At 39.7% G+C, this 123252-nt stretch overlaps 1 protein-coding gene and 1 long non-coding RNA gene across 2 annotated transcripts; one reads left to right on the top strand and one right to left on the bottom strand.

The window, feature by feature from the left end:
• Nucleotides 1–14999: 14999 nt before the first annotated feature.
• LOC139600430 (uncharacterized) lies at nt 15000–91243 on the top strand. The gene is made up of 2 exons (XR_011682535.1): nt 15000–15088; nt 91185–91243. It is a non-coding gene; the product is annotated as an uncharacterized lncRNA (long non-coding RNA).
• PJA2 (praja ring finger ubiquitin ligase 2) lies at nt 39438–72859 on the bottom strand. Its single transcript, XM_071448572.1, has 9 exons — nt 72691–72859; nt 60385–60576; nt 54312–55320; nt 49320–49505; nt 47733–47918; nt 45559–45667; nt 41249–41363; nt 40844–40959; nt 39438–39601 (listed from the first exon to the last, which is right to left on the bottom strand). The coding sequence occupies exons 2-9, from the start codon at nt 60572–60574 to the stop codon at nt 39521–39523; spliced, it is 1992 nt and encodes a 663-aa protein (XP_071304673.1). The 5' UTR covers nt 60575–60576; nt 72691–72859; the 3' UTR covers nt 39438–39520.
• Nucleotides 91244–123252: the final 32009 nt, after the last annotated feature.

The following is a 123252-nucleotide window of genomic DNA, read 5'->3' as shown; positions in this document are numbered from 1 at the left end:
TAGAAAGATGTGATTTTAGGTACCTGTACCTTACACGGTATTGTTAAGCACTCTGCACACTGGCACAGCACTGTGATTTGCAAGACTTAGTGCCTGACTGAAGAAGGAGTTTATAGCATGTAAGGCAATTTACAGCTCTGGTTCCTAAGTGGGACTGAGGTACCTGGGGTTTGTGTCAATTTTTTTTCTGATAGAATACAGTTGTTCCCTTTTACAAACCTTTGGGGTGTTTTTCCCCACCATCTCCCAGTAATCATGAATGGATGATGTGTAAGTCCAAAGCTCGTCCACTGAATTTCCCGAGTGTGTGTTGGAACAGAAGACAGCGCAGCATGGGGTTGCACACAGGTCTGGTACAATTCTGCTGAGACTAATTTATTAGGATTATTTTAGAAAAAGTTACTGCAGCCAAATCTGTTTTGCTCAGTGATGCCTGGCCTCCAAATAATAGAAATATGCTGTTTGAAAATCTGTGACTGCCAAACACTGAGCAGCACAGGGTGGCGATCAGATTTCCTCATTTGAAGTGTCACTGCAGTGAAATAGAAATAAGGCTGAAGAAAGGAACCTTGAAGGAGATCAGGGCCTTTGAACAGTCCTGCAGTTTCTCCAGTTTAGAAGTACAGTTAAAAGATTTGCTGTTGAAAAGATTTAGTTGATTAAGATTTCTCACAAGATCCCAAAGGACACTGGTGCACAAGGACTGCTTTAAATGGCAGATCATAGCATTTCCCTATTCTTGAGATGGCAAATTCAGCCATGCAGGTACATCTTATTCTAACAAACCTCATGGCCTGCAGTAAGAAAATGCTCCAAGGTAGATATTCCCCAATTCCCAGTTGACCATAACACCTTATTTTGCATTTCAGCTCAAGTTCTTCACTTGGGACCTTTTATGTCTTGCTGACTTGTGAGCCCTAATGTTGATGGTACTGTACAGCTGGCAAAACTGCACACAGAAGACATCTGGGCACAGAGGGTTTGATCCTGTGTAGCAGTTCTGCTTTGGGGTTCTTTTTCCAGACAGCCAGCTTTTGCATGTCAAAGCTGGATCAGTTCTTTTTCTCCCTTTTAGATCCAAATACTGTGCATGCAAAGCTGTTTTGATACTTGGGTTAAAATCCTCTCTTGATGTTTGGCAGAAATAACATTTTTGTTAAATGAAGGAGAGATTAATCTTGCTCAGAGACGCAGAAGAGGCTCACATCTGAAGACTCCAAGTAGAAGAATGTGCCTGCCTTCAGACTGGTGATGAGGAGAATTTGTGGAAAATCAGGGAGGGAGAGAGTTGTTTTGGGGAGTGAGTTTTTTTCAGCATATTCAATTTAGAGCACACTAGGTGTGCTGACTTCCATAAATGTTCTCCTAGATCCCTGTGTTTCCACCAGCTCCACACTCTGGAAGCTTAACTTAGCCAAGGACCATAGAGAGATCAAAAGCTAAGTATTGCCATATTTAAGATTTTTGGTAGTTCTACCCCCTAAAAATAAGTCTGGGGAAATCTGCAATAAGATGCACTTACTCAGTGTAGAGCTCAAGGGCCATTACAGATCACTGAGTATGAACTTTCACCAGGGCCAGAATTTTCTGATAAGATTCTGATATGAAAATTGTTTAAAGGATTGTCTCATCACACACTGCAGCTACTGTTCAATTCTCCTTGAACTCCTGTTCCAGCCATCAGAAGATGCAAAAATGCAGTAACCTCACTGATATGGTCTTGATTACAACTGTCTTGATTAAAACTGTACACTTTATACCTCAAGGGACATGATACAGATAACCACAGAAAATACACAAGCCAATGACGCATGCAGACAGCACTAACAGTGCAACACAGAGGTCTTTGATGCAATTTCATCAGTGTTCATCTCCTCCTCCATCACCCTCCATTCCTCGCAGGTCTGCTGCACTAAAGGCACTGCTGCTAAACTGTGTGCAGAAATGCATCAGGACTAAAGAAATAGCTCTGTCTTGAGAATACATAATAATGAGGCACTGTGCTCTCTCTATTTTTTTAATAACTAAGCTCCCATAGCTTTCAATGATCTAATCTGCTGCAAAAAGAAGTCGGGGGAGAGAAAAATCAAGCTACTAACTAGCTTAGAATCCTCAAAAGAATCCTCAAAGGAAGAGGGTGCCATTTGACCACACTGTAATGGGAAGAAGCATGTATCTTCAAGAGACATTTCCAGCTCAAGATGGATTAATTCTCTGACAGCTGAAATAAAAATGAGATTGCGTTAGAAATACCTAGAGTATATTGAAATATTTTTCTACTCTGAAAAGCTTGCACTACCAAGTGCAATTCACTAAAGAGAAAGTACAGAGAAGGGTTAGTAGGACAATCCAGTTGCTGAAATTTAGTCTGCAGTCAGTAGCTATGAAAGCCCATCCTGTTAACATTAAGACATTGAAGTCATAGCCCCTGTAAAGTCAGACAAACACATACCAAGCCCTTACCCACAAGGGTCATAAAGACCTTCACTCAACTAAACCTACATCCCTGTGCGTTCAAAAATCCTTTCCACTACTCTATTGCCCTGAGTCTGAAACTAAAAGAATGCAGTGACCTAGATCTAGCTAAATATAATTAGAGAACCTTGAAATATGATGGAGCTAGACAGCACCATTTCTCTCACAGCTATGGACCCAGAGGGTCAGGTATCTAAAGTCTGAGCCTGAACAGGGGTAATTTTTGTGCTATGCATCTGATTTACAGAGAGATACCTTGACTTTCTGTCTTTCTCCCAATACTTCAGATGGACCAGGCCCTGGGGCTTTGTCAAGCCCTGTGAACGTTAGGATAGGATGTGTTGGTTTTTTCTTTTTTTTTTTTTTTTTTTTTAATACAGCAGCAATATTTAAGCAGGAAAACTATGGAAAAAGCCCTTCCGAATCCTTTTGCACTCACAGCTGGTCGCTGCTGGGGTGGTATGAGAGGCAGGAAAGCCCTTGCCTCAGTGCAAGCCCTGCTTAGCAATACCTAAAACATCCTTGTGTTATCAACACTGTTTTCACAAATACAAAACACAGCTACTGCGAAGAAAATTACCTCTATCGCGGCCAAACCAGCACAAGAGAGCACACAGAGAAATTTTGGGTCTGAGGGAGTGCTCATGCATCTCCTCAGGGTGCAGCTCACAGCAGCAGTCACACTTCATATTCTAACCCCACAACTCTGAAACTGTCTCTTGTGAAAGAGCTGCAGATGTGCTGGTTTAAAGCAGCAGGTGGTCAGGGCTGTTCCTAGGGCAGGGTGGAGGGATAAAATAAAATAAGCAACATAAGCACCCTGTAGGTGTTTACATCAGTCCCTGGAGTACCTCCTCCAGCCCCATGAAGTCCGTATTTTCACAACAGGGAGGAGCAGAGAGAAAAGCCCTTGTCCAGCACTTGTGACTTTGGCTTTTAGGGCTGCAGGGAAAAGCCTTGGAACAAAGTAGATTGCCTCTGTGCAGACCCAGTAATAAAGCCTCTGATTTGGCCTTATTAATATGCAGAGCAATAGGGCTCAGGAGCTCAGTCCCTGGGGGAACAGGGTGCCTGAAGGCCAAGCTAGCTCAGGCCGGTAGCTGCGGGCCCTACCCCATAGCAAGCTTGGTAGCTGTCAGCTCTTATAGTGATTGCAAGCTCTTAGGATTTCAGCTATTGCTTGCTAGGTAAGTTTGCCCTTGGCTTGAGGCTGCAGCAGATGGAGAGAGAGGAGAAGGAGAGGCGCTGGCTGGTTCCACAGAGAGGGGTTTATTGGGGTCCCCGTGCCAGCTTTTCTTCTGTCAAATGGAGTACAGTATGCCCTTTTTATAGGGTTGGATAGAATCCAAACTTAACCAATGGTAAGGGTTTAGGGGGTATCCATAATTGACCAATAGTAAGGGTTAAAGTAACATGGCCTTACAAAGTTACAGAGATAGGTTATGGGGCAGAGGTCAGGGAAACAGGAATTTTCTTTTGCTGTTTCAGCATTCCTATTGTTCATATTCTCCATGGTGCTTTTCCCAAAAAGGGGTTTTTTTATGGGGTTTACTACAACCCAGTTCTGGGTCTGGCTACTGAACTGGGGAAATGTCCATTTTGAGGCTCACAGACATGCTGAATCCAGAAATGTGTGGGAGACACTTGACTAAGCATGGAGGTGGCACCAGATATTCCCCCCAAGGGGTTCAATCTGCCCCTTCAAAACTGATGTCTATGCCAACAGCTGTCTTGGACCCTGGCAGCTCCAGCATCCTGCATCCTTCCCCAGCCCTGTCCCTCCTCTGAGCTGAAAATACCACCTAAAGCAGTTCCTGAAAGGCAGAGACTATAGATGACTTTGAAAAGCTTAAACAACATATGCCACAGTCTGTCACTCAGGGATTATTAGGTTTATAGCTATAACTCATCTAATTACAAAATCACTGTGAAATACAAGGTTTAAGTGAATTTAAAACTAGCAAATGGGAAAACCCATGCAGTCTTTTAATTTTTCTGCAGTTTCTTCATGGTCCACTTGTAAGCAGTATCTGCTTTAAATTCTGATGCTCACCTATGCTGGTATAGGGAAGCTTTTGTTGAGGGGAGGGTGAACTAAGGATTGGTTTCAGGAAAAAATTGTGCCAGAAAATTACAGAAAAGTCAAAGTTCAGACAGTTTTATGCTCAGCTATTTGATATATAGAGTGAATACTAAACTGCTAGATCTTTTCATACAGTGTTGTCATCCCCAATGGTCCTTCCTCTCTCTGTTTTACTTTTCACAGAGATAATGGAGAAGTCAGATTAAAGCAACAAAATCAAAGAGTCAATATGCTATTATCTGAAACAAGCACCTGATTATTATGGGGAAAAATTTTAAAGCAGATAAATTCTTACTTTTTTATAATAAAAGTAGCCTTCAATTTCTAAGACATCTTGGGGTGCTCTTGCTGTGAGGTTAAGGGCAACTTTCATGCCAGAAACATTCTCCTGAAACATTTTGAGGCAAGCAAAATCTCACAAACATGAAAAATCAGAACATGGCCTATCTTTCTTTTATTCCTTATTATTATAATATTCTTCAGCCACAGGGATATCAAAGACTTTGGTGGCAATGGATGCAATTTATCTGCTCCCTAGAGATGGCTTTAGAGAATGCATAATCAATTTTATAAATGAGCAGCTGGCCTGCACAGCAAGGTGCACTCTGCGTTTCACCAAAATGAATAATGAATTGCATATACTCTGCATTAAGAAGATTGGCTTTCCTCTCAGAAGCTGATATGACTAAGTCTTGTTTGTTTCACTTGTTGAAAGATAAACTAATGCCCGGCTGTTGCTTAGTGTACCCAGTGTTTTTGTGTGGTAGTCAGCACCAGCAGAGAGAGCCTGTGCTGGGAGGAGGCTCCCGGGCATGGGCCATGGTCAGGCACCCAGGTCAGCAGCTCATGGATGTCAGCCTGCCCAGACCCTGTGGATCCTTCACCGGAGACAGCTATCCGTAAGCCTGAGGCTCCAGCCTTGGACATTATCTTTTGCTGGCCCAACAAACTGATAATCTCAGCTAAATGGCAAGTATTTATTTTTATATTGAACAAAATTATTTCATTGCAGAAACATAAAAACAATTTCCAATGCCACATCTATTTCTCTCAAACTTAGTGATCTCTGTGATCCAGGACAAAAGTTTGCTCAGGCCCAAGGGCATTTTGTTGACTTTCCACTGGCCTTTAAGTCTATAATGTGATTTCTTGGGTCTCTGTGTGGAAATGATTTGTGACTCTCATATTCCCATTGAGAATAACCCATCCATTATATAGCCTCCAGCAAAAGCTGCACAGTGACACATCTTTTGAGGTCAGATAGGCTACTGCAATGCTTCAAATGGGTAGGCATGACAGGCCTGCTGCTCCTCACAGGGCACAGAAAGCAAGCAGGAAGGGAAGCAGTAGAATGTGGAAAGTAAGAAACAGAGCCTCTTTACAGGGGCACGTTCATACTCAGATGTACATTTTTTTCCTGACAAGAAGTCTCTGAATAAATCTGACTTCAGCTGCCCTACTCCAGCCCCTAGGAAATGTCCTTTCAACACCAAGCCTTTCCTGAGATTCCTAGGTGTGCCCCATGAGATTTCACTGGCATTTACATTTTCATTTCTTATTACTAGATGTACTTGTAGGACAGCACTAAGGGAGCTGTCATCACTGCTAAGAACTGGCTCCAAGACATCTGTGGGGTTGGTTTTTTTTTCTGATTGTGTTGATGTTTTAAGAGTTGTGGCAACAGTGGTGGAAGCTGTGCAGACTATATTCAGCAACAACATAAGACAGGAGAAAAAGTACACCTGTGGGAGCACATAGGAGGGGTGCTAGGCATGGTGTTCCACGTGTGCTGCAGGAATTCAGGCCACAACACACGTAGCATCATCTGGGCCTGCTCCACCCCTGCACTTTCTACTGACTGGAACAAAACACCAATCATTCTGTTTGCTCAGCTTTTAACTCTCAACTACTTTTTTTGACACTTCAAGCTTCTGAAGATAGAGAGATGCAAAATGAAATGCAGCATCCAGTGGTCCTATTGCATCACTGATTATATAGTGACTTCCCTCTTTTCACTGCATAGAATACAATAAACTTAGTCAAGACTTGAAGCATCACACCTTTACATGAGCCAAAGAAAACCACGCAGAGACTTTGGCACTTAAGTTCTGTTTCCAGCACTACAGCCAAGGATGGAAGCCCTGTATGGAATAACACACCACTGTGTGGTCTCCCAACCTTCGAGCAACCATCCAGGATGTGATTAAGGCTCCTGGCTGTTACCAAAAGCTGGCAAGGCTCTGCTGGGAAACAGAGCTTTATGCTCCTGACACACCAGCAGCTGCAGTCCCAAGCAAGCACAGCAGCTGCTCTAGTGGCAGATCCTAAACTGCAGCACTGCCCTCCAGCTGGCAGCCATCCCAGGTGGCCAGGCCAGGCATGGATAAAAAGGCCTGAGCATCCCTCCTCTCCCTCTTGCTGCTCTAGGTGTGAAGACAAGGAGCAGGGACCCAAGTGGGGTCTGGCAGCTGCTCCTCAGACGGCACCAGAGCTCTGTTCTGCACATCCAAGGCAATGCTTGGATCTTGCTTGCCTTGTTTTACTGGGAGCAGCCAGGTAGCCCCTCCACCTCTGCATTCTGTTTCTTGAGTATTCAGCTGTGCTTGTCCTCTGTTCTCAGATAAACTACTGATCTTTTTAACATCAATAATTCACAAAAATGTCATGAAGTACTTTCTTTCTAAATTTTAAACAAGTTCATTATGTGACTACTAAGTAATTAGTCTTAAAATGCATTTTTAAAGGCAGCTGTAGACAAGAACCAATCTGTTACTAAACCTTGAAGATATTTCTTCATGTGGGAAGCTTGCTTTGCTTCAAAAATACTACCACAGTCTCACTAGGAATGAGCCTGCTCTTTCTCTGTTTCTGTCTCATTTCTGGAGAAATGCTCCAGAATCTAGGACTGAGGAGGCAGTGGCACTGACACTCCATGCACAGCAAGCAGACTTATCTGCACCCTCCCTTTTGACAGAAAGGTTGTTTTCCAAGGGGAGGCCAATTTGTGTGTCAGAAAACACATTTCCAAGTCTTTTTCTTTTGCTGTTGTGTTCGTGAATAAACAGCACACTGCAGCGTGCCAAGTGGAAAAATGACAGGAGGCTGACACGTTGTGTGCCATTTGGATCATGTCATGTCACAGAGTCTTGGCTGTGGCAGGACTGCCAAAGGGAATGGCTCCCCAGAAAATCTGGGATTTCACAAGCTGGAGAGAGGAGATCAAGTCCTCAGAAAAAAGGACACAGAAATAGTCAATACAGGGACAAACTAGTCCTTCTAAACCATATATTTTCCTGTATGGCTCTTACTCCCTTTAGCAAGAATTCTGAATAGATGGCACTAGTCTTTAATTCTTATTTCAGGGGGAAACCAGTGAAAGCTAGTAAGAAGCATTATGCAGGACCTGAAAAGAAACACCAGTCTTACTTTTTCAGTAAAATCTTAAAAGCCTGCTCTTTCATCATTCTCTCTGACAGCAGCTGATGTCATGAACAAAAGATTTGGCAGTCACCAGATTCTTCTCTGATTATGTAAATGCTATTACTCACACTTAAAAAAAAAAAAAAAGCTAAAAAAGATGCTAAATTTTCAGATTTTTGAGATATTTAGGGTTTTTTGTTTTTTTGAACAAGGACTCTTTACAAACCTATGGCTGTTTATTTGCCCACCTATGCAAATTCTGAAGAGCAAAAAGAGCCACCAACTTTCAGGTGCTTTTAAAATAAAATTTTATTTTTATAAGTAGATGAAGCAGGTTATAACCAGGCAGCTTGGGCACAAATACAGCTATAAAGGAAAAAGGCTGATAGGGTAAATAACCTATAGTACACGGGCAAACTGAGTGACACACAGGACTGTGAGCCATGGGTAAGCTCTGCTTCTCAAACTCAGTTTTCACATACGCAGCTGGTCTGGGTTGTAGGGAGGGCAGGGCAGAGGGGTGGAAAGCCCACCTGTGGCAAACTGCTTTCCAAGGTAGAAGACCCATTTTGCACCAATTGCATTAAGATGCTCATAATTAAGTGCCCTCATTAGTCAAAGTCAAATTTCCTCATTACCCTGCTTGTGCATGCAGAAGGTCAGTTGTACTCTACTCATTTGATAGTGGGTACATCCACCAGTGTCTGAGGATTTAGGTAGCTCTGTAGGAAATGTTCAGCATAAAAGCTAGAGGAAAATGTTCCAGCAATGTGAAAAAATATGAGTATTGCAATAAGGACCTGCATACCACCTCTTTCAAGATGGCATCTTGATGCTGGTGTTAATATTTAGGGCTTTTCCCCAGTGGTCTGCCTGTATCCACTACCAAATCTTTTCCTCCTCAATCAGCAGGAGTTCTGTGCTGAAAGTACTAGTTAATCCTTTGTGAGAGGTTTCTGGTAGGATTAGTTCTTTGTTGTTGTTGTTGGGTGTTTGGTTTTTACTTTTGTTTTCAAAGAAGGTAGCCACCAATTTACATGATTATGAGAGGAAATAGAGCAGCAAAATGAAAGTTAAACTGGTATTGAGTTGTAGTCTTTACTAATAGGGTTTTTTTACTTTACCTAATAAAAATGAAATGTTTTTTCAGTAAGAAATAGGACTCTCACATAAGTCAGCAAGTATTACTTATGCATTAGCAGAGATTATTCAACAATTCAGTGCAATCCTCACAGCTGGTCTTTGAACAGAGGGCGAATAAAGGCAACGTAGTTTTTGCTAGATGAAAAACATATCAGCAGAGCTCTTGTTAGAGCTACAATCACAAAAGACACACTTGACAAACTGCATCCTAACTGTGCTGCCCAAGGAATTCACAGCTGGTTTCTGTGCAAACATTATTCAATCAGGCATTTTTCTTCTGTGGTCACCCTGTAGGCAAGCACAGCCAGGGGGAGAGGAGGCCAGGGGTGTTTCTGCGGGTACCATTCCTTCCCTTCCCATAACTGTTACTTTGCCCCTTGGCACTGTGAGCACATTGGATTTCCTTGCTATTACGCAGTAGGTGATGTATCAAAGGCGTTTCATTGCTGGGTGTGAGCCCTGTCACTGCTCCAGCAGAAAAGGAAGGCAATTAAATTTCCTGAGGGTAGGTGGGGTGGGGTTACAGAGCACAGGCCCCCGAAGATCACCCCTGCTCAAAGCCTGCAACAGAACAAGTCTGGAATCATCCATGCAACATTACAGTGGATGTCCCACCTGCTTCCATTAATCCTCCTCATCTCAGCTGACTCCTTGCTTGTCATAGTGTCAGAAAATACATGAAAGTTCAGCAGAAAAGTTTGGTCAAACTTCAAAGCACAACGATTTCTGTCTATTTTTCTTTTCCAAAACACAGGCACTGTTTCTCAAAAAATGAGATTTCACTTCAATCTCTCAATTTCTTTATTATATATATATATTTATTCTGAAACTCCTCTTTCAATCTCTGCTACAGTGCTTGAGCCATGCAATAGCTGATTATTTCTGTTTGCGAGAAATCCACTCCTACAAGACACAGGTGTCATCTTACTACGTATCCATACATACTTTTAGAGCAAATTGTTATTAGAGGTGAGCAGGCGGCAGAGCTTCTCTAATTCCCTCCTGTTCAAATGCTAACATTTTAAGTCAAGCTCAGATGACAGGACTGTGCTTCAGTGATACTGAGCACAGATGGGAAAAAGAGAGTGCAATAATATAGGTTGAGAAAAATAAAGAAATGCTATCTTCCATGTAAACTTGTAGGTTTTGCCTTAATTAAGCCAGGCATGAACTGTTAGTGTCGCTGTCCAGCCAAAGGGTGATGCCGCTGGGCAAGCAGCACACACTGAATCGAGGCAGGGTTTTCCTGGGAAAGGGTCTCAGCCTTCCCCTATTCAACCCCCTGTCCAGGGCCTGTGGAGGAGAGGCCAGCCCTTGGGGCAGGTGGGTGCAGTGGGCAGCCAGCTCTGGCCATCAGGGCCACCCTGGCTCAGAGCAGGGAGGTGACAGCTGCTCTCCAGATGGTCCCTTGGCTTCATCCATCACCCTTCATTGCACACCCCTCACTCATGCGTAAAAACGCAGGTAGGGATTTTACAGAAATCCAACATCAGCTGCAGTAAAATGCAGCCTCAAAGAACAGTGAAGTGCTTGCAGAAAAGCAAACATAACCAGGAAGAAGTTTTACTGAAAGCATTCTAGGTGTCTTGCCTATTTATAATTTCTTGTTCATGAAGATCAAAGCTAAGCACTTTATTTTTCTTTCTTTGTAAGCTTTGGTTCAGAGATGCTTTACGAAAGAGTCAGAGGGGAGAAAAGGTATGATTCTGCTATCACTACTATGACACGATTAAATCCACATGGAGTAGTTCAAATATGGAGTAGTTCCCCCTCTGAAAATAGCATTCATCCTCTGAAGCTGTAAGCTAAAGACACAACTCTTCCACAAAAGATGCTGGTAAGGTTAGATTGCTTCTGAATTTAGGAAGTTTTGTATCACCTTCACATGTGGTAGCATCCAGGAATTAAGGAAGTTTTGGGTGGGCCCTCCTGTCATGCTGTCACCAGGCTGGCTCTGGGGAAAGCAGTGCCCTTAGCAGGGATCCCAGCCAGGCTGCCTCAGTCAGTGTCTCTCACTGCTGCTGGTGCTGATGAAGCTGCTGAGGTCAGGAGGGTCATGGAAGGCTCATTTACACCACAAATGTTCTGTTTTGTATCAGGCAGAACATTCAAACTCAGTGTATCTGGTAGCTGAGTGGTCTTCCATCTCCAGGTTCCTCTGACTGTCCCTTGCTGTAACTGGAATTGGCCTGGCTGATGATGGAAAGTTATTTCAAGGCTTCTGTAGCCTTCAGACTCAGGTTTCAAGACTGGAAAGACATGTTGCTCTTAGATCCCACTCAAGCCATGGCATTGATTTGTCAAGGACCTTTCAAGGCTGTTGATTTGTCACTACCCACGTAACTCCCCACAGGACACCTCTGTACACCTTGCACCCACCAATTACTGCAAAACATTTTCCTTGCAAACAGGAACCCCCTTCCTTCCCACAAACATGTAGACTTAGACAAGTACCTGAAAGACACAGAAGTTTTAATTGTATTTTTTAAAGGGATGTGGATACCATCAGCAAGAGTCAATTTTCACAACTCTCCCTTGTTCAGCATCATTTAAAAGCTCTCAGATGCCCCATAACCACATTGAAAAATCAATTCTACTCTTCTGAGAGTAAAGAGAATCTACTGAAAAAACCATGTTAAAATAAAAAATAGCACCCAAACCACAGTAAGTATGGTCACTCTTTCCTTCCTCTTCTGTTGCTCCTGCTACCATGGATAAGGTATTAAATTCTTTCTGAGTATTTATTCAAGCACTTCTTACAGTGTTTAGTCATTCATTATGAAAATCGTCATGTCCTTATATTCATGGTTTCCCATCCTGCACAATTAGGAGACATCCATCAACAACATCATAAAACATACACCTGCACTATAATCAAGTCCAATATTAACTGCAACAACCCCTCCAACAAAATATTGTGTGCATAGTTAGGAAATTTTAAAAGGGCACATGAGTCTTAATACCTTTGCACTGAAAGAAAAAAAGAAAAAATCCTGACTTCCAGCACCCACATACATGAAACATCAGTTTGAGTCATAAACTGCTCAAGATCTGTCTTACAAAATAAATGCTCTTAAATACCCCACTATTCATCCTGGAAACTTGTTTTTGAACCTTCTGTGCAGATCAGAAAGTGCTTCTTACCTATTCTGCAATTCATCCTCTCATTTTTTCTGCTGGTATTGTCTTCCATGTCATAAAGTCCTTTTCCTCCAACCCTGGCCAGTTTCCCTTCAGGGTTTGATCCAGCATCATTAAACCACCAATCAAGAACACCAGAGAACAGTAGCTGAACAGCAGTTTAAAGTATTTTAACAGTAGTTGAAGCTCCCACATAGATAAGACATTTCTGCAGTACACACATTGTGCAGGCTGTGGGAATAAATGGCTTGGGGTGTCTTGAATATCTGCTCCCTGAAAGCTGTGTCAATGTGTGGAGCTGCGGTGATGGACAGGATAGAGAGCAAGCCCTTCCCTAATGTCTTTCACAGGGAGCCTGAGGTGTCTTCTCTTGAGAGTCCAGCTGAGCATCCAACCAATCCCCCTTCCACTGGTTAAATGGATACAGAAGAGCCAGCCAGTGAGTCTGCACTCCTGCCTTATTCTTTTTTTTCATCAACTAACCTTTTTCCTTTTACATTATGTCTTTTTCCTGAAAAAAGTATTATTTTATGTTACTGCAGAGCTCATGTAACAACAGATTGAAACAGATCTTACACACTAAAGGCCCTTTTGAGACATTTTGAAACGGAGAAGGTTCAGGGCAAGAGCCCTGTTGCTTTTCAGGGACAGATATTGTCCAGTGAAAAGATTGGAGAAAGATGACAGTAAAAGTGGGGGTTTCTGCAATGTTTCTCTTTCACCAACCAGTCTTCTTCCTCATCATGACACAAAACTTACAGCAAAATGGAATAGTATTTTAGGGTACTGCATGACTGCACTTTGCATACTTGGTAACATCTCCCGTCCAGTTTTGAAAGAGCACCTAAGTTTTGAAAGAAGAAAATGATGAAACTTGCAAAAGCCTCAAGAAGGTTTGCTATCATTGCATTCCACACTACAAAACCTTGAGAAAAAGGAAACCTCCTCTGAACTACAGGGAGCTGCATAACCACCTTTCCCAGCTACACCTAAAGGTCCCTCTGCAGCACTGCCTGCAAAGCAGCATCTACAGACCTGTCTGGCTAACAAATGTGGAGCTCTGGTTTTACTTGGACTTTTGTTATAGCATGAAAGAGGCAATATAACAGCCAATACAAGCAAGAAAGAGAGGGGAAGGAACATGGACATTCTAGTTTCTTGCATTGTAAAATAGAAATTGTCTGGAATGTATTAAATGACTGTATTCACCCAACCTTTGCTCAGTCTATGGCCATAATGACAAATAATTTAGGGAAAGAAAAAAAAGGATAAGTGTTCTGCATAAAATGCCACCCTTCAAAGTGCAAATTATCATGAGTCACTGTTGACTAATCTAAAAGGTCAATTTGCAAAACTGGAGAAGCACATACAGTCTAGAAAAACATGCTGTCAGCTCCTCCAAAACTCAAAGCAGCAATGATTTTGTCCTATGCAAATCATATAATCCCAGTTGTTGCCAGGTTAGTTTCATTCCCTGTAGAAACTCACTCTAAGCTAAGGCAATAATTAGATTCACACCTTTTAATTGCTTTTCTTTCTCTTTGGGTTAAAAAGGCCAGAATTTTTGCATTTCTGTTGGGAGGGAAAAGAGTGCAGAGACTGAAAAAAAGCCTACCCTAAGAGATGTGTCACTTCTCTCTCCAATCCAAGACATGTTCCTGCTCTTATAACCTTTCCTGGGCACTCTGAAGGAAGTGTTTCTGTATGATTTGGGAATTGCAGAAGACAGATCCCCATATCAGCCACCTTATGGCCACACAGCAACAAGGAGAGGAGCTGCCACAGCTCTGGATTTGCTCACCTCTGCTGGGAAGAGGAGTATGCTGCATGTGCAGAACCAGGTCAAGGATGCAAACCAATGTAAAACTCCCTTTCTACAGTCCCAAATCTCTTGCCTCCTTTCTCAGAGAAGTGAACCTCATAATAGAGACTAAGCCTAATCAATGAGAAAGCAAGGGGGAAACCAAAGGCAGAGCAAATGAACCATGGAGGCCAAAAAATAGAAGGGAAGTTCAAAGAGCTAGGGGAAAAAAATTAAGGAGGAGGAAACAATGAGCCAAATTCAGATGGGGAATGAGGGACAAAAACTTCACTGTAGTCACTGTTACGGAGGTATATTGCAAGCAAAATTCACAGTCCAGTGACTGCAGGATGAGGCAAAGCTAGTTAATACTGAACTGAACATCCCTGCTGAAATTTAAATGCATCCAGTGCATAACACAGGGGCCCAAAGCCTCCAGGAGCTGTGGAATTAAACAGCTTTATAGTTAACAGATTTCCAGGAAAGACTGTGAGACAGTTTTAGGCAGTGAGGGAGCAAAGAACATTTCAAGCCAATAAGTCTTTGGGAAAAGTCTGAGTAGCCAATGAGAAGGATCAGCAAACCCTGCAGAATGATAGATGAAATTCAAAAGGAGCAAACCAAACCAAAACAAAACATTCTTGAACTGCTGAAGTTAATTTTTAAATGTGAAATAAGGTGGCTGTCAGATGTTCTGCACCCTTGGTAAATAGCAGGGATGCACTTAAAAGTGGATGCTAGGGTTGCCCTGGTTATAGAAAAGTTGTGTGCTCTTAGCACTGTTTTTACATTAATTTCTCCCATGTCAGTGTTCTGACTGGGACCTTCAACACCTTGTTTGCTGCAGCACAGCTTAGCTTATGTTGACACTGAGAAGGCTCCAGCTACCTGCAAACACTGTCCAGAATAGTGGGGCATTAGCACTGGGAATTGAAATAGGAAGAAAAACATATCCCACACATAAAAAAAAAAAAAAAAAAAAAAAAAAAAAAAAAAAAAAAAAAAAAAAAAAAAAAGAAAGCTACGTACATTAGAAGTTATCTAATTCCTAGCATAAGTAGGCTGAAATAAATTTTGTTCCAACTTCGTTAGTTCTTTGGGATGATCCTTGCAAGAACATGAGACAGTAATTCCAGGAAGAAAAGGCTGAAAATCAATGTTACAGTAAATACAGTCTAACTGACCTACTAAAGGTCTGGTTTTTGTGAAGAAGGAACAGGGAAGTTGATTTTTTTTCTCTCTGTATTTGAACCAAGGAAAAACATCCCCTGCTATGCTTGAATTGCTCCCACCTGTTTTCCACAGTCCACCACAAGTTTTCCAGAGCATACTTCATGTCTCCCCACTCCTGCAGCATTCTTAGGGCAACTCTGGCAACCCACAAAAGTTTGGTTCTCATGTCCTTGCTTTTGAAAATCATCAATAATACTTCATGCATCAAACTGTTTCCCTTCTGGTTGACAAAGATATTTGCCAGTTATCCCTCAATGTTCTCTTTCCTGCTCATGCCTTTCCACATTTCCACCTTCCACCAGGGATAAAACACATTGCACTGTACTAAACACAGAACTATCTCTTAAGAAATTCTGCTTGCTTGAGAACCAAACCAAACAACTAGAGGTGCAATCCTTGGTATCCAACACAATGTTCCAAGAAAAATCTTCATCCCTTCCTGAAATCTACAGCATCCCTCACTCTGCTATAAACTGCAGACAAAGGTACCCATTCTTCCTCAGAAATACACAGGAGCATCCTGGAAAAACCCACTGCTTTTTAATCAAGTAGCAGAGGTCCTCCCAACTGCAGCACAAATTCTTACTGAAACTGAATTTCTCTACCAGTTGTTTTCTGTGTAAGAAGCAGCATCCAACTCCACTTAACAACCAGCTTAAATTTTTCGCTCTGCAGCAAAATGAGCAATCCTATGGAGGATTAAGGAACATTAAGATTTTAAAGTGCAAAATAAGAAGGAAGATCAAAAAGCATAATATACCACTAGTTCACTTGGAAGAGGAGCTGCCTGTTTTGGACACAGCAAAGGATAAAACCAAGAGAAGACATGGGAAATTAGAGGGCTGGAAGAGGTAAATTTTAGGCCTGGAAACACAACCTCTTAACTTTATCAGTAATAAATATTATCTGTGTATCATACAGTGATACTACTTTCTCAGTGTCTGTAGTACCACTCTGAAGGAGAGATGTACCTTGCAAGGACATTTATCACTGTCTGCTTTGACGAAGTTTTGCTGTCCTAGGTCTTTGCTGTCCCTTGCTCTAGCCACAACAGCACTACCACTGTTACAGCAGGACAAAAGTATTAAGGAAAGGCAGCATATTTTGCTCTTGCTAGAGGTCAATACCCTGTTTTAAAAGTTGTAGTTGCATTTTTAGGAGATATGGCTAAAAGTATGTAAGCAACCATTTATCTGAGGGCAAGGCTGAGTTAGTGAATTGACATGCTTTTCTGTATTGTCTCTTTATACCATTCTTTGATACAGATATATGACAAATGTGCTCCACAGGGTGTTTAGAAAAAAATTAATGCAGTTTTTCTCCTCCTCCAAAAGTAGTACTGGTTTCTCTGACTGTGATGGATGTCCTCTGCTTTTGTTTTCCGTTGATCCTAGATTGTAAAGGAATAGTAAAACAGCCTTTTTCCTGCATTTGCATCATCCAACAACAGGTCAGAAGTGTTGATTTAGGATTTCAAGCACTATTTCTAAGTAGGGTTTGCAACAACAGTTCAGGAATTCCTTGTATCAAGTAACTCAGCAGCTCTTTTTTTTTTTCTTTGCCTCTTAAAAATTGCTTTTATCAGCTTGTCCTCAAATGAAGGCTAGTCTGTCATTAGTCAGAGCAAACAGGGGGTCTGTTGGAGATCACTGCACAGGGAGGCTGCACAGAAGGATTTCTGTGCTAAACATCACCCCCAGGGAGCCTGCAATAACTAACAATATCACAGCTGCCTGCATGTAGTTTAACTTTAATCATTGAACTTTTTGATAAAATTTTGATGCTAACTGGAATGCTGGAGAAAACAAAAAAATTCCACTATATGAAGGCATTATCACTGTTTTGTTATGGAAAACAACCTCTGTATGCATATTCCAAGACTTAAACTATGCAGTGAGTGTGCCAGTCAGTACATTAAAAGAAAAGCACCTTACAACATTGTGGGCTGTTCAAAGTAGAAGACAATAATATCTATCACCAAAGCCTAAATTTGGGTCAACTTTGGTGAAAGCTTAGTTTTGTTTTGGGTTTCGTTTTGGTTTTGGGTGAAGAAGAGGAGATCAGACAAAGATAGCAGGATTATTCACTGCCCTTGTAGGATTCAATTGTGCTTATTACAAGTGCAAGGACCACCTTCTGCTTCCATTCCTCACACAAAACCAAATATTGAGAAAACCCACAGATTTCCTTGTTCAGTACAAGCATCAATCTCAGCATGATTACCCAAAAGATAAAGGGATGCTGTCACTGTAGCCGATGGCTCATACATTGTTCAAGGCAAGGGTATTACAGGGCTTAGACAAGAGGATCCATATTCTCAAAAACACCTCGAAGCCACCTTAAAAAACAAATTGCAAGACAAATTTACCATTTTACTTCTGATAAAATTCCTTCTTCCTGAAACCAGTACGTTGTTCTTAGGCTGAAGGACAGCATTAGAAACAAATTCAGATAAGTAAATCCTATACGCTTTATGTTATCTCAAAGTTTTTTCTAATAAGTTGCCAACAACTCAGCTGAATATTATCATGTACAGCCATCATTTAGTTTAGAAGTTATATGATGTCTCATTAATTGCCTCTGGCTACTTTTTCCAAAGCAATAATCAATAACCTCTATTTCAAGTCACAGGTTTGGTATCCTGAGACATGCAGACACATTTCAGTGACTCAGGTGGACCTGTGAGAAACAATACGTTTAGTTAGCTTTAGGTCACATATTACTCACACTTGATCAAAATGTAAACTAGCAAGCACCATGAGGTACAGCTTTAGCACTCACTGCCATGCCCACCAGGGTCATTTGGAGCATTGTGATTTTAGACAAGGACATTAGTGGAACAAGGCATACAGAGGCTAATCAGTCACACACAAGTTTTGAAAACAAGACAGATTACATTACCTCTCAATATTTCAACAATTGCACCACTCTGAATTTAAAAGTCCTTGGGTAGTTTGTTTCTGGGCCTGCAATTTCATTCTGTGCAGCCTGGGACTGATGTGAGCAGAAAGCTTTAGAGAGGATGTGGTGTCCTACATTATCAGTGTAAAAGCCGGCACTATGTCTTACAAAATTTCACTACCTGGTCAAGAGGTCCAAACTAACATTTAAGTGGTATCACTAGATTTTTGCTTCTTTAAAATAATTTAGAAGTATGTAAAAAAAAAAAAAGAGCTACAAAGCAGTTCAAAAATATTTGAAATAGAGCATCTCTAGCTTGGAAAAGAAAACATAGAAAAAATATCATGCAATCATAGAATATTCTGAGCTGGAAGGGACCCACAAAGATCCTCAAATGCAACTCCTGGCTCCACATGGCACCATGCCCAAGAGTCCCACCATACGTCTGAGAGCATTGTCCAAACACTTTGTGTACTCTGTCAGGCCTGGTGCTGTGACCACTGCCCAGGAGAGCCTGTTCCAGTCCCCAGACAACCTCTGGATGAAAACAATTTTCCTGATAGTTAGCCCAAACCTCCCCTGACTCAACTTTAGGGGACAAAACCCATTCCCTTGGGTCTTGTCACTGGTCACCACAAAGAAGAGATCAGGATCTGCCCCTCCTCTTCCCCTCACAGGGAAGTTGTAACTGCAATGTAACTCAGTCTCCTTTTCTCCAGGCTGAACAGATCAAGTGCACTCGGCCTCTCCTTGTATGGCTTCCCCTCCAGGCCCTATACCATCCTCATGGCCCTCCTTTAGACATTGTCTAATATCTTTATATCTTACATTGTGGTACCCAAAACTGCCCCCACCACCTTACATGAGGCTGCCCCAGAGCAGAGTGGGACAATCCCCTCCCTTGCCCAGCTGGTGATGCTGGGCCTGATGCCCCCAGGACAGGACTGACCCTCCTGGCTGCCAGGGCGCTGCTGACTCAGATCCAACTGACCATTGACCAGGATTCCCAGGTCTGTTTCTGTGCTGCTTTCCAGCCTCTTTTCAGCATCTCCCAATTGAATGGGAGCCATCTTTAATTTACCTTTGAATCCTGTGTCTAAGTTGTTTATGAAGATTTGAAGAGCACAGGGATGAGGATGGAGCCCTGAGAAATCCCACTAGTTACAGGTCACCAGTGTGATTTCACTCCATTCACTGTCACCTTTTGTGCCTGACCCGTGAGCCAGTTACTCACCATCAGTTGATCTGTTTATCCAGCTGTGGGCTGGGTGTTTTGTGTTCTGGGTGTTTTGACCAGAAGGGTCCTGGAAGAGACAGTATTGAAATCTCTGCTGAAATCAAAAGACTGCATCAAAACTGCATGGTTTCCCTTGATCCCCATAGGTGGGTTATTTTGTCACAAAATTAAATCAGGTGCGACAAGCAGAACTTTCCCCTCATGAAGCCAGTCCTTGCTGGCTGTGGCCAAGAGCTGCATTGTCCTTCAGTCATTTTTCAATACCTTCAGGAATAATTTTCTCCATAATTTTACCAGGACACTACTGAATGTGTGACTGACAGGCCTGCAGTTTCCTGGGTCATGCTTCTTGCCCTTCTTGAAAACTGGGACAATGTTCACCAGTTTCCAATCAACTCAGACTTCTGTGGATTCCCAGGAATGTTCAAAAATCATTGAGAGAGGCTCATGATGACATCAGCAGCTCTTTGAGTATTCTCAGACGAATCCCATCAAGCCCCATGGTTTTGCAGGGATCCAGCTGGAGCAATGGAACCTGCACAGGCTCAGGGCCAGCTGGGAGTTTGTCACTCTCACAGTCGTGGTCCTCCAGCTCAGGGCACTCAGACCCCCCCAGCCCATCAGCAGTGTTGGAGACAGAGGCAAGGACAGCATTAAACACCTCTGCCTTGTCTCTGTCCCTGTTCAGGAGGTGACCACCCTTAGCCTGTGATGGGCAATGTTACCTCAGCACTGCCTTTTGCTCTTCAGATATATAAAAAAAGCTCTTTTAACTGTACCCCACAGTACTGGCAGCCTTAACTCCAGTATTTTTGGCTGCATTAATTTTCTTCTCTACAGGAGTATCTCTGTTTCCCTCCCATGTCTCCTGATTTTGGCCACACATTTCCTTTTTCTTACTTTAGCTTCAAAAGACCCCTGCTCAGCCAAGCCAGCCTTCTGCCTCATTTGCTTGACTTCCAACATTTTGGAATTGCCTGTTCCTGTGCCCTTAAAAGGTGGTGCTTTAAAAGTGACCAGCACTGATAGATTCCAGCACCTTCAAAAGCCTTTTCACAGGCATCCTTACTAGCAGGTTCTCTGAGCAGCCTGAAGAAAATATGATCTACTGAGACTTCATGGTGTCATCAAAAACCTGGATAGGATGAAATGGAGATCTATTTATAAGTTAATCACCTTACTTCAGCTTTTCAAGTATTTTAGCTTTCTCATCAGAATAAATGTGCAATTATTAATAAGTCACAATTTCAGCCCAAAACATACAGGGAGCTCTGCAACATAGTTTTGATAGTGCTAAACTCTGGAGGGGGGAATGAATCAATTAATATGAGGTGGGAGATAAGGGACCTGAAAGAATTGGAAGCAATAAGTGAAGGGAGGAAGCAGTTTTGCATTATTGGTTTAAAGAACACCACCAAGAAACACAAAGTCAAGAAAATCTGCAACAGGGCAGAAAGTAGAAAAGATACAAATGAAAGGCAGAAGCAACACTTGAGAAGAATAAAAGCAGGATATTTTAATTCTGATTCTGTCACAATTCAGTGTATAGGCTTGGAGAGATGGTTTCTCCCATGACTCAGTCCTTCTCTGTTTGAAACTGGAATGACAGTTTTTCAGAAGTGTTTTCCCCTGACCTTTCCACAGCATGCTAATCACTGGTAAAAGAAAAGCATGTGAAGCCATCCAGCAGGTTTGCAATTGCTAAGTAAGGGTATTACTGCCTGTAGTTTTCAAGATATTGGTAAGAAATGTAGTACTTGCCATGCTGTGCTGGACCTGTGGTATGTGGGGTGTGAGGTCTCACTCCCTCCTGCACAGAGGATGCTTCTCTGGAATTTGCAGGTGGTCAGCGGAATAGTGGAAGCTGCCAGGCACTCAGGGCTGGGCTAGGTTATTGACAAGAACAATGAGGAAGGCAGACGAGGCAAGAGCTGAAGTGACAGGTGCCTGAGTCATCACTGCAGGGACACAGACACCATCTGAGTCAGAGCCCAGGTTTGTGTGACAGCTCATGTCATTGCACGGAGCAACTTCTGACTGAAGACTTGCACGTGGGGAAAAATGAACTGCAGTGGCTGCTAAGGAGCTTGATGTATGAGGCAAAAGAGCTGTCGTTCCTGAGCCCTCCTTGGAGGCCCAGTGGGGCTGCCCCTGCAGCACCTGCCATCTCTAGACTCTCTGGCCTGGACAGAATCTCTAAATATTCAGGATCTCAAAACCTCAATGTTATGTCAGATACTGTGTCAAGGTGTCTCCTTGAAAGGAAAAAAACAATGACAAGAGCTAAAGTCCTCTGCAAAATTAGGTTTAAAAAAGAAAATAAGTGGAAATTCCCAGCCAGTAGTGGTATGAGATTGAGGTGTTTTTAATGTAGAGCTCATGTTACAGGACCTGTGAGTTACATACTGTAAATAACCAAAAGTAATAAGGAACAAAACCACATTCCAGTTCTCAGCAAAGGTTTGGAACAAGCAAAAAAAAAAAAAAAATTCATCCCTTTTAGGTATTCACACTAATAACATAAATGTTTTATAACTTTGATTAAAGGAAATAATTTCATCTTTAATTTAAACTTTGAAGTAATTTCCAGCACAAACACAGCATCTTTCTAATTAAAATAGGAGTGGACTCTTTTTCCTTGAATAGTAATCATTCTTTCTGTCCTTGGAGATCAGATGAGCATGTTGAAGTGTCTGAAATTACAGCAGAAAATTTTGATTGTTTTTAAGGTTAAATTATGGAAGACAGTAGCATTAAGCATCAGCTTCAGTATTGAAAGAAGAAAAGTGTTTATTTTCCAGCACTTGTTATGAAACTGTAATGAAAAAAAGAAATTAAAAAAAAAAAAAAAAAAAAACAAACCAGAAAAAAAAGCACCCCAAGGTTCCTAGATTAGTTTTGTTTTTAAAAGCAAAATGGTTTTACAGTTCTGTAGAAACCTGAAACTGCCTGAACGCAGCAAGTCACTTGACCTGTATTGAATCTTAAAGCAGAAATAACACAACATTTTTTCATTTCAATGTAAGGTCCAGTAACACTGAGGTGTGTTTAGTGTGTGTATGTGTTAGGGAAGGAACCCACGCCAGGTTTTTTATTTGTAGCCCATTGACACTGTTCAAAATCTTTATTATGGTGGTTTGTGCTGTAATACACTTTATGAAACGTCCTCTGCCAATGATTTTCTATTAACAAGCTGGTGAGACTCAGCACTGAGTGTTGAGCTCAGAGCATGTATGACCTCTGCAGTGAGAAGCTGTCCCGTGCTGGACAGTGTTCTTCGTCACTGTTTTCAGGCATGGCTGGTTTTGTTGTTGCTGATGTATCGCACCTCTAGTCCACAGAAGCTGAGCGAGGCAGAGTGAGGACACCTGTGTGAGGTGTGTGACCAAGTAGATGATGGCAGAGCTTTGAAGGGAAGTGGACTGGTTAAGGAACATTAGGGAGTCTGAGAAAAAGCTACTGGAGCCACGCGCTTCCCACCCTGAGACAGAAATAGGAACATCTGTGAGAAAAAAACTTCAAGATCCTGTATCTCACACCCTGCAGCCCCACCCCCAACCACAGAGAAGGCAGTAACTTACAGTAAAGGAGAGAATAGAGGCAAATCTGTGCTTAGGGTGGCAGGTGAACCCTCTCCAGGTATCTGCCTCACCTCCTCCATGCCTCTACACAAGAGGTGTGAGGCTCTGGAAGTGGCAGGTCTGTCAGCTGATAATGAGGATGATGGTCCATCTACCCCAGAGGTGCTGGTAACCTCAGAAAAGCCAACCCTCGTGTCATGACCACCTCCATGAGGAAGAAAAGATGGGCTACAATTGTTCCCTCTCCTTTCAAAATGCTACTGCTTAAAAGGCATTCCTTATTGCCAGACAACATTCATGTACATCTTACAAATATGCAAATTATAGTTTTACTATAAGCTAATTTGTGTTTATTTTTCTAGGACCACCTAATAGGAAAGATGCACAAAAGCACAGAAAATCAGAATAAAATCCTTATTTTTCCCCCAGAGGAAAAAAAAGCCTTGTGCTACAGTATTGAAAACATTTATCACATAAACCCCATGAGTACGTGCCTGAAGGATTTTACCAAGCAGAAATGCTGAGGCACCTCAGCAGATCCCCTCCCCTGGTTTGGCGTGGGGGGTTGGTGCAGACTAGCTCTCACTCCCAAACCAGCAGTCCTCCTCCCACAGCCCCTGCCATTGCCTGGTGCTGAGAGGGGAGTTGTGATGATCAGTGCTCTAATAAACAAGACAATAAACAAACAAAAAATCAAATAAATAAATAACCACAGTTATAATTAAAGCTGTCTCTGTTTTCACCTCAGACATCTTTCTGCATTTTTTCCCCATGAAGTATCAGTGTTTGGTTTTATCATTTGTTATATATATAATTATTATTTTTGTTTTATTGTTTTAGAGGTTTTTTATTTTCTGTTCTCTCCTTGCTTACCTCCATTTCAGAGCCAAAAGAACTGCCTGACTGCCAGGCACCAAGGCTCCCAACAGCTGGATGCTCTCTGGAAGCTGCTGCTCTCCACCCAGTGGGCAGCCCAGCATCCCAAAGGAGAAGTGAGAAAAGTGCCCCCCCACAATCCAAGGAAGTACCAAGAGGCTGATTAATGGCAGACAAAAGCTGGGCCACATGCTGCAGCTCACACATCCAGGAGCAAAGACTAAGCTGCTGCTCATGGCCCAAGGAATCACATCCTTTCTTTAGCCCTGAAGGGGAGGTTTTGTTGTGTTGCTCTCTGCTCACTGGCTCTCATGCTGGGGCAGGCATTGAGGGGCTCATCCCCACACCTGGCCTGGGCCACCCTAGCTCCTGTAGCCCCTCAGAAGCCCTTTTCTATGCTGAAGACATCTGGCTCCCCCACCCAGATTCAGGCTGGGAGCTTTGATAGGAAGAGCAATCCTAAGAGTGTTTTTTCATAAAAGCACTGCTGACTAAAATACATCTGCCACTCCGTGGATTGAGCCATTTGATTTGACATTTAAATGTAGAAATCTCTTACTGTGAAGTGATTTAACACTCCACTGAAACACCATGGTTACAACATAATTTTCAGAGTAAGAAAAATTTAAAGAGTCACCTGTCCAACCAAGCTGTTCCCAGAAATTTAACAAGGTCTGCAGGTGTCTCTTTTTGGGCAGAAGCCCCAGCGTTGTTGCTGGTGCTGGCAGCATTGCCTGTGCCTCTCCCTTCTGCTTTACAGGAGTAGACAGGAGCAGAATAGAAGGGAACAGACAGGCACAGAGTACTGCAGCACTCCCTGGACAGCTGCACCCAGCCCCTCCTCTCCTCCTTCCCCCAGGAACAGGCTAAAGGGGCAGCTCTTCTGAGAGCTGTTTGGATAGAAATGTGTTGTTGTGGCTGGGAAAGAAAAATGGACAGTGTAAGAGGGGATAGAGGAAAAGTTGAGAAAACAAGAGGCCTCTGAAAAATTTCATGACTGAACACAGCACAGGAATAATGGAGGAAGAAATCAGTTCTTCACTGGAGAAAAATCCAAAATAATAAACACTAAGAGAAACTGAAAAATCCAAAATAATCGTTCCAAACCAACAGATTAAATCAATGCATTCCTCTCTGCCTTTTTGGCAGCACTAGGCTGATGATTGCCCACTTATCCACAACTGAGGATAATATATTTCACATGAGGATTAATAGGAAGATCATATTTTTTTCCTCCTTACCATTTCTGAAAATAATATAATACATCCATCCAAAGCTAATACAACCTACTTTTCAAATCCAGAATGCATTTTCAGTGACCTTTTAAGGAAACCCAATATTGACAGTTGATGCACTATATAGTATAGTGGAAATATGGGAAGGTTAGAGGACAGTGAAAGACAAATAATATACCCGTGTTCCTCCTCTCTTGTGTGTTTCATTTTTCCTGCTCTCAAAAAAGAAAGATTTTCACCTCATACACGTTTGAGTGCTCAGAAACATGATAATGACCAAAAGGTTATTAGAAAGCATTTAACTTTCTGCCACTTTTACAAGAGATGTAATAGGTATGTGCTCTCTATCTTTCATTTTCATTGCTTGCAGCAAAATATTTTCCAGGTTTCAGCACAGTGCCTTTTCCCTTTTCTTGATGATGCTCACCACAGGACTATTTCTGATAAGGATAGTATGATTTCTCTCCTAGACCTGCAGAGTTCTATTTGTCTAGTGTATAAAAACACAGTGCACTCCCTGGACTTAATATGCCAAAGCAAACTAAGAAAACCAGACTGAAATCAATGCGGTTAAAACATGCATGGATTTGGTTCAATTAAAAAAAAAATATTACAAATATAGGAAGAATCTATCTAAATTCTTCTTTTAAGACCAATCAGACCAATGTCAACAATAAAGTTCCAGTAACCAAACAATAAAAATTTTGTATTTTCATCTGCACTGTATTAAAACCAAATTATTTCATTTTGTGTGGGAAAGCACTTCCAAATATGCAGAAAAAATGTGCATAGATGCAATGAACAGAATATTACAGTCACATGCAAAATATAATACATACCAATGCCTGTGATACATTTATATCCAATCATGCTTTTCAGTTCCATGAACTATTTCTAAATTGCCTCATGCCAAGGAGAAACTGTGCTACAGTTTATTATCAGATTTCTTTTACCCCTAATCTTCTTAGTATTTTCCCCTAGCTGTCACAGCCTTTTACCTTTCTCTGGGGTGTTAGAAGGTGAATGGTGGAGCTAAAAATCCAGGGATGCAGAAAGAACAACCAGCTTTTAAATGAACTATTGAATTTTGGCACTGAAAAATAAAAAAGCAAACATCTGCATGAGCCTGTGCTAAAGCAACCCATAACTCTATTCCGCTCTGTTCAAAACCGCATCACAACTTTTAACCTCAAATATCCTATTCTAAAAAAAATGTGTGAAAATAGACTTACAGCCAAAGAAGACCCAAACAGAAAAATATTCTGGTTCTGAAGATATTTTAAGTGCACAACTGACAGAAACACTTTAGCTTTCAAGTTTTGTTGTGGTGTTACATCATCCTCATATATGATACCATCCGGAAGCAGCAGTAGCACATCACAAAATCCCTTCACAAAAACAAAGTAGAGACCACCCAAACTGTAACCATTCCTGGCAGACCTGAAAGATGCATAGCTGGAGGACAGCACTTTCCCCATCTGCCAAAAAAGTATACATTTAAGTGAATGAACCATCAGCTTCCACCCTCTCATCTTAATGTCAATTTTTTACTGCTCTCTCCTGTGTACCTACATGAAGAGATGTAAAAATGTACTAAATTGCATTTAGTTACTCTAAAATCACATTGCTGAAATTGCAGAAATGTACTCATTTTTAAATACATGATAAACACTAACCCATCTATTTAATGACTTCTTAAACAACATGGGGTTTGTGTCCTTCCAGCTATTACAACATAATATTGAAATTTAAAAAAAAAATACTCTTTTCTGACTTTTAAAACTCTTGGAAGGGCAAAAGTTTTCTTGACTGGAATTTGCACAAGTGTCTGTTGGCCCAAATTCCTTTTTGAGCATCAGGGAGCAAAGTTTCTTCCTTCCTTCTGTACATTTGGAAATAGTGCAAAGCCCTGTTACTCCATGCGAGCCACCTCCAAATGACCCTGGAGAGCACTGCAGCACAGGCAGCACTTGGCAGAGCAGCACAGACAGAAGGGCTACAAAGGACCTGGTGAATGTTCTGCTCATAGATCATGACCCTATGGCTGCACCCAGGAGCATATCCACACTGCACTCTATAAATCCTTCCTTGGCTCCTCCAGTCAATGTCAGTTCAGTGATTCTCAAACATATTTGAGGCATGATTTTTGGACAGTATACAAGTAGTATATTGTGATGACTTGTTATGAGTGTATTGTCCCATAACAGTGCACACTAAGTTCCTGGTGGCTACATGGAGCAATAAAGACCACCTTTGAGGACACCACAGCACAAACCACCTGCTTTCAGATACCAAAGAAAAGAGGTATGCTAGGGGCGCTAAACCAGGAGTCATAATTCTGGCAGCTCACCTTAAAAAAGTATGCCCTAGACTTAGAGGAAAATCACAAAATCACTGATTCATTGAATCACAGAATCACAGGATATCCTCATTTGGAAGGGTACCACAAGGATCATTGAATCCAACCCCTGGCCCTGCACAGGACCATCCCCCAAGACATGGGTATGCCCCAAGACACGGCCCTGCACAGGACATCCCTACGGCATACCATGTGTGCAGCACTGTCCAAATGCTGCAGGCTTGGTGCTGTGACTGCTGCCCTGGGGAGCCTGTTCAGTGCCCAAATATGCACAGGCATGTTTTCACTCTCTAGGTGAAAAAAACCTATTTCTGATATTTAATCTTAACATCTTCTGACTCAACTTTAGGCTATTTACTTGAGTCCTGTCAGTGGTCACCACAGAGAAGAGATCAATGTCTGCCCCTCCTCTTCTCCTTACAAGGAAGATGTAACTGCAGTGAGTTTCGTCCTCAGTCTCCTCTTCTCCAGGCTGAACAGACCAAGTGCCCACAGCCTTTTCTCATACTGCTTGCCTCGAGGCCCTTCACTGTCTTCATTGCCTTCCTTTGGACACCCTCTGATAGCTCAATGTTTTTCTTATGTTATGGTACCCAAAACTTCCCCCAACACTCCGGGTGAGGCCATCCCTGCCCAGAGCAGAGTGGGACAATCCCCTCCCTTTCCCAGCTGGTGATGCTGGACCTCATGTCCCCAGGACAGGGTTGGCCCTCCTGGCTGCCAGGGCACTGCTGACTCAGATCCAACTTACCACCAACCAGGACTTCCAGGTCCCTTTCCACAGTGCTGCTCTCCAACCTCTCATTTCCCAGTGTGTTCATACATCCAGGATTGCCCATCGCAGGTGCAGCATCCAGCACTTTCCCTCACTGAGCTCCAGATGTCTGGTGATTGCTTATCTCTCTAATTTGTCTAAGCCTCTCTGCAGGATTTAGCACAGTTATGGCTACACTATGACTTCTGAAATCCAATATTTGGCCAGACAAAGTGCAGCAATAGCGTACACTGCAATAGTGTGAAGTGCCGGAGAGCCTCCTGTCCCCAGCACCAAGATGCCTTCTGGAAGAAAAGTGTCACTGCAATGCTACCTGTCAAACTCCATAAAGACTCTGCCTTGTCCTCCTTCGCAACCCTTATGAAAGCTCTGCAGAGATCACTCAACCACTTTGTAATCTGATCATGCTGAGACAGCTGCCAAGCAAAGACTGTCCATTTGTATCTAAGATACATTTATTTTGCTGACATTTCAGTCTCCAGTAGACCATACACTCCTGCTGCACAGTTCTTGCTAGTGCTTTGTGTAATCCCACACTATTTTATACAAGCATTTAGGAAATGTAATGTTTTTCTTTTCTTTTCTTTTTTTTTCATTGCTTACAATGATCCTTAATGCTTTATCAAGTGCTCTAGAATTTACTGTGTCAAAATTATAAAAGCTGCAAACTAAAGTTTTATGAATAGCTAAAGAAAACAAATGCCATATGCCTTGAGGTAATAGTAAATAAAAGCTCTTAGAAGAACTCAGATGCTTCTGCATTGAATAATACAGTTGTGAAGAAAAATTTAAATCTATTTAATATTAATTTAGTACACTGATTTCAGTGGGAATATTGCCTGAAAAGGATGTCACTACTAAGATTTCTGGAAAATAACCAAGCTTTTCATTTTCCCTTGCACATTGCAGTCTGTATTTAGCTACTGAGGGACAGCTTTCAATCTTCTGCTTCCCTACTTTGAACTATAAATCACTTCCCAGTAGTATTACACAGATGCTCAGGACAAAAAAAAGGATAGTGGTCATGGTTAAGAAAACATAATAAAGTTCATAATAAAGACATTTAAAGGCTGAAAGATTAACACTTGAGCATCTATCTAGTACTATCCTCCATTAGCTTTTTAAGTAGCACAGAAAGGAATGCAAATGCTTGCAGGCTTGTAGGCATCTTTGCAATGAATATGTATTTTAGAATTTCAAACTGAACTTTCACAACATCTTTCAGCCAGTTCTGCCATTCTAAGATATATTCCTGAAATTTTGCAAAATTAGTCATCACGTCATATGTCAAATTGTCACACATACAGAGGACAAGAGACTCACTTAAGGAAACAGACAAAGGCTCAGCTACTTTTTTGCTTTCTCACTCCTTTTTTACCTCAGGAAAGTAAAAAACTAATTTGCATCTGAATGAGGATGTGTGTCATATAACAGCAACAGAGTTTTGCATTTGGGAACTGCAAATACATTTGAATTTTATGCATGGAAAAAGCAGCAAGAATTTTGAAGAATTAGACCTTCATCAAAGCTTAATTTATGTGATACAGGAAGACATAAATAGCATTCATAAGAATGATAGCAAAAAGCTGCACGAGAACAGTTTTAACTGTAGCCAATAAAAATGTATATATTTATTTTTTAGACTAGGGTTTTTTAATTAAAATGATGTAATGACAGATCACAGTGCTTCAAGAAGTTCATCAATATTTGATATATTTTTTACTTGGATAATGAAAAGCCTGAAAGGATTTCTAACTGATCTCTGGAGCTTTAAAGTGAACTAGAAATTCCACCATATGTTGTACATAGCTATGATCTGTTTTGAAGGCAGGTAATTATGTAAAAAAAACCCGAAACAGTTTATTCAGATACTGCACTTCAGTCTGGCCCTGTGGTATCAACCTAGTATTCAGATGATTATCCAACTAACATTGAAACTATGCAAAAAAATCTATGAAAAATTGGATCAGCCCTGACATGCTCCCCCCCCACCCCTTTTTTTTAAGGCAATATTGTCTAAAGTCTTTCTGACATGCTGCTACCCTGCATTGCAGTACATTCCCTGAGTGCATCTGTTCTGGTACTGTAAAGGAGTTGAGGCTACCTTGCACTCTCCATTGTGCTCCAATTCACAGTATAACAAGGCAATCAGAATGCAAGGTAACTAATAATACTGCCTTGCTGATAACTTCAAAATGCAGCAGGTGGCTGGGAAATATTTAGTTGTCTCCCTCACATGCATGATGTCATGCCTAACATAAGACTGAAGAAGAACAGTTGCTAGAAGTACTGGCATCCCAAGTACAAACCCTAAAACATAAAAATCATCGATAATTGTTTAGAATATAAGTTGCAATTTCAATATGTATTTATTCTGAAAATGAGACATCCAGAGGTTGCTCTTGGTGCTCTGTGCTTGAATTATGCCCACAAAGAGACACCTTCTCACTGGAAGGTGTATAGAAGGAGAAAATGCTACCCTCATATACTTCCTCACTAACACACACTGACTGTAGCAGCAATATATGCCTCTGATTACTGTCATTCATCAAATCATTTTGACAGAACATAAATTAATTTTTCTCAACAAATTAACTGATGTTTCTTTTTTTCAGTTAGATATGATAACTGATTCAGAGCAGGAGAGTGTACAGTGACACACTCTGAAATTATAATTTCAGATAAAGACCCTTCTGCAGGGTCTTTATCTGAAAAGATAAAGTCTTATGAACACACCTTTAACCTGCAGGGTACACAGGCATCCTTTCTGTGTCCCTGACACCAATAGATGCAAATTATTCCTCTCAGTCAGAAAAAACCTGTCTCACAGATCATGTAAGATTTGGACCAAGAGATTTTGAATCTATTTTAGTGATCAGGCTCCACATTTCCTGAAGAGCTAGAGGAGTGCAGTGGGCCAGTCAGCAGTGCCTCGGGAGCTTCCATGCTTTCTGCTGTGGGATAGAGCTGCCAAAAGCATTTTGGTGCCACACACTCATTTGTTTTTTGCTTCTTTCCCTCTACTCACAACTGAATTTGGTCTTGGTTGATGCTGTAGGTTGCCTAGATTCACTTGAAAGAACGCACTTTTTCTGCTCCCATTTCTCCCCTTCCTGCCGGCCACTTTCAGAAGAAGACTGCATGAAGTGAATGGACCTGAAGGGCATTTCTTCACCAAAAATCCTGATGAACTAGAAATTTGTTTCAAAAGCTCCAAGGAAGATACTTGCTGTGTCACAGGGAGAAAGATAACTGAAGGACTGTGGCTATCTGCAGGTAACAAATACTGAGGATCCCTTGTTCTCTTGCATCACTTCTGTTTAAATGGTGCTATTCATTCATGTCCTAAAAGCTCACCATTTAGGAGCAAACTCTTTAGACAGGCTATTTTTTTTTTATTTGTGTGTGCGATGCTAGATTTGCTTTGTGTTGGTCCATTCATTTATTCATATCAGAAGAAAAGCCTCACAGTCTCATGAAGCTTTAATGTAAATAATGAGGACTAAATCACATTTTTAATCTCTATAGCAAAACTTCTTTCTTACATGACTTGTGACTCTTTAACTCTTGGGAGTTAAAACAATAAAGAAGACAAAGGCATGTGCAGTATGTAGGCTCCAATTCATTTCACTAAAATAGCTTAAGAGGAACCTATTTACAGTATTGCTGACAAGAACATCTTCCTTGACTAGCAAAGCAAGTTAACACCTTACAAAAGGATATCTGGAATATGCAAAAAGCATTTTCAAATCTGTGTCAGTGTTTCTGCAGCTGACATCCTCCTACTGCAGAATTAAAGCAGTGTTAGAAAAGAATTTTTTGTGTTTCTGCTTTTAGTAAGAGGAGGGAATTCCACTCATCCACAGGGAAACTCTTCTACCCATTGACACTGACAATCTTCCAAATTAGCAGGTCATACATATTAGCATAGTATTCAATGTACAATAAAGAAATACTTTCACCAATGATTTTTCTATCCTATTAAGAAATTTATTTCCTCTTTAGGTTTTCTTAATATAAAGCTATGAAAGATCCTAACTATCACCAATCAGTAGCACTTACAACAATAAAATTGTAGCCCTTGGTTCGTGTCAATTAGAAAATCTGACATAAAATACCTAACCTGCCTTGGAAAACATCATTCTCACGATCACATTAAATTTCATTGACTTCCTTGGCATATTCTCAAAGGTTCCTGCCTGGTAAGCTAAAGACAAGTCTGCTTCACAACTGAAAGAAGGACTTGTTTTTACTGTGATTTAAAGGTAGGTGAAGAAACCAGCTAGACTAATCCTCCTTCCTATTTCCTATTTACCTGATTGTCTTTTACGTCTTCTGCAGAGCCTTTTCTTTTGCCTCAGGAGGGCAAAGCAACTGTAGTATAAATGAAAATCATGCCCTTTACATTTTGGCCTCAATACATCATTAAATCCTCATACTTACTCATTAATAACCATTATTAGTTGTTTTGTGTGTAATTATTTATCATGCATGGTTCAGAGCACAGTAATTGTCTATATACACAGAGACTTTGTGTATATATTTTTTTTCAGTGTGGAAAAAAATTAAAATTATGTGGAATTTTAGGACAATAAAATCTGGAAATACATATATAACCTATAAAAAGACTTATTTTCCTCATAGTGATATTACTTCTCTTGTAATACTCAAATAAGTATGCATCTTAGTTGTCTGTGTGTACCACATTGACCAAAGGACTGCAGATAACTAACATATTTTTCTGTTTTCTATTATGTATATCCTAAAGCACTCACTGACACCAAACAAAAAGGAAAAATACAGGGGAAAGAGCATGGTTTGTAAGAATGTGCAGATAAAATAAAACTGAAATTACTGAGCCAGGGTTGTTTTTCTTTTTCCATCTTTGGCATTTTTCAGAACAGGATACCTACTGCATTCATTGAGTCAATTCAGAAGCACTCACATTAATGCATCACCATAGGAGAGATTGTCCTATTAAAAGGAAAACGTGGAGCAGGATTATTACAGTTGCACAAATTCATTTTATGAAATAAACAACTCTGATGCTGCTGCTTTAAAATGTATCCCTTATGGCAATAGTCTTAAATTGACTAAACCACAATGGGCCTTTTCAGGAATGATTCTATTGTAAGTTCAAAGAGAAAGATAATGTACCTGGAAATATTCTTTGGAGTGAATTACATCCAAATACAAAAAGCCAAATACATCATATTCTCAGCAATATATGCTCCTCTCTCTCCATCCAAAGTCATCTGAAAAACTTTGCTTCAAACTTAGGGAAGAGAACTTTTATTTTCAATTATTATTTACACTGCATTTAAGGAATGTGGCATGAACTTATGATGAACCCTTGCACTCCCTGGGCTTTGACTAGTACCAGGCTTAGTTTGCACTGGATTTCAATGGCACAATAGCAAAAGTCAGGGGAACCTCAGGGCTCCTGAACACCTTTAAAAGGTTTAAACAAAGGCTTAAGCCTTCATTACCAGGTCTGTACATCCAAAGACTGTGCAGAGATGACTGTCAGCCCACTTGTCTCCTTGTAACACAAGACAAGGAGCCTTATCTACTAGTCCTTGCCAGCTGTTCTACAATTCAGTAATTGAGCCCTCCTCCATAATGAATCAAGTCTCAGTGTAAAGAAGGCTCTCTTTGTATACCCTCAGTGTCCAACAATACCTCATTACATCTGTTTCAACAAAAAGCAACTGGAAAGAAAATAATGTATTTTCAAGGTAGAAGAGCAGCCAGGTGTTTAAGGAGAAAACTGAATTTTATTTGTTCCAGTCTTTGCCTTGGCTTTCTGAGAAAGAATGAGCCTACCAACTACAGCAGTGTATTTCGTTCAGTGGAAATAGCGGTATCTTATAGGGAGGTTACAATAGAAATAAATTTTCTTGATCTTTAACAACTAAAAATCGACTAAAGGAAGCACTGTATTGGACAAATTCTGTCCAAAAGCCTAAAAAAGCCACACTTTTATCCCTGTTGTGTTCAAGTAAGAGAAACTGGAATTTTGGGAGAATACACCAAAGTATTTATGCAGCATGCCATGCAGCATCACTACAGTATTAATACAGCTTTTAGGATTCAAACTGTAAAGCACTAATTCCCGAACAGGGGAGATTTCTGTAAACAACAACAACAACAAAACAAACAAAACAAAAACAAAAAACCCACCAAAAAACTAAAGACAAACCTGAAAAAAACAGAAAAAAAGAAGAGTTCCAAGGCTCACTCAGTAGGCCTTACTAGCACCAACAAAAAAAAAAAAATTAAATCCCCCAAAGTTAGGAAAAATTCTGTGCTTTGCAAAATAGGGCACAAGTATCAAATCATATCGTAACATCATGTCAACAAGTTATAGCCAGTTCCCTTCTCCAGCAAGATGTATTTCATTTTAATTTAAATTATTTAATTAATTTAAAATTTCATTTTAATTTAAAATGGGTAAACCATCTCTGGAGTAAAAAGCTCTCAAAAACTGTACTCTTCTTCATGCTCAGAAGAATTATTTTGTTGAAATACTTAGTTTTTGTGCAACCCAACCTTGCAATTCTTTAAACAAACTGAAGAACACAGGAATTTTTATATCTTTAAAAATACAACAAGAAGGTAGTATGTTGGAAATAGCTAAACATTTAACAACTGATCCTAAATGCTGTCCCTAAAAGTTTGATCACCTACCTCACAAAAAAGTTCAAGAGAAGATGTTAAAAGCAGCAGAAAGAAAATACTTTCAGTGTGTTCTAAAGTCAATCTGATGATCAATAAATTCAAGCCTGGAAAGGTGAGCCAGAACACTGATGCCCCAGAAATGTATTCTGAGGGGAAATGACACCATGCAGAAAGACAGTAGCAGATAATTTTCAATGTAGAGTATGAAAACTGAAGGAAAACACTAGGGCCAAAGCAGCATCGCATCCTGGGGCTCCAAGGCTGTCAGATAAACCCCAGAGTAACAGCTCACCAAGGGCCAAGCTGTAAAGTAGGAACAGTGGTGCACAGCTCTGAAACAGCCACAGCTGTTGAGCTCAGGCAGATGAAAATCTGCCCATAGTGAGAGCTTCAGCTGAACACTTTCACTCCAAAGCAAGACCAGAGACAAGTGATAAAGCAGAAAAAAACCCAAAGAAATATAATGAGGAAATAATTGTGAGGAATTAAAATAAATAGAGAAAATAAATAAAATGAGGAATCAACTTAAGCTACTTCAGATCCCACAGGTTTCACAAATCTAACAGGGAAATGGAAAAACTGCTTAAGCAAACACAAAGGTACTATAGGTTGAATGTTGTTGGTGTAAGAGCCTCCAAAGGCTCACATATTTGTGACCTGCACTAAATTTGTGAAAGAGATTAAAAGTTCAGGTATTACCGACCTCTTTACAGAAGATGAGACATAACCATGACCTGATTGCTACTACAGAAACTTGCTGGGATGAATTGTACAACTGGAGTGCTCTGACTGATGGCTATAAACTATTCAAAAAGGACAAGCAAAAAAGACAGTTGAGGGAATTTTCCTCTATGCCAAAAATGAGATTGATTTCACAAAGATGTTTTTGAAGAACAGCAATGTGCAACTCAAGAGCTTATGGAAATTAGAGACTACACCAACAACAGAAACCTTGAGGTTGGTGTCTACTACACATTACTGGATCAAGGAGAGGAGGTTGGTGAAGAGCTCTTTCTTCAGCTGCAGGAACAATCACATTTATAGGCCACAATCCCAATAGAAGACTTCAGCCACATAGATGCTTGCTGGGAAAATCGCACAGCCAACTGCAAGCAGTCCAGGTAAATACAGGAGAGCATTGAGGGTAGCCTTCTAGTCCAGACGATGAAGACAGACCAGAGGAGAAGAATTTCTTGACTTGTTTCTCACTAGTATGAAGGAATTTAGGAGGGACACCAAAACGGGAGGTAGCCTGGGCTACAGAAATCAGGCCCTGGAGGAATTTCCAGTGTTGAGGGGTGAAGGTCTGGTAACAAGTAGTATGAGCACCATAAACCAAATATGGCATACAATGCAGTTTGAAAGAAGAGGGGAAGTTAGCAAGAAATGTCAGGAAGAAATGTGAATGGCTTGGACAGTCTGCAAAGGAAGAAAGGAAGGAAGCAGGTTCAAAAGGAAAATAGGAAGTGATGGTGCACAGACAATTTAGGGCTGTAGCTCAGAGGAGGTAAACTGCAGAAAACCTGTAGAGATTGCAAAAAGAAAGGGGTGGCTTTGAACTGGATTTTTTGCCTGACGACTTTCTTCAAGGGGATCAGTTTCTATTCTTAGTCTCAGGAGTGAGATGAGTTGCAGAGATCTGCAGGTAAGATTACAGAGGAGTTACAAGATGACAAAAGGGAATTAAATGGAAAGGAAAGACAGGCCATAGTGCTTGGACAGTGTGCTCAAACAGAGACATGCTGACAGTGGGAACAGAACCACAGTCTGGGATCCAGAGTCCACCACCCTGAGAGGAGTCCTTGACTTCTGTGCCTCAAAATAGCCTCCTCTCTAAATGGGAGACACACAGATTTGACAGACAGGACAGTCACAATCAAAGGGTTGTTGTCAATGGCTTGATGGTCCCAGGTGGAGACCAGAGACTGGTGGATTCCTCCAGTGTTATTGTTGGGTCTGGCCCTGCTGAACACCTTTGTCAGTGACACGGGCAGTGGGATCAGAGCACCCTCAGCAAATGTGCTGACGACACCAATCTGTGTGGTGTGATGGACACACTGCAGGCAGGGAATATCACCCAGAGGCATCTTGACAGGCCTGAGAGGGGCCTGTGTGGATCTCATGAAGTTCCACAGAGCCAAGTGCAAGGTCCTGCACCTGGTTCAGGACAATTCCAAGTACAACATAAATCACAGGCTGGGCAGAGAATGGGTTGAGAACAGCACTTAGAAGTACTTGGGATGCTGGAAGATGAAAAGCTTGATATGACCCTGCAACATGCACTGGCAGTCCTGAAAGCCAAACATGTCCTGGGCTGTGTTAAAAGATTGTGGGCAGCAGGTCAGGGGAGATGATTCTGCCTTCCTGCTTCACTCCCATGGAGAATTCTCCCCTACCTGGAGTGCTGTGTCCAGCTCTGGAGCCCTCAGCTTAAGAAAGACATAGACATACTCAAGCAGAACCTGAGGAGAGCTGCAAAAACATCCAGTGAGCTGGAGCACCTGCCCTTTGAGGATAGGCTGAGACAGCTAGGGTTGTTCCGCCCAGAGATGAGAATGCTCCAGGGGCATCTTAGAGCAGCCTTCCAGTGGGGCTACAGAATAGTTGAAGAGGAACTTTTAACCAGGGTGATAAGAGTGATAAGAGGAGGGCTAAGGGTTTTAAACTGAGAGATGTTTTAGATTAGATATTGGAAAGAATTGTTTACTGTGAGGGTGGTGAGGCACTGGAACAGGCTGTCTGGGCTTGGGACAACCTATCTCCCACGGCAGGGGGGTTAGAACCAGGTGATGTGTAAGGGCCCTTTCAACTCAAGACACTCTGATCTAAACACTTTTCACAGCTTATATAAGCTTATGTGGTTTGTACGGAGTTATTTTCTTAGAGACAGAAAGTATTTGCATTTTGCAGTTTACTTTATTAAAAAAATGTTTGTTTTTCTCATGTGTTCAGTCAAGCACAGAATAAGGAAAGAGGGGAAACAGGAGCTTTCTGCCTTGTATAACATGGAAGGCATCTACAGAGTTTCGACTTATGAGGCAGCTTACCATGTAACTTTATCCAAAACCCTTAGAACTTTCCCTTTGACTTGAGGGAAATTCTTTTCATACTATGTTAATTAGTATTGCTATGGCTAGTTAGAAAAAGATTGTTACCTCTTTGTCTAATGGTCAAAACAAATTAACTTACCAACACCTGCCAGAATCTGAATGCTTCCAATGTCCTAGTGCATGTATAGATAACATGAAACTTGGACAGAAACAAGCTTATTTTTTTCCATTTGGTTTCACATTCTTTCCCATTTGGTGACCTTCTATGATGGAGTGACTACAGCAGTGGATAAAGAAAGTGTTAGGGGTGTCATTTATCTGGACTTCAGATAAATGGCAGCATCCTCCACAATATCCTTCTCTCTAAATTGGAAATGGATTTGATGAGTGGGCTAAAAAGTGGTTGGACAGCCATGTCCAGAGGGTGGTGCTCAATGGCTCAGATCAACAACAGCTGGTGGGCCTTGAAGATCACTACTGGGACCAGAACTGTTTATGTCTTCATTAATGACACAGACAAAGGGATAAAGTGCTCCCTTTACAAATCTGCAGATGACACCAAGCTGAGTGGTGCAGCTGACACATCCAGAGGGACCTGGACAAGCTCGAGCAGTGGCCCATGGGAATCCCATGAGGTTTAGCAAGGCCAAGCTCAGGTGCTGCACCTGGGTCAGGGCAATCCCTGGTGCCAGCCCAGGCTGGGCATGAACAGATCGAGAGCAGCCCTGCCCAGAAGGACTTGGGGGTGCTGTGGCTGAGAGCTGGACATGAGCCAGCCATGGGCACTCCCAGCCCAGAGAGCCAAGTGTGTCCTGGGCTGCACCCAGAGCCCCTGGGCAGCAGGGCAGGGAGGGGATTCTGCCCCTCTGCCCCGCTCTGCTGAGACCCCACCTGCAGAGCTGCCTCCAGCCCTGGGGTCCCAGCACAGGAAGGACATGGAGCTGCTGGAGAGAGTCCAGAGGAGGCACCAAGGTGATCAGGGGGATGGAGCACCTCTGCTATGAGGGAAGGCTGAGAGAATGGGGATTGGTCAGCCTGGAGAAGAGAAAGCTTTGAGGTCCCTTCCAGTCCCTGAAAGGACTCTACAAGAAGGATGGAGAGGGACTATTCACAATGACTTATGACAGGACAAGGGAGAATGGTTTCAAACAAAAAGAAAGTAGGTTTGGATCACATATTAGGAGGTAGTTCTTTATGGTGAGGGTGGTAAGGCCCTGGCATGGGTTGCCCAGAGAAGCTGTGGATGCCACAGCCCTGGAAGTGTTCAAGGTCAGGTTGGATGGGACTTGGAGTGACCTGGTCTAGAGGAACATGTCCCTGCCCACAGCAGAGGGGGTTGGAGCCAGATCTTTAGAATCCCTTCCAACCCAAGCCAATCCATGACTATATATCAATATTTTATACTGAATTTTTTTCACATTATAATTAAAACAGGCAAAATTTACATTTTTATTTCGGTGGCAGATTTTATTTTCAACCCTAGTCTGAGGGTCCTGTAGCAATGTTAACAGAAGATGCTGAATCATCAATCAAATAAAAAAAACAGTGTCATCAGCTGCTTCGGGAGGTACAGGTGCAAGGACATGACGACAAACAGGGCATGTTCCCGACTACAAAGAGAGAAAAAAAAACCAAGTCATTTGCACAGTTTGCATTCAATTCTACTGAAAAGCCTAAAATTATTATTTATAAAGTATTTAGGGTCTCCACAACAGCACCACCTCAAACTCAAATTTGACTGCATAGCTACCTAGGGCTGACAGCTACCTAGAGCTGACAAACTCAGAAGAGAGAGTTGTTTTGCTTTTACTCCAGCTACATAGCAAATGCATTAGGTTCTCTGCAAGTTCTTCACAGCATTGATTTTACAGGTGGGGCTTTTTTTTTTTTTTTTTGAGGCAAAGATTAAAAATAAGTTAGGTACAGCCCAAATCTAAGATGTTGAAAAACCTAGTTTTCAGCAATAGCTGCTTACTATAACAACAGAAAAAAAAAAGGCAGGATGTGTAAAACAAGAAAAATGACTATGGTAATCAACATTATCACGGTAAAAAGAATTATAAACCCATCAAGGAAATCCATCAGGCCTCCATGCTAGAGGTATTCTGACATTTACCCCATGGTAAAACCAATTAATCTTTCTCTTATACTCTTGAGGAAATTCTGTTACACTGTAAGCTCACTGAGAACTACCAAATCCAGGCTTGTACAGCACATAAAGGAGAGCAGAAGTGTAACTAAAAAAAACATACCCGTTCATTAATTACAGTTGTTTTAGTTTAGCTTCAACATGGTGCAAGCCTTTTTAAGACATTTGGAAGCAAAGTGATTATAGATAATGAAAATTAAATCTAATATTGTATAGAATTAATAAAGGTAATTTTAAAAAAAGTTAATCTACAAGCGCTTCACTATTTCCTCTGCCAGCCTCTGTCACAATAAATGGGCCTGACATTGTGGTAAGACAGACCTAACCGTTTGCTCTTCTCAGAGAAAATGATTCCATTGTCTTTACTTCAAGACAGAAGTATAGTAAAGAAAGCTTTTCTGGTACCAAAACAAGTTATAACTAATCCATCTTTTTCGTTCTTAGTAAAGGAAAACATGTTTTCCCTTACAGAAATATTCCCTCTATTGAAGAAACTGACCTTCAGGTGAGTACAAATATAAATTTTTTTCCTCACTTGCACTAGAATTTGGTTCTAAAATGCATAAATTCAAATAATATTTCATAAATTCTTGGTATTTCATCCCACATTTTCAAAGAGTTAAAAGTTGTTCTTCCCAGAAGAATACACAATATACACAAAACCCCCTGCCCCCAAACCCTCCACCAATCCTGTAGTACTTACTCTCTGTAACCAAAGAGTTACACAAGGTTTGTGAAACAAATGATGACAGGGTAGCTCTGTTATGATTTCACCTTCCACATATTCACTGCAACAGATAGTACAACACTGCTCTTGACCTAAACCCAAGATGAAGAAAAAGCATTAATACCTTGTTTTACATCTCAGGTGAGCTCAGATTCAAATACATATATTACCAACAGTATCACTAATTGTTACAAAATACAGTCACAGTAACTCCATTAAAGATTACTTTTCCAAATGGATCAAAATTATACTCAGATTCAAAAGATCTTAAGACACCATTATGCAGTAAGAATACTTAAATATTGCATCTATGGTATTAGAGAAAGTTGAATTTGTTCTTACAAAATTTGTGGAAATTACTTGTTCCTTTTTTTTCCATACCATTGTAGTCACTTGTGACAATAATCTGTGGCAGACTATCTATGGTTTCTTTTCTAGCTGGTGGATGAGTCTGCTCAACATCAAATGTAAGAGACTCCAACTGTGCCAGAGCGGTCTGAAAGGGGTAAGCAGAGATCAAGTTCTATTATTCACAAATGTAACATTTCATACAAAACAAACAAACAAGCATGAAAAGGAATCCAATTCTAGCAGTGTTACTTTTTAAAATGGAAGATATGTCTGTCAAACTAACCATTTTATCATTTTTATTTTTGTAATGAATGAGATGAAACCAAAGGTCAAAACAGCAATGCCTTGCTTCTAAAGCATTCTTAGAGTATGAGGACAGAGTCACAACTTAATCTACAGTGAACACTTGTTAATTTCATAAAGTTACTGAAAAAGCAGCAAGTTGAAAATGTAATAAAGCTTTCCAACCTAAAACTGTCCTTTCATTGTCTTTCTGAAAATAAATGCTTCATTAACGTGTTTCCTGGCCTCAATTATTAAATTACTCAGGCACAAACAAAAAATATTAAGTACCTTGGCTACACTAAGAGTGTAAACTTCAAGAAATAAAAAACCCAAGATCTATGTAGATATTTCTAATCTTAAAACAGACCAAATGCTCTGAAGTAACTTTTTTTAAACTCAATTTTTTTACCATACAAAATCTTTAAGACTATGTCTACACCATATTTGCCGTGTGTATTTGCTTTGTACATCATACATTCAACTGTGCAAGGCACTCAGGAGGATATCCAGAAGAAAAAAAAATAATAAAATCACAGAACTCAGAATATTTGGTTGTATTTGCTGAGAAATGTACTAACCTGTTTGAACAGCACGCAAACTGAAGAACCAATGAAGAACTGATGTGACTAATTCATTCAGGTTCACACCCTGAATGAATTGGTCGCATCATTTAAGTACAACTACTTACTGTTCTAATCAGCTTGAAAATTATTTACACTATTGGCTACAAAACTCTCTTAGTAAGAAGTATAAGATAGTGTGATATTTTTGTCATGTTGGGAGTACACTTAACTAAAAAGCTCTATATACTAGAGAAATACTGGACTATACAGAAACCTCTCCAGTTGTCATTCCTCTTAAACTTTCCCTGAAGTTACTACAGCTTCAAACATGCTTGGACTACCTGAAAACATGCTTGGACTTGGATCACAGTGACAAGGTACCTCAAGCTACCACACTACCACAGATCTAAACCAGCAGTTTTATACCTACAGTCAAACCTTTGGGGCAGAGAGAGATCAGCATGAGCCAAGAAATATTTACAGCTTCTATAGCCACAAGAAATCTGTCAGTTCAAGGGAAAACCTGGGGTTATTCCTAGTGTTCTGTGCAAGTTCCCCTACAAAACAAGTATATTGCTCCAATTTTACAGCTAATACCCATCAAATTCTGGTACAGCAGACAGTATGACTTAACTAACATTAAGATGATTTTAGTATTTGTATTTGGTTTTTTTCTCCAATTGCAATGGTCTGAGAATATAGGTAAAAATACTATGCTTAAGCAAAGTAACTATTACACCTGGAAAAATTAGAAAAGATCCCAGGGATAGAGAATGTTGCAATATTATTTACGTGTCAAACTACTCTGTTTATATTCAGCATGAGTATTCTCAAACAGAAAGAACTGTATTACTTGCTTGCTTCTGAAACCTACACAAAAGAAACATTATAGACACAAAGCCATATACTTTGAGGCTGAAAGCCACATTTTCAAATCCAAAGTAGTGTCTGTTTCATAACTTTTATAAGATGTATCTTCAAAATACCTGTACTTCCTCTTATTGCTTGCATGACTGCTTACTTCTCCATGTACCAAAACCAAAATGCTGGACATTTTGCTACAAAACAAGAGTGCTACAGCCTACGAGGGTTTGAGCTCCTCACATCTGTGAAATGGCACAGGAAATACTTATAATGTCACTGATGCAGCAGAGGCAACTAGCCTGTTCTGTACTGCTAATGAAGTAAACCAGACACTCCCAACTATGTAGTTTCTTTCTAACAGATGGAAGAAAAAATATTTAAAATCACACATATATTCTATTAAGTTTTAGGAACCCAGAGAGCTATAAAAGCTATACAACATAGCTTTTCAAAACAAGTATTTAATACTTTCATTACTTCTCCTGTCCAAATGTCATAATTATTTGGGATAGAGCTCTCCCACTCCCTCCCCTCCAATTAAGATACACTTGAATTTTGGGTGCTTTATTGTGTCACATCCCTTTCAAGTATTTCAAAGCAATAATAAATTGATATTTTGCTCATATTTCCTGAACAATTTTAGTAACCATTTCATACTGTAAAAATATGTGCTCTATATTCTGGTTGAGATTTGAAGGGAATATTTGGAATTCTTACTCAGAACCTGTGTTGTCTATGTGGTCATAGTCCATACAAGTACATACAGTCCTCTACCTTTTATTTCTCAGTTACCACTTTCTGCTGACTAATTCCAAGTAGGCCAAGACTTCTATGCCTACCATAAAGTTTCATACACTTGTGTGCTACTTTCAAGCACAAATGCTATGTAAGAGAATTGGCTTTTCCACATTCACAGTGCCCTCTACCACAGGTACCTCTGTAGTCATCTGCCTGTTTGCTAATAGTGTTCAGTGACACTCTGTTCCTGGTGACACAAACATAATTACAGCACCTCCTCAACCAGCCATGCACATAATCACCTAGGATTACTTTTACAGGTCACTCTGACAGGACTGCACACATTTCTTCTGACAGAGTACTTAGGCAAATGTTGTTATACAGGAATGAGAAATCAAAACTTAAGAGTCGTAATAAACTCAGTCTCCTTCTCAAGTGTTAATTTGCAGATTAAAAAAAAAAGATATGATTAGTTTCTCCTCTCTGCACAGAACCTCTCACTTTGGTGCAAAGGAGGAGGCCAACTGTTTTTGCAGTTCATCTGCTTTTTTTTGATGTAGTGAGAACCAGACACTATGAAAGAGACAAGAACCTTCTCTATACAGCTTCAAAACACTGCTTTTACAATAAGGGTATCAACAGACCTTCTCCACATTAATGAAGTGTGTCTAAATAAGTAATGCTAAGAAGATCCTACACAGCTGGAGAAGGCCCTTTGATACTTGACCATGAATGATGACCTCCCATATACCTTGGGGGACAAACAAAACCTGGAAACTGCATGACTGCCAACTTACAGAATTGACCCCATCCACTGACTTGGAAAAGACCTGGGAACCTTATTCAGAAAATCATTGACTTTGCACATATTCATGGAAAAAAACCCCATTATCTATGATTGTTCCACTGTCTGCCAGCTTTAGAGAGCATTTCAAAGTGCCCTTGGTATTTGTCTGCAAGCACACTACGACATACAGCCTGCCCAGTTCACCCCTTTAAAGTGGGTGCTAGCAGCTAAACTGCCCCTTGCTGCCCTAAACTTACATAACCTACAAAACATTCAGTTCGGCTGTTGTAACACCATATTATATATGTCTACACATCATTTAGCTCTTATTTTGACAAATATCCTGCAGGGGAGATTTCTGGCAGTGCCAGAATTGTCATGCTGCATCAAACTGGATCTCAGCTAGCTCTATATTCACTCTGACATTGACCAACCTGAAGTTAAAAACAAAAGACAAAGACCATAACCATGCTGGTTCTTGATAATAAATGCTTTGGTCTGTATCCAAAATTAGACAGGTGAAATGGAATAGTTCAAGGTAAAGATAAAAGACTTTTTTTTTTCAGGTGGTTTCTTTACCTGATTGGAGTTTTTTGTTTGTTTGTTACTTGATGGGTTTTTTTTAAAATTTTTTTAAAATTTAAAATATACTAAGACAGTCAAACAAAGAAAGAGTCTTCTACTGATAAATAAAAATTTGAGAAATCCAAATATACTCTTGAAAAAAAATTAAAAAAAGCTGCGACAACTCACAGGCATAGGTTCAAGCATAAGCTTTCCTTTGTTATGTAGAGAATTTGGCAAAATTCTTTAGAATTAAATGGCATATGTTTACACTGGTAGTAACCAGTAACTTTATTTGCCTTACGAGGAAATAAATGCATATACTAAAAGGAGCAGGTACTGATAAATGACTTTTTGTAGTACATCCTTTAAAAAAACTTTCAAGGTGTATTTTCATGTTTGCTGACCCAAAAGTTCAAGCTAACACAGGAAAGTATCTGAAAATCTCCTGATTTTCAGAGTAAGTTGAAAAAGGATTCAATTATAAATATTTATGTTACAACATCAAAGATATAAGACCATCAAAAATATTTTAATACCTCCACAGCTTCTAAGTGTCCCTCTAGTGCCATATATGTGAGAAATTGAGGTTCCATGTAAGGAATGGCTTGACCAAGTCCAAGGCCATCACCAAACTCATCAAGTAGTCTGAAAAACATGGGTTAGGAAACATGGTCTTATTTTCAAAATTAACAGTTACAACACAAAGTCTGGACATATCAAATCATTGCACATCACCTGTTAATAACAGCCTGATACCCAGCCAGCTGATCTCCCCCTCCCTTGCCTCAACTGGACATGTAAATAAGATAAAAAGCTCATGGGTCAAGAATAAGGGCCATGAGTCATCAATCACCACCACAGGCAAAACTGACTCAATTCAGGAAAAGCCTTAATTTAATTGAAAGGTTGAACCAGATGATCTTTTGAGGTTCCTTTTCAATTTAGGCTGCTCCGTGATTCTATTAATTTATTGCCAATAAAAATGGATTTGAATGGTAAGAAACAAAGACAGAAACTAAACCACCTTTCTCTTAGCCCTCTCTTTATTTCCAGGCTCAACTTCACTCCTTAATCCTTGAGGCCTCTAATTTTTCCTATCCCAAGCAGGGCAGAGGAAAAGGAACAGTGATTGTGGTCTATCCATGGGTAGTTCCTCTTTGCAATTACTTCCTCCTCACACTGTTTCCCTGCTCCTGCATGGGTTTTTCCCACAAGCTGCAGTCCTTCATCAGCTACTCCAGCACAGGTTCGTCCCAGATACAGTTCCATCAGCAAATTCTTACCTGTTCCACCACAGTCTTCTCCAGCACTAGAGCACTTCCTTCCCCCTCTTTTCTGACCTTGGTGTCTGCAGGGTTGCTTCTCTGACATCATCCTCATTTCTCTCTCACACACTGCTTGCTGTTCAACATTTTTTATCCTTTCTTAGTACTTTCCCAGAGGCCCCACCCTATGGTGGGTCCACTGGAGTCAGCTGGAACAAGCTGTCCCACATGGGGCAGCCCCAGCCTCTCAGAGACAGTTCTGCAGTTCTGGTCCCAGCACAGTGGTATCACATTCCCACAGTATATACTTCAGAACATCCTGATGGGAGTTCTTACGGTGAAAGGGTATATGTTCAGCTAATATGTTTCATATGTATTGCTGTAAAGTTGTTTTACAACTAACAATCAGATTTTGATTACATCATGTGTCAGATCCTTTGAGTTCTGTTTTAGAAATTCAGAAATTAAATCTTAAAAGTGGCACAAGTGAAATGATGTACAGGTCTGCATATGTTCAGCAGACCAAACTTAACAGACCATCAACATCTTTGTTCCTGTTTTTAGTAACTAAGAAGCTTACCAAGGCTAACCTCCAACACTTGAAAGACAGCTTCTGTCCCTATCGCACAATTGCATTGCTAGCTTACTGCCTGACAGTGTAAGAATACAGGCCTTACTTCTAGTTTGGACTCTCATGCATTAGTCCCTATTATGCTTTTCTACAATATAACTTCACATGGAGAAAACAACAGTGTTGGTATGTCTGCACTCAAGTCTATATTTTAATAACCAGAAGAGAATACGTGTTATGTCTCTCACTGGAAAACCTTTTGTCTATCACATTCTAAAACAAACACATTATACTATTATACATTATACTGTTTTGTATGTGGCTCCAATCACTTTATTCCTGGTATTTGAAGCATTTTTATAATAAATTGATTGCAATATCCTTCAGTAATCTAATGACAGAAAACGGAGTGAAGCATTCAAAATTATTATAAAAATTATTTATTATAATATTGGGTAAGTGTATGGTATTTCAAAGAGAAATAAGATAGATCTGTAATGACTAACTTACACCAGTTTGAAAGGAGGAAAAGACCAATTATAAAATAGGACTGACTTGAATGCTGATTACATTTATATTGCCTTATTTCTGTTAAACTTCCATTTGAAAATGAAATTAGAAAATAAACTCCTGCCTTGCATATTTAGGGCACCAAAATTTTCTCAAATCACAGCCTGATTTAGCAAATCTATTCCCTTTTCTCTCATTAGAAGATATATAGCACTTGAAATACCTTAAACTTTAAAACTGAGATTATTAGTCCTTGAAGCAACTGCATACTGATAACCATAAGTACTTTTGACATCTTATACAGAAAACAAAATAGCAACTACAAAACCTCTGAAATGAAAGCAGACGACTATCAAATGCATACCTCCACTCCACATCCAGGTCTTCACTCACACTGGAGTCATCCTCAAGATTGTTATTTCCATCCAACAAGAGGAATCCAAGATGTACAAAATCACGAATTGGATCATTTTCCTCATCACTGCTACTTTCTACTTCTTCTTGGTACTGTAACCAAGGAATTTCACCTTCCTCCAATAATGCCTGTTCCCTTTATATAAATAAATAAAAAGCTAAAACTAAAAAGCTAAGAGAATTTACAAACATACATAAGCAACAAAAGCCAAACAAAACACAAAGACTAAACAGGCATGTTTCCCAGACTACAGAGTCACAGATTAGGAATTAAGCATTTGCCATAAAAACTCAAGAAATTCACAGAACTCACAATCTAATAACACCCATGATTCTGTGGCAAAGTTTTGTCTAATGCTCAAGGCCAGCAGTACAGTAAGCAGTTTGTTTCAAATTTTCCCTAGTACAGACAACATCCCTGCCAAGGTTAATAAATTTGGTACTAAACATCTTATTTATCTACAAGTTCCTAAAGGCACTAAGGAGAAAAATTGTCTTGACACCCAGAGCAGCCTCCATGGCAAAGCTTGGCTTGAACGCAATGCAAAGAGCTACTACTTGCAAGAGAAGCTATCTTGCAAGAGAAAGACTCCTCTCATTCCTGGATATTCTAGAGAAGCAGAAGTCACCTGGATGCAGAGCTGCATGAGGCTGTGAGGCCCACTTTCCTTATAGAAGGGAAAATAAACACGAATTATGTTAAAGATGGATACATTTTTATGCTGTTCATATCAAAAAAAGTTAAAAACCTCCATTATTGTTGTTCTGAAAGAGATGAGTTGTTATAAAGTTTTCATAAAGTCACACTAGTTCTTCAAGACCCAAGAATGTGGAGAATACTAAAAAAGCATTAACAACAAAAAGGACTGCTTAGCAATAGGTACTGTGCACCTAAGAAGCTGAAAGAACACTTAAGAGTGGCCTTTGCTTTATAAAGATCCAAACTAGAGTCACTATTAAATGCTTAAAAAAAGCCAAGAACATTCCTCTTAGCTGTACATAGTTACAAATTTTGCCTTATAGCAAAGGCAACTACAGTTGAATGACTGGAAAAATAAAGTTTAAAGTTACTAGAGCAAGCAAGAAATTCAAGTTTTCTTTAATCACTGAAAGGCCTGCAGAAAATAAGGAGCAGCAGTGGAATAGAAGAAGTAATAAAGCAGAGAGATAAACAAGTTCTTTTCCAGTAGTCCTATGCAGTATCAAAGGATGTTTATGTAACACGTATATATTAACAATTAACTTGCCTAACTGGCTTTTTAAAGTCAATATTAAGTCTATTAGCCATATTGACATTACATGGCAATACACTCTCATTGTTTCTGTATGTTTCATTACAAAGAACTGCTTGCATGAAATGTCATATTTTCCATTATTCGAAATGCATACAACTATTGAGATTATTGTGATGTAGGCAAATGATTGTTGCCAGCATGGTAACTGCTTTTAGATGTTATTCTATGTAGTGCTATGTGAATACCCTACTACTGGCGATGCTGGAAGTTGTAGGAAGTTAGCCAATAAAATAAAGGCTTACTCTTCTTGGAAACAGAAGTCTGTGCTGTCCTCTTTCACACCACTGCTGCTCCTCTGCACACCAGGGTCACGCTCCTCCCTGCACGAGACAGTCTCCCAGCTTTCATCACTTGAGGACTGCTCTTTTTCCACAGCAGTAAAATAGGAAGGCACAGATGTAGACCATTCTCCATCACTGCACTCTGAGCTGCAATTTAAACAAGTAACAAAGTATGAATTCAAACACTGCTTTCGGGGAAAGAAAATAATTTCCTACTTTTCTATCAACATTGCTCTCAATATAGGCAACTTTTTCCTAGGAGAAATTAATCTTGTGCTATCTATAGATGCATTACAAATCAAATGCACACAGACTTATTTAAAAAAAAAGAAAATTAGTCTGTAAAAAAAATTCAAACATTCTACCCATCCTACTTTACAGAAATGTTTTGTTCTTCCCTTGCCCCATATGTAGAGTACAGGCAACAACTAAAAACCAGAAACCAGTCTCACTATACACATCTTTCTCCCAGATTAGAAAAATGGCAGCAGTGGCACTGCCTGATTAACAAATAATGATCAATGTTAGCCTTACCTCTCAGCCAAACAAATTTAAAGTCACAGATCTCAGAACATATAAGCCATATAGAATGACCTTTTGTAACATAGAAAGATATAATGGATTACTTACTTCAAACTACTTGATTCACTACCCCAAACAATATGAACGGCAGGGAGTTTTGAAAAGACAATTTGCTCAGCCACCACATAGGAAAGGGCAATAAATAAGCTTTGAGCAGCTTAAACAAAATAGTAGTGCTAGCACAATCTTAGGAAGGATAAACTACTGCTACCATTGGTAATGGCACTTTGATGATTCACTCACTACAGTGACAATTACTGAAAATCAAAAAAAAAGTCAACTAGCTCTGTCATTTCAAAAAGTTGGAGAAAATACATGTGAACAGCCAACTCACTTACTGGACCTCATTTTATAAAGCAATCCACAACATCCACAGCATAGTTCTCTAATCTGCTAAACCCAGAATGTTTAAGTGTATTGTTATTCCCCCACCTAAAAACTCACTAATTTCCTCCTTTTATTGAATATTACAAATGTATGCCAGTAGAACTTTCAGTTTAAGGAATTTTCAGTGCTTTTGAAAAACTGCATAGTATATACTGCAAGTTTTACAAGAATAAAGAAATTCAAGACAAAGATTATATATAAGCATTTTAATTTGAGGCAGGAATAAATTTTTCTACCACAATTCTGATGACTAAGAAAAGTGATGGAAATGAGAATATTCATTAATTTTGGGCATCTCATCTAATGCATTACACCATCTAAAACTGAATATTGACTTTTTAAACCTTTTGATCTGTTTGGTTCTTTGGTTTTGGGTTGGGAGTTTGGTTTGGAATGTTGTTTGTTTTTATGTAGTTTAATCAAGTTTTTAATATATTATACAATTTCATCTTAGATAAAATTGTATATAGCTGAAATACTCATGCCTTGTTTTAGTTGTCTCTATTTTACAATCTGAGAATGACTTCCAACACACTTTAAAACACTCCTCCTTTGCTTTTAGTCAAATTTGTTCTATTTAACGTTTATACACAAACACTAATTCAAACCAGAAAAGGATATACCTAAAGTCACTAACTCTAAACAACTGAAGAACATTAAATATTTCAGAACTCAGGATTTAATTGTGCTCAGTTCTGCATGGGTGCAGAAGATTACTTAATGGTTAGAGAGTTACAGATTTGTCACTTGCCAAAAGCATAGCACATGAACTTAGCATCTGCATGTGGATTAGCTGACACTAGTCCCTCCCCCTGACTGAACCCCTTCCTAACCTGTACTTGGCATACAGTCCAAAATTAAATGGAAGGAGCTAATGAATATGATCCTCCTCCCTCCAACCCTGCCCTGGGACCTTCCACCACCCTTTGAACATACATGGTTCTAAGAAACATGCAAAACTTTCTCCTTCCCACACTGCTTCCACATGCTAACACCACAAAAGCTGTGCACCTCCTCAAAGTGAAAATGTGAGGTGGAGGCCCACGCTGCAGCAATCAAAAGGTGAATTTCTCCCTGGGTTGGGAATAAGCTAAAACTGACCTGAAGGATGTAGTTTGACATGTATGTCAAATACACTTTTCATGCAGTTCTGCATGAACATAAAATATAGTTTAAATCTTTAAACATAAAACTTCACCTTTCAAGAGTGAACATATTACTTCTTTGTACACACTAATTGACAATTTATTTCATAAACATAAGTATTTTTAGGTTTTAGAACATAAATTATGGGGATTCTAAGTTAAAAATACATGATTCCTATTTACTGGTTCAGTTACCGTCAGCATCAAGAACATTTCTAATAATCAATCCATGTTTCTTTTTGTCATGCTACAATAACCCATCATTGTGCATCATGGAAGCCAATGCTACAATTGTAGAATATATTGCATTTCCTTCATGGCATTTTAATTTTCTAGCAGCATCATTTCAAAAAGGGAAAAGACCATGCATTAATTAAAATTTTTAAAAAGCAAACCTTACAAGGAAGTGATGGATTCATTTGCAAGTACCTTTATTAAGAATCACAGAATTGTCAGGGTTGGAAGGAACCTTTGAAGACCAGTCCAACCCTTTTGCCACCCTGCCATCCAACCCTTCAACAGTCCAACCTGGGACACAGGAATGGTCCCAGGTGGGTTTGGAATGTTTTCAGAAAGGGAGACTCCATGACCTCTCTGCGCTACCTGTTCCAGTGCTTTGCCACCCTCAACCGTAAAGTTCTTCTTGCTGCGGTAGAGCTTCTTGTGTTTTAGTGTATGACTATTACTCCTTGTCCTGTCACTGAGAACCACTGCAGGGAGTCTGGCTCATCCTCCTGGCACCCACCTTGGAGCTATTTATTTGCATTAGTGAGATCCCCTCTCAGTCTTCCCCAGACTAAACAGACCCAGATCCCACCTCTCCTCCTAAGAGATGTGCCCCAGACCCCTCATCATCTCTGCAGCCTCCACTGGACCCTCTTCAGTAGCTCCTTATCTTTCTACAACTGTGGAAACCAAAAATGAACACAGTACCCCAGATGTGCCTCACTAGGGCAAGAAGGGGAGCAGGATCACCTCCCTGACCTGCAGGCCACACTCTTCCCAATGCATCCCAGGATACCACTGTCTCTCCTGGCCCCCAGGGCACACATGACCAGCTCATGGTCAACTTGTCACCCACCAGCACCACCAGGTCCTACCCAGAAGAGCTGCTCTCCAGTGGGTGAGCCCCCAGCCTATGCTGCTACTGGGCATTATCCCCCCACCAAGTACAGGACCCCATACTTAACACCTTGAAAAAGAAAAGCCCCCAAGTCTACTATTTTAAAATGCATTTTGTTCTCTCATAGTTGCAAGTCTGCGACTTTTAAGTTTTAAAGACGAGATTTTATGCTAATTAATTTTCATGCTTTTCTCTCTACAAAAATACAGGACATACAATCTACTAAGCAGATTAGCTTATGAATGACAAGCACATGTACATCAACAGAGAGCCACATCAATATCCAGAACATATGTCTTGTAAAGTGGGAACAGAATCAACAAGATGAAAGCAAACTGCAAGAAAAAGAGGGAAAAAAGCCATCACAAATACTACTACATCTCATACGGTTAGAAATGTTTTTACCCTCGAATAGCTCAGTTATATAATTCCAATTAATAGTGAAGAGTTCTAAGCTAACATTTTATGAATAGAAGTTAATCAACATAAGGTTTATCCAAATTATTTTGTCTTTTGGATGATGTCTTAGAGTAATTATATGGTGCTTGCATCCCCAATCATCTGTTCTGTTTATGCTCAATATTAAGTTTTGAACCTTTAAGACTTGTTGCAGAGAGTGAAGGGGGGTGAAGAAGAAGCATGCAGTTTGTTTTCAGACACTGCACTCACTCCTCCACATTCCTGCTCCTGGACTGTGTTCTCTGTGGCATGGACAGACAGCGGGACAGAGCTCTCCTTTGCTTTTAGTTGGTTTTTAGCTAGCTAAGGCAGAGAAGTTCCCTGGATTGTGGTTTTTCTTTTTCTTGGAACTGTTCAAGCCTGCTCTGGACTGAAAACCCAGAAAAACACCAGGAGCTCACACACCAGTCGGAGCCCGGGATGCTGCATTCCAGTGCTGGAAGGACTAAGAGACTGGGGGAGCCGACTTACACTCCACAACAAGGACTCTCTGAATTTTAATATTTTTTTCTTTTTTTATTCTTGTGAATACTTTTCTTGTTAAATAAACAGTTTTTTCCACTTTTCTCCAAGGAAATATTTTCCCGAATCAGTTGGAGGCAGGGCCACTTGGATCTGCTTTCTAGAGGGACTGCTTTTGGAGTTTCCTTGAAAATGTGCCCTAAACCAGGACACCTGAAGAGCTCAAAGCAGGAGAAACCTGAACATTGCTTCTCATGTCAAGGTTGGAGCAATTTGTAAATCTAAAACTGTCATAATTAATAGTTACTTTGGAAACACCTAGTAGTCTCAATAATTTCCATTAAAATGGGTTTAAAAAACCCTATCAAGTTATTCTTCAGATATTACAAGGAAGAACAATTTCTTTCAATAGAGACAATAACATAAATAGGCTGCCATGTAGAATACTGAGATTTGGAAGCAAAAAAAATAATTCTGAAGAGTAAGCCTAGAAAGAAACTTTCAAAGCTGAACAAGGCTTTCAGTCTTTACCCTCCATCTGCTCAGTAAAAATGAAATACAAATAAACAATATTCCTCAGTGATAAGATGCTCTGACTGCAGACATAAGGAAAGGCTTTTTACATTACCAGAAGAGTGAGGGATAACTGAAAGGAAAAGTTGGCATCTTGTTATCTGATCATATTCTGAAATGCCTTAAGTTTTTATGTCTCATTTGCTAACATATTGTTCAGTTTCACACACTATTTACACAAAAGATTCAATACTAAAACAGATAGAAAAATAAAACTTTTACCTGTCTTCATCTTTGTGGGACATTAAGTAATGTGTGTTGTGGTCTTCAAACTCATTCCAAAAAGCACTGTCACTTAGAACATTGTTTTGTACTCGAGCTAGTGAATTTCTTCTTAAGTCTATTTCTATGTTCTTTTGATGACTGCGCATTCTTGAGAGAAAGAACATACCAGAACTCATCTCATCTTTGCCATCTCTCAAGGGACACTCAGGATGGCACTGCTGGACATCAGCAGTTCCAATTCTCCTCCAGGAATCATTTTCCTCTTCATCATCACTAGGGAGATGGTTTTCTCTCTCCAGTTGTTTAGCAGTATTTTGTTTTCTAATTTTAGGTCTCACTACTAGTTCAGATGAATTTTCTTGGTCAGAGTCTCCATCACAGATGTTTAATACATCAGCAACTGGTACAGGGGTTCCAATTCCTACATCCACTATATGTTTTATCTGCTGTGTTTCATAACTGTCATCACCCAGGCTAATTTTTGGTGTAGCTTCATCTTCAGCAGATTTAGGTCTCCTATTGCTTGGACATGCCAAAGACGGTCGTGCTTCTTCGCAACTTTCTTTATAAACACTGTGGTTGAAAGCAGAGAGTCGGGACTGTAAGTCATTAATAGACTCCATGTCTTTTTCACACTGAGAAAGTATGTTATCTAGTCTTCCCTGAATTAGACCTGCTGCTTCTCTTATCCAAGAATATTTGTCTAGAGCATCCTCTTCATCTCCATCACTGCTATCTGGCTCATAAGAGTCAATGTTTACAAAAGCAATTCCATTTTTACCGTTCAAATCATTATGCCCTCCAGGCGTGTGTTCTGCAACGTCCTCAGATTTTTCATTAGGATTCATCAGGTCCCGTGAGGTTTGGTTGCCTTCTAGGTCATAACAGAATACAGAAAATGGTGATGTTTGGCTTGATGCACTTTGGCAAACAGGTTCTCTAGTGCCAGCATCTTTTGACAAAGGCTCAGAAACTTGAACCAATGGACTAGAATCTTCAGAGAAAGCTGTAAGAAAGAATGCACTGGAATAATCAAATCCAACAGAAATATTCTTGTCTACAACTGCTCATTTAAAAAGAAGGGATAAGTTACTAGGACTGTTGTACAAAGTGATAGAAACATTTATCAGAGATGCAGTCATTCTTCAGCAATATATTTACCTTCTCATTTATACAAACTAAGCCTATAGAAATAGATCTAAATTATACAATTCCAGCTACAGATGTGATAGGGAAAAAAGTATTAAAGGAACACATACACAAGCAGAATTTTTACATTGTTTATATAAAAGGGAATTATAAGATAACAGGAAAACTGAATGAACATTTCTCTCCATACTGGATTATCCATTCATTAACTGGCTAAATTGTGCCTTCTGCCACATTCAGATAAAGTCACTTATTGCTACTATAAATTACATACTAAAAGAACTGTAATTTTTACCTGCACCTTTGAGTGCAACTCCTCTTAAGAAGAAAATAGCAGGGTTGAATGTGGTATTACAGGTAATAGCTGCTTCATAACAAATGCATTTTAGTTATATTACACTTGAACACCTCTTGCATAAAGGGACAATAAACATCAAATCTAGCAGCAAGAGTTAAAGAAGGTAAAAACATCTATACTACTGCTACTACAAAATCAATACTTTTCAAGTAAGTTTTGAACTCCTAACCAAGGCAATAGTCCAGACTTTTTTGTCCAAAATCTCATCTAAATCATTAGATGAGGCTCCATTACTAGGTTGGTGAATTCCTGGCACTGGAATCTTATGAGAGCTATGCCCCTCAGCACTAGGAGTCTGGCTTCTAGTAAATAATACTGTATCTAATTAGAATCTTGAAGCTCCTCCACAAAATTGCTATGAGCCAAGGCTGGTAGGCAGGCCCCTCTAGAGATCATCCACTCCATTCCTCTTGCTCAAGCAGAGTCACATATATTGAGTTACCAAGGATCAAATCCAGTCATATATTTAATATTATAAATAATGTCTCCTCCTACCCATCTTCAACAGTTTCTTCGATTCCTAAAGCACCTCGATGGTAACTTCATGGTGCAGGCATTAAAGGGGAGTGTGCAACTAGGAGAGGTACCCTCCTTGATTTATTGCTTGATAACAGAGGGTCTCATGACCCAAGTAGAGACTGTTGACAGTCTTGGCCACAGTGAACATGATGTCATAGAGTTCCAAGTCTCTGCTGACAGAAGAAAAAGTAAAAACTTCAACTCTGGACGTGAGAGCAGACTTCAGGCTGCTCAGGGAACTAGTTAGTGAGATCCTGGGAAAATGCTTTGGAAGGTGCTGAGGTCAGTGCTGGTCACTTTTTAAGGACCATGTCCCAAGGGCACAGGAACATGTGATTCCAAAAATGCTCGAAGTCAAGCAAGTGAGGCAGAAGGCTGGCTTGGATGATCAGGGATCTTCTTTTGGAGCTAAAGCAAGAAAAGAAGGTGTATGGCCAGTGGAAGCAAAAGCCAGGTGACATGGGAGGAATACAGAGATGCTGCTGCCACTCTAGGGAGAAAATTAATGTGTCCAAAGCTCAGTTGGGGTTGATGCAGGTCAGAAACACAGGGGACAATAAAAAGAGTTTTATTAAGTACGCCAGTAGCAAAGGCAGTGCAGGAATAACATAAGCCCATTACAGGATGAGGATGGTCACCTCACAGACAAGGACAGAGACAAGGCAGAATTGTTAAATGATTTCGTTGCCCATCTTCAAGACTGATGAAGACAGGATGTCCAAGGACGCCCCAGTACCTGAGCTGGAGAATGATCAACTCAGTCAATCCTGAACTTGTATGGGATCTGCTGCTCCTGCTGAATCTCTGTAAGTTTATAAGGCCTGATGGGATTCATCTGAGGGTAGTCAACTAGTCACAGCAAGGCCTCTCACAATGATTTTTGAACAATTCTGGGAAACTGCAGAGGTCCCAGCTAACTGGACCATAATAATGCTGTCCCGGTTTTCAAGGATGGCAAGGATGACCCTGGAAAGGCAGGCCTGTCAGTCCACTTCAGTGACTGATAAAAATCACAGAGATGACTATTCTGGTGTAGTGAAAAACCTGAAGGAAATGCAGCCACTGGTCACAGTCACCACAGCTTCATAAAGGCAAAGTCCTGCCTGTCAAACCTTATTTCCTTTCATGACAAGGTATCCCATCTATTGGACAAGGGAACCAGTTCATGTAATCTTTATGGATTTTAGCAAAGCTTTTGATGCTGCCTCACATAGCATCCTTCTGGAACACAAAACACCCAGCACACAGATGCATAAACACATCATGTGATGGGTGAGTAACTGGCTCATGGGGCATCCTTCTGGAACACAAAACACCCAGCACACAGATGCATAAACACATCATGTGATGGGTGAGTAACTGGCTCATGGGTCAGGCACAAAAGGTGACAGTGAATGGAGTGAAATCACACTGGTGACCTGTAACTAGTGGAATTCCACAGGGCTCCATCCTCATCCTTGTGGTCTTCAGATCTTCATAAAAAACTAAGACACAAGACTCAAGGTACATTAAGTAAGTTTGCTGATGACACTAAATTGGGATGCTGGAGAGCAGCACAGGAGATCCTGGTCAATGGCAAGTTCAACATGTTCAACATGTGTAAGCAGCGCCCTGGCAGCCAGGAGGGTCAGTCCTGTCCTGGGGGCATCAGGCCCAGCATCACCAGCTGGGCAAGGGAGGGGATTGTCCCACTCTGCTCTGGGGCAGCCTCATGTAAGGTGGTGGGGGCAGTTTTGGGTACCACAATGTAAGATATAAAGATATTAGACAATGTCTAAAGGAGGGCCAAGAAGATTGATGAGGAACCAATAGGGGGAAGACACACAAGGAGCAGCTGAGGTCACTTGGTCTGCTCATCTTGGAGAAGAGGAAACTGAGAGGTCTGCAAGAACCCCAGAGAGGAAGAGGAGGGGCAGACCCTGATCTCTTCTCTGGGGTACAGTAACAGGACCCAAGGGAATGTCCTGATCTTGCGTCAGAGCAGGTTTAGTCTCGGTATCAGGTAAAGGTTCTTGCCCCAAAGGGTGTTTGGGCACTGGAACAGACTCCCCAGGGCAGTGGTCACAGCACCAGCCTAACCAAGTGCAAGAAGTGTTTGGACAATGCTCTCAGGCCCCACAGAGTGATTCTTGGGGATGTCCTATAGCCAGGAATTGGACTCAGTGACGCTTGTGAAATATGCTATGCTGCATATTCAGAAAATATGCAGCATTTTAGGTAATACCTATCCACCCAAATATAATAACAGATGGGAAAAAATGTAGCCTAGTGGAGACAAAGAAAGTAAATCAATCCAAAATGGTTCTGTAAGATAAATTTGAAGAGTTGCAATATACACACAAACACATGTAAAGGAAAGGCATTTTGTTATTAAATACTTTACATACAAAGCAACTGTATTGGGAACAGGGAATTTCTAATGACCCATAAAATAACTGCATGCATCTCTGTGTAACTGAAAAAAGAAATGTGGTAGCATTATATAGAGATGCCACTCCAGACTCAACACTGCCTTACAGGAAATAGACCTTTAACTAGATGAAAGTATAAAAAAATGTATGAAGCAAGGACAACAGTAAACACACTTCAATTACAACAAATTAAAACCACCCTTGCATACAAAGCTAAAACAGCACTATACCATTATCATTTAAAAAGAAAAAAAATTAGAATAAGAAAGCAGTTTCAAAATAGTCTAAAAGGAAGGAGGATGAAAAAAGTTACCTTGTAGAGCAATAGAATCACTTATGCTGGAAAAGACCACTAATGTATCAAGTGCAACCATAAATCTAACACTGCCAAGACTATGTATGCACACCTTTTATGGACTACCAGGAACTGACAACTGCCACTTTTCTGGGCAGCCTCTTTCAATGACTGGCAAACCCTCTGGTGAACATATTTTCCCTAAAAGCCAATTAAGCCTCCTCTGGTGCAATCTGAAGCCCTTTTTTCTTGTTCCATCACTTGTTATTGGGCAGAAAGAACCACACCTGACTCACTCCAGCCTCCACTCAGGCAATTGTACAGAGCAGGAAGGTCCCTCAAACCTCCTTTTCTTCAGGCTGAACACCCCCAGCTCCCTCAGCTGCTCTTCATTTGACTTGTACTCCAGACCCTTCCCCAGCCCTGCTGCCCTTCTCTGGACACATTCCAGCCCCTCAATGTCCTTCCTGCCCTGAGGGGTCCAGAACTGGACACATCACTTGAGCTGTAACCTAACCAGTGCCCAGCATAGGGGGATTGTCACTGCCCTGGTGCCACACTATTGCTGACACAGGCCAGGTGTCCTTGCCCACCTGGGAACACTGATGGCTCATACTCAGCCAGTGTTGAGAAGTACCTCCAAGTCCTTTCCCTCCAGGCACTTTCGAAGATCTAAGGCTATATCAAATAAGGTTTTTTAAGCTGAAAACCTCAGACAAAGAAATGGGACCATATTTCTAATCCAATAAGGGATTCTGTATTCCTCTATTAAATTATTATTCAGATGCTAATGTCACAGAAGGCATTTTGGTAAATAATAACATCCAATATGCATTAAACAAGAAAGGAAAGTGGTCTAACTGGTATACACAAAAAAAAAAAGGAACTTTTAAAGATGTTTTAGGGGCTTAAACTAATTTTCACTATGGTTGACAAAGAGAACAACCTGGTTCATGATGCATCAAATATTTCACAGCCTCATTCTAAACAGAAGGTTAGAATAGGCATTTTCTTCCAAATGTGAATTTTAATTTGGAGAGAAAATAATTTGAACTAAACAATGTTACTGTTTTCTAGTTTATTAGAATGCATTAACTCATTATGAATGTTCTTCAAGCAAAACTACATAGCCTAATACAGATTTATTAGATTACTTATATTTTATAGAATGAAATTTAGTATAAAAGCAAATTAAAGACACAGGAAATGTACTTTTCATGTTATTTAAGTGGCTCAATAACATGAGCCACTTATATGGCTCTCAGTGTGCCTTTCTCCTCCAGCCCCAAGCATCCCAGTTTGCAATAAAATGGCACATACACAAAGATATGTACATACATAAAGAATTCTCTTTCTGAACGTCTTCCAATTCTAATTGTTTGCAGTCATCCTTCTGTTGATGTCCATCTATGTCTTGATTATTCAAAAATGGTCTAAACCCAACAAAGGAATGTCTTCTTCCACTTGTAAAAGTCTGATATGCTCCTGCAGGTTTGGGCCAGACAGTTTTACCAAGTCCTTGGCCCATTGCTACACAAGATTATGGGGGAAAGAAAAAGACAGAGATATTTGTTAAACAACAATTTGTCTTTGCAGTTTCTCTCTCCCCTAGAAGTTTGATAGACGTTTTTATCAAGGAATTTTTCTATTTCTCTAAAGTCTTAAGCTTCATTTACAATATGATTATTAAGAACATAGAGTGCTCTGGGTCAATATGTTATGAAAGCATGTAACTGAGTTTCCATCTACACTGAATAATATTGACAAACACTGATTGTACCCCCATCTTAACATGTTTTTAGTACATAACAGAGACTTAATAATTTGGTTTTTTAAAAATCAATCCCAGATGTCCCAGCTTTTTTTTTTTTCCAGCCTGTTCATAAAGCTGACGCAACACAAATCAGCTTGCAGAAAAGATTTGCAAGCACTACAATGAAAAATCCTTCAGGTAATACAGCACAATTCAAGCAGCTCTAGCTAGCTTATCTTTGTGACTGGAAAAGTATAATTAATCAAATCACACCTAACATGAAAGTCCCAGGGAAAAGGCTTTATTCTTACTGCTAGAGGTAGTATGTTCAGGCATGGCCATACAAAGCATTGCCCACACACTGTTTCTTCTTGCAGCAGTTTTTCATGATAATGAAACTTACAGCTTTTACCAAGGAAATACAGGATAAGGAGTAAAAAGGAACTTGAGAAATGGTGGTAAAAGGCTGCCAATATTGTAATAAAGAGAGATTTTAATACAGCAGTATTCTCAGGATTAATAATCTAACACAAGGGTTCATGCCCAAAAGCTGTTGCTTGTACAAATGCAATTAGAAGTTCACTATTTCAGTTATACGGTGACTTCTTTGTGTCCCTCTAAGTCACTTTTAATCTTTAGTAGATATGGAATTAAAAAGTTTCTGTTCTTGAAACTCACCAAATTTAAAAGTTAATATTAAAGACAAGGAAGATAAAGCTTGCAACCATTAATACAGAGTATTATAAACTTCAGAAAAATATGAAAGATTTTTTATTTCCTGGCTGTGCAACTAATCTCTTCATTACACTTACAAAGAGTGTCTATGGGCAGAGACATATGAAAGAGATTGAACCTTGGAAGAAAAAAAATTAGCAAGTATCTGAGGCCTTTTTTTACTCATTCATCTATGAAGCTCTATGTAGTTTGATTACACATCATTTTCCCTGGAAATATTTTTGAGTATTTGTCCAGACCCGCCCATCCTACATTAAAAACCAGAACCTAAAATGTTTGTTTTGTTATTAACTATACAATTCTTGCAATCTTTAGAAAGGTGAAAACTCTGGCATCTTTGCAAAACAAAAATCCTGGCAACTAATGCAAGAAATAACAGGACTGACAATTCATTTTCCTATCTAGTCAGCCAGTAATTAATATTTTTATTAAGTCAACCAGCAAGTTATTTATTTTCAACCAAGCTCTGACAATTCTGAAATTTCCCTTCATTACAACATGGTTGGTCAGCAGACTGCCAGAAGAAGCTGACAATTAGCAGCCACATCCAAATCTGCACACTAAAATCCAATAGTTAAATTAGTAAATCAGAGTAGCAATGCAGAAATCTGTTCTCAAACAAGTGGTTGAAACAAACAAGGTAAAAATACAACAAAATTGCATCATTCTTAATTTCATTTTGTTCTCTAAAACATCAGTATTGTTCAAAAACAGATGTCCACTCAACAGAGTCAAGCTCTCTGAATGCAAATGTTTCATTTTTAAAAAACTGATGTTGACAAAATTAAAATTTAATGCACTACATTTTTTGTTCCAAAAAATGCTCTCGCATACAGAGTCTCTCATCATGTATTCAGCTGTCTCTAGAAGATAGAGCAGGCAGTTATTATTCCTCTGTCCTGGGAAAGACTTACTGGATAAAGACAGTGAAAGTTTTCACCACTTACTGGAGGTATGGTTGTCACATTTGGTATTTAGGAGAGGCTAACTTCCACCTAAATACAAAACATCTAAAAATAAGAGATGGAGGCATGAACTTATTTACCTACATGCTTAAAATCAGCAGCATTTAGCCACATGAATGCAGAGACGAATTTACAAGAAACCCTTCACACAATGAAGCTGTGAAACACATCATCCTCTCTCAGGTATTTCTTCCAGGCTAGCTCAACCTAAGGAGTGGGTACTGCTTCAGAAGGTCTGTTCATTAGACCTATTCAAAGCACATCCAACAGTCCCTGATGTATCTGCAAAATCGACCAGTCTTAGAGAAGCAACACACCAGTGAATAAATAACTAAGGTATAGGGCAAACAAGATAATTATTCACGTCTCTGGCTGAAGATGTTCATACACACATCTCCATACTTCCAGAACATTATTAGAGTCACCTGAATTCCTCAAAAGGATCGTGAACAGGAAAGCATTTTGGATTACCAGCACTGGTTAAAAAAAATGGGAGTGATTGTCTCATAAAATGCACAGTTCACAAACACGTAGGTCCAGCCTTTAACAGGCACTGCCTTAATCACTGACAGAGTGGTGTGCTTCCTCTACTTCTACCAACACTGCACTAAGGACACCACTCTCTAGAGACAGCAAATTATAGTGTGTAGCACAGAAAGCCTCCAAATCTAGACCAAATCCTAACCTACTTGTCCTCTTCCACAGAATTTAAAAAAGGAAAAAAAAATCCCCCTTTTTCCAGATAGTGTGTTCAAGATTAGAGTAGATGCATGCCTTCAAGTGTTCACAATGTAGCACTGTAATTTAAGTTACAGAAATCATCCATATTCTTGACCACAATACTACATAAAAAAAATCTCAAACCGATTTACAGAGCTACATGTGGGACTGGAATTTCCTGCTCAGATGGATGCTGGCAGGATCCTGTCCTCACCCACTGAAACTTGGTCACCTCCCTTTACTTTCCTCACCATTACCTTGTATTCCCTTCTATCTCCTCAACTCCATCACATCCTGTGCACTAGTGACAAGAGCAGCAGCTCTCTTGGGTCAAGGAGTGCATGACTGAGGGCCATGAAGGTGATCTGAGGCTAGAGCACCCCTCCTATGAAGACAGGCTGAGAGAGCTGGGGCTGTTCTGCCTGGAGAAGGCTCCAGGAAGACCTTACAGCAACCTTCCAGTACGTAAAGTGGGGCTACAAGAGAGCTGGAGAGGGACTTCTTACAGTAGGCCTATTACACAGAAGGAAAAAGCTTAGCAGAATGTGACTGAGGGTCCCAGAGGGGATTGGGCAAGAAGTTGGAAGGAAACAGTTCCAAGTTTCTCCTTCTGCTGCAGGAAGTATTTAACTAGCCTTTTTCTTTTTCTTTTAAGAAATGTGAAGTTAGCCTCAAATACTTCTAAGAAGTATATTCGCAATCTTTTAACAAATAATTTTTTAAAATGTTCTTCAGATTTTCCTAGATTTTCCTCCAGATTTGTAAAAAAACTTGCATGCACATTCTGGACCCAATCTCAACACTTGACATAGAAATAAAAATAAATCCTTTATCCTCCACAATTGCTCTTTTTTCTCTTATATCCATGAATTACAGAAAATATTTTCTCCTACAAGGCAACAACAGGATTCCACATTCAAAGTTTTAAAAGGGAATGCATTTTATACTGACACGATTACTGTTTTCTAGGTTACCATCTTAAAAAAAATACATCTGCATTTATTCCCAGAAGTGTATGAATTTATTTGGCTGTCAAATGGGCAAAACTGAAAATCAACTCATATTCTTCACACCCTCCCCCATAATTGACTATTTCTGAATCATAACGAAATCATAGCTCTGATCAACACAAATAAATGTTGCAGGAAAAGTATTCAAATTCTTTTAAACTGCATTATCCAAATTTTTTACGTGGAACCAGTATTCTACATCTCTTTCTTCCCTGCAGGTATTGAAAGCTTATAAGTGCTTTGAATTATAAGTGCAGATGAATTAAAAAAGAAAATAATCAGAATGGAGAATTTTCAGTTTGCTAAGCACCACTGCTCAGGACTGCAAACAGATTACTTCATTTCAGTTAACAGAACAAAGGCACACAATAGTCCCAAAAATAAGAGGAATATTTCAATTTAAATAAGTGAAACAACATATTACTGTCACAATTTCCTTCTCTTGCCTCTATGGGCAGATTAACACTGAAATTATTTAAATTTTTTACAATGCTTACAAGCTTCAGACTACATACACTAGCAGATTAATACTCAAAGCAAAGACTATTCAGTTAAAATTTACTTTTGCGGTCTGGTATTAATCTCAGCCTCAGAAAACCATATACCAGAGTCTAACCCCGGTAGGCAGCTAAGCACCACACAGGTGCTCACTCACTCTCCAACCCAGTCAATACGGAGAGAGACTAAGAAGGGTAAAAGTGAGAAAACCCATGGGCTGTGATAAAGAGTGTTTTGGAATTTGAGGTTTTTTAGGAAAACAATAAATAAGAAGACAAAGACATAAAAGCAAAGAAAATGGATAACACAAATAACCCCTAGTTGCTCACCAGCAACCCAACAATGCTCAGACAGTTACAAAGTCACAGCAGCCTGGCCAACCTTCCTCCCCAACCAGCTGAGCGTGATGCCACATGGTCTCGAATAAGCCTCTGTCAGTTGGGGTCAACTGTCCTGGCTGTGTCCCCTCCAGCTCCTTGTGCACCCCTCACCTTCTCAAAGGTGGAGTGAGAAGCAGAAAAGGGCTTAGCTAGCAATTACAGAAACATTCCTGTGTTATCAACACTGTTTTCAGTCAAATGGAACATTACCCCATGCAAACTCTCGCGTAGAAATTTAGCTCTATCACAGTTTAAAACTGTACACTGGATAATAAGCAAAAATCAAATATTTTTCTTATGGATCCAATCCATTCTACCTTCCTTCCTCAAACTCTCTGGTTTAGAAATGACTTAAGTCTACTCACTAGGATATTTGAGAGCACAGCAGCAATTATCTTCATAAGCAGTATCAGCTCAGCTACAAGTACACTGACAAATGGAATATGCTTCAGGGACATACTCTCCAGGCATTGTCTTTTCATCAGCCTAACAGGTCATTTTGAACTCTCCTTTGAGCTACAGATTTCACTAAGTCAATTTTTTTACTCAATCTAGTTCCCTCTCTCTGCCTGAGGCTGCAAGTAGCCTGTAGCCCAAATTCTCTAAGTTGTCACGCTGGTCCACTACTGATTTATTTTTAAATTAGAATATTGTTTAGTTGTGGTTTTTTACCTCTCACATTACATTTTTAAAAAAATAGACCTCCAAAAGCCATGATCATATCAAAATATTCTGATACTGATCTGAGACTCTTCCCAAAAGAGGCAAATGATCACCAGCAAATAGCGAGCAGCTTCCTCCCATTTAAACACTAAATGGTTTCTGTTTTGCATTTCCCTAAAATGCCTGCAGTTTTGCATGCAATTTGTGTCATAAATGCAAAACTGAAGTTCTGAATTATGACAGTCTATTAATATTACACATATTACTATTAGTTTTACAAATAATTAAATTTCTGCATTTACCAAAGCATTAGTCAACATGAAGGCAAAAAGAAAGAAGTTGACTACTATTTTGGACATTGTCTGTATACTCCAAATCATAATAATGGCCTCCTATAAACATCATTAACAATTCACAACTCTACCCAAATTACGAAAAAAATTTGCCAGACTTGAAATGGAGCAAGTGCTGCCCCTATACAAACAAGAGTGAATTAAGTGTATACATGAAAGTATCAGTGGTTGCTCTAAAAGAAATGCATTAGATATATTCACAGGACAAGTCACAAATTTTTGTCACAAAAGAGACAAAAATTCTTCAAGTCCAGAATTCCCTCAATAAGTGGAGCCCAGCCATCACCTCCCATACAGAGGTGTCTAAATAGGCAGGTTGCTACAAACAACCAACTTGAGGCAGTTCCTTTCTGTCCTTAAACATCCTCCTAGAGCTGAAGATCCTGCACAGCTCCTCTCATCCAGGCTCTTCTGACCAACATGAGAGCACAGAATCCTCCTAGGCTGATGTTTGCGATCTGCTGACTTCAGCCGAGGAGCCAGTTATGTTAGCGCTCAAAACCACATAATCACAGAAGCGATTATATGCGGTGCTTTTTATTGAAGAGCTCTGGGAATCGGGGTGATTTCCACCCAAATCTGATTCCGACCATACATTTGAGGTGAATGTGTTTTATACTCTGTCGTTATAGAACTTTCATGATAATTATCAAACTTATATTGTTCTATTGTATACACAGATTTCAGCTAAACATAGCCCCCTTTAAATTTCCAACATAGTTTCTCACGATTCTTCTTATGGTTATATAATAATTACATTTAACTACTAAACAATCATCACATCTAACAATTGTATCACTTATCATACTGCTTACGCAGGTGCAGTGATCTGAGAAAATACAAGGCCTAATATTTTCAAAGACTATTTTTAACATTTTCCAGGGCTCCACTATCAGTTAGGGTGGCTTGCTCTGATGCAGCTTCATGTGTCACTGCAATGGTTGGCTGTCAAGCTCTAAAGCAGCCTGCATTAACTTACTCAGCTCTGCCAGATCTTTTTCTTTGAGAGTCTGTCTTCATTTTCAAGAAGCTCAGCAGGCTGTTGCATTAGCACAGCTGAGGTGGTACAACTGAGCCATTCCATTACTGATTTTACACCATTTTCTGAGGGTCTATCTGCTTCAGTGCTATACACAACTCCTGCATTATTTCCAGGATTTTTATACTGACTTGCTCTGACTTCAGCCCAGTTGCCTTTACTTTCTTACATATTACTGTAAATAGTTTGAATGCATCGTTTTCATCTCCCCTGATGAAAATCCTCAATCCTCTGTTTGATCTGATAAACTGACAGCTTTGCCTTACCACTGTAATAATCAGTTTTACAGCTTTTATCCTAACTAACAGCTTCAGTAGAAATTACACATTAAATCTCAAGAGGGAAGATTAAGCAACTGCAGTACTAAAAGCTTTTAAAGATGAGGACAATGTGTATGCCATGTACTAACCAAGTAACAGCAAGCCCCATCCTTCCACAGAAAGCTAGCATTTTAACTTTGAGAATAAAAAGCCTAACTTCTCCAGTTGTCCCTGTAGCAATCTATTCTGTTAATACAGAACACTATTGTGTGCTGCTAATCATCAGGCAAGCTTTCTTATCTCCCTCCTTCCCCAATATCACAAGTTTTTGTATTTTAAGTAGGTGTACTAAACTAAGGGTGCAGAAGTAGCGATTTTTACTCACTACTTGTTGGAAGACATACAGAAATTCAGACACTAACCCCCCACCTCCATATCTCTCCTCTCTTCTTCTGACTTTCACATCTCGTATTCTTATTTAAGTTCTGATTATAAGCTTCCTAGAGGAGGAAGCATGTCTCTGGAGGTAAAACACTTCAAATAGAAGTGAATAATCAACAAAATGAAAAGAGCTGTCTACACTTTGAGCAGAACAGGTACACTTTTACTTTTGTCAGTGCAGATGACCCCAAAACACTTGAAGAAACCAGAACAATCACTTCCTTTCCTCCTGATAAACACAGCAACTAGAAATGACAAAAGAATCCCAAGGTGGAAGTGCAGGCCCTGGAACCTCTTACATGATGGAGAGATATAATTCATCAGACTAGAAGACCAGAAGATGTGTTTTCACATTGCTATAATCTTCTATAACTGTCTTTATTAATGCAAAATTAACCTAAAACATGTAATCAAGCCTTATTATCAGAAGCAGTAAAAGCAACTTTTAAACCTTTTTTTCAAAGTTTAGAGGTGTTTTGTTTTGTTGTTGGTTTTGTTTTTTTCCCTGAAGAACAGTGAGGTATCAGCACTTCAAACTCTTCTTCTTTCATAAACTTAATTCTTTATCTTGGATACAAGGGTAACAAAAGCCTCTGATTCAATCAACAGACAGGAGAGCTCACCTGAAGTGTCATGAAACAGAATCTGAAGTGATTCCAATAAACCTGTGAAGAAGTAAAATCATTCTCAAAAAGAGAAGCATGAGAGATTATTGTCAAGTAGGATAAAACAACTGAGGGAATTACTAAAGGGGGAGTAACTGGCAATGTGCAGCTAAGCAGAAGGACAGTGGAGGATTATAGAGGACCACAATAGACAGAAGTCAAATCATTGCTTCCCTCTGTTTTGGCAAATAACAACACACAGAGCTGCATTAGAGTGAAAACTACAGGACAGGAAAAGTAACACTTGTATCCTGACCAACAATGTAAATCATATCTTATGCTCTACATATAGTTTTAAAACACCATGCTTCAAAAAAGATCACTGTTTTCCCTGACACATAGAAACAATACATGGAAATGACACAAGGGAAATGTTTCTACCTGTAAAGATACTGTATCCCTCAAACAGATTGCCTGGGGAGGCTGAAAAATATCCATCAGAAACACAGCCCAAAGAAAAGTATTCAAACAAACAAACATCGGGTGAAGAATCACTGGGAGGAAGGGCTGGGAAAGAGGAATGCCTGACAAGTTTGAGGTCCTTACCAGCTCCACAGTCATTTCCCTAACCAAAGCTCCAGAATTTCAGATATGTATTCTGCCCCCAGGCTGGAATCACAGTCCTACATACCTACTTTTGGATGGAGTGGAAAATCTGGGGTTTTTTTCCCTCCAAACTACTGGTGCTACAACGTGACTACCTATAACTATTTGCTTGTTTTCACACAGAAGATAAATCACAATTTTTATTACTTTTACACTTCTTTTCTTTTCAAAAATGTTTGAAAGGTTTCACAATTAATATGCTGTATGAAATTGCACTGGGTTTACTTGGTGTGGTACAAGTACCTTTTTTTTTTTTTTTGTCATCTCCTTTTAAAAGACACTACTTTGCACTTAAAGCACTTTATTACAATCCTGGAAGCATATTACAGATCCATTACCTAGGAGCCAAATTTTAGGCCTCAAAAATACTGCTGCAGGATCCTGACAGTACTCTCAGAACCCTACACCACAATTTTTTTAAGCTCCAAACAATAAATATCTGATTCACCAGACACATAATGAATAAAGATCTAGTTAACATATGAAGTTGACTATAGCACCACCAAAACAAAAGGCAGATTTTGCTACTGTTTAAAAGCACCCGGGTTAGGGAAACTTCTCTTGAATGTTTTGGAACATTCTGACACTAAGCTGACATGATAGGAAACTTTGGTATAACCAATTATCACTAATCTCCTAAGAAATAATCCACAATCCTCACGATCACTTCTCTGTATTACACTTTTCTACAGTATCAACTAACGGCATAATTTAAATCTCAAATTTGTTATGATCTTGAATTTTCTTTTCCCTGCTTTGCTTCTAGCAGAGAGATATTGACAATGTTACAGCAATACATAAAAATCACAGGGGACTTCAGAATCTGAAACACAAACTTTTCAGATTCTGTTTTAATAATTTTTAAGGACACACAGACATGTTCCACATGGAATTCTCTCTGCTTCCACACTCACATAGTTAGTTACCTGAAATGTTGATAAGGATTTAGTATAAAAACATCACACTGTAAATTAATCAAATTTGAAAAGCTGTTTTAAAACTACTCAGAATGATTAATGCCATTAGCAGCAGATTTTATATGCATTTTTTCCCATCACAACACATGAGCATTTAGCAATTTACATGACCATCCACTCTGTCATCCTAGCACAGTATTGCACTCATTACTACGAGCTCATCAATAATTACCTCTATTTCCCATATAAATAAGTCATTGCCCTGCTCCACATAAACAGACAGCCAGGTGTGGCCTGTATGACAACTTAGGCTCTTGTAAGAATTACTGCATTTTGCACCTTGACACCTCAAATAACTGCCCCCCAATTAAATGTGCACAGCACCACTTCAAGAGCTTCAGGACATTCCCTTAATAAACTGCATGGTGAGTTTTGTTTGAGTCCAGGCTATCAAAACCACAGAAGCTGAAGTTCCAGACACTGGATCAGGTCAGTGTGTCCTTTAGGGACAATCACAGTGCCCCCTGTCCATGGATGTTCTGAACAGAAGGCTGAGATGAGCTCATTGTCCTTCTCTAGTAGTCAGGGTTTATCTGCTTATTCCACATTTGAAGTTGTTTCTGTAACTTGAGCGTTTATTGCACAGTAGTAACTGAAGTCTTTAAACATATTTTCCAACTGAAATAAATGCAAAGTAGCCCTTTAGAACCTATAAACGTACACTATTAAACATATAGATACAGGATTGCTGAAGCACCACTGCAACTGAAGTGGGCTCTATTGGATTCAGACACATAGCTACTAAAATGCAGGGGGCTTATTACTGTATCAGTGAATTAAATTAATTAAAACCAATTTGTTCTCCCTATTTTTCAAAATACTATTAGGACAAGCCTTGAGAGAATGGTAAGTTATATGGTCACAGCTCCAAACAACATCCACACCTCCAATTACCTCACATGCCAAATAAACGTGACTCATCCCGCAACCACCTGCCTGCCCCAAAACCAGCCCTACTGCTGTACAGCACAGTAATACTTTTGGTTTCATTCAAGCCTTCCTAAGAATCCAAGAATCAAAACAAACACAGCTCAACAAGTACTATGGGCCATCAAGGAGATTACTGTGTAAAAATAGTAACAATTCCAGATCAACTTTTTGCAATAAATACCCATTACAGTGTTTGGGGAAGTCATGCAGTACATCCCATCAGTGTTTTTCACTTGCTATGCTAAACTACTTTGTAAAGGCACACCTCTTCCTAGGATCAGTTATCTTAACAAGGCAACAATTCATGAGTATTTCTTACTTAGATGAGGTTTTGATCTGTCAGGAACTCTTGCACCTTACTACACTGCCATTCACTCTACCAGCAAAGAAAATTTTAAAAACAGGCCTATTTCACAGAAGCTTTCTCATCCTGCATTTTAATGCAACTTCAAAATAAAGATTTTTGTGAACAACTTTTTTCCAGACTTCTTCCTTTCTTAGTGAGTGAGAGAAAAATAAATTCTGTGAGACGCTGACTCAGCTACAAGAAAACCTATTTTATTATGCACAGTTGCTTACACAATTTTAAATAAACATAGTTCTCCCAAATGAAATTTCAAACCATAAAGTATGTATTCTTCATTTCTGCATTAAAGAGAACACTAACAGTCTGACACCATTCTTCATTGCTACAGTACACATTTTTTTCTAGATAGTGTGGCAAAAATCCAATCAAAAGTCATTCTTCTAAACTGCTTACCTGTATGCACAGACAAATGCAGATCAAGAACTACACTGAAAAAAATGTGCTGAATATGTTACAGTACATAAAGAGGACCTAAACACAGACTCTAAGCTTTCAAACACATCCCCTAAAGTACACAGCTTCTAAACTTAGAATAAACTTCCTAAGTTTTTGTGCGCCACGGAGATTCATATGCTGTGTCACCCAAATATTTCAGTGTTAATTGACCAGCAGTACCCAGTAAAGCCCATGAGCAGGTCAGGGCATCCTGAGAACACTCAGCTCCACCATAGCCAACACTGCCACGAGCATTCAAGAGAACTTCCAAAGGTGCAGCAGGAGGTGCTGCTTTCCTACACGTGCAAAAACCATCCCGGCCAGTGTAACTACAGGTTAATTAATTTTACTCGTGCAGAAGAAAAGGCACTGACAAATCTCCCCTGGATTCTGGGCCCAAAGCACGTTCCCTCTGACCCTTGCTCTGCTGGCTCGGACATCCTCTCCTCAAGCAAAGAGAGAAGTGTGAATGTTTCACAACCTCGCTGGAGCGATGTCAGCGATGTCCCTTGGCCAGTGGCTCTCCTCACACCCGCGGGTGCTCGGATAGCACAGCGCAGACCCCAGGCCGGGACCTCCCCTTTCCTCGGGGTACTGAGTCACCCCCACGGTGGTGTGGGAGAAAAACTAAAAAACACAACAAAAACACCCAACCAAACAAGAACAAACCAAACCAGCAACAAAGAAAGAAAATTAATTGCGAGCCCTTTGCCCCCGAAGACCTGTCCATGTTTGCTCTGCCGCTGCGCGCCCCGCTGGTTGCCCCGCGCCCACAAACGGCCCCGGCCCCTCACGGACGGGCACTCGCGGGGCCGCCACGGCCCGCCCGCTGTGCCTCCTGACCCACCGGCTGAGGCCCCCGCCCACAGGCCCGTCCCGGAGGGATGGAGCAAGGCGGCTGCTCCACAGCACAAACGACCGTCACCAGGACCGCCAGCGGCTCAACCCGGTACCCCCGGCCCCCGCCCGCCCCCTTTTATGGGCGCCCTGCGGAGCCGGGCCGGGGCTGGGGCCGCACTCACCCCGCCCACTCCTGCCGCCACCTCCCGCCCGCCGCCTCCGCCGCGGCCAATCCCGCCGCCAGCAGCGCCCGCGCCGCCCAATCAGAAGCCAGGGTGGAGGGCAGCGGCCAATCTCGAATGAGGAGCGGGGTCCGGGGCGGGGCGCGGCGAGGACTGGGCCGGGCCGGGCCGGCAGTGAGGGACGCCGCGCCCGGAGCGCCCCGGATGGGCCTTCGGCTGCTGTTCACCACTGCCACTTCTCACCACTGCCTTGTAGGGATTGCCGTGCTTCAACCCCCGCAGCAGCCCAGCGCCAGGCAGCTGCTCCCACACTCCCCACCAGCAGGACTAGGGAGAGAATGGGAAGGGTAAAAACTACAAAACTCATGCGTTGAGATACGGACAGTTTATAACACAGAAAGCAAAAGGCCTGCACACAAGCAAACCAACACAAGGAATGAATTCCCTGCTTCCCGTTGTTGATCCATTTCCAGCAGAGCACAGCCTATCACACTAAGGTGACTTGGGAGCACAAACGCCATCAGTCCAAACATCCCACCCTTCCTTCTTCTCTGCACTTTATACTGACTCTGATGCCATATAGTCTGGAATATCCCTTTGGTCAGTTTGGGGTCATCTGTCCCCTCCCAGCCTCCCAGTAAGGTGATGTGAAAAGCAGGAAAGGCTTTGGCTCTGTGCAATCCCTGCTCAGCAATAACAAAAACATCTCTGAATGATCAGCTCTCCGTTCAGCACAAAACCTTACACTAGACACTGTGAAGAAAACTACCTGAACCCCAGTCAAAACCAGCACAGACTTGACTATTAATTTTTGTTAATATTAGTCATTCATCAGGGAAATCTCTCAATGTCAGCTTTGTGTGGAATATTTCAACTAAGATAAGCTGAGACTGTTTGACACTCTTATCTGCATAAGTATTCCTACACTCTGTTCCAATGATACACAAAATCAGTTATTGGAAAATAGAAAAAGAAAAAAGTATTAGATTATGGCACCCTAACCTGCTTCTATCTACATCAAATGTTTTTTTGGCTATTCAGTATTACCATGTTGGGTACATTCTAAATGGTTAGGAACACCAATACCTATTGAAACATGGCAACCATGAAAGGGAACAAACTTTATCCCTAAAGAAGAAAACAAGTGATCACTGGGCCTAAAGAAATGTGATTTCTATTAATGTAGCCCATATTTGTGCTGCCATTCAGCAAAAAGAGTAAAAAAATCAAACCCCTTCCTTCCTCCCTTACATTATCAGTTCAGATCTCATTTTTACTCATTTTGCTCTTCTGTATTTTCTGTCATAATTTTTCATGTCCCTCCAGTTTAAGCAAGAGAAGTGACAGGATGCACTGCAGCTACTTTCTAGTACTCTAATACCTTGGCCAGTATGTGCCATGCCAGCTGCTAGCCTCCTGAATAGCTAGCTGGGGAATTCATGCCCCATAGAAATTCTGAATTTGTTTTCTTTCTTCTGTACATAGTTGCTAATTTTTTGCAGAACTTACAAAAGTTTACATGTGCTAAAGATGGTCACCTGACTAATAGGGATGAATAAAAAGCAGATGCATTCAATAACTTCTTTTTTTTGCTTCAGTCTTTAGTAAGCTGACAGGCCTTTTAGCAAACTGTGTGGCCTGGTCCCGTGAGTCACTACCACCAGTGTGGGAACAGTCAAGTTCTATTCCTGGACACTAAAATTGTAAGGGATGGTCTGTATGAGGTGAATGTTCAGAAGTCCATGGAGTTTGGTGGGATTCATCACAAGGTACTGGTGGAACTGGTGGATGTTATGGCATGACCCCTCTTGATCATCCAAGAAGTCTTGGGAGATTAGGGAGGTCCCCACTGACTGGAAGTTGGCTATGTTTTTCCAATTTACCCAAAAGGGTCTGGGGGAGGACTCAGGGAATGACAGACCTGTGGGTCTAAGGACTTGGGAAAGTTACGGAGAAGAACATACTGGGTACCACTGAAAGACAGTCAAAGAGCAATACAATCTTCAGGAACAGTCAACAGGGATTCAGAAATCCTGCTTAACTAATTTCTATCCTTCTATGCTAAGGTCACCTGCTCATAGGATGAAGGGAAGGCTTCATCCAAAGTGCATGTTGCTTTTTTTGGATTTTAACACTGTCCCTCACAACATCCTTTTGGACAAGTTCTCCAAAGAGAATGTACAAGCTGCACTGAATAAAGTCTGGGATCAAAGGGTTGTTGCAAATGTGTCTGTTGATGCTGGTGCTGTTCCTCAGGGCTCAGTTCTAGAGGCGGTTTTATTCCATGTATTTATCAATTCTCTGGATGCAGGAATTGACAGATTTGCTGATGACACTAAACTGAGACCCTGGGATCAAGTAACACCAGGCACAATCCTGGTGTTGGGAATTGGGAGAGGATTGGCAGAAAGGGGTCTGAGGGTGCTGGAGGACAGCAGGCTCCACCTCAGTCAGCAGGAGGGGAAGCCCCATCCTGGAGTGTGACAGACACAGCACAGCCCAACAGCCAACAGAGGGGTTTGTCCTGCTGTACTCTGTTGGTGAGGCCTATTCTATTCTATTCTATTCTATTCTATTCTATTCTATTCTATTCTATTTATTCAAATCTATTCCAGAGTTCCTTTTTTCTAAAATTACTTTTGCTAGGAACAGCTGATGGTTCAAAACTATTAGAGAGGGGTGCTTACAGGAATGTATGCAGACAGACTTGTGGAAAGGCAAGCCCAATTCAGATACTTTGAGGCAATGATGCAAATTATTCAAAACGGTCAAGCTAGGCTATTGTTTGTAGACTATCTCTATTATTAGTAGAGCCTAAATCCTTCAGCAGCAAAGGATACAACTTTTCAACTCTGGCTTCTATTGATAAACATCCTCTTAAGGAGTCAACCCCCATACCCACAGACTGGCATAAAAGGAAACAGAAGAAATGAGGCACTAAAGGTTAAAATGACCCTCTGTGAATTCTCATCATGGTGCACCAACTCATCATTCCATGGCAATACAAGAAGTTTTGGCTGAAAATGTCTGTCTAAATAGAGGAATGCTACTACTGTGCAAACACTTTGCTTTTGTATCTTCAGCTAGGAACAAGTGGGAATTCTTTCGGAAGACTTGCTTTGCTGATTGATGGTTTTACTTAGTAAAAACAAAATACAAAAGTCCATTAAGTTTTTTCTAATGAATTTTTAATGGTTGCATAAGACCCTTCTGATGCAACTGATGCATCCATGCTATCATTCATGTTGTATTCAAAGGACTAAATAAACACATAAATAGAAAGATCTGTGCAGGTAAGCATTTAGTATTTCATAACTTTTAAAATCTTCCAGTGTTCAGACTATACGGGTTTTTCCTCAGGAAGCCAAACTGTAGCTTCTCATACTCACTCATTTCTGGGTGATGCTGCACCCAGAAAAGGCATACATAATATTATCAAGATCACATTATCAAGGAGTGCCACCTCTTTTTCCAACCCTAGCTTATTATTCTTTATAATGATTGAAAAAAGTTTTTATGAGCATCCTTCCTCACAGAGGATTTCAAAGAAAACTGTGACAGAATACTGAAAGGCAGACATGAAAATATGATTCCTGTAAAAAAATTCTATTGTAAACCATTAACTGTCATGCCGATGTGCGTTCTTGATGTGTCCCATTTTCTCTGCAGAAATTTTGTCTAGCAGTTTTCAAGTATTTTCTTTTTTTTTCTTTTTTTTTTTTTCAGGTGCTTGGTATCCCTACAGTGTGCATGAACAGCAGCTTCAATTGGAGTTGTTCTGTGTTAGGAATGTTGTACAATTGGTTATTTCAGGATGTTTCTGAGCAAACAGGATATTATGTGTACTTCACAGCAGAGCAAATATGTCTTAGAAGAATAAGAATTATTGTATGTACACACTACAAGTGATTTATTTAAGTACAGTTACTCAGAGGCATCCCCCAAACTCTGAAATTACAGCACAAGAAGCTGTAAAAACACCGGTAATAAATACAAAACTGCAAATGAAATCTTGTCTCCAGAATATTCAGATGGCTGTAAGTTTAGGAAAGCATATTGTATTCCAGGTTAAAACACAGATAATGTAAATTTAATCCCATGTGACACAAGAACAAGGAAACGTTCAGTTTAATAAAGTAAAGGTAGAAAAATTTAAACTGTTTAAAATAATTTAGCTGACACATTGTAAAACTAGCCAAGGGATCTGCAAGGAAGTATTACATACAAATTGTGTTATTTAAAACTATCATTAAGAACAAGTGTCTGGTAAAATATAAGTTATACTTTACAAATTATGGATATAAGATCAACATCTAATTTTACATTAGTATAAATAACAAATGCATACCAACAATTATGGGAGAAATTATTATAAATCTATGTCCAGAATTTTAGATTTCAAACTATTTTTAATTGATTAAAAAGACTATTTCTTCTTAATCAATTATTGGATTATTTCCTGCCCTTGTACTTCAGAGTACTTCCCCAAGGTCCTTTTATTCCTGCTGCTCTAGCAATGACTTAACAAGATTTAAGTTTTTCCTTCACTCACTATGGCAATTTCTATGTAACAAAACATTAATTTCTGTACTAAAATCAATTAAATAGTCCTGCAAATACACAAAACCAGCTTAATAAAAATTATTTTTATTTCTTACAGCTAAAATCACTTCCTTTGCATTGCACTAGGACTCAGCCTACTGAGCTGCTAAACAAACTAGCTACTGTTTCAGATCCTTTTACATCTCCAAAAACAAAGAAAAAAAGTAACAAATGAAATATGGTTTTATTCCAGGTCACATTATCTAGATAATCCACTTGGATGCTAAAACACAACTCTAAGATATAAAATATTGCTTGGACAGTCCTTATTTGTGCTGGACACTTAAACCGGGCATGAAAGAATAACAATATTTAAATTATTGTTTTATTGGTAACATGGTTGTTATTCATAGCAATTACTAACTGGTTAATAAGTGTATGTTTTATATTGGAATAGGAAAAAAAAAGAATAGAATAGACTAGACTAGACTAGACTAGACAAGAATAGAATAGAATAGAATAGAATAGAATTAGAATTTTCAGTTGTAAGGGACATAAAATGATCATCATGTCCAATTGCCTGACCCCTTCAGGCTTGACCAACAGGTAAAGTGTATTAGGAAGGGCATTGCACAAATACCTGTTAAACTATGAATTACAGACTCAGCCATGTTCCTATTGTCCAGACCTCCTCATGTACCTGTTGATACAGTTTAGCAAAACCTGAGCTCTGCAGCATAACTCAGACTAGTAAATTAAATACTAACAAAGAAAAATTCCCTAGGCAACCATAACAAATTAAAGTTTCATTAAAGAGACAGAATACTCTACATATATTTGTATCTCATGTTATATTAGGATATACACAGGCTCTTAAGTATGAAAAAATATTGCATGCAATCTCTCTATCTCTAAAAGTAATTTCTAAAGAAAAGCTCTTTGTAATTTGAATTCCCAACAAGGTCTCTGATTAATTCAATTCATTTGGCAGTGATAGATTGAATCAAAGAATAGACCCTAGCACATAGGGTCTAAAACCCATGTATTAAAAATACAACCCCCACAAAACCCTCCAAAATTTCACAAAAAGATGCTACACAAACAGGTACCCTACTAGTTATAGATCAGGTACCCTACTAGTTATAGTTATAAGAGGCTTTCTTAATCAATATACAAATATATATCCTGTTAATCCATCAATACAGCACATATTAAGATTTTAATTCAAAAGGCTTTAGCCAGGGAAATGTTCTTCATCAGGAAAGCATTCAAAGAGACACAGAAGGCCTATGCACAGACAAGTCAAAGGTTCCCTTAAGGTTGTGGAAACCCTGTACCTCCTTCCTAAATGACGGGAAGGAGGTTTTTTAAACAGAAGCAGCCAACTTTTTCTGTCCTGAGCAAAAGAATGTTAAAAGACAACTAAATGCTTTTATGCCTCTCCTTCATCTACTGTAGCAGCTATAGCTGTTGCTTCAAACTTGCTATGTTGTAGGCATGCAACAGCCTTTAAAACTAGTCATGAAAGTTCCAACAAAATTGAGTGAAATAAGAGCCTGTAGCCGGGCAAGACTCCTCCCCTCTTCCAAATGTTTCGGGTGTCAGTGTGATACTGTAACACAGTAAAATAGTGACACTGCATCCTCTAAGCGCACTGACAGAAATGAAAACTGCCACAGTGGTTGATTTGGTTTTCTAGCCAAAAAAATTGAAGAGATTCTAGGATTAGTTTATAAATATATAGCAAAGTGTTTCAGCCACTAGTTTCAAAAGTCTGTATTTTGCCCATTTATAGTAAGTAAACCAGCTTAATTGGAAATCCTAACAACTGTTCCAAAATGGATAACTTTTGCTTTTCAGAACAGAATTATTATTTTTTTTTTTTTTTGGTATCAAAGCCCAGAGTAGCTGAAGCAATTCTGTCATTATTCTCTGAGGCTGATGGAAATACAGCATATATATCTATATATGTGTGTGTTACATCTCCAAATTCTGGCACAAAGTCAAATTTGTCAGGTCTATGAGTTTGAACATCTTTGGATTTAGTTGACAGAGTAAAGAAGTTGAAGTGAAGGGTGAAGAGCTGTTAGAGTCCAAGGTGGCCTCTCCCACCAGTGCAGTGAGGAAAGCTGGAGGGAAGGACTTGACCCCATAGTTCCCCCAGGGGGAATTTCCAGCAGTGGGTTTACTGCTGGTGCCACAGCTGTGCAACAGCTGGTCTGGGCACAGTCTTGGACCTTCCCTTGTCTGGCCCAGAAGCTGCACCCTTGGGATGAACTTCCCAGCTCAGCCTCACCCTGGGCTGTGTCTAACTGGGGTCAGCAGCCCTTGACCTTAATTCTGAGCTCTGTGATTTTGTCAGTGAGGCCACTGCTCCCACCTGACTTGCTGTCACACTTGGATGCTGGCTTGCCTTCCTTTCCAGAGCAGTCAAGCCTCACTGGGCCCAATGCAACTCTGAGAAACTGGTTTGTCACAAAGAAACAAATTTGGAATTTAGGACTAGAAATTGTTTATTGAGAAGGATCGCAAAGCCTGAGAGATACGCCTCAAGTTTAATACATTAGGACCCAGGTAAGTTAAGAGGTTTGCCATGCTGCCATTATTGGTATCATGGTAAAGATTAAATTTAAAAATAAATCCTGGCCTAGTCAAGAACAAAGAGACAAAATATTGGAAAGCTTCTCAAAAGCTCAACATAAGTGCCTTCTGAATTTGCTTGCATGAGGGTTTCTGCTGCTCAGAGAATAAAAAGATTACTGTTCCAAGCCTGGGGAAGATAAAGATTACCTTTCTCAAGCAGTCATAAGGAAAACCATTCCTGTGTCTCAGAATCTCTAGTCCTCAGCCTGGCCTTTTAGCAAAAAACATAATGAAAGAGGAATTTGTCTTAGCTTATTGATCTGACAGATGTATTTATAAGTATTGAACAAAATTCTGCTTTTAAGTGCAGAGGTACAGGTTCAAGAAAGGACAACATTGATGCATTTTTACTTCTGACTCCATTTCTGGCAAAGGCAGTATGATCCAAGGAGTTGTATTCATGTAATTGTCGGTAAAGTCTGAATTACTTTACTTTTTTCCAAGTTCCAAACTTTCCTTTTAGCCTTTTTTTTTTTTGACACACTTGAATACACAAATGCTCAAGCCACTCCCTTCTCCTTCTTGAAATGATGGAATATCTTTCATGAGAGAAGGGAGACTAATGCATTAAGCTACTCTTTAATTTACTAGGTGCTATGGGTGAAGAAAACTTGATCCTAAAATGCAAAGAAAATAACTGTATGACTTGTATAGCTGCTGCAAGCATGTCTTTCAAACCCTGTATGCTGTATTTATACAGAAAGTACTATAAAATGACCCCATATTTTAAAACTGCCTGGTTTGGTTTTGTTGTTTTGTTTTTTTTTTTTTCCCTGTGAGGATATGTGTTTATGTCCACAGAGAATTGATTTTTAAATTTTTTTTTCTTATGAGTGAACTGGGATTTTTTCCATCTTAAGCTACTGAAGTTGAAGAATCCCCATCCAGGTCACTGACACCACTTTGTAGTGCTGTGAATCTATTTTTCACTTCTTCAATATACTTTTCCTTACTGAGTCTAGGTGATATTAAAAACTTTCTAAGCAAGTCTGCAATCATACGTAGAAAAAGAGGTCTTGGCTTTACAAAGGGGAATAAAGTTATTTTAAATGATAAATGCACATATGGTGATCTTATCTGTAAGTATTGTGGTTAAGGTTTTCCAAAAGGCTCAAGAGAGCTGTGTGCATCTTTCCCCCAAAAAGAGTAGCTTACATTTAGTAGAATATGTTCTCCCGTACCTTTTAGTATGTTTTTTCTCAAACTCAAGACTGTCTGAACCTTTACAAGTTGTTCTCTGCAGGTAGTGCAATACTGAGTTTTCATGTGAATGGCTAAGAAGAAATTTAGGTGTCTCACTATAATTACAAATCCTGAAATTATGGAGCCTCAGCTTGTACCACCCCAGAGAAACTGGGACTGCTGCCTAACACTTACTGCTGCACACAAAACACCAGAGTCCTCCCTCCCTAACGCTGCACAGCAGAAATGTGTGAGATACTTTGGCCGAAGTTGCAGACAAAGTCTGCACTTGTTTTGGAAACAGAAATTTTTATCCTTTTAATTAAGATAATAAGCCTAAGAAGGGCGAATATTTTTTGCAATGAAAACTAATTTATGAAAAGGGTAAAATCTGTCAATTTTCGGGTATAGCTTCATCAAAAAGCTAACTGATCAAAAAATTGACATGGCCTACTTATTAGAAAGTTAAAATATTCAAATTCCATGGTTAAGTATGTAATTTCTGCAGTTTGGTTTCCTAATTAATCCGATTATTTGTCTGTCTGCCTGCCTCAGAGTTTTTGTTCAAAGGCAGTGAGTAGAACAGTGAAAACACACAGTCCAGAGTCCATGTGGAATAACTCCTATGTTTGTTCAGCATCAGTTCTTTCATCCACAGGAGGCCTGACCCATCAGTTCTCTTCATAGCACAACTGATTTAAGCATGGAACAAACAACATAATTAACAGAGGAACTGAAAATTCAGAATGGAAACATTCCAGGTTAAATAAGATGGCATAAAGCATTTGCTAGAGTTTGATTTTTCAGCAACCAGAACCTAGGAGTTATTATAGGAATTATCTTGCTACTTATCTTCATTCTGTTTCAGTAACAGCACCTGCAAGATCTTATTGATGTAACAAGCAAACCAGATGGCAACTTTGCTAAATTTTTTTTGGGGAGGGAAGTGATTGATTTTTTTATACAGTCATTGTGTAGGACAACTGGAGAATATTAAATTGGATGTACATATTGACCTATATTAAATCAAGCCTCCTTGTTATGTTTGTTGATAATCTACTATGCTATTGATTGCTACATACTTCCTTATCCTCTAGAATCTGGTGGCTGTGTTCATATCTTTTATGTGCAAGACATCAGGAAATCATTGGCAGAATCTAAAAGTTATGCATGGTTTCTGCAACCCTCACAGATCGTGCTGGGAAAGCCAAGTCTGTTTTGTTTATTCTGTTACACACTTCAAGCTAATTTGTTTCCTGGCAAAGAAAGTGGCATATATAAACAGTCTGAATTTTCTTTATTTATTGAGCTCATAATCTTCCCTGGCCAGTCAGATTACTTATTCAAACTCAGCCAGTTAATAACTATACAAAACACAGTTATCTGACTTAAAATGGTTGCTGTAACGTGCAAAATTATGCCCAACTTTCTTCATCCTTTTTTTACTGTTTCTATACACTTTCAAATATACTGTGTTGATTTTCCCAGTACCAGTATTTTAATGTATCATCCAGGAAATAAACAGTGAAAGAATGTTCTCACTGCAGCAACATCTCATCTAATTTTAAAGGAGAAAAGTCTACTGACAACCATTCTACTCTTCTATGAGTATACAAGTTTAGGTATTTTCCACATACTGTGTATGTAGGCATTGAAAAGGTACCAGTCAGGTCACATTAAGAAGCTGTACCACAGGACATGTTTAAAGAGGCAGGATTCAGACCTTCGTGACCCAGAGATGACTTTAAGGAATGAGATCCAATGATACTGTCCCATATGTAAACAGAGAATAAATACTGTGGAAGTGGTCTGGCTCTCTGCCTTAAGAAACAGGCTTTAGGGAGAAACTCATTAACAAATCACACAGAAGGCTGTTTTGCAGAATTTCCCAAATCTTATCTCTTATGTTAAAATAAATAATAGACAATATAATGGCATTATTATATGTGGATAATCTACAGATTTTAGGACCTTATTGTTCAAAGTGAACATAGAAATCAGTGAAGCCCACTATTACAAGGAGAGTAAGAATAAAATACAATGAAGTCTCTCACAACACTTGCAGACATCAACAACAAAATCTGAGTGTATACTCATTTGAGTAAAATTTCATGGAAGAAATCCTGGGGATCTATTCTGCTTGCAAAGACTCATTGGAATTCCTTTCAGCAATAGCTTATACAGCTTAAAAAAGTGAGTGAGTAAAGACTTTGAATGGTTTGTAAACAAGTGTGTATTTCCAGCTTTTAGGGGCTTTCTTATATAAAAATTTTAAATAACGCAATATGCTGTTGAAACAGAGAAAAGCTAAATGCTGAAAATCCAAAATGGAATTTCTCAGTTTTGCCTTATGACACATCACCTTATATTATACATTTCTAAATGCATTTTTCCTAAATAGAGACATTTCTGTGGAGGCATTAATTCTGAAAAACTGATATTTTAAGAAGAGAGATAGAGAAATGTCAAGCATCTCTGCCCTGCATTTCCTTCACCTGTATGAATATGCAAATATCATAGCACAATAGTTAGTATCTATTATTACCTGGTTTATGATTTCTGTTGTTTCAGACAAAAGGAAACATAAGTGTTTGTCCCGGCCCTGAAGAGCTTGCAGTGTAAAGGTGAGGAGCCAAGAGAGGAGCATTCTTACAGTACAAGAGAAGAATGTCAGCTGGCAATTGTCCACATATGCTTGGCATAAGATTTTAGAAATGGAAGAGTTTTTTTCAAAGGATTTGGTATGCAATGCATTCCTACAACTTAACACTAATGGTCAGCTAGCCTCCTGTGCACTTCAGTCCAAATTGCAGCCAATTATTGTGCTGAAAGTCTATCCCCCTACTTAGAGCAGAGATCTGTAGAGGATCAGGGGGTGAATTGCACTGCTGCCTAATGGGCCTGTTAGCAAGCTAATACTAAGGGATAAGTCTAAGGATCTGACACAGCCTACAGACTAGCACAATGCTCCAAAGCACCCAGCTATTAAATAAGACAAAACTGCTAGGTTTTGGTCACAGATGAAGATACTTAGCAGCATATATAGGTCTTAATCCTTAAGCAGCAGAGGCGCAGAGGTGCAGAGGTGCGGGCTGTCCCTAGACCAATTCTCAGAGGCTGTGGCGGATGCAGCTGTGAAATGGTTGACATTGTCAGTTGCAGGAGGAAACCCCACAATCTGGAGAACATGGCTTGGATCCAATTTCTCACAGGAGAAAAAGAGGGCCAGCTCTTGCTGAGCTTCCAGCCACCAGCACCTGTTTTGGTGCCTCAACCTTGCGCTGCAGCTGCTGCCAAAGACGATTTTCCCGACCGAGTACTCCTGAGAGCCTGCCGCTCTCGGGCTCGGGCCGTGTTTCCCTCTGCCAGGTGAGGAAAGGAAAAGCCTGCCGCGGGGGCGCGGGCAGCAGCTGTCGGTATTCCATGAATTCCCGGGACGCAGGGCCTGGGAGGCTCCCGGCCCCGCCCCGGCAGTTCCCCGGCACGGCCGCCAGGTGGCGCCGCGCGGCTGCCTTGAGGCCGACCCCGGACCGGGCGGGGAGCGCGGACAGCTTTAATTAAATAATTAACGAAACAAGTAAGTGAAGGGACGACAGCTAGCCAGACAAATACATAAATAAATCGACAAACAAGAACAAGATCGAACTCTCTTTTGTAAACCTCATCCCTTCCTTCTTGCCGCAGTGAAGTTTTTCTTGCCCTCAGTCAAATCCCTGTTGTTTATGGAATTGCTGATTCACAAATAATGACACAAAAAATGAGCTATTTAATGGAGAAAGTTGTGTTCCCAGGCTCCGCCGTGGCAGGACATCACACCCAGGGACACTTCACATGCACATGTGGAGGAGCTGTGGAAGGTGTGGGGCTGAACCGGTGCAGCCTTTACATAAATTCTTTTGGTGATTGTGTTTGGTAATGCTTATCTACCATTTCAGTTTCTTCGGGGGTGGGATTTGGGAAACAAGATTTAATCCATATTTTTCAGAATATGGGAAGTATCCAAAGCATTATGGCACAAACAGCTTAATATGGTGCAATTTCATGACACTATGGTGATTTAGCTGCCTTTTTTTCTGTGTCCAGAGAGGATACAAATACCATAGCTGACAGCAGACTCGTGCTACGTCACAACATAAAGAGGATTACACATACAGATTACAGCTCTTAACTTACCATGGAAATATCTAACACAAGCAGTTTACATCAGAACAGGAACTGTGGTTGAAGAACTGAATGTTTGGATAAGTCCGTGACTCTCACAGGGCTCACATCTGCAAGAGGTGAAACACCACATGGAGAGGAAGCCCACAAAGTGTTTGGCTGTATGGATATGTGTATTGCTGAGCTAGCAAAAGCAGTAACAATAATGCATGATGTCACTTCTTATCTCTAGGGCCTTTGTGATAATCCACTGCTGCTGTTGCTGTGGGAGCTTGGCATGTGCTTGAAATCCATAAAGGCAATGTTCCATGCGGTCAACAGACATTGGCTGACAGGCCAAAAAGTTAGTATGCTGAGAAGTCTGCAAATTAGGAAGTTGGAAATAAGCATTTAGGGTATCCAGGGTGGAAGAAAAGCTCTTGTAGAAAGACTGGTGAGGATACAAATTTTTTTCTGGTTTGTTTTTTAATGCAGAACAAAGTTTGTGAGAAATTCTTCAGCTGAGTAAATGTCATTAAAACAGTAGCACAGCTCCAATCCTCTAAAAAATGAATGAGGGTTAGGATAATTTGTGTGTTAGTATGACTTTAGCACTCCCTTCTGACTTCTTGATTTCTGAATATTCCAAAGCATTTGACAGAGCAGGATGCAAGCGCATGGTGAAAACCTCTGTATGCAGAAGTGCGAAGGCTGCTATGTAAACAAACAGAGTCCATTTTCTTCACAGTAGCTGCTTCAATAATGTGGATTTTGTTTTCAGTGTGATAATAATGTTCCTAACACTCTATGTTTAGTTGTTGCTAAATAGTGCTTCTCCTTAGTCAAGGACTTTTCAGTGTCTCATGCTCTGCCAGTGAGGATCTTCAGAAGAAGTTGTTTGGGAGCATGGCCAGGACTGCTGACCCAAACTGGCCAAAGGGATGTTTCATAATATAGACTGTCATGCCCAGTAAGTAAATTGGAGGGAATTGGCTGGGAGGAGGTGGCTACTCTTTGAGGATGGGCAGGGCATCTGTCAGCAGATAATAACTGCATTGTGTATTTCTTGTTTCTCTTGGGTTCTGTTACTCTATCTCTGCTTTTTATTTTTTTAACTGTTTTTATCATTGTTATACTTGTTTCAATTATTAAATTGTTGTTATCTCAACCCATTAATTTTACCTATTTTTTCCTATTCTCCTCCCTACTATGATGGGCTCGGAGGGATGAGCAAGAGGCTGCATGGTATTTAATTGCTGTCTGTTATTGAAGCATGACAATTAGGTATTACATTATTTTTTTTTTAACTGCAGCCATTCTGTTTCAATGCTCAAAATATATTTATTAGCTAGAGAGAGGTTGTTAAACTCAGAGGATGTTAAGTATAATGGGAATCTCATTAGTGGTCATTCACCCTGTTGCAATTAGCAGACAGTGTGGGTAGCTTGCAAATTTTGTTTGATTTCTGCTGCTGATTTCTGTGCTGACTTTTTTTGGAAATAACACCAGAAAATTCTAAAGATGCAGCATTATGAGGGTAAGGAGGATTCTGAGGACACTGCTGACTGCTTACTTGTATTTCACTTGACAGAATCAGAGAAGGCTTTGGGTTTGATGTGAGCTCACACATTATCTACTTCCAGCACCCGTGCCAAGGGCAGGGACACCTTCCATGGGCAAAGACATCTGCCACTGGACCAAGTGACTCAAAGCCCCATCTAGCCTGGCCTTGAACACTTTCCAGGATAGGGCATCCACAACATCTCTGGGCAACCTGTGCCAGTGTCTCACCCTACTCACAGTACAGAATTTCTTCTTAAGATCTATTCTAAAACGATCCTCTTTGCTTTTAAAACCATTCCCCCTCCCCTTTGTCCTGTCACTATATGCTCCTCTCCTCTCCTCTCCTCTCCTCTCCTCTCCTCTCCTCTCCTCTCCTCTCCTCTCCTCTCCTCTCCTCTCCCTCTCCCTCTCCCTCTCCCTCTCCCTCTCCCTCTCCCTCTCCCTCTCCCTCTCCCTCTCCCTCTCCCTCTCCCTCTCCCTCTCCCTCTCCCTCTCCCTCTCCCTCTCCCTCTCCCTCTCCTCTTCATGAGATCCACACAGGCTCCTCTCAGGCCTGTCAAGGTGCCTCTGGGTGATATTCCCTGCCTGCAGTGTGTCCATCACACCACACAGATTGGTGTCGTCAGCACATTTGCTGAGGGTGCTCTGATCCCACTGCCCGTGTCACTGACAAAGGTGTTCAGCAGGGCCAGACCCAACAATAACACTGGAGGAATCCACCAGTCTCTGGTCTCCACCTGGGACCATCAAGCCATTGACAACAACCCTTTGATTGTGACTGTCCTGTCTGTCAAATCTGTGTGTCTCCCATTTAGAGAGGAGGCTATTTTGAGGCACAGAAGTCAAGGACTCCTCTCAGGGTGGTGGACTCTGGATCCCAGACTGTGGTTCTGTTCCCACTGTCAGCATGTCTCTGTTTGAGCACACTGTCCAAGCACTATGGCCTGTCTTTCCTTTCCATTTAATTCCCTTTTGTCATCTTGTAACTCCTCTGTAATCTTACCTGCAGATCTCTGCAACTCATCTCACTCCTGAGACTAAGAATAGAAACTGATCCCCTTGAAGAAAGTCGTCAGGCAAAAAATCCAGTTCAAAGCCACCCCTTTCTTTTTGCAATCTCTACAGGTTTTCTGCAGTTTACCTCCTCTGAGCTACAGCCCTAAATTGTCTGTGCACCATCACTTCCTATTTTCCTTTTGAACCTGCTTCCTTCCTTTCTTCCTTTGCAGACTGTCCAAGCCATTCACATTTCTTCCTGACATTTCTTGCTAACTTCCCCTCTTCTTTCAAACTGCATTGTATGCCCTATGTCATTTTCCCATTCCTACTGATTTCTCTTTCTCCATCAGTCATATGTGATACAATAATTTATTAATTATGTGATATTTCAGTATCATTACTGCAATACGTACTTTACACTGACTTCCATTACTGTATTCAGTGTGGACTCAGCTAATAAACAGAGAGAGAGAGACAAAGCAAGTTCATCAAAAGGAAACAGGATTTTTTTGTTGAGGAGCAGTTAACCAGAGTGGCTGCCAGGTGGCTCTGAACTGTACTCTATTTCATAATTTCATAGCTATCAAAACTCTTCCACACCATCCACATCTTCCAGAATTTGACTCCTCTTGTTGCTGAGCAGCAGCCATCAGGTAACAGCTGTGGTCCCCAGCACTGACACCATTCCAAAGGTCATCCTGTACAGCCTGGAAGTTATAGAAATGGATAAATTGGTTGGAGTTATGAAAAGTAAGGAAGGCTGTAGAGAGCTGTCCTAAGAGCTTAACAATTTGTTCATAATTTCACCATGGGTGTTTTGTTTCCAGTTGTTCTCTTGACCAAATATTCCCAACTAGGACTGTATCCAGTCATGGTAACACAGCAAGATTTTCCACAGAAATTATTCCATTTAAGTTATTTTATAAGAATTTTAATGAGGAACAAAAGGAATGGCTTTCCTGGAAAATGGAAAACTATTTTACAAGAATATTGGTAAAAAACCAGTACTGTAAGTTATGCTTTCTCTGTATTTTAGTGTTATTTTCTGCTACATGGTATCATGATCTTTGATAGTGTGATGACTTTGAAAAATACCCCACACCAACAGCAGTTCTTGCACATTTTTTGATACAAATTTGGTCTCATAAATTCTTGGTTCCCAAAACATTAAAAAATCTTTTCTTACATCTGTGCTCTTTTCATCATGCAAATACCTCCTACTGGTATAGTTACAGTTAATTCCTGCTGAATAATACTGCTCTACTCAAAGAATTGTGGCATGACACTCAGGATAGTAGGCTGTCCATATTTTGAGCCTCAGAAAATGATGAGAAATAATACATTGTTTAAAGCTGTTGCTGCTGGCATAATTTCTGCATAATGTTATATCTTGTAATATTGTGAGTCTTTTTAAGGGCATAAGACTTGTGAAGCCACAGGACTTTGTGTGCGGACTCTTAAATAAGTTGTGGGTGCATTAGAGGTAAACACTAAGGAGTGAGAAGTGATGGAAAAATAATAGTCTACAATTTGCTACTGCAAAGAGTGTCTTGGTTCTGGTGCTTGTGAATAGTGACATTCTTGTGACTCAGCGCTGTGTTCACTGATTGCATGCTGGGGAACTACTGCAAAGATTTAAGGAACATGTGTGGAACTGGTGTATTTATCAGAAATAGGATGGCAATTCTTTTAAATTTAATACAAATGCAGGCTTTTCCTTAAAAAGTAAAGCTTAATTATATGGAAGATTCACAGATCACATTTCAAACTAAAGAATTATTTAGGAAAGGTTTGGTGTAATTAGGCAAAGGAGCTAGGTGGTATACTTTACATGGTTATTATCTCTAAAAAAAATTAGGGCAATTTTAAATAGTTCAGTTTCTTTTCTCAGGATGGCCTTGCTAAATAGTTTCAAAAGGATTATTTCCCTTTAGTTTTTATGAGGATTATGCAAATCTCAAAATATGAAAATCTGGCCAAAAGAGGTATGCATAACTGGATATGTACTATTTAGGCCTTCAGAAGATACGGGGACATTATTATTATTGTTGTTGTTGTTTAGAATTTTAACTGCTTTCACACAGAGCTGCAGGAAGATCAGATAGTGCCCCAAGGTGGAAGACTCCTTTGTTAATTTTATTTATGTCTGTCTATCATGCCAGTCTGTCATCTAATCAACAAACTCTAACCATCTCTAGGAATGAAACATGGAGAGTTACCTGTCTCTCAAATTAGATTTGTTTTATGCCATCTAGTCAGACCCATCAGCTGATAGATAGATTGTGAAGTAGGTTTTCAGATACTTATGGTATGCAACCAAATTGAATGTGTTGAAAGTGAAAAAAAAAAAGAGTGTCAGTAAACAAACTCAATTTGTAACCTTGCTATATTGAAAAAGTGATGGGAATTTTGAAGCAAAGCTGAGGTGAGGTGTTACAGAGGTACCATGGCAAGTTTTGTATTAGCCATTTTGGGTATCTGAAACCAGGTGACTAACCCCAAATTTCATATGGCTAACTTTCCCTTCAGGAATACTGTTTAAAGTAGACTATGGAACAATAAACTGTTCTCTTAAAGGAGATTTCCAGTGAAAAATATTTTTTCTCCTTAAGCCACTTGCTGCAGGAATACTTGTGCTTTCTTTTGAAGCAGGTGATACTCAGTCAGAACACAGCAGTTTCAGTGAAAGAGAACCATTTCAAACTTTAATTAATTTATGTGCATTTGACTTTGCATTTATAACATTTGTCTTTGTTAGAATGCAACATGGATATGGATAAGAGTTTTTTATTCCAGAGAGAAGATAAGCAGTAACTGTTCACAGAGGTCAAATGTCACCTAAGAACTCTGACAAAATAGTATTTAATGTAGTTCCTTTATGTCTTGCTTCTTTCTTTTCTCTGTAATTATAAATAGAGTACTGCACTGGATCTTGGTTTAAAATAATCCTTCAGGAAAGGAAAACAGTTATTCCATCTGGTATACTGCAAGCACTTTAGAAAAAGTGATGTAAATTTTGACGTATCTCAAAAAAACCCCTATGTAAATTGCACATAAGAATATACACATGCAAATGCTAGCCTGTATCCCAAACAAGCTTATTCAGCACCCCAGATGTCAGCATGACAATGGTTAAAACTCATGTTAAACAAGGAACTTAATTTAAAAATATGATGTGCTGTAGATGAACTGTCCTGTTCCTGGAATTTTCCTCTGCTCTCTTGTTTAGCTTCTCTTAATGTTAAAAAAGAAAAAAAAAAAAAAAAAAAAAAAAAAAAAAAAAAAAAAAAAAAAAGAAAAAAAGAAAAAGGGAGAAACTGAGAAAAGAATATTAAATAAGTTTTCACTTTCTTGCTCAAATATGAGTTACAAAAGAAGGAATGACCTTCCAAAGCATTAGGATGGTCAGATCTGTCCATTAGTATCATCCCATTCAAAAACAGTATAGGAAAGGACAAAAGCTAAACCTAGTCAAAATTTTGTGTTTTGCCACCTGGTCCAGTAAGCCTGCTAGGCTCTGGTGCTGACTTGTGGAGCTCTGTTTTCCTGCAGGATCACCATATGTGAAGAATCCTTCCAGGTTTATGCTTTACTTGGGCAGACACCAGAATTTCCATGCACTTAGACATGGGGCAGGAAGTGAGAATCCCTGGGTACATTTTTGCTGAGTAGGCCAGGTGTTTACTTGATGTTGTTGTTATAGCTATAGTCTGCATTTCCAGTAATAAAGACAGAAAAAAGAATTGTGTCTTCTTACAGAGGGTGAGGAAGACAATAGAAACAGAACTCAATATGCACTGCTCAGTGCAGGACAGAGCAATACTCACAGACATTCACACCCAAGTGACTGAAGCATTTTTTTTTTACCTTTGGCTTTCCTCAATTGTTGCAAAGGATCTTTCCTGGAATTTCCATTACCCACTTATACTCTACGCTTGGACTGCCTGTCAGCTGCTGCTGCCTCCACAGTACATTTAGGAGAGAAATTTGACATTTGAACTAGTAGCTATGGTTGCAAGCTGTTTGCTTTGTTCTTGGTCTAAAGGAGCCACAAATTAAGATGGCTTTGCAGCAGCTGGATAAACATTGCTTTCTGTCTACATGGAACATCCATCTTTACTGATACCACATTTAATCTCTGCTGAGCACACTGCAAATTTGCATAGATTAGGTGAGTCAGTAGATGACTGATCATACTTTCTGGCTTGGGAAAATTTTCTACTTTCCTCATCTGCTTGTGGATTATTGTCTTATGCATTGAACATGTCTATGTTTCCTACCTTACACGTCTTTTTCTTAAATACAAATTAGTATCTTGAAACAATTAACTGATGGGTGTTTCCTTATAACAAATTCTGAGTTTCTAACTTTTAATTTCTATTTCAATTCAATTATGGGGCATGCATTGAGAAGAACAAGCCCAAGTAGCGGTAAAATGTCATATAGTACTCCCATGAGTTAAACATGAGTTTGAATTTGGTACCAATGAGAAAGGAATTAGGTCCATCAATTGGATATTTCACTGTAAGAAGCATGGATAGTCTATTAACTGTGTGTAACACCATATAGTGAGCAAATAATTTTGTTCCTCAAATCATTATAGGAAGAGAAAGACTCTATGAAGCTAAAAAATAAAAGAAAAAGAAGGTATGTGTAGTCTGTGATTTATATTACACCTAGTACTCTAAAGAGAAAAACCCATTGATTTAAGTGACGGAGAACATAAAATGTGAGGCAAACATCATCTAAGCCTGATTTTTGTACTAAGCTGGCACGAACCATTAGTTTCAGTAAGCATTTCTTCTCTCCTGACTGTATCCCTTGAATCTATAGCCTTAGGCCTGTTACTAATGATTAGAAGATGCTAATCATTACCTAATCATTAGGGTGCTTCTAAAAATAAAAATATTCTTATTCCTCATCTCTGGTACTTCCTTATATATCTATATACCTCCATTGTTAATTTCTCTAAGTGCCCAGTCCTTATCTTAAAATTAGTGATGCACACTACCTAAGCAAGAATTATAGATACTTAAAACCTCAGAAACTATGCTGTTATGAGAGACATGATTCCCTCCCTTTTCCAAGAGACAGGGAACTTTGTATGTTGGTAGATTCAGACTTAGAAATCAGTGCAACATTCACCTAACTACTAACAAACATTTCCAACAGAACTGCAGCCCATGAACCATCTGACTTGACGAGCCTGATTCTGTATGTGATCTTTTGTCTTGGTCTCACCATTCCTGTTTTGGGTACCAAGTCTGGATTTCTGTAAGCTTTTTTTCTGAAGCTCCCTCTTCTTCTTCCTGTGAGCAATGTATATAATACACTTCAGGGCATTTTGGAAAAGAATGTTGAGTACATCAAGCAATTTCAAATAAAAAAGCATACTGTTTAATATTAATGTATTTACTCTGTACCAGGTTTGCAGAACTCCCAGGTCTATTCTGAAGTTTACTTGAATGACCACTTGAAAAAGAACTAATCTCTTATTTCAACTAACTCCAGAATAGCAAGTGGGGAAAACAAAGCTTTGCTTCACTAGGGTTTATCCATACTTGTCTACATTTTAGACTCTCAATTTTTAAGTATTATTCAATGAGTCTTCACTGCATTTCATGCTGCTAACAAGCTTAATCTGGAAAGACTTGGGAAAATGCCCTCATCATTTCCACATGTACCTTGTTATCCTTAATTTGAATTGCAGCCATTATAATGTCTTAGACAATACAAAAACTGAAATAACATCAACTGGTAATATAAAACAATATTCATCAAAATGTGCCATGGAGGTAATTCATTAGATTTTACAGGATAGCAAAACTCACCAAGGGGGGTGTGTGTGTTTATGCGCACAATCTGCTGAAGCTGAAAAAACAACTGCTTGATGAGTGTTTCTTCCTTTGTACCAGCATACCCACTGAGCTGGTAATTATTCCTGCTTTTTATCTAATCATGATAAGGCAGAACACAATCTCTTTTCCCTGCTTTCTTCCTTCACATATTACACATAAAAAAGCATCTGTATTCTGAATCCATGTTTAATTTTTCCCTGTCCTTCACAATTAATTGAAAATGTTTTAAATTATATGTACAGTAGCTAGTGTTTTGCAAAAAATTACAGTGTCTATATAGGTAGTTGTACTGATCAATTCTCACAGATACAAGTCTGAGATAAAATCCCTGGAAAGTAAAGAAAAATCATGTGTATTCAATCAAAGTGTGTCAAAATATTCAGGAAAGCATTAAAGAAGAAATAGCTAATCCTGGGCTTTTCTCAAATAAAGAAAGTTGGCTATACAAATAACATTGTAAAGCAATATTGACAACTCCTTTTAGATTAATAACTGTGAGACATTTTATAAAATACAATTTCATAATCACAGAAAACTTGAATTTCAAGACAGTCTCAATCCCATTGAGAGACTAAAATCCCATTTAGAGATAATAAATTCCATTGAATTTCCCTTTTAAAATTGTATTTCTGTAGTGGATTAGTATGAACGTTATTTATTTATATATTAGTTTGAGCTTCATGTAACTTTGTAGCGGAATACATCTACCCGAATGAAATTAACACATTACAAATTCTTCAAAACATAGGCAATTCCTTTGTTTTACATCTGTGCTTGGTACTACCAGGGCCCACAAGCTCATTACACAAACATAGCAGCAAGAGTAGCAGCCCCATTAATTATATTTTTTCCTATATTCAAATCAGAATGCAACAGATTATCATTCCATCTATATGGGCAAATGTAGGCATGACAGAAAATGCCATGTGTACACTGGCAGTTTAAAGCCAACTATTGTCTTAGATGCCTGTGGTTGAAGACTTTGTTAGTTTTGTTTTCTCCTTGTAGTAAAACCAGAATGGGACAAAATACATGTGGATTGTTTTAATTCTGATAACAATCAATACAAAGAAGTGAAATGAAAAAAGAGATAAGTTCAGGAGGAAAAGGAGAGGGGGAGGAGAGAAAAAGTGGAATGAGAAAAAGCAAGAGAGAGAAACAGGTACAGATGTTCAGTAAATGTAGAAAGCAAAGCCAACCCAACAGTATTTATGATAAAGATTTCTATCTGAAGTTATTTTCAGACTATTTAAGTCAGTAATGTGTTACCCTTCTTATTTGACCCCTTTTTTAGGCAGCTGTAGAAACCTTGTGGGTTTCTACTGTCAGGAATTATAAACATCTCTCAGGTTTCTCCCAAAGATTTCTATCTTGCTAGTAATCAGTCATCATTCCTCCCACAGAAGATTAGTATTTTTCTTTCACTTACATAGAAATCTATTAGTCATCAAATTTTATTTATCTTGCTTGTATATGTAAGATATTGAAAAAGCATCTTTAAAAATCTGCTAACACTGGTGCAATAATATCATCTTTCCATCACATCCTGCTTGAATTCCTATTGCTAATTCCTTGATACACCTAGATTAAAAGTAAATAAAATAATATCATAATTGCATTAAAATTATGAACATACTGTAATATAATACTCATAAAATATACACCAAACCTGAACAACAGAATCAAAAGCCAAAATAAAATGATACATGTAGAAATACTGAGAAGCAACAAAGCAACCAATATCCAGAAAGGAATCCAGGGAAACCACATGACTTGAAACAAAAGAAAAACAAAAAAACTGGGTGATGGAAGACATGCTGTGCAGAACAAGCAAATACAAACAGTGTACAGTAATGTACAGAAATGACTGAAATAGGATACCAAATATAACAAAAGGATTAATGAGGCAGACAGAAAAATGGCTACATAATAATAATGATGAAAGGGAAGGAGGAAATGTAAGGGCAGTGTGTCTGAAGCAAATATGTTGTACAATGTCCATAATTTTGCCTGGTTTTGCTTTGACAAATATTTAGCACAAGATGAGTTTTGTCTAGGGATGTAATCCAAGGCACGAGGCTAAGAAAATGTCTTTGCACCCTGCTGGATACCCTCCTTGAGAAGAACCCAAAGAGAATATTGAACTCTGTTTCTGGAAATACCCAATTTGCAGAGGTGTACAATTGTTGTATAGACACCTTATAAACTTATGTTTATTAACAATGCACTGCCATGGCATGTGTTTGAGAAGACAGAAGCATAGGAAGGAGGACATAGGATAGAAAAAGGAGGCAGATTGTAGAGCTGTTGGAAGAAGCAGAGTGCCACTATTCTGTTTTCATTTTCATTTTCAAGCTGACTCCTAGCGAAATGGTGTCAAGCATATTTCTCACCAGCCCAGACACCAGAAAAATCAGGAGGCTCCAGATGAATGGAGATTGTACCAGGGTAAGGAATGTTTACAAGTTATCAGAATGAAAATTATGATTAATTACACTAACTAATTGCTGTAAGAGATCAAGAATATGTAAACCAAGAATTCTAGTGAAAAAGTAAGAATTTCAATCACTGATAAAAGGTTTAATGAATCCACTGAAAATTTTACACTTAAGCCCCATTTTGGAGGCTCAAATAGAAGACTTTGTTCAGAATTTTTAATGACATTATAGCTAATTTTAGCTATTTCATGAATAAAAGCTTTAAAATTAATTACATTAGAACTAGAAGCAGTATAGATATGCTGAGCGTATGTTTATTAACGTATTAATGTAGGATGATGAAAACACCACCAACTCGTAATTAATCTCTTCTTAAAGAGGTAACCTCCCATGAACAGCTAGCCAGAAATGTGGAGGGGAGCACTGGTAAAACAGATCTTAAAATCTGGAAGACAATGAGGAAATAAAGAGGAAGCTTTTGGGTTTTTTGCAGAATTGCTTCTCTGAAGGTTACTCAGAAGGAAAAGCCAAACAGATATCAGATCATGTGAGTGTTTCAGAAGGCTACAAAGCTCTCTGAAGGGGGAAAAAACAGATCAAGGTGAAGAAATTTGCTGTAAGGATTAAAGCAGCTGTTCAGGTATGGTCTGAGAACAAAAGCCATGTCTGTGGATGGGGACCTGCACTCTGACAGCTGGAGAGGAGAGCTCCCACCACACACCACCCAGGAATGGAAGACATGGAACCACCTTTACAACCCATCACTTTTCCCCTACAACCCCTAGAACTTTCTTATCCCATCATCTCCCACCCAGCCATCTCCCAAGTATCTGAGATACGATCTGTGATCCAAACTAGTCCTGCCAATAACGGAGAAAACAGTTCAAACTTGTTTTCTTTTAAAAAGTGTATTCATGCAAAGGCCACAGTGGGAATTGTTGGTTCCAGCTGTAGGAATGATCCGCACGTGTCGTTCTGTAACCGCTCCATTATCAGAGACAAGTACTAGATGTGTCGCTCTCACAGTTGTACCAAATCTAACTCTTATAAGAATGAAGCCCCCAAAAAAGCAGTAGTAGTCTGTATTGCCATTAACAATGCCAATGAAATGAGAAAATGCTGGAAATAATTTTAAAATTATTTTAAAGTGATGTTTAAAATTCCATCACTTCAATTCTAGTGGCTTGCTATTAATGCAGGTATGTATTTATAAAATTTGTAAAAAACTTTGAGTATCTGAAAATTTTCTACTCTTTTTTTTTTGGGAGGGGGTGTTCTTTGTTGTTGTTGGGGTTTTTTGGCATTTTTTTGCTTGGTTTTTTTTTTTTTGTTTGGTTTTGGGAGGCTTTTATTTTTGGGTGGGTTTTTTCTTTTTTTTTTTTTTTTTTTTTTTTTTGTTTGCTTTGTTTTGTTTTTTTGTTCTTGAAATTCAACATTTTCTGGTAATATCAAACACTCCAAATGCTTTGTTACTTCAAGTAGGCACTATGTATCACTTGGCTGTTCAGTTTATAATGCAGTCTCATTACCATACTCATTATTGTGAATTATGGAAGTTTCCTGGCTGGTCTTCATTAACCATCTGGCACTTAAGCACTGATTTGTGTTTATATATAATGTTAATTTTATGAAAGCACCTGAACATCCACTGGTAACATGCATTTAATCTGTTTCTCTGAATTTTTCAAAACCTCAGTGATTGCTCCAGAGCAATATTTTGCTTTACCTTTATTATTTTATTTGCATACGTGGATGACATAACATAATTATGTGCACGCAATAACAGAGATAATTTTGTTCTCCTTTTTCAACTGCTTTTTCAATAAAGTGGTTATTCTTTCTGTCTTAGATAGTTGATACCTTAATGAAGCCTTAACCAGTATCAGCTTTTCAGACTTTGTTTTTCACAAAGCAGTAGTTTTGGACTCAATACGTTACAACTTCACTTTATTGCTTCAGATAAATTTCCAAATTTCTTTTATAATTTTTTTCTGAAACATTGAGAAAATATATTTTGAGAAGTATACAAAATTTCAATAATTACATTCTAATGCCCACAAAGCACTTGGGTGTACTCTTAAAGGAGCTGACAGTAGAATAACACAGGTAAGGCATAGCTCCTTTTTCCTTTTCAATTTTGTAACATTGCTTTTCATTCTAGGTTTTGAAAATTCATAATTTTCAGTGAAAAAAAATTTGTAATTACTGCACTATCATTATCAAATATAGTAAATCATCAAGGTTTCCCAACATTCATTTAAAAACATTTCAAACACATTTTATAAATATTTCTTTGCATTAACAGCCTGGAAACATTGGGAAATGTATTAACCTCAAATTACTATATCTGCATCTTCATCAGAGTCTCCATCTTTTTGAGATGTATATTTCTTCAAATTATTTGTGTGAGCCTAGAGACCATTATTTTTTTCATGAGCTCTTCCAGTTGAACTTGTTTTATCTAACTCATGGCCTTGTACTACTTGGCCCTTAAGAAAAATCACCCCAGCCCTGAATAGCTACCCCAGGCCAACAAGGCCCCACATGATCAAACTCAGAGATTAACCACCCTTTCTTAACAATTTTCAGAGAAAAGCACTGTAAGCAGTGTGACCAAGAAAAGTCACTGATCCATTAAACACCACTGGGGCATTGGCTGGTGAGCTGAGGTAGCAGAACCCTGTGAGAGAAGAGTTTTACACCTGAAGTGGGACAAGTATGTGTGTGGGGATTTAAGCATTTTGAACTAAGTTTGGATATTTTTTCCTGATCCTGGATGAAACTAGGGGGAAGACCTGCTGCAGCCCATTGCAGATGAGTTCAGGACTAATGCTCAGAGCCCATTTCAGAGCACTTACATTATTTTGAAATGAGCTGCATTGTTTCCTTCTGTTTCCATATTATGTTCTGTTTTCCCCCTTAAAGAATACAAATGCACATTTTCTGCCCTTTTTTTTTCTTAAGATTTTCCTGTGGATAAACTGCTGTGGTTAGAAGAGTAGGTGGGTTGTAAAGCTGCTGAAGCTGTGTCATTATGCAGCAGTAAACAAGAGAGGACCTGAGCCATCTTGTGAAATATTTATCTGGAGGACTTAGGTGGCAGCATGCCCTGAGGTGTTTTCTCCTAACCTGGTTTTTATCATGCTCCATGTATTGTCATGGGTGAATTATTAGAGTAAACTCTCCATGATTCGTATCTCTTAGTGAGGCCACACTTAGAAAAGAAGATAACCTTACCAAGAGCTTTTAAAGAAGCATTTTTGGCCTCTGTAGTAACTGCTCCCAGCAGAAGGGGATGTCTTGAAAGGACGGGATTGTATAGGTTACCTCAGCAAACCCTGCAGACCAGTGCTGGGTGTGTTAATCAGTTTGTTAATCAACCATGCTGTCCACATGCACCAAGGTGTCTGGGCATAATGTCAGCTGGGTTCTGCCCTCCTCCCGTGGATCAAGCAGCCAACCCAGTCTCTACCTGGCTGTGTCACTAGCAGTAAAAGAGTTTCATCCCTACCCAAACTCTCATTTCCCCCACACCTATGAGAAGCATGATGCTGTTTTTAGAGCAGAATGCTGTCCAAAATGAATGAAGAGTGTGGAGCCACCAGCATAATAACCTGCTTACCATGTGTCTAAGAGCAGTAGTGCAATAGTAAATCATGGACTCAGCATAGGTGAAAATTGGGTAATTTTTGTATTGTCCCAATTTCAAACAGATTAACTCTGTTCCCCTGCATTTCCCCTTGAACTATGCTATCAAGTGATATATTGACTGTTCCTCTGTTTGGAACATGCAATTTATCTAGAAAGTGCCTCATTATTTTGTCCTGGGCCTACATATTAATTGAAATAAATACTGAAACATAAGGCTGACACAGCCAAAATATCAGTACTATTTGAGAGGCTGACAGAAAGCTAATTGTAACATAATGAAAATGTATACTGCAGACATCCTGCAAAAGCTTATTTTTAAATTGAATTACCATTGAGATGCTGCATTAGTGATCTCAGCAAGAATGTCCTCTTGCCTAGGATTGGGATTTTCATGCAGGTATCACTATGCGATGGGGTAAGTAGCAGGACCTGTGAGAATCCGTGAACAAGCCCTTGGTCCTCTGACACCTGGTAGACCTGTCAAGGACTGAGCACTTTAGTAAGGCGTCATATTCACCAACCTCACCAAAACTGACCAGGAGTTTGTTCTTCAAAAGCATGAAAGAGAAAAAGCATTTGACAAAATGCATGCAAACCTGCTCACAGTGTGAGGATAAGGCTCTGTGTGTTCTAAAGACAGCAGACTGACAAAGTCCAAGCTGCGGTCTTTTTCTGACACAAAGCAAGTCACTCAAACAATTTCATTTTGCAGATTCCTCCTTCCTCGGAAGCATTTTCCACAGCACTTTCTGTCTGTACAAAGACCCCTGGAGGTCTGTGAGCGCAGGGGTGCTGCTGCTGAAATAATCCTGCATGGCTCTGCCCTAACACACTGCTCTTGCTGCCTGCTTCTGACCCCCATTAGAAGTTCAGCTGGGTGGATAGGTTGATCCTTTATGGCTTGTTTTTTATGTCCTCCTGTGTTTTCCTCATGTATGCAGGAAGTACCCTATTTCCTTTTTTTTTTTTTAATAACAATTTTAATTAATGCTTTCATTACCTCCTTCCTCATTTTGAGTTCCGACTAGTTAAATTCTACTGACAGTAGGAATAGCCCAAAGAGCATGGTTTACAGACATTTGCAACATTATTCACTGTTTGTATGAAAATTATCTTACGGCTGTAAGTAAGGCTGTAAATTATTAGTCCATTGCAGTAAATTAAATAGATTTCCATTCATAATAACACCTAATGACTATTGAGCAATTATCATTATTTTTCAGCTCTCGCTCTGCCTTTAGATTCTCAAAATGTCAACCCTTCCGATAAAGGATTTCTGCCCTTTGCTGTACTGATGCATACAATTAAGCTTTGAAGATAACAGGTCTTCAGATTCTGATGGCATCAATTAGCTATGATATTCCTTTGGGTAAATTGCCAGAATGATAGAAGCATGATGATAGAAAACAGAAAATTATTTGGTTAAGTGAAATGAAACTGTGCTTCTCCAGACTGTAATATTCCATCAGTGGTAGTTGTGGAATAATAGGAGGAAGCATTGTAGGAGTAAGTGTATTTAATAACAATAGAAAAATCAGCTTGTATATAATCAATGTGTACTGGCATGCTTTCAAAACAATTCACAAGCTAACCTCTAGTGAGGATTTTCACAGCACTGTCTGTTACTTGCTGTTTCTCTTAAACCAACACTCATTACTTCTTACAACTTCAGAAATATTCAATGAATTTTCATATAATCAGAATTGAGCAATTATTACTCTAACCATCTCTGAAACAGGAATTGCCTTTTAAAGTAACTATACTGTTTTCCTAATTTAGTCCTTAATGTACGCATATCCAGAACTTTCAATTACATTTTATAGTGCCTATTGCAAACCATTCTGTTCTACAAGAAAATCACATTTGTTTCTGGATTGTACTGTCACTTTTATTGATCTTTATTGCTTTAGTCAATACTGCCACAACTTCTCTACCTTGTTCAACAGAATGTATCAGTGTAGCCCTTTCCTTTGGAAGAAGACATTATATTTTGTCAGAGGTTGAGGTTTTTGTTCAAACAGTTGGAACTGCTGCTGTAAAGCTTGTCTATATGGAGACTGGCCAGTAGTTTGCTTATTTGATCTGAAGCACTATGCATACATCTTTCAGGAAACATTGTTATTGCATGGGTAAACTTCAAATTCATTTCACTATTCTGTGCAGCTGCACACTGTGATTAGGTGGCAGAAGTCAGTAATCACTGGGTCAACGCTGCTCTGTATTTTGGAACATTTCGTTTTGGGAGTATTTGTGAGAGCCATTAGAACAGACATTTGGGGGAGATATTTTAGAGTAGGGGCCTTAGTCATTGCCTCTATTGTGGGTTTATACAATGCCTCTTGTTTTGTGTTCAGCCTGCAAGTTCCTGGAGAATGGCTATTTATTGTGAAACCTCTTTGTATACAATGTTGAAGCAGCAATCTCTGGAGGACAGCAGTATTACCACTGTTGAGTGTGATTTGACTTTGCATAATTACATATGTGTTCATTTTGGATGCCTCTTGTTCTGCTTAATCTTGTATTGCCTGACAAGTTGAGGTGAAAGCATAGTTAAGACTAAGTGTGGTGCTGCTTAGTCTCTGCTGGCTCTGCAGACTTCCCAGTGAGTCAGAAAAGTTGTCTGTCAGCATCCTAAAACCTTGTCTTGGCATTATCATGGCACTACTAATTTTTTCTCACATTCCAAATGAACATCAAACTGCACAAAGTCAGGGCATCAGTTTCTGCCTCCATCTGTGAACATAACTGAAAATAAATAAGCTAAGAATTGTATTTGACTGCAGGATTTGGACTGTGCAAGGAACAGTTTGGACCAGGTTTTCTGTTGGAAAGAGCTACAGATTCATTCGAGTTAAAGGTAAATAGGGACCACAGCATGCTTACATTATCAAAATTTGTACTGCTTTTCTTTAATCTATCCAATGAAATATATATATGTGGTGATCCATTTTTAATCTAATCCCTTTCATGTTCCTGAGTAGAATATGATTGTAGTGGGCACTATTATCTTCATACAAGATAGTTCTTTTTTTTGGAAGTTTTGAAATTTAGATACATTTATTTAATGTACTACATCATTATAATTTTGTCATTAAATACAGAGCCAGCTGAAGTAAATTGCTCAAAGAAAACTTTCTGCAACCACGCAGTATATTCAGGTATGTCATACATTATTAAAAAAATTACTCCCCTGGGTTGTATTGCACTAAATAGTTTATTTAGTAGTTGTTCTGCACTGGGTAACGGGAATTTTGTACTGAGTGTGGTATGTCATGTAGATTATTCCCCCTTCCTCATCACATGGTTTCTCCCCATGCACTCCTTTCTACACACCTGGTGGTCTGCCCCATGGATACCCCTCTCCTCGCCCCTCCCCAATGGCATCCCATTGGCCACAGTCCTCTTTCCCCTCCCCCTTTCCCCTGGGGGATGAAATGCCACTGCACTAAAGGTTCAGCCTCTTTTGCCACCTGGGTGGTTGCTGCAGCTGGCAGTGTCCCATCACAAGCCAATAAACAAGATACTCGTCCCCACGTGGTGGAAGAGCGCTCCTCGTCTTTTATCTTCAGTCCATGCAGGTCTGTGTGGGCTTGGGTTCCAGCTAGCCAGATTGGACCCATAGAAAGCCCAGAGGACCACAGATTATTGCACCCCTTGAAGCTCCATAGATGGTACTGGCCTTTGGGTTTCATTTACAATGATCCAGAACTTTAAAAATTAAGCAGTGAAGCCAGTCCACAAATATACTGTTGGAAGTATCTGCTATTTTGACGAGGCAGATTTAAAGGAAAGAGAGCACAGAAAAGGGCACATTCATTTTCTGTCATGTTTTGACAGCCCAGAATACCTAAAGAGATTGCTTTTGTACAAGGATAAATACACTTACACTTAAGGAAGGCTTCCAAATGGATTCTTAATAGTTGAGAGAGGACATCTGGTGATACACCATTTTAAATGGTTAACGATTATTTTTTCCATCACTGCTTTCTCATAGTAATAATATTTAAATTAATTTTTACATTTTCCCTATAGATTTTGAAATTTAATATTCACCTTCAAAAGTATATTACTTGAACCTTTGTATCTGGGATAAATAAAAAGGTATGGGTGACAGTATCCTATAGTTTAATACCCATCCCTGTCCCCTCTCTTTCCCAGTAGATCTGTCTAAAAGCTAGGTTCTGTGATGAAGAGAATATGATGGCCAGACACCAACATAATACTTAAACTTGTACTCAGCTGTCACTGAAGCAGGATTTAAGTGTAAGTCCTTTGCCAAGAAGGAAGCGTTGCAGAAATAGGGCTCATAAGCACGTTGTTAAGGAGTTCATTCCAACACTTTTTACTATTTCAAGAGATTTTATTTATTAATTCTATTATCTACAACTCATGTGGAAAAAAAAATCATTTAAGCTTACATTAAATGGTTATTCAGGTAAGGATATGATCTCTGGGGAGAATGAAAATGAAGACACCTGTCTTCATGTCTTCACTCACTCTGAAGAGAACAAGTGCTAATTGGAAACCTTCACAGCTTCGACTGAAAATAGTGCAACCCAATTTTTTTAAAAAAAGAGAAATTGGCACAGAATTAATTTTTTGTGTGGACAGTTGAATCCATAATGGACAGTGGCAGGGAATCCAAAATACATGAACCAGCGGCAACATTATGGTGTTAATACATGATTGTGGAGAGTCCAGATAAGCAAGCTGATCTATATTTACTCTGAGAGGCTTAACAAAGTGAAGTCTTCAGTCCTCTTACATCATTGCTGAATGTGGAGTATATGAGCTTTCAGTGATGGTCCCGGGAAGAAAACATCAGGGTTGTTTGATGAAAAATTTCCATGTGAACTGAAACTGTAGGGAAAAGAAATATTTTGGTTTGAGAAAGCTCTTGTTACCTGTTACTCAAGGAAAACAGCTCACTGGGTTTGACTGTGGAGGAAAATCTTCTTAATGAGGGAAAGTTAAACAGTAATTTATTGCCCATGAGTCAGAAGGAAAATAGTACAGAAACACACAGAAAACACTATTGTCCTGGGCCACTGGAATACAGCAGTGGCTATATTGAACCCAGTGAGACAAGATAGTCTAGAAAAGAAAATATTCTACTTATATTAAGCAGAAAATTACTAACCATGTAAAACCTCTGTTTTCACAGTGCCTTAGAATCTATCCCGAAAGCCATTATCAGCTAATTATTCACCCTTGTCAGGGCCCTGCTACCAAAGCCATCTCTCTTCACTGTCTTCAAGTACTAATACCCATCACAACATTTCCCCCGTTAATAATAAGGGGGTGAATAATAATTTGCTCTTTTATGTAAGCAAGCTCCTTTCTTCCCCCTCCCACCCTTCACCCTCTTTTTTCTTTCCCCTTCAGGTTTTATAACTGCTTGAAACATTTCATTTAGAGCCATAGCAATTGTTCCCAGGCTGAAACAACAAGACCAACTTGTTGTTTCTTTTAGATATGAAAAATGGATTGCGTGTCTGCTAGTCTGTTTTTTTACCCAGCAGTATCAGTTAGTATAATATGGGACATAACCTCTCCCAGCAAAACTTTTCTCAGTCTGCTCCACAGGGATCTTAAAATTCATTCAAGTACACTGACTGAATTATGAGTGCTGTGCCTGTAAGACACAGATGGACGGACACCTGCATTGTTTGTTTGTGGAGTTATTGCTGGGTCTAAAGGCACTCAATCACTGTGCAGACACTATCTAGACTGACAGGTGAAAAAGCTTAAAAAATTACTGGATGTTTATATTTTCATGGGCAGCAAAGTGTTCAACTTAATGTGTTTGGAAACATGTTCCTAAAAACGGCAGTATGAGAGTCATAAAACAATTTGTCCATGTAAGCCAGAGATAAACCACTGCAAACAGATTTTCATATTTATCAGCCACCTACCCATTATAAAACATGGAGGTCTCATACGTAGTTAGTCAATAAAGTATTATTTGTACATAGCTTATGTTTTTAAGAGCCTTATATAATGCAAAGTTAGGAACCTAAACATTTTTGAAAATACAGTGTTACAAAGCCTGCCATTCATATAAAGTTATTTTAAAACAGAAGCAATCAAAATCAACCACAATAATAAACATCTTCAAATAGTTCTACTGTTAGACAAGAACTAAAGTTTCAAAAAGGAAAAATCAATTTAAATGTGGCCTCCCAGTGTAGATAGATATATGCTATAACTCTTCAGCTGCTGTGTTCAATAGCTAGCAAGATAGGTATGTAAACTATAAGAGCAGCCCATAAGTGAGTGCCCCAGTTACAAACCACAGAAAGTGATGACCAGTTTTTTTCTTTCTGCTTCTCAGTAGAAAATCCAATTCTGTTGGTCTATTCCTGGAAGCACTTACCCACAAGGTTTTAACTTTGGAGTAATTATAAGAAAGGCAGAGATCTTGGGTCATTCCCTTCACTGCTCCTATTTCTCACTTGAGGGTAACAGTTTTCTGCTAAAAGCTAATTTTCTTTTTATTTTCTTCTGTTAATCATAATTGGCATAGCAGTACGCTTAATGACACACCGAAAGCCTGGCTAAGAGATTCTGTTCTCTAATGTATTTTAATGTCAGTCTGTCTTACTTTTCCATGAATGTGCACAGAACTCAAATATTTGTACATGCAAATCTCGTAAATCTAGTAGCTGCCTGAGTAAACAGGAGCACACTATTGAAGCTCCCTGTGAGCTTTTTTAAGAAGTTCTGCTGTAAGAACCTGATTCAAGGTCTGACTTTATTTGACAAAAGGCTGCAAGCCCATGAAAATAAAAAAAAAAATCCTACTTTTTTTTTAACGCTTATTCATAGACTGTGTTGGTGGGCATTGGTAGTTATTTACCATTCTACCAATTTTTCTGCATTTAAAATACATTTGTAATTTGTTATGGAATGATACATTACTGTTTCACTGCTGCCCAGTCTCAATTCAGGAACCCTGCCTGTACCACTGGTGTTTTCCCACCCTCTCCTCTGCTCTCTCTATCCCTCTTCTCCATCTGCTCTGGACTTGCCTGTCCTACCGTCCTATTCTCTTTCCGCATGATGTGTCTCATCTATGGAAACCTTTCTCCTGATATCTACAGAAGGGAAGAGAGATAATAGAGGAGAAGTTCAGGACTAGAGCTGCCATTTTCATGACACTCTTTACACCTTTTCCTTCCCCTTCCTCTTCATGTTCTCCATCCCCTCTTCCCCTGTGCTGTGGTGTGAAAGCTATACTAACCAGTTGTCTTTTTTTCTGGGTATATGTTCTCTGTCAGTGGAGAACCTCAATATTTTTAAAATCTTTGGGCATAAAGAGAAAAAGTAGCCTGTAATATTGCATGAGTGGGCGATCAATATCCATCATCATTCAGGCTTGCAGCCAAATCCAGTATTAGTCCGATTACACAAATAGTGGAGGTTCTGAAGCACCTTGTGGATAAGTGCTGTATTCTCAAGCAATGGGACTTGCAATACATGTGAGCGATTATGTGATCTGAATGGGTAAACAATACAGATTCTGGGTGATAAAATTGACATGATATTTTATGTACTGCAGATTGACAACATTGCTGCAGCAAGGAACAACACATTTTTAACATCCTACAATTTCCCAAGGCTAATTCTCAACCAGTCATAGTCTGCGTGTGACATAACCAATTTTCTTTCCAGCAGGTAGAAAACTTAGCAGTTATAAGTAATGAAATCTTGGCAGCTGGATAACTAACTGTTTGTATCAGGGTCCATGGAATGACGTGGGAACACAGAAGGGTTCTGTGTGTAATGCAGGCACATACATGACTGTGCCTGGAAGTTTTATAAGGTCAGTAGAAAGTCCTCATGTGTTTGAATTCTTAAAAAAACCCAAGTACTTTTTTCTTGTAGACTATAGAAAGTACAGTAGCCAACAATGCACAAATACTAGCTCTAATCACCCACAAAAGTGTTTTTCTTATTTTCTGAAGAGGTCATTTAATAATTTAGGTCTTTTCTCTTTGTATAAAATATTTTCTCATTCATTGTAAGGAGAAAAGTTACAGCTCTCTCTATTCTTTTTTGCTATTATATTTGTGAATTATTATATTAGAATTATGTCCAAGTAGTGATGAAGACTGCTTTGTGTTAGACAGTTCTCCATTAACTCATTTATTTGTGCTGTGTTTTGAATAGTCCAAATAATATTTGCAGAATGAGTCTCAGAGATATGTTACAGACCCACTGTGGTATTTTGAATCACAATGTTAAGTCTCAAAAGAAAATTAATTACTTCATTGCCAAGGTAATTCAACTTGCTTGTAACAATTTTAAAATCTGATTGGAAAAAGATTAGACCAACAAGTGTCACTGAAGTATTAAAAAATGTTACAATGACTTCATTTTTCCCCCTTAGCTTCTGATATTCTGATAACAAAGATAGAAAAAGAAGTTGCTTTAGGGAAATATCACACACTATTTTAATAAAGATATAAAACAGCCAGCTGGGCATGTATATTTATATTATTGCTTTTGATAAAACATATTCCTTGCAAGCCCATAAAAACTGAGGGGAATATGACTGCATGAATCTTCAATGACAATCTGCCAAGACTTCTTTTATTTCTCATTTTTAATAGGTCAGTTAATGACAGAAATAGTTTAAACTGAATATTTTACAAAAATGCTAGCAGATACTTTTATTACTAATAGGTGTGTGCATATGGATGCATAGCTATACATGTTTATACACGTGTGTGAATGTGTATGTGTGCATACAGAGAGTAATACAGATGCACAAGTGTGTATGTGGCTCTGCAATGCTAATTCACACTCAAGTGTTTTGGCTGCTCTGTCAACAGTAAAGTGGCATAAGACCACAATATTTCTGATATTTTCCTAGTCAAATTTTTTACTTCTTGTTTGCAGAAAAGACACTGAAAAATAAGAGCAGAAATAATCTCATAAATTTTTTATAACCTGAACAATTTTATAGCAAAATTTTAGAACATGACCCTGAAATCTTAGATACCTTGTAGTCCAGTGAACGATTGAATGATGAATAAACTGCACCTTGGAAACAGAAGAGCTGTGAACTTTTCAAATGCTTTGGCAGTGAAGTGATTTGTCAGAAAGAATAAAAGACTTAAATTTATCATCCAACATGAAGCAATCGCTCTCTGGGTGAACTTTTGTAAAAATCACACTAACTCTGTGCAAAATTAATCCATGGAATTTCAAGAGCATAATTCTGGAGGTGAATATGACCTCAAGTATCTAAAGCTATGATATACCCTGAACTTACAATCTAGAGACTCTTACTGTCAATTTAAAACATCAGAGTATGTGATCTTACAACACATAATGGTTTCTAGAGGATACATATCTCATGCAAGATAAAATCTTCAGGAAAAAAAACCTCTTTTCTTGATAGGTGGAGAGATGTCATGTGTTATTTTTTTGTTATTTTATAACAATTTTTTTTTAAATTAAAAGTAATTTCAAGACTGGTGTTTATTTATGTGAAATTTGGAGAGATTTGCCTTTGTCTCCTGTATCTCAAGTACTTGATTCTGCATGAGAAAAAACACCAAATGCCCTGAGAGAAATACCTCATGCCCTGTAAGAAATTCCTGCCTTCATCTGGGAAATGCTGAGTGCAAGGACCTCTTCTTGGGAGTTACCACTGCACAGTCTAGTTCTTGTTTTATCCTTAGACATCTAAGCCTAGGATGTAGGCTTGAGACAGAGGACTGGATTAAGTGCAGAGGACCCTTGGTCTGATTCATTATGACTGCTCCCATTTTCTGTTCACAAAATCTGCTTGAACTCACCCCAGCCCAGAGAACACAGAGCTCTCCAGGGAGACTGCTGCACTTTCTCCATTTTGCTTCAATCTGGGGAAAGCTGGATTTGCTGAATGAAGCTTTAATTTAAGTCAATGTTAGAGAAGGTGATATTAGACCTCCATCTCTCATTGCACTCTTACACCATCATAGTCTTCCTCAAAATCTCATGTGTTGTCCCATCTCATAGAGTCTGTGTCCTTCTGACAAGCTTAGTGAGAGCTGAAGAGAAAGGTCTGTACTGGTCATTTCTCTTTAGTCCTGTTCAGAAGAGTCCAAATGGATGTATACCACTAACTGCTGAAACATTTTCAAAATGTGTCTTTTTAAGTTTGTTTACAGTTACTTTCAGAGGCGTCCATCATGAATTCCCAGCTGTAAGTACAGTACAATCTTGTGACATTTTTCCTTCAGTGCACTGAACTAAATTGGAAGGGAATCCTTAATAAAGTCATTAGAGCTGCTTCTGAGTTACGGTACTGCTCTCATTGTGGAGAGAATTACTGATCTTGGCATACTGTGGATAAAAACAGGAAAACAATTAATTTGAACATTTTAGAAATGCTAAAATTATATAAAGATTTTACTCTCTGATCTGATTTCATAAATTCTCTGAAATGTTGCTAATGTCACAAAAGAAATGCAAACATAAAGTAAACCCACTCTCTTGGCTTTCAATAGGGTGAGAAAATAGTTGGAGATGATTGCTGTTCATGTTCTTGCACAGATAACAAATAAGCCATTCTTAACTGTCAGGTAGAAGTGTTGGTCAGTCTTGAAGTCTGTGAACAGGAGAGTATGTCCAACAAACAAAAGCTGTTGCAAAATAAGTAACTGAAATATCAGATGCGAGGTGGTCATTTGTGTTCAAATGCTTGCTTAGTAGGTATTTATTTGTGTGTCCAGGCCTATAATTCTTTTCCAATTTTGACATGTGTATCCAGATGTCTACCCACGGAAAATTGGTTCTTTAGGATTATTTCAGAAACAAATATCTTTTTGCATAAAAACATGCATTTAAACGTTGCTGAACTCTCCACTTTCTACTCATCCATTTTGTGGCAATTTCTTGTGATTACAGGATACAGTATAGTGACTCTTTCAAATTAACCTTGTAGTACTGCCAAAAAGGAAAAGAAGAATAAGCGTTGGTGGAGACAGAAGGAATATCTGCAGTTCTAAGGTTATGTCTGCCCAATACGCTCCTACTGACAAGCCTAAATTCCATTCAGTGCTATGGAGATGCATGAGGGCTGTCGTCCCTTTGCAATGGACGTAACAGATGTCAGCACTTTCCAGAACATGATTAAATCCTTTTTCCTTTTTACACACCTTTCATGTGTCCTATTGAAATTCAACATCAAAGGAAACATAGCTGAGAGACAGGCTTTGTGAAACTGGTTTTTGCAAATTCTTAGACCAAGTAATAGGTTTCCAAGTTCTTTTTTTCGTTTCTTAGTCAGGCTAAGACTGTTTCTTACAAGTATGGTCCCTTCTAGATTTCATATCCAGGCTACTGCTACACATTACTGTTGTACAAAAATCAGATGAAATTATCTATTAGAAAATAACTATCAACTCAATGGTCATAAGCACTTTCCTTTTTTAGAACAAGGAAAGTACTGAACATATATTCAGGAAATGTCAGCAACGTGCACTAAATTAAGCATTTCCATTAACACAGAAACTCCTCCAGGCCCTGAGGGGAAGAGTTGACAGTCAATTCTATAGCAGAGATGAAGACTGAAGAAAATAGTGAAACTTTTCCTGTGCAAGTCTGAGGGCTTCCACACTTCCACATTCCTATTCTTTAGTGGTTAGTAGTGTACCAGTTCCAAGTCCTTTATTAATCAGCCAAGAGAAAACAGGCATGCAAAAAATTCTTAATGTTTTTACCCTGTGTGTTGAAAGTTTTTTTGCTTCTCACCATATTATCTCTGTCTTGCTTTCATTGTAATAGAAAGCTAAATTGTGATCCTCAAAGGTTAGAAATAGGTTTGTGGAGAATGAATTTGCTAAACAAAGAAGGACATCTTTACATTTCTAATTTGAATTCATTACTAAGCAATATACCATCTTCTTGTGTAGTTTTCTAGTGGACATGTACTGAAAATATGAAAAGAGTAGGCCCAAGTCTTAGCATTATTCATACATAAAGTAACTGCTGCATACACAGCTGTAACGCCTGTGTTTGGGGTATTTGTGATTCCAGAAGAACAATTTTCTTTCAAAATTTTTGCAGAGAAGAAATGACAGTGAACTCAAATTATTCAGGACAAAAGCACTACTGAAATTAAAATGAAAGCACAGCAGTTAGGTCATATTTACATTTCAAACCAAAAAGGAGTTCACTAAGGACTATCAAAGCCTCATGGTATGTAAGTGGAAATATTTTATGCATGCAGATGGTCTATGGCATATTTGGCTTATTATTACAGTGAAACAGGTAGGAACATAATGATATCTTATATAAACACATTTCTTTTTGATAATTTACAGCTGCTTTGCTTATTTTCTTTCACTGTGCATTTGAGCAACTGGTCATTTCAGTCAAGGATTAAATTCCTCCCTACTAAAAGAAGTATTTAGTACTCAGGAAATCTTTGCTAAATAGAAGAGTGCTAAAAATGAAAATTATATTCTATATCGAAGGCAGATTATTACAATTCACTAGCAGGTATGTTGTATAAAGCCAGAATCCCAAAATATTTGGAATCACTATTAATTTATGAAGTCCCTTTCCAAAGAAGGAGACAATAATGAAAGAAATGGTCAGTCATGAATTCCACTATCACCAAACCTACAGTTCTATATCCTTTTATAGATTATTTCAACTGAACACACATACTTCTTTTCCTTCCAGCTCCATAGAAAATGTAAAGAGCTGTAGTGTAGGATAGAGAGAGAGCCTTAAAGCAGTGAAGAGAAGAATCTCCCACATGTGAAGAAAATCTTGTAAAATTTGATGTAAAATGCAGGGTGATTTTACTGAGGAGACCTGAAGCTTTTCAACTAACATACCCTGTGAGGCACATTACCTGCAGGATGTGAGAGAGCACAAGATTTCATCCCATGATCTTTGTGCCTGTGGAGATGCATGTTGCCATTTCATTTGTCTTTCTAACTCTGAAGAGAAGGGTGCAAACCACAGTCACTTTCTCAAGCTGGTATTTTTATTCATTGCATCACAGTATTTTAAAAATAAAATATAGCAGAATTTCCCATTTTGAAATAGATTTTTTTCACAGTAATAATAATTTTCAATTATTATTTTTATTATTTATAACTATGCCATTTTTTACATGCTCATCTGAATTCCTGTTTGAGGCAATCTTGGTGTCTTTATACCACATCAGAAGTTATATCTTCATTGTTATCCCAGTGAACATCCAAATTTGCCTGTGATTTTCTGTCTTTTTGTTTCCTGTACAGCTGTTGTCATGGAGTACATTCCTTTCTGGCTTTTTAATACATCTGCAAGAGAGCCATGAGAGTCCGTATGCTTAATGCCCTCCTGCAATGTTCTATAACAATATGGAGCTAAGTGGTAGCCAGAGAAATTGATGAAAATAACTCACTGCCATTATTATTACTCTTATCCACTAATTTACTAAAATAATTGTTCTCATCAATTATCTTTAATTTATTTGCAGTTATTTCAGCATATTTTTACTTTATACACATATTTAATTGCTTTAGACACATTCTTTAGTTCCTCCACTGCAGGCAATGCTTAAATTGTCATTAAAAGAGATGGAAATCCTAATCCTGTGAAGACTTTGAAATTAATATTTTTTTTTTCAAAAGATACATTCAATTCTGAGATACACTCAAGCATGAATGGAACAAAACAATTCAATTTATTTTTATATGGTTACATTCACACAAAGTTTCATAAAATTCTATTTTTTTCTGAAAGACAAGAGTGATAGCAAGATAAAACCTTGCAGGACTAACAACAGTGTCTTTGGTGCATGCAGAAAGTGACAAAAGAGTGGTGTGATAGATTAGAAAAGAAATGCATGTTAAAATAAAATACAGAGGCAAATATTTTGTCACTGTGTCAATAGAATAATATAGATGTCATGAGAAAATAATAAAACTAGAGAAGGTGATTGTGATCTATACAACTTGAATGTAAAAGTAAGAGAGAGATTTATGAGAGAAAGCTGCCAATCAAGTGTTTGGAACAGAGGAGAAGAAAAGGAAGCACAGAAGAGGGATACAATCAGCTATAATCTGCATAAGGAAATCTGAGAATTTCTTGTAGATTACAAAAATATAAATAGTATTGCTTTTTTTAATCTAGATCCAAAATAGATCTAATTTTCTGTATTTGTTCTTTGCAGTCTGTTGCAGGCTGTGCTGTACAGGTTGAAGGTCTGGCTGAAGGCTGTCAGCCTGTGAATGCTGATGCTCCTTTTGATCCCTCTCCTTAAATCCACAGAGGCACCATGTCACCTCACTTGTCCTTCCATTAGCTTCTGTCATCCTCTTTTCTCAGATGACAGTAATAGGTCAACATGTAGCTTTTTCTCCAGGTGCATGCACAGTTTTTAGTCACTAGTCTCATGTCTCTGCTGATCAAAGGGTCAGAGTTAGCTGAGACTGAGCTGGTGGTTGTAATATTTCACTCTTGATGCACAGAACAATTCTGGTCAGTGCTAACACTCAGACATGCTGCCCAGGTGATGATGAAACTGCCTGCATTGCACTGTTGCTGTAATAGCACAGGGGCAAAAAAAGTAAAAGTAGGAATAGGTAGCAGCATAGCAAGAATATTTTCTAAGGCCTGTGAGGGTCAGAAATGAAAAAAAAGATCCTTAAAATTTTGGACAAATGACCATTAGAAGCGGTCAAGGCAGGATCTACAGCTGTTAAAGAGCAGGACTTCCACAGCTGGGGGAGCTGACCTAGCCTCTGCTCTGGAGATGGAAGGATGAAGGAGGCACAGGAAGGCCTGACAACGTGACAAGTGGAGGTTTGAGAGGAACAGGAGGAAGAGTTGGAGGTGTAAGACCTACACATCACTTTTTGTAGCACCTATTTCAAAGAGAAGTGAATGCTATTTGTTTGTATTTTGTTTTTGTATCTAGAACATTGGTGCTGGTACTTCAAAACTTTTACATATTTGCTTTTTTTGTATGCATATTTTCTTTTCAAAACAATCTGCTTGGGTTTTCCTAACCATGGTGAAGTAGGATTTTTGAATGTATATGCATATTTTAATTGTTAATTTTCCTGAAAATGTTGTAGCTTGCTTGGCAAAATACTTGAAATCCATACAGAATTCCAGCCTATCCATTTCAAAAGACTGAATTTGTCAAATTGGATTTACATGAACTCCCTAAATAGACAAAACCAAGCATTTTGTATAAAAATAATCTCAAGTATAATGGAATGGATGATTAGAGTTTATATCACATTACTTCTTTAGTACTTTTAACACACCCATAACAAAATTGGTGTGCAATATTTTGCACATATAACAGCATTTCAGGGCTAGGTTGCAATCTCTTTAATTACATGAATACTTTCATTGATTTATACGAGATGCTTCATATAAATAACCATAAAAAATATGTCTATTCCCTATGCTCACATTCTAGCTTGCAGTTTTATAAGGTTATGGTAGTGCGAAGTGCTCAATATTAAATCCTTACTGACAAACGAGGAGGTTTATTTTACTGACCAAATTGCAATGTGTGCAGATTAATAAAAATATGACTTACAGGGTTCCATGTCAGTGTATAGAGGAGCACAGAGAATTTATGCAATTTTGTAGGGGGAATGCTGTGCTCTGAACAAGTTTATGAGTCCTCATCAAGTGGAGAAACACATAAGTTACGAGCTTCTCTTAAAAACACTTATTTGCAGTAGTAAAAATGGCCAGCTTCCTGGCTGTATGACATTCATACCCCACAGTCTGGGGAACTGAGGAGAGAAAGGACAGCAAAGCTGCCACCAAATGGAGATCTGTACCCAGTGGAGGAAACAGCCAGCAGGAACCTCATGGAAGTCAAACATTCAGTGCTGAGTCCTGCACATGGGAAGGCAGAACATGTAGAAATACAGGCCACCAACATACAGGACTGTACTAAGAGCAGCAGTCAGTGGGTGGGGGGAAATCACTCTCTGTTCTACTCAGAAATACACTGATCACCTGTACTGAAACTGGGCTTGTTCAGCCTCAAGAAGAGGATTTTTTTGCAGGAGGACCCAAATAAGAGTCAATACTTCTGAAAAGATTATTGATAAGATGGAGCTGTGATCTTCCCAGCAATGCATGGAAGGAAGACAAGAAACAATGAACACAAAGAGCAATAGCAGAGGTTCTGAATGGATGAAGCGACAAAAAACTGTTTTCCTCATTAGGGCAACCAAGCAATGGCACAGATTGTCCAGGGAGGATGTGAAATCTCTATGACAGTTTAAAAAACACGAGGCTTTTCCACACCCAGCTGGGTGAAGCCCTGAGGAACCTGGTCTGACCCCAGTTGGACCTGCTGTGAGCAGGGACTTGGACTGGAGGTCTTCTGAACTCCCTTTGAGACAGAATTGGCTCTGTGATCCTTCATAGCCATTGCTTCACTAGGGATGGAAGTAGGCAGGACAGGATGTGCACCTGTACCCCAGGAAAGGACTGTGAGAGAAATTACAGCTCTTCCTTGCTCACTTTTTGCTAAAAAAAAAAAAAAAAAAGAAAAAAAGTATGTCGAACATCCTAAAAACCTAAAAACCACAGCCTCATCATTACTGGGATATGTCTTATGACACAAAATGAGTGAAAGCTGAGGCAGTCGAGGTGGAAAGCCTCGTGCAAATCCTTAGAAGGTAACAAGAAGAAGGGGGAACACTTTTTCAAAAACTGCTTAGGGATACAAGAATAAAGGAGGAGGAACCTTGTTCTTCAGTCTGAGGATTGTGTAAGAAAGGAATAGCTGGGAGCTAACAGGGTCCAAGAGGTGACTGAGGTAAGCCTACAGCAAACCTCAGCTGCACTGTTAAGGAGCTCTCAGTCAGTTCAGTGCCAGCAGCACTCACTGCAGTGAGGCTGCTTAAAAGAAAACATATCCTCTGCTTGCTTCCTTCTGTGCCAGCAAAGTTACCACTCTCACAAATTGATTATGTTGAAAATAGCATTGCTATTAACAAAAAGCCTTGCTCTGTACAGTCTTCACAACTGGGTAAGACATGATTAGGTACAAACAAAAATATGCTCTATAGAATATTTAGGATACTAAAGAACATTCTTGCAGCACACTAGCAGAAACCTATTAATAAATCTTGATCAATTTTGTCCTTTTGAGTTAAATGTGATTCTTGCTCCAGTGGAGCTTTTCCTGGAAAGAAGAAAGTCAATACAACATGCTGTACCAGAAAAAAAGTTATACTAGAATGAACAAAAAATGATTTCAAAGTAATCCACTTGCTTAATGATTTTTATTTAAAAATTGGAATAATCAGTTTAAGGAAAATCTCTAACCAGTTGCTTGTATTATAGTTAATGGCTAAGTTAGGTCTGTTATTTACTCATTCTAAATCATATGTCTAAAGAACACTTCATGAAAACAATTATAAAAAAAGCACTGATTAATTTTGCATCTCTTCCTGCTTTCATAATCTTTGTCAAGTGAATGGAATAATTTGTACCATTTATGTTTTTTATTATAGTATTTGTCATTAGAATGAGGTGTCAGGAAGCATTTAGACTGTCTCATATTTCATGAGTTTAAGTAGTGTGCCATATTGATGTGACCTTTTTAATTTCCTGCATTTTCTTCTGTTCCTTTAGGTTGCTTTCTTTCTCTGTGTATCTCACAGAGAAGGGCAATGGAACTGGTGAAGGGTCTGAGGAGCAGCTGAGGGAGCTGGGGTTGTTTAGCCTGGAGAAAAGCTGGATCGGGGCAAATTTATCACTCTCTGCAGCTCCCTGATAGCCAGGTGGAGGTCAGCCTCTTCTCCCAGGCAACCAGACAGGACAACAGGACACAGTCTCAACCTGCTCCAGGAAAGGTTTAGGTTGGACAATAGGAAGAATTTCTTCACAGAAAGGGTGATTAAACACTGGAAGCCACTGCCCAGGGAAGTGATGGAGTCACCATTTCTGAAGGTGTTTTAGGAAACACTGGATATGGCCCTTAGTGTCATGGTCTGGTTGACAAGGTGATGTTTGGTCATAGTTTGGACTTGATCTTGAGGCCTTTTCCAACCTGAATCTGTGATGCTTCATTTTAAGATGGTAAATGTGAGCTTGCAAAGTATGAATCAGCAAATGACACAAAACAGAATGTCTCATGAAAATAATCCTGGTGTGTGTATTCATGCAGTGTGATTGTGTACACACATTTTGACTTACTTCAAAATGGCTTTACAGGTATGTCAGCAGCACTAGTACAACGATGCTGTGCTGCACAGTGCTGTGAGAACATAAAGTAGTTAGGGAACATCTCACTGCCATAAGATGTGAAAGATACACAGAAACATAGAACATTTCTACTCATATCTAGTTGTGATATTGTTGTGAATAAACAGTGGCAAGATTAAAAACTTTCTTTCTTTGAGATTTAAACTAGTATTTGACTATGACACATTAGGATGAAACCTTCAAAGAGCTAATTTATCTTACATTGGCTCAGTATAAAGCTCTTCTGCATTGAAATACCTAGCGCTTGCCAATCTTGGAGACGGTAATGGATGTTTGAACTGCAGTTTTTAACTCACTCCTATGACTAACCAGAAAACAGCCTGTCATTGTGGTTGAGTCAAAGTACATGCAATCATGGTCCATCCCTGACACTGTTAAGAGGAAAAAAACTGAAGAAGCAGTGTAATGGATTGTATAATTGCCAACAAAATTTCTTTAACTTATATATAATTTAAAATGCAGCCTGAATCAGATAATGTGACTGGTGACTCCTTGTCTCACTCAATCTTTGCTTCACTTTTGAACAATGATAGAGAAATAGTTGCACAGATCACAAGTATAGTTAACTCAATTTAGAGCTTCCAGATCAAAGAAAAACATTAGCTGACTGACAGCAACATGCTTTAGAAAATCCTGGACATTTTCATTCAGTCTTTGGTCCCAGAAGGGTCTTTTCTTACAATATGGATATTGTGACAAGAGGTACAAAGTTAACATTTCAACTGAAATACAATTAACTCTGACACTTTAGCTTAGTTTAGCAAGGAATTTGTAAGAACAAAAGAATAATTTGAGTGGTCAAGAGTGCACACTGCTTTTGTTTCATGTGAGCCTCACAACACAAAGGGACTAAACAATATTATTTGCTACTACTTTGGCCTGAGAAAACTTGCAACTTATATACCATAAACTCATTCCATCATATTGCCCTTGCTGGTAGGTTACATAAATAAATGATTGGAAGTGGCTTACAAATTGTTAGTCTTGTGAGTGTGGCTCACAGATTTCAGAGAGGAGGAGCAAGACTTACAGAAAGCTCAGTGTGACCGAATAACTGATGACCAGTTCTGTGAAACAAGGTAAAAAGTAATGGAAACTGATAAACTACAAAACACAGGGTGTAGAAGAGTGGCTACGTGACAGGGGCCATGTTCTGGACCAAGAATCGGGAGGATGCAGCTAATCTGGGTCCCTGCACCTGCAAAACACTGTGTCCTTGAGCACAGCTGTGGTACAATAACAAGTAGTGAGAGAGACATGAGAAAAGAAAGATGTAACCCCTAAGGTATGAGGAAGAGCTGATATTGTAGTATAGCCAATAGATTGCTTAGCTCGCAGAATATGTATGAGCTTATTACTTGCTGTGCATAAAAGTCTGATGCTCTCTTCAATAAACGAAGCTTGCTAAACACTCATATTGAGCGTCCAAGTTTCCCTCACCGCAACAAATGGCCCCTGAACAGGGACCCTACAGAGGGCTTGAACCTGCAAGCCACGGTCTGGTGCAGTATTCCGTGTCAGTCCTGACGCAGCACGGGAGGTGAAAGAGCAGGCTCCGCATCCCCAAGTGATCTTGGAGAAGGGTCTTGGCCGACGAAAGAGCGGGCTCTGTGCCCCGAGCGACCTTAGAGAAGGGTCTCGGCCAGCGAAAGAGCGGGCTCTGTGCCCCGAGTGACCTTAGAGAAGGGTCTCGGCTGGCGAAAGAGCGGGCTCCGTGCCCTGAGCGACCTTAGAGAAGAGTCTCGGCCAGCGAAAGAGCGGACTCCGTGCCCTGAGTGACCTTAGAGAAGGGTCTCGGCTGGCGAAAGAGCGGGCTCTGTGCCCCGAGTGACCTTAGAGAAGGGTCTCGGCCAGCGAAAGAGCGGGCTCTGTGCCCCGAGTGACCTTAGAGAAGGGTCTCGGGCGGCGAAAGAGTGGGCTCCGTGCCCTGAGCGACCTTAGAGAAGAGTCTCGGCCAGCGAAAGAGCGGACTCCGTGCCCTGAGTGACCTTAGAGAAGGGTCTCGGCTGGCGAAAGAGCGGGCTCTGTGCCCCGAGTGACCTTAGAGAAGGGTCTCGGGCGGCGAAAGAGTGGGCTCCGTGCCCTGAGTGACCTTAGAGAAGGGTCTTGGCTGGCAAAAGAGCGGGCTCTGTGCCCCGAGTGACCTTAGAGAAGGGTCTCGGCCAGCGAAAGAGCGGGCTCTGTGCCCCGAGTGACCTTAGAGAAGGGTCTCGGCTGGCGAAAGAGCGGGCTCCGTGCCCCGAGTGACCTTAGAGAAGGGTCTCGGCCGACTAAGCGTGGCCGACATCTTGCAAGGGCTGCAACAGTGCTGACAACTAAATCAGAAAGTAATGGAGAGACAAGCGGCGTATGATCTTTTTAAATGCTTTTTACAAAAGCGGGGATTACAGGATATCGACCTGGGAAAAGAACTCCCAGGATTGCTTGCATATGGAGTTGCAAAAGGGTGCTTTGCAGATCCCAATCAGGTCTTTGAGGAGTTAGAGTGGCGTAGGTTTGGGGATAAGTTGTGGGAAGCTGTGTTAGATGAGTGTAAAACTGCAAAAAAGTTGTCTAAAACTTGGCGGATAGTTGCTAATGCACTAAAACAGTACCAGGCAGAGCAGAAGGCTGCTCAGGCAGCCTCCGCCCGATTGGGAATGCCTGTTCCTAGTGAGAATAGTGGGACCTCAGCGTCTACGTCCTCTTATCCTCTGCCCCCAGCAACTACCACGGTGTATCTGCTGGCGGGGACAGCCTCCGCAGCAACTGCCCGAGCTGCTCCTTCTGCGCCTCCGCTGGCAGCGAGGGATTGCCCCCCACCTCCGGCTGGAGAGGATGGTGGGGAAAGAACAAAGGAAATTCTTGACCCTGAGGCGGTGCGAATTGCTAATGAAAGGTGTAAGGCATGGCGAGAGATTGCAGGAGAGGCGATAGTTGCAGGCGACTGAGCCGGCTGCTGATGCCTTGCTTGAGGTGGCTTGTCCAGTGGTTTATGCACCAAATCCTGTCGGAGGCTTGCAAGCAACTATCACTACCTTAGATTGGAAATGGCTGGCACAGCACCGTGCCACTGTAAGTGAGTGTGGTATCCATGGAGAACCAACTCATCAGATGCTCAATTATTTGTGGGGAGGAAACCTACTGTTGCCATCGGATATTAAAAGTCTCATGAGGCTAGTGCTTACCCAGCATCAACAGTTGTTGTTTAATGCTCACTGGCAGGCTGCGTGCCAAGAGTCTGTGGCTACCCTGAGACAGCCAGGAGATCCACTATATGGAGTTACTTTAGAGGAACTTATGGGGATAGGGGCATACCTAAGGACGGAGGCACAAGCACTAATCGGTCGTGAGAAGCTGAGGGAGGCTATGAGATTAGCCCGGGTGGGGCCCGATAGGGTGAAATCCCCAGGGAGTATTCCCTCATACACGGGAATTAAACAAGGACGAGAAGAGCCATTTGGGTTGTTTATTGACAGAGGGGTGAATGCTATTCAGACAGCAGGGGTCCCTGAATATATGCACGGAGCACTACCAAAGCAATGTGCCCTACAAAATTGCAATCCCACCACTAGGGATGTCACACTCCCTGGTACCTGGACTGTTGAGGAGGCTTTAGAACGAATGGCTCAGGTGCCGGTGGGGCCGCAGGCTATGTTAGTGGAAGCAGTAAGAGATTTGGGAAGTAGTTTCAGGGAGCAGGCGCAGGCGATGCAGAGTCAGGTGTTGGCTGCCCTTGCCCCCTTGCAAGCATCGGTAAATTGGCTTCAAAGACAAGGACCATCACGATTCTGATGCTTCCGCTGGGGAACTGCTGGCCATATGTGACGGGATTGTACAATGGGAGCTGTGTGGTGCCGGCGCTGCAAGCCCGACACACACAATGAGTCAGCCTGCCGGCACATCTCAGGAAACGGGAAGCCCAGCAGGAGGGGTCGCCCCGCTCCGACACAAGTGGCAGCCCAGAGCCCAAGCGCCTTCCCAGCACAAGTGCCTCCTCCCTCCACCCCACAACCAGCAGAAGCCTCAGTTTGGATCTGGCAATCTCAATAGACTGCACCTTAATAGACTGCAAACCGCAGCGTATCCCAACGGGGATTAAGGGCCCTGTTACAGCCGGCAGACAAACCGTGGGAGCTTTGTTGATTGGACGCTTGTCTGCCAGCAGGTTGGGACTTACTATTCTTGTTGGACTAATTGATGCTGATTATACAGGTGAAATACAAATAATGGCACAAACACTACTCACACCATTGTTTATTCCGGCCGGATCGCGAATTGCTCAATTAATCCCCTTGCCTCAATTAACCGGAGGGACTGTACCACTTGGCAAGCAGCGACGTGGTGAAGGTAATTTTGGTTCCACAGGAACAATGGCATTGTTAACAGTGGACTTAAAGCATCATCCTAAAAATCATATTGACGTCCAGTATCAGGGTCAAACCATCACCCTGGTTGCGCTCCTAGACACCGGTGCAGACGTCACCATCATAGGGACACAGAAATGGCCACCCCAGTGGCCCACCCATGCAGCAAATGCCACAGTCACAGGAGTAGGAGGACTCATGCTTGCACGGAAATCCCCTCTGCTGAAAATTATTATAGAGGGAAAGACTGTCACCTGTGCGGTTTCTGTAATACCACTCTCTGAGGGTGTCCACACCTTGCTGGGCCGCGATGTGTTGGCACAGTTGGGAATGGTCCTTACCGCAGATCTCCCTTTATAGGGATGGTCATTGCATGGACTTTCCCGATCCCACTCAGATGGAAAACAGAGGACCCGGTGTGGGTTGAGCAATGACCTTTAAAAGGGGAAACTCTCATTCAGGCACACAAGCTGCTACAGGACCAGTTTGACCAAGGACATCTCCGGCTACCTGTTAGTCCTTGGAATACTCCTATTTTTGTATTCAAAAAGAAATCTGGCAAATATCAGCTGCTGCATGATCTACGTGCCGTCAATGATCAGATGCATAGTATGGGAGCCCTGCAGCCCAGACTGCCTAATCCTGCAGTGCTCCCTGAAGGATGGTCCTCCTCATTATTGATCTAAATGACTGTTTCTTCACCATCGCCTTGTGTGAGGCAGATAAGCAGTGCTTTGCTTTTACCCTGCCTGCGTGGAATCGAGAAGGGCCTGCCC

This window comes from Agelaius tricolor, unplaced genomic scaffold, assembly GCF_023055355.1.
Source record: "Agelaius tricolor isolate 1412-34295 unplaced genomic scaffold, bAgeTri1.0.p SCAF_27, whole genome shotgun sequence".
Classification (NCBI taxonomy): domain Eukaryota; kingdom Metazoa; phylum Chordata; class Aves; order Passeriformes; family Icteridae; genus Agelaius; species Agelaius tricolor.
This window is presented reverse-complemented; position numbering and strand designations above follow the sequence as displayed.

Bases quoted from the DNA above. Each gene is read 5' to 3' on its own strand.
- PJA2 (XM_071448572.1), bottom strand. From the start codon at position 60,574: ATGGGCCAAGGACTTGGTAAAACTGTCTGGCCCAAACCTGCAGGAGCA. The intron at 47,919-49,319 runs GTAAGCCTTTAT...ATTTATATAAAG, and splicing joins GACTTCTGTTTCCAAGAAGA to GGAACAGGCATTATTGGAGG. The intron at 39,602-40,843 runs GTAAGTACTACA...CTCTCTTTGTAG, and splicing joins TAACTCTTTGGTTACAGAGA to TCGGGAACATGCCCTGTTTG.